The sequence below is a fragment of the Lagopus muta genome, chromosome 2 (assembly GCF_023343835.1).
Source record: "Lagopus muta isolate bLagMut1 chromosome 2, bLagMut1 primary, whole genome shotgun sequence".
Taxonomy (NCBI): domain Eukaryota; kingdom Metazoa; phylum Chordata; class Aves; order Galliformes; family Phasianidae; genus Lagopus; species Lagopus muta.
The window spans coordinates 83495515-83612015 of NC_064434.1; the positions used below are offsets into that span (position 1 = coordinate 83495515).

The 116501-nt window shown below is 41.1% G+C and overlaps 1 protein-coding gene and 2 long non-coding RNA genes across 8 annotated transcripts; all 3 read right to left on the reverse strand.

Moving 5' to 3' along the window:
- Positions 1-1664: 1664 nt before the first annotated feature.
- Positions 1665-28746, reverse strand: LOC125688742 (uncharacterized). 2 transcript variants are annotated; one of them, XR_007374861.1, is made up of 8 exons: positions 28441-28746; positions 26885-26968; positions 24463-26293; positions 23938-24107; positions 5588-5800; positions 4855-5129; positions 2548-2742; positions 1665-1759 (listed from the first exon to the last, which is right to left on the reverse strand). It is a non-coding gene; the product is annotated as an uncharacterized LOC125688742 (long non-coding RNA). The 2 variants fall into 2 exon arrangements; XR_007374862.1 differs by lacking the exon at positions 4855-5129.
- A 6923-nt stretch (positions 28747-35669) lies between these two features.
- Positions 35670-66774, reverse strand: SOCS5 (suppressor of cytokine signaling 5). Of its 5 annotated transcripts, none has more exons than XM_048936113.1 (4): positions 66675-66774; positions 45093-45182; positions 44597-44690; positions 35670-42703 (listed from the first exon to the last, which is right to left on the reverse strand). In XM_048936113.1, exon 4 carries the CDS (start codon positions 42689-42691, stop codon positions 41081-41083), a length of 1611 nt encoding a protein of 536 aa, XP_048792070.1. In that variant the 5' UTR covers positions 42692-42703; positions 44597-44690; positions 45093-45182; positions 66675-66774; the 3' UTR covers positions 35670-41080. The 5 variants fall into 5 exon arrangements, with proteins under 5 accessions (XP_048792070.1, XP_048792069.1, XP_048792068.1 ...); XM_048936112.1 differs by lacking the exon at positions 66675-66774 and adding an exon at positions 66383-66553; XM_048936111.1 differs by lacking the exon at positions 44597-44690.
- A 24940-nt stretch (positions 66775-91714) lies between these two features.
- On the reverse strand, positions 91715-110343 carry LOC125689035 (uncharacterized). The gene is made up of 3 exons (XR_007375001.1): positions 110274-110343; positions 101905-101994; positions 91715-96610 (listed from the first exon to the last, which is right to left on the reverse strand). It is a non-coding gene; the product is annotated as an uncharacterized LOC125689035 (long non-coding RNA).
- Between the last annotated feature and the right edge of the window lie 6158 nt (positions 110344-116501).

The following is a 116501-nucleotide window of genomic DNA, read 5'->3' on the forward strand; positions in this document are numbered from 1 at the left end:
CCCACCCCAGGCAGAGCACGCAGCAAGTTCCCTGAAGGCTTTGGCAAACACAGCATCCCTGGTCAAACATGGTATCACAAGTGCTACTTGTGATGGACAGAGACCTCAGGCGCTGCTTTGTCCTGCCTAGTGCTAAGTGCCTGTGGCTTTTGTCAGCTTCACAACGAACATGGTGCATTCTCAGACACTTTTAGTTTGGACACGTGTTTTGTGAAAGCTCCTGGCCCAAATCTGCTTTCTCTGATCATTTCTCATTGTGGGACTGAGAGCTTTAGGAGTTCCCTGTTCTTCAGGGCAAAAGCTCCACTGCCCTTAGCCCCTCCGGCTCCATGCCATAGGCTTTGCCCATCTCCTCAGGAAAACTCAGCACCACACCTTATTTGTTCAATAACCTCCTCTTACCTTGCCCTTCACGTAGCAGAGTTCATGTGGAAAAGCAGAGGCAGAGGAGAAAGCAGTATGACACGGGCAAGTGTGGTAAGTGCACCCAGCACCCTGACTGCCTCCCACTAAGTGCAAATTCTCCCCTTTGTGATGATTCCATCCTTGCTGGCCACTGCCTCTCTTTTAGAATCACAGAATACTCTGAGTTAGAAAGAACCTTCACCATCTTCATAGCCCTCCTTTGGATGCTCTCTAGGACCTGCTTTATGGAGGCAGCAAAGAATGCAAGACAGCAAGAGCTGTCTTTGAACCTGCTGAACACCAAAGAAAACAAACATAAACAATACAGAGCAGAGGCTTTATAAAAAGAGATATAACTGTAAAGATGTCTGCATTTTCTTAATATCAGTAGTAAACAAACCTTGAAAAATGTAAGTTTTAAAGAATAATCTGTGATCTATCTCATTACAAATTCACTAGTTACAGCCTGAAGCTCAAGATTTAAGAGCTTGCTTAACATTAAAATGATGAATCAACTAACAGAAATGCAAAAACAGCACAGAGCAAATCAGAGGAGTAATGTATGATGCAGTCAGGTGACACTGGGTAAGACTCAAAGGTAATAAGCTCCCAGCTGTTGACTGGAGGGAAGCAAAGCTCCAGGTGCTGCTGGGGAGATAAGAGAAGAGTGTCACAGTCGGACACAGGAAGAAATTATAAGGGTTAGAAAACTAACAGTACAGGAAACATGTTCCAGTACCCTTCCCTACGCCTCCTTCCCCCAGCGGTGATGCCAGTGCTGTGTTTCATAGCCAGATGTAAGCTACAGCTGAAGGGCCTGAGCTGCCATCTGAACAATTTCCAGCAGAATGTGCAGATGCCGGAGGACATGTCTTAATAAATAAATAATTCATTAACTTCGACTAATGCAACCAGATAGGTGGTTCAGCAAGCCCTTTGTTTGCAATTAATATGACATGGCACCTGTTTAAATGACTTACATCAGAGATCACATCCCCATACACTGCTAAACCAATTGCACTCCAGTGTAACTCTTAGAGCCACATCTTCCACATGAGATAAAGTGAAGAGTGAGAAAAAAAAAGTCTGCATTGTTCCCATGAGTAATTACAAATTTACATCATCCCCAAAGGATGTACCTGTTTGTGTCTGGAGGAACACAGCCTGAAGCCCACTTCTTGCAGGTTACAAAATGGGGCCTTTGCTATTTTTACATATTAAAAAAAATAATTTTGTGACACTTACTGTTATTTTGATCTCTTCAGGTCCTTCTTGTTCCTGATCCGACCTGCTCACTCTGAATTCACTTGCTAGCCAGTTAAGCAAAAGCAGGAAAGCAAACCAAACACCTTCTCTGCAAAAAGAGAAAGTAAACTCTCAGTTTTTTCAGTGCAAACGAGGTAGCAGAGCTCAGTACAAAAGTATGCTGCCAATGCCCCATACCCAATCTGTGCTATAATTTCTGCAGCTAAGTATGTTATCCACATTTTTTAAGAAGAGCATGATTTTATCATTTTCATCATCCACTTAAATACATAGTACTCACATTTCTCAATAAACAGCAACTTTATAGCTCTTTCCTAACACCTGCCCACCTAGAATGAAAAATATCTTTCTCGTGTGTGTTTCTATGTCTGTTCTCCTTTGCACTTCACAAGAACAAAAAAATAAACTGTCCAGTTTGCTGTGCATAGTGTTCAACAGCTGTTTGCAGGGAGAAACACAATGATCTCATATGTGCTAGTCCTTCCAAGGAGCACCTACTACTAATTGTGTCAGCTTCAGGTGGTGGTGAGTGATATGTTCTGCTAAGCCACAGATGGACATAGCACACCCTCAGTCTGCAACAGTTTAGGTTTTTGTACATTTAGGACAGCTTTAGCTCACCTACGTGTATGGTGCTTATGTCTAGGATAACAGCCTCACACACAGTGACACCAAGCATCTCAGTGGCCTTGCCTTTTTACACGAGACAAACACTCAACAGGAGGCTGAGCCAGATGTAACGTTTGGTGCCCAGGATTTGTGCTTTGGTGGAAGAGTCCTTCAGGTACACTTTCTCAAGTCAAAGCCATAAAGCAAAGCCATAAAGGACTCAGGGATCTGCTCCGTAACTTTAATAGGGACCATGGACTGACTTACACATCAGTAAGAAGTGATGAGGCCTCGGGATCTGAAGCAAACGTCTCTCAAACCATCTTGTCACAGAACAGCTGATTAGTGCCAATCTAAAAGCAGTTCGTCATCACTGTGTCTCATGGATGTATTCACTCTGGACTTGTGCTGTGTTTTTTATTGCAGTATTCCTTAGAGTCATATACAATTTTCCTGCATGAGCTGAAAAGCCAAGGTAAAAAATTAATATTCAGAATCATAATGAGCTTTTTTCCCCACATTTTTGCATTAATAATGAGTTTGAAAAGGTCAAGGCAAAGTAAGATTTTTGGGCATAATTGTTTAAGGCAGTCTCCAAATACGTTTCATTTCTCCAAGATGACTGTGCAAGAAGCAAGATACTTATTGATCTCCACATCAATGTTTTCATCTGAGTTGCTATGTGTGTTACGTATACTCTTTATTCCAACACATATTCTTCCATTACTGTGAGGTCATTTTAAAGTCACTTTTATTGCTGTTCCAGCTCAACCCTACAAATCATTGTCCCAGGAAAAGATCCAATTTACATTCTTTGTGTTAACACTGTCACCATTTCTGCTCCTGACAGGATGTCAATTACTTTAGGCCTTCAAATACTCCATATTTGCACCAGGATTTTGAATAGATAGTTTAATATAGGGTTGACTGCACAATATGTTGCACAGACTTTGTGCAAAAGTTAGTTTCTACATGGCCTAAAGCCTGGCAGAAAGCCAACTGCAGTATCTGAGCCCTGTTTCACAAAAACCTGAAGTCCCTTTTTATGGTTGGGTTTGAATGGATTAATTCTACTTCCAGCACAGCTTGATATATCTTCTGGTGTCCACAGATTAAGGTTTTTCAATTTGTACTTAAAATGATGTAGCTCACTTTTCTCCTCAGGATTTATAATTGCAGTATGGAACAGATTATTTACTTTGATGATTTTCTTTAAAAAACTCCTAGGTAGTGGAACACGAAACAGCAGAAGCAAGCCAATGAAAACATAACTCCATTCATCTTTAGCCAAATAGCCTCTAGACCCAAGCTACTAAGGAATGCCCAGTCAGCAACCCCCTGTACTGCAGAAAGGAAGTTATTAAATTAGAGCCTTTAAAGGGATCAATAACAACACGCAGAGAAGGGAATGGAGTTAGTCATCGTTTTATCAAAATACTCGTATGCTTGTCTCTAGGGCTTCCAAGAGGTACATATTTTACTGCTACTGATGACTATGGAAGATGTCATTATGAAAGATTTTATAATGAGAAAACTGAAAAATCTGTTCTTATCACTTGTCACAGGCAGGAAACATCTGAACTCCAGTAAAATCTATAGGACGGAAGCATTTGTTTGTTTTATCACACACATCAGCTCTATATTGTTCTAGGCAGGGAAACCCACCAGGGCCTCTGATCTGTCACTGTATCCAATTAATCCAGCAAGGGGTCACTTCAGCTCATTTCCTAGGTTTTCATCACATTTCCTTATTTGATGAAACTAAAGCAAAATGACAGGTACATAGATTCTTAGCATGACTGAGCTGGACCTCCAAGACTCAGCTCAGTCCCCCTGATAATGCTCTTTTTGTTTACTTTTGCTCATTTAAAGATGTGGATACTTGAGAATAATCTTCTGACTTTCATAACATGTGTCCTTGGAGATGGCATAGCCTACGCTGGTATACAATCCTGGGCAAGAATCCATAGAAAATGATCATAGAATCACAGAATTGCTCAGTTGAAAGGTCTTCTTCAAGATCGTCAAGTCCAGCCACAACCTAATCATAGTACCGTACCTCTCACTACCCTACATGCAAGACCTCACCAGCTGGGTGGCCCCAGATGGCTGCACCACCAGGCTTGGAAAGGGAAGTTGGTTCTCAAGCCTGGGACAGTGCTGCCAGATGAGAACATCTCCTTGTGACCTAGAGGCCAGGCAAAATATCAGGTGTCTAGCACACATCACATTCTACGTATGTTATCACGTTATCCTGATTCAACCCCTGTAGGGTTGAGGCGTCTGTATTAAAAGTCTCTTTTTTTTTTGTCCATGCCATGTGTAAAGATTTTAAAACAGCTTTTAGCAAAATTATAGAAAATGAGTCCTATAAAGGCACATCAGCTACGTGAGCTGGGAAAGAAATATCCCTGTGGTTACACAGCTTCCTAAACTCCCCCAGACTGTGGCTTGGAGGAACTGCACAGATGCTCATTTGTTGCTAACAGTTATCTCCTCACCTGCAATTATAAGCCATTTTTAGAAGCTTTTTAACAAATAAAGAACTCAAAAAATAAAATTCACCCCACTTACCCGTGCCATTTTGAGCATCCCTAAATCTGTCCACCCTTGCAGGGGAGGTGACTCTGGCACACACACAGACATTGTATAAGGTGAGAATGTGGATAAGAACAATGAAGGTCATTTCTCAAGCAAATCCAAACAAGACCAGACATTTTGCTGCAGTGAACTGAGGTAGAGCCAGTGATTTCAGTCAGTAACACTTGGCCAACAGACACAGAGTAACACGCTGTCACTGGTGTCTGGTCCATGAGTCATCTGCCGTTATCCCTCAGGCCTACACTGTGCTGAAAATAGATATAACAATATGGAGGAAGCAATATAGGAAGAGAGGCAGAAAAATACTGTATATAATTGCTTGCGTTATATTACATATGTTCCTGCTGACTTCAAGGTCACTTAGTGAAACTTCAGCTGTGTAGATCTCTGACTCCATCAATAGTCCTCCTTCAATTTTAAGAGCAATACAGAGCCCATCATACAACAGACTCTTGCATATATATTTAGTCTGGTCATAGGTTGAAGTGACCCCAACATATATCAAGAAGTATTTTATGATCAAAGCATACATGCTGCTCCATAATCTGTCTGCCAATTCATGCACTGCCCCTTCTGTCAGTCATGAGCTTAATTTCCAGGCCCTGCTCATGAGTCCCATGCCTCTGTATTTTTCAGCATACAATGAACATACATTTTACAAGAGCTCTGCATAGGTCTGAGAGTCAGTCTATGTTGAATCACTTACATTAATAGGGCCAACAGCATTTCTTTATTTACTCGCAGTTAAATTAACAAGCGAAACCTTCTGAGTCCCAGCACTTTGGTTTTGACTGCAGAATTGGCTACATGGACTTGGTCAGCTTGTTCTGTTGTCTGGCCATGAAAGTCTACTGATCTGCTCCAGGAATCCAGTCTGTAATCTTGATACTTTCCTCACTACCACGTTCACTTAAATGATCTGTAAAATGATAAATGTGAATAATAATAATAATAATAATAATAATAAAGCTGTTTTGAGAGTAGCTAAAATATACTTTACAAGAAGCAAATAGTTTTTGCAGGAAGAAAAAAAACAAGACTTGGACAGACATTAGGCAGTTTTCTGTTGTGTAACCAGGTACTGGCACATCGCATACAAAGAATACCCATCTGAGCTGAATTTCATTTATTGGTGAGCTTTGCTTTTGCGAAAGTGGAAAAAGGGAATCTGAGAAAGAGTTAAGAATTTCCTCTCGTCTGATTACATCTGACCTTCCATTAGTCACTGAAAATGAAATGGCTTGTAATGGGATCTTGTGGTTTCTATCACTCTAGAAAAGCCATTTTTACGAGGTCACAACTTGATGACTCTGATGAGTCACACCTCATGAAAAAAAAAATGCAGATTTGAGAGTGGCTAGCTCTGGTGGTCAGGGGGATGTGAAGGGTCCCCTGTGGCCTCTCTCATAGGGAAACTCTGCCAAGAGCTGGCGTGCTGGATCTGTGCTGGTCTCATGGCCAGTTCAGAACTGCTGGGGATGTTGGCTGCTCACAGAGGATGACTGAGGCTCACACACTCCATGTTGCAGAGCAAAAGTGGAGGCATACAGTTGAAACTGTGAGGAGAAAAAGAACCTGCTTCTCAGCACGTGCTTAGATTTATTTGTAAGCAAACATGTTAGCTCAGCAGCCATTGCAAAATGATATTTTCCTGCATCACACCATAGCCTTCTGTGGCATCCAAAGTCAGTTTCCCTAATGCCCCAAAGAACTGTGCTACCTGAAGGGCCTGAGTACACAATACCATAAGTATTGAATTTACTGCATGCATCAAATAGAGTAACTGCAAGCAAACGTTATCACATAAAGAGTGCGGTATCCATACCTATCATAGATATCATGTTTCTTTAGAACAAGTTTCTTTCTCCACTACTTTGTAGCAATATGTATTAAAAATGTGTATTTATAAGGTGGAATGTAGCAGATGAACACTTCAAAGACCATCCTGAAAGAGGCCTTGAACTGTTTGACTACTGCACAACACTTTCACAGAATATCTTTATAAGAGCCAGTCATTTGAATTCAACCATTTCTGGACAGTGACAAAGAAATCAAATTAAAGGCCATAGATGCTTGTACACAGTCATGCAAAGAAAGCTGTGGAAGAGTAGCTTGACTCATTAATCATAATTATTATATATTTTATCTAAGATTTGTTAATGGATCATTCACTACTCTATGTTAAAAACTTGAGAGCCGTGATGCTTGCTGACTCACCTGTTGTGTGCTATCTGTTCTGTAAACTGATGATTATTTAAGCAGGAGACTAGCAAATCACAGAGTTGCAGAATTGTAGAGGTTGAAAGAGAGATCATGCGGTCCAGCCCTCTTCATCTTATTGCAGATGGCTATCAGGTCAGTAAAGCATTGTTGCCCCTTCATAAATCCATGCTGAATACTCCTGATCACATTTTTGTCCTTCATGTGTCCAGAAATAACCAAATTCTCAGGACAATGTTTTCCAACGCCTTCCCAGGCACTGAGGTGAGGCTGACTGTCTGGTAGTCCCTCAGATTTTCCTTCTGGAAGATATTTTCTCTGCTCCATTCATCAGGAATCTCTACCAGTTATCGTGACCATTCAAAGATAATTGCAATGACATCATTTAGTACCATCAGCATTCCTGAGTGCAACCCATCAGAACCCCCAGATGTACATATATCCAATGTAAGCGCTTCCCAATTTAGCTCTTTTCCACCACCACCTAATCTTCTTCCATCTAGTTTTTTTTCTCTCTTCTCAGTGGCCTGGGATATCTTGAGGCTGATTTTACCAACAAATCAAGTAAAGAGCAAGAAGGAAAAGCACTGAGTACCATGGCCTTCTCCACATCATTTGTTCCCCTGCCCTGTTCAGCAATGAATCCATGTTTCTCCTATCATCTTTTTACTGCTTATATGCCTGTAGAATCTTCTCTTGTTGGCCTTCACATCTTTCATCAGATTCAATTCCAGGTCAGCCTTCTCTCTCCACAATCCCATCTCTACACTGCTGCTCCCAGGTCACCTACCCCTGCTTCCACCTCACATACTTCCTTTATATGTCTGATTCATTTTGGCACTCCTTGCTTTTCCAGGAGCAAGGCCTCCTGCCCACTATGCTTTTTGGGATGGACATTTCTTGAGAAGCCAGCCCTCCCAAATCCCTCTTCTCTCCAGGCCATATCCTATAGGATTCTTCCAAGCAGATTCTCACATTTCATGCTCACATGAAATCCAGGGTTATGATACTGCTTTTTGCCTTTCTCCCACCTTTTATTCCAACATCTCATGGTCACTGCAATGCAGGCTACCTTTGACTTTCATGTCTCCAACCATATTTCATGTCTTATTCCTTGTTTGTAGCATTAGTTACCTGTTTTCTCCTTGTTTGCTCTTCAGTCACTTGATTTGTACAGGATTACACCTCTGCTCTACACTTTATGCAGTAAGGCTGTTCTATGTCAGTGAGCATCTCCCTATGAACACCGTTCCGAGTTTGCAGTGCTGGCAGTGAAAGCTGTTCTCACTAGGTATGAATGCCAGGAAGACACACGCTGCATCATTTTGTTTCCTGACTGCACCAACATTGCTCTTAGGACGAGACTTTTGGCACAAATCGTCACTATTGCACTGACAGATTATTCTATCATCAGTGTGAGGTTCAAATGTGAGGTTCAGTAAAAACTCTGCCTGGTGTATCGTTATAATTCACAGGGGAAATTAAGGCCACAGGTAAGGCCTTAATTCCAAAAAGCACTGAATATTTCTTTTCACGCTCTTTTTAATACTAATCTAGGGTTAGCAAAGTATTAAAACTAACATCCTCAAGCTCTCTGTCTAATGTAAGGCTAACTCTCATAGAAGTTAAGATGAATGTTTGCAAATACCAAGCATTCAGTGAGAGACTGAGTACTCTTTAACATAACAGTTCTGCAACGTTTTCAACAGAAAGCAAGGACTTTGGCTGCCCAAATCAAAATAAGTAGAGCCTTAGTTTCGAAGAGTGAGTGCTCAGGCAGCTGAACTCGACTTCCTAAAAAACAAAGGCAATGAAAATTGCTAAATAGCTTTGAAAAGCAGCATTTAACTTCAGTATTGCTGATTTTTTAACTGTTGAAAATTGGAGCCTCAATGTTATACTAACACGTTTTTACATTTTCCCTAGAAACAGATGGAATAATGCTGCTCATGCTATGCCAATGTTGTTGCATAGTCTTTATTAAAATTGCTTCAAGGCAAAAAGATGTATGAACAAAGGCAAGGGGTGGAGAAACTTGGCAACTCCTTAAGATTTTCAGACTTGAGTTGTTTAACTCTCAGCCAGCTCTGTGCATCATAAAGAAATATCCATAACTTCATCATGGGTGGAGAAGCTGGGTGCATTAGCTGGCTTCTGGGTGAAGAGAGACCACGTGACCTTGGTCATGCAGAAGGTAGCTAAGATGGATAACAAATAAAAAGGAAGAAAATGGAAAGGGGAACATATACAGATGGAAGAAGGACATGCTTGGCAAGTAAATAAGGAAAAGTCTGAGAGCAATTAGATTTACAAGAAATTTTAAAATTGAAAACTGAGTATCAGCTTTTCTTTAAATCTGGGGGAAAAAAATCCTTATCTTGCTCAGAGATTAATTCTAATTTTGACAAACTGCACATGGAGCAGATAAGCATCTGTTTGTTTGTGTGTGTGTGTGTGTGTGTGTGTGTGTGTGTATACACATATAAATGTCTTGAATACGTACATCCAAAGCACGACCTAAAGCTACTAAATTAGAAGGAACAATTCCCATTTGGCTTCAGTGGGTTTTGGACCATGTCCTCAATCTTAACAGTTTCAGCTTTGAAAAAAGGACAATAAAATGCACCGTCTTTCTACAAAACCTGAGCTAAGTTATCAACAAAACAAAAACTAAACAAAACAGCAGCAAAAGAGCTTTCAATCTTCCAACCATGTAACTGCCTTCAATTAACTAACATTGATTTCTATTTGCCTATATTGAGAATGTCTACATCCCAAAAAGAAGCAGAAGAAAAACATTTGCATGATAAGCATAAAAATCACCAGAGAGAAAATAAAGTTTTCTGTCTCATTACCTTTTCTGTGTGGTGATCAATTACAAAGAAAGAACAGTGCAGGTTCAATTAAGTAACTAAATCAAAAGGAATTAAAAGCCACAGGGGATCTTTATTTTACTTATGTTAAAGGAGGGTCTGTCTCCAGGTCTCATTGACTTGTCTGTGGCATATAATGGGATTTAATTCCTCCGAACCAGTCTGTCAGCATTAGCTGATCATAATGAGGAAAATGGGGTTAGAGAAAACAGAACTACTGAGAACAGCTTTCCCAAGTGTAGCCTGCCCTCCTCCCTTCTTCCTCCAAATGGGATAATCCTGAGCTCTCAGCACATTGCAATATATAATTGAACCATTAGGGAAAACGAAGGCCCCTCCTTTGAAACGTAAGACACAATTCAGAAAAACAGTGGATGCTCTGTCCCAAGTCAGCAAGCGTGTGAATACATGCTTACCTTTACTTATGTCTTCCACTGATTTCAGGATTGGCATATGCTGAAAAAAGCCTTTAGTGTCTTGCAGAACTGCAAGATCACATGAAGTGGTGAGAGATTCATTTAAAAAGGAATATGATTATTTATTTTAGAACTTGAAAAAATAGCTGTGGGTTTGTTTTTGAGTTTCATATTTTGAAGTTAGTCAAGCAACAATTTCATTGTATCCAGTTAGCTTCCCCTGGGCAAAAACAAGAGTTCTGGACACATGCACAACCTAGGATTTGTACAGATAGCTGAATGGAAAATTTAAGAGAAACTGTCAACTCTGGGATGCTTAGCCAGTGAAAAGCAGTTTTCTGTAGCTCTTAGGTTCATGTATACACATTGCCTTACATAGATTCAGGCAAAAATAATCACAGGAAAGTTGGGGATTCCACTGAAACCATCAACATCATATAGTTGTACAGTCTTCAATACAGCCATGGTTTCATGCTTCACCTTCACACAAGTTGGCTGGGAATCACCACCTCTTACTCCAGCCATCTAATGGTCCCTAGCTCCAGGCAACACCAGCCACATGTGTTTTTGTCTTTGGAGGACACCTAGGAGAGGGAGTCACTCAACCAGTAGAACAGGGTGGGCTATCCATCTAGCAGCCTATGCCAAGCCAAAGGCACTATAAAATGACTCCTGGTCTCCCTTGGGATCTCAAACAGCTCCATCTTTTAGTTCATCACCTGTCCCCTCAACACTTCCAGAGCTCTGTGCTCCCAAAACCAGCCCTTGCTTCCTCCATATCCACCAGCCCAGGAAGGCTGAGAGCAGAAAAGTACCAGCATCCATCTAATGGCATTTGGCAGTCCACCAAGCACTCCATCTGGCTGTATAAAGACAGACACACCCCATCACTTTTCAGAAGGAATAGGTACAGTGCATATCTCACCAAGAGCCGCCCTTCAAAGGGCACAGATGTAAAATCACACTCACAAATGTGCCTGCAGAAAGATAACTCGGTATTTCTCATAAATCGGGCCACTTAATTTCTCTGCCAAGATATTCAACAAATTTCTTATTCAGGCTGCTCATTTTTCATTCCTTCAGGCTACATATAACCAAATAATCTCACCATAAATCCAGGCTCCTGCTGCCATTCATTATGAAGCGAGCCTTGTTTAGAGGTTCTTAGAATTGGTACATTCCTGCTGGATCACAATCCTCAAACGTCTTTCATTTCAAAAGGAGCAAAATGGAAATTAGTTCTTCTCCAAGTTTACCAGAGGGGCAGCCAAGCGCTGATGTTATACAGTAAGATCTCAGACTGGGAACGAGGCAGCTATTTCAATCAGCGGACTTATTTCACGTCTGTCAAGGATGGGTATATTTAGAACTGGACAAGCTGTTTCTTCGCTGCACCCACGAGCTAAAAAATTGACCCAAGCACAGCATTTCTCAGATGGCCTCTTTTGCACTTTGGCAAACCCCTACGAAAGAGCATTTAGATAGCACTTCAGCTATCAGCAGATAGCACCACAATGTAGGGCTGGAGCCACTGTTGTTTATTTAATCATAGCTGTTTAATCAAGTCTTGTGGGTGCCATCAGATTGAGTGAATCACTCAAGTCAAGGCACAAAAATAAAATAAGTCCTTTTATCACTGCTTATCCACCCAGAGTAAAGCTATGTGAAAATGATGTAAGTGAGAATTTCTGAGAAACTGAAACAGCAAGCAGAGGAGCAAAGTTCTGCTCACTGAGGCACAGCTGGAAACAGAAAGAAGAGGTTCCATGAGCTGCCACATTCCAGGCACCCCTTGCAGCAGACAGCCAGCATTTTCAGAAGAGTCCAGCCCCCTTGTTTGAGCATCTGAACAAGCAGCACAGCCTTGAAAGAGTTTGGCTCTGAGCCACCTGTCCTTACCACAATGCAAAGGTAAGAACAACTGTGTGGGGGACAAGCACTGCTTAAAATTGAGCTTGTTCAGCTGTGAAACTGGAATGCAGCAGACTTGAAAACAAGATCCATAGTGAGGAGTCTGCAGAAACAACTGGGTTTTGTCCAGTTCTAGAGGGGGTAATAAGGAAAGTCATCCCATGGCTCACTGCTTATAGAACCACTAAACAAGTGAATTTAGCCAACAGAAACAAATTGCTGGTGCAGCATTTTAATGTAAGCAGTTTTAGTTCTTTTTAACCAATCATTTGTATAACAAAGATTCGGTGATGAAGGAAGAAACTCCATCCTGAACTCCAGTCCCCTTATCAGTTTCACTGGGAAAACATCTCCCCTACCTTTTCCAGTGCAGTTATATCCCTACCTTTCCCTGGAAGGGGACAAGCAACAAGACTCCTTGCTGGCACTTCGTCTTGCCTGCATAAGGTTCTGCTCCAGACTGTTACTAGAATATCTTTAATGGCGCCAACCACAGCAGAACCCTGGCTCTGGCCTCCAGGAAGGCTGCATCGCAAGCCTGTACCCTTCCTGCTGTTTCAACTTCCTTTAGATCCTCTCCTCTTTCTGCCCAACAGCTCCAATTCGACTGCCATGTTTTTCTCACTTCACAGTTCTGCCTTTTCTTTATTACCCTTCCCATACCCCATATCATTCTTTGCCTTCCTTGCCCACACAGGTCGTAGCTCTGTAATACAGGTGTTGCCTTCTGCCATCAGATCCTCTTCCTCCGGCAGTCCATCAAAGAGTGACACCAATATTTCAATATCACGTTTTACCCCACACAGAATCTGCAGTTTTGAGGTTAAGAACTGGTGCCCAAATTTCTTCCTCTGACACCCAAACCTGATATTATTTCACTGTACTCACAAGAATTTCACTGAGAAGAGCTGTAATGCTGATACCACTTGCACTCTAGCAAGACGCCATTTCCTCTTTTATCACCCACAGAACTGTAACATTCTTGCCATAATTTGCACACAGAAGTATCGTAGGTACTGAGAAAGAGATCAGAGACTCAGGCAGCAGGAAATGACCATTTTCTAGGGCATACAGTCAGCTTGTTTTGTACAAACTGTCTGGCTTACTAAATTGGATTTGTCCTAGACTTGTCAGCCAAGCGACATAAGCTACATCTGGAAAATATTTTTGATAAAAAATTATGGTTGCAGAAAGAATTGCAAGTAAGTAGCTGATCCAGCTGGTGTGCAAATTGGGCACAGTGTTCATCAGCACAAATAGGTTCATCAACACTACCACCTAATCCTTCTGGAGAGCAGTAAGTACTCAGGGATCTTCAAGATCACTGAAGAGTTGAGTTTCCTACAGCTCCTGATTGTATAAATGATTCCCATCTTATGCAATGCAGGAGAGGGTGTTTAACCACATATAGTTCTGCTTTTGCCCTGACCTGCTCTGATGTGAGAAATGAGGCTTTTGACTTCAGCTGGCACATGTCAGACAGATCAAAACCATGCAGCCGGACAAATGTGCGCTTTGTTAGGAAATCAGACTAGTACCAACCTGGTAAGGACCCGTGCTCTTCCTTGGTTATTAATAAGAAAAATTGATCTACAAATCACTGTATCAGAGCATACCTTAATGTTAGCAAGAGGAGAAACCAGCTCCCAGCCATCTTCTATACTGCCAAGTAAAGGTTGAAGGGAATATCTGGTGAGATCTAAACCAATTGGTGTTTACCTCAACATCTGACCTCCTCAGCAATATCCTGAAATCCACTCTGCCAGCACAGTACACCTCCAGAGCATCTGTGCTTCCTCGCTAGCCCAGGAGACCCATCCACGCTTGTCTTTACCTATAGGTTCTCCAGACCTGTGGTGATACTACATTAGACTGATTTTAAAAGGGCCAGATCAACGTACATAATATCACCAAAAGGTACAATTTGACTCTGAATCCATAAATGCTGTGCTTGTTTCCTTGACAAGCAAAGTCTGTTAATGTGACCTGGTTCCCTGCAACCACAATTGTTCCTGTAATATGATCAAATGAAAAGCTCCCTGGATATCTGATTTCAGACAAATGTTACTTCTTTGTCTCAGCACAGCGTGGACAGCTTCAGGATCCAAGACCGGCTGTGTGCCCATCCTGCTCAGGCTTTCTAGAAATGACTTTGTTCCAATGTGGGTCATTCAGACTGTGGGATAACTGGAAATTTTACTGTTTATTAGTTTTTATTTTCAGTGCTGAGTGCATTTTCAGTGTTGACTTGCAGCAATGATTTTAAAGGAATAATTGCTTCCAGATGTCATGCATATTTTACTCTGAAGGAATACAGCAATCTTTGTTAAGATTACAGAATTAGAAATACTGTTTTCCCCAGAGTAGCTCTTTTGAGAGGAATTGGGAACACTACCGTGCCTCACATGGCCCCTACCACAGAAGAGTTAAAACCAAAATCTCTAACTAATGCTCTTGTTTGGAATGACACACTTCATAATGCAGAAATGTTGAGAGTGCACCCATGATACAAATTTCAGTTTGCTCTATAAAGAGAACATTGTGTTGGAGTGTTTCAGTGTAGCCCATACAAAGACCTAGAAAACAGGTCTTCATGGAAGACCCTGCAGGTTTGTTTGACAATAAATTTGTAGGGTAACCAACTTGAGTCCATTATTGTTATTACTCCATCATTAAGGTCCATTATTATTATTACTCCATCATTAAGGTTGCAAATGACCTCTAAGATCATCTAGTCCAACCTTCCACCTATCACCAATATCGCCCACTAAACCATGTCCCTCAGTGTTCACATCCACACGTTCCTTGAACACCTCCAAGGACAATGACTCCACCACCTCCTGGGCAGCCTGTGCCAGTGCATCTCCACTCTTTCCAAGGAGGAGTTTTTTCCTAATACCCAACCTGAACCCCCTTTGGCACAACTTGAGGCCATTCCCTCTCATCCTATCACTGTTGTCTGGGAGAAGAGGCCAACGTCCACTTTGCCACAACCTCCTTTCAGGCAGTTGTAGAGAGCGATTGCAAACAACTTTAAAAATGCTGAGCAGCTAAAAGGTTGAGTCAGCTTTCAGAGAAAAAAAAAAGTTGTAACTTGATAAAAAAGTTTTAGTAAGATTTAAATGCTTGACTTCAACCTTTCTACAATGGAAAAATCCATTTTCTATTTGAAAACATTTTTAAAAGATTCTGTGAAATACAGTAGAATTCACTATGTATCATTTAATCAGCAAGATTTATGAATCTTTTGGGTTTTTTTTTTTTTTTTTTCCATCTTGCAACAAGAAAAAATTGAAATTGCAAAACTTCTCACAAAAGGAAAAATTAAATGATCTCATTGCTTTACAAGTAGGAGTGGTCGGTGCTGAAAACTACCGTCCTAATGGCACAGGATAAGACTGATGGCACTAAAAAAAGGGCTAGAAAAAACACAGCTAGAAATAAACTGTTCTCTGCATCAGAACACCCTATAATAGGTAGGGAAATATGCTACTTTTCCTAGAAATAGATTATATGGAACACAGTTTTGTACACAACGCCTACTCAGAAAAGGCCCAAGAAGCTATAATAGCTAGCATTAGAAAACAAAATAGAACCAAACTTGTGTCCACATTCAGCAGAATTCTGAATTTAATTCTGACACTACCGCATGTGGACTGCTAGTAACCGCGTGTTAAAATACATTGGAGAATGCGAGGGAATGCAGCTTAGCTTAAAGGCTTGACTGAATGTCCCAAGGACATCCATAAAAACTTAAGTCTGTGTGCAAGAAATCTCTCAAGTAGGGCTGATTTTCTGAACCAAACTAATATTAGCCAAAGCCATCAACACACACCAAGCTGACACTCCCCAGAAGTTATAATATTGATGGGAACAGGCTGCAGCACCCCTAACTGCACTTAGTGTTTGTCCTCCTGAGCATTAAATAACCAACATTATTTGTGGGTGTAGGCAATGATACCTTAGGCATTCAATAAGTAGACTGTACCAGAGAATTATTACAGTTAGTAATGGGGCTCTGATGTGGTACCACAAGCTGCCCAATGTATCTCATCACATTCTCCTTTATAACTTTTCCAAGACACAGGCAAATTTTTTATACAACGTTTGATGTAATTCATTATTTATTCACAATCAGGTAAGACCCCTCAGCAGTCACAAATACTGTGCTGTGCCCAGGTTGAAGAAGTCCTCTGCCTTATCCATTTCATTGAAAAGTCCTATTGCTTCCAAAATATTAAGGCTCAGGCCTGGAATCTGGCACAGGCTACCACAGTGAGGAATGTACTTTTTGGCATTCCCACAAATATTCTCCCAAAGCTGATCAGGACGTGAGCCTGACAAAATATAATCACATTTCACACAAGTCTGGCAGGCCCTTGGCTCGTGATGCAGGGCTAAATCCTCTGAAGTCCAGCTGCACTGACTCACTGCACAGATCTCTCTCTAGGGCACAGCCACAGAACACCTTGTAATGCACAGCACAAGGGACTGAACTTACACAGGTTGTAATTTAATCTGATTCCTTTCATTCTGATATTCCCTAATGCTTGAATGCTACTTTGCTGTTCTTGCAATTCATTAAATAACTCTGAAACATCACATGAAGTACATCAGGTCACCCACAGAGCCCTCACACAAAAACATTAGGAAAAAAAACCAACGCAACCGTGCCACCAAAATGCTCCTCTGAATGTCTGCATCTAAAGTAAAAGTAGCATAAATGGGCTGCAAACAGAACTTTTAGGAAAAAGGTGTTTCTAGGTAGACTACATCTCACCCTTGCATAAGAGGCACTCCGTACTAGAGATGCTTCAAGATCCCACAGGCACAAGCAGTGCTTGGAGTGGCTGTGCTGGGGCTCAGCACTGGTGACACGCACTGCTTTTGCACTTTCTAAGTAACCACTCTTCAGCTGTAGCTCCATTAACAGGCATTACTGCAGCAGATGGGAGAGGTGCCTGTGTAAAGGCCCAATTCAAACCAATGGTTGGGTTTGTTTTAAAAGTACGTCTTCACTTAAAATAGGACTAAGACTTGATGGTGCCAAAGTCTTGCAACATGACTAATTTCAAATGGCAGAAATCCTACGAGATCTGATATTTTGCAAGATTTCCCATCCACATGCCTTCCAGCTTGAGAAGCAATTCAGAACCACAGCTATGGGCACGCATCCAGCTTCAAAGATATGACATGGACTAATATCTATTTTAAACTCCTCTTCCATTTGGTACCTCTATTATGAAACATATTTTTGGCTTTGAAGCTTCTGACTTTACCATTTAGCTTTTGGAGTCAGTACCTCTTGGTTCAGCTGGGAATGAAACTCTGACTGACCTTCCTGGCACTGAGCTTTCCCAGCTTATCTGTTTTCCCTATAAAGCAGGGCATTCCCCTGCCCAGCCTGCAAGTATCAGTGGGGCTGGCAGCTGCTGGAAGAAGAGGGCAGGTGCCCAAGGCATTTCTCCACCAGCTGCAGCCTACAGAGTCCTCTCCTCACTGTACCATAAGATCTCAGAAATTCTCTCAACGTACATTCACTAAGACTCGCTTAGGTTTGAGCACTGCAGGGCCATCAGGTTGAACCACTGACATTGCCAAAACCCACACATCTTTGAAAATGAGCAATACTGAGATCTGCACACTGGCACCCCGCGTTTCAGCTTGAGACTGATCAATATCTTAAACTATCCTTTCATACAGCATAATAGAAGCTTGCTTAGATGGTGTTAGTTTGGTCTGGAGATTAGATTTTTTTTATATGATGCGGGACACAAGAGAACTTCAGCATCTGTTGAAGCCTCTAAGCTTTTCTGTAACACAGTAGATTGAGTTACAGATGAGCACAACAGTCCCAAGGATGTGCCTGATGGTCTGAGCAAACACGCCTGCGGCACAGTGCATACCAGTGGTCTGACAACACCCGTGCAGCCACGCTGCTCATTTTCCTGAGGATGTGGCCTATGACATAGGACATCTCCAGCAAGGTCCATCACAGATTCCCCTTCATGCACCACAAGTGCAGCAGGCACGGGGTCCAACAGGGAGCCAGATGCCAGAGCCCCAAAGCCAGCCGGCCCAGAGGAGCTGACCACTTGGTGCCAGCGCCCACACTGCTGGCTCAGGAAGGCAAAAGGATTCACTCTGTCCCCACGGATGAAGTATAGGTGGCATAACATAGAGGCCTTTTTTCCTTTATTGATCTCCAGATCAATTTGTTACCTTCATCTACTTCAAACAAAATGTAGCCAATAAAAATGAAGATTGTTAGAAAACTTCTTTCGTTCTTTTTCTTTCTCCAGAGCAAATTAAGCAACTGGAAGTTACAACTCTTTTGAAAACTGACAACCCATTGCCAGGCATAATTCAAAGCAGTTGGCTGCACACACAGCCATGCAATGCTTTGCTGGGCTGATATAGCAAAAACTAAGGAACATGGGCCTTGCACCCAGCTGCAAATGCTAGTGAGACTCCAGAATGCCACCAATTTCATGGCAGCTGTCACACCAGAGGAGCTTATCCTCCCAGACAGTGGAAGTGCACAATTAGGTCACATTAAACACTGAGAAAATACCACTGTGGTTCTGCACAACAACTGAAAGGGAATGACAATGGAAAACAGCTCCTAGCTGGCAAAAGCAGTAAAAAGCATAGGTACATACTTTCCATTAAGCATTTGCAGATGAAGGATGTGGGTGCAGGGGAAGATGGAATGCTTTCCCACCAGGCAGAGAAGCCCAGGGCAGCCAAGCACAGTGTGAGTGCTTCATCCCCAACAAGTCACTGCTACCTCAGCCTTCACAGACACAGAAGGGGCCAGATCTCTTGCTGCTAGTTTATTTCATACCCGGTTCCTCCAGGAGGGCTTGCTTCAAGGTCACAATAAACACACTGAGAAGCAACAATCATGGCTGGACCTTCCATTTTGAGTAGGTTTCCTGTCCGTACCAAATGCAGTAACTGGAGTTCCCAGTCCTACCACAGTAGGAAAAGCATTTGCAATGTCTTTATCACTGCACCTGCATGCTACATAGCCCGCCCTCAGCCAGAGGTGGAACAGTGAGATAAACACAGCCCATTCTGTTCACAGAAAGCCTCTTGTGTCCCATCAGCATCACCTAATTACGCCTGGCTGATTTCAGCTTTGCAAAGCTGAAATGAAAGGTGGTCATTGTGCCGGCTCAGTGCTGTCACAGGTAACAGGCACCCTGCTGCACGATGTTTGGCACTCACCACAAAGTAATTGCACTGAAAGGTTCTTATTCCACTGCCATACCAGCACCGATTATTAACAGCTCAAATAAAAGGGTTCTGTGAGGGACTTCAAAAAGAGGGCAACTCTATATGGGGCTGGGGGGAGGTGGGGAGGAACACAGCAAAAACTTCAAACACCTTAAACACTGTGGAAAGTGCCGACCTGTACATGTACCTCCTGTGCACCATTAAGTTGCTTGTGGATTAGAAAAACATATTTAATTTTGTCTGTGATCAAACATATGCCTGTGATGTAGCAAGCAACACACCTCGGAGATGTCACATGGGCAGCACAGCTCTCAGCACCTGAAATAACAACGTGTTTCTTGAAGAAACAGAAAAATGGAAATTTTTTGCCATGTTATTTTCAGAGGAAATAGTAGTCGATTGACATTCCTGTTGCAACATCTCTATGTGTGCATCACCACGGAGCATCCCAGTGGTTCACTCCCAAATAGAAGAGTGAGACTGCTCTCACACTTCTAGGTCAACAGAACAGCCTTTAGCACTGGCCAGAAGCATCCCAGCAGCGCATCTCAAGAGAAGCCACCGGAGAGACGCAGGCGGAGGAGGCAGTGCGGCCAGGTTCGGCTACTGGGGCCGGCAGCGCGGCGGAACGCGGCCTCAAGTCGCCTCGCGGACTCTCTGCCGCTGGACTCGCCGCCGCCGCCGGGTCGCAGAGCGGCAGGGCGCCCTCTGGCGGCGGCTCCGCACTCATCCAGGAAGGCGTACTGGGCCCCGCCGCTCCTGCCCCGGGGAGCGGGGAATAAAATCACTCGGGGAACAGCCGCGGTTCCCTTCCCGCCGCAGCAGCAATGACAGCAGATTCAATGATAAGTGATGTCCGACATGTCCAGCAGAGACACCAAGGTGAGGGGGGAAAAAAAAAAAGAAAAAAAAAAAAATCAAACAAAACTCTCCTTCATGTTCTAGGCTCATCTATGGAGATCGAGACTGTATCACAAACTGCAGTTCAGAAAATAACTCATGACAGCTTCAAACAGCCCATCCTAAGCTTGGACTGGAGGAGATTTCACACAGTGGAGCCTGAAGATCTGATACTTTCCAACATGAGAGAAAATGAGGCTTTCGTGTTGCGTTCACTTCTCTTTTCATAGAATCATAGAATGGCCTGGGTTGAAAAGGACCACAATGACCATCTAGTTCCAACCCCCTGCTATGTGCAGGGTTGCCAACCACCAGACCAGGCTGCTCAGAGCCACATCCAGCCTGGCCTTGAATGCCTCCAGGGATGGGGCACCGACAACCTCCTTGGGCAACCTGTTCAGTGCCTCACCACATTTTGTGTGAAAAACTTCGTCCAACCTAAACCTCCCATCTCAGGTGCAGCAGCGCATCCCAAGAGGAGTCACTGCGCTCTCGTGTTGCCTTCACTTCTCTTTTCTGCAACTCCTTCCTTTCTAACTCACTGTGGCACCCTTTGGCCTCAGCCTACTTAGGGTTTCCTGCAGTAATTTAACATTCTATGTTTCTGATCAAACTCATCCACTGCAAATGCTGGCCTATCTTAGCACAATGCAGTGAGTTAAGACTGGAGAGCCTGCAGCACACGAACACCTAAGAGAAATTAAAGATTTCTTTGCTGTTCATGCAGTTGTCTCAGACTGTTTGACAAAAGTTATTGGTGGCTATTTTTTAAATGAAAAGAGTAGTGAGAAAATAACTTTGCGGCATATTGGGCTAGCAGATTGTTCAGACATTGTACAACAACAATAAAGCCTTTAGGATTCTATGACTGACATATATAACGAATATAGCTGTCAAACTTTTCTGCGGCAATTTTATTTTGCATTGACGAGCTATTTCACTGGACAGGTTTTGCATAAAAGGAATGATTCACTTTGTTGTGATGCTGCTATTTACAGAGCATGGAGGACAGTGGAATCGTTACAATATAAATATTAATCTGCAATTTTTTTTTTTTTAATATGTAATTTTGTATGCAACATAGACCATGCATATATCTGATACAAGGAAAGAGGCATTGTTCTGCAGTGAGAAGGGGGGCCTGGAGCTGCTGGGGTTTGTTGTTCATTCACTGATTCATTATGTGGCCTTTGAAAAGGCACTTAGTCATTCTGCAGTTTTAATTTTTCTCTCTGTACAACAGGGAACAGTGCATCAACACAAACCGTTCCATGACTTTTGCACTCATTGTTATCACTCTGAGTTGCTGAGGTCAAGGAGATGATTCAAGGGTCAAGGGGATGATCTGAGCTGCTCACATGCCCAGGGGGCCCAGAGACACAGAACAACTCCACTCTTCTCAAACATCTTCTTTCTCCTACTATGACAGTGGAAGGGTAAGTCGGGACTGCCCAGCACTGCCACTGCTCTGTGCCCATTCCCTTACTTTGGTTATGAACAATGACATGCCACGGATAGGCAGAATGTACACTGACATCACTAGCCTTGGAGACAACAGGCAGAAAACAACCCAGCAGGCAAAGCAGTACATAAAGGGGGGAGGGAAGAGAATAAGAAGGGATGAATCTCATACAGCATTTGCGATGCAGTCAAGCCTATGAGCAGGTTGTGTATCTAAGGGCAGGAAATCACAAAGACATCTCTTGCTCCCTGGGGAAAGGTAAGCAACGTCTGAAATTGCCTTCAGAGGTTATTAGTAGAACTGCACCAAAGCTCAAGTACTCTGCGCCCAAAGCTATAGCACGCAAATGCTGTGTACATAAAAAGCATTCACAACTCTGCAAATAATAAAACGTGGTGGTTTTTTTGCAATTCTTTTAAGAGTAAAACTGTCTTTGTTTGTTAATTCACTTATTTATTTATTTTCCTTCTAAACTGAAATACCAAAGAATTCTAGAGATGAGGGTTTCATCTCTGGTCCTGAAATAATGGTACCTTTTCTGACTAGAAAAACCAGTCTGGCACAGAGCCCAACAGTCCGCTTATGTACCAAAGGTTTCCATACAACCAAGAAGGAGAACAGGTGCTGCGTTTTACTGCACTGCTGGTCCTCAAAATGGAGAGAGGGAGCCTTCTCATCCATCCCACAGCTCCAGAAGGTCCTAACACAAAGTTAAGGGACAGATTGAAGCAGTTTGGGACAGCTGGAAGTAGAACTGATGCTCACGAGTTCCCCTGTTCACTGTTTAAGGTGAAGGCAACAGCTGCATGGTGCATGGGGCGCACACACGAGGGGATCATAATAGAATGGTTTGGGTTGGAAGGGATCTTTAAGATCATGTAGTTCCAACCCCCCTGCAATAGGCAGGGACACCTTCCTCTAGACCAGGTTGCTCACAGTCCTATCCAGCCTGGCCTTGAATGCTTCCAGGGAAGGGGCACCCACAACCTCTCTGGGCAACCTGCTTCAGTGTCTCACCACCACCACAGTAAAGAATTTGTCCCTGATACCTAGTCTAAATCTACCCTCTTCCAGTTTAAAGCCATTTCTGCTCCTCAATTCCCATCAGCCAACCATTTCTTGAAAGCAGTATTTGTGGCTGGTTTTCCTACACTGCCGCATCCCCTCCATACCATTACAGAGCTCAGCTTTCCTCAGTGTCAGTGGCAGAGAATGGCACGTTACTAGGCTTTGCTAAATTTTCAGCACTGAGAATTTGATTTCAAATAGTTCAGCATCTGCTTTAGCTAAAACAGCCCAGCCATTTCCAGGAATATTATTACAGGAAAAATATATTGCTTGGCACACATTAAATAAATCCAGACAACCTTTTATATGAGGATATCTAGCTTCAGAAGGGGAATTTTGAAATTTGGCAGAGGGGGCTCATTGTGGCAGAAAAGTGTCTGTCCATATTAAAACCTGCCCACACTTGGCCAGCTAACAGAAAAAGGGGCAAACTGCATCAAGGGCTCAAAGAAGTGTCTGACAATGGCAATTACCTGCTATTCCTGCTGTGGGCCCCTCACCTCCTGCATAAGTGTGGGAACATAGCTGGCACCTCCTAAATTTGAAGGCTCGATTGTGCGGTCTCTGTAAAGCTCTGTAAATAGGGTTTATTCGCACTACAGCGGTTTTCTGGAGGAAAAATTCTAGGCCCTAATTCAGCAGGCAGCTTCACACACCAAACGCCCTGCATTCAGATAGCATCTCAGTGAGACTGATACAAAACCAAGACCGTTATCGTTAAAGCACACACAAGAACATCTGTTCAAAGCCACGCAGTGGCGACTGTATTCTTATAGCACAGAAATGCAGTTTGAGGAGTGGCAGATATATGCTCTTGCATGTAAAAGGGAGAAATTGGTATTGACGTTGTGTTTGCGGTATGAATGGACCGATGGTCTATGAGAAAGGGCGCTAGCAGGGCTTCCATTCATCTTGTACAAACAGGGATTAAGAGGATTTAAGGATTTACAATGAGAACACTCACCCACTTGATAACACTGCAGTATTTCTGTAATTCTTCAGTCTTGACTCCTGGAAAAAAGACAATGCCAATCCACCTCCATCAGAATAAGCACGTTAAGTAGAGTTTATCTAGATCATGCTGTTCTTCGTTGCTGCCCACAGGAAATCACAGCCCAAGGCAAACAGAAAGATCTGTGGAAGGAGCATGAGGTAAACCTTCACATGAAACAATCCCCTTTATCAAGGAAGGGAAATAATCCCATTTTTTTTCCCCATGATATTTAACAGATCATACCGTCCTTTCTGTGGTATCTTAAATGCTGTTTTGCATGTATGGAAAGCAGGCATGTTGGCATCAAGATAGAGGACAGATCCAGTTCATTAGCTGCTTCTGAGAAAAGGACTGTCATTTCTCCAACACACACACACACACACACACACACACACACACACACACACAAAGAAAGGAAGAAAGGAAGAAAGGAAGAAAGGAAGAAAAAGGTAAGGAGCAGCTATACAGGAGGAATCAAAGGAGAATTTAACACACCTCTTAAATCCTTTCTCCAGGTTACATCCACCGTTCCTTTTTCTCATCCCAAAAGCAGGAGCAACTTCAATCCAACAGTGTGTAAGCAGAGGTGCTGTGCTGGAGGAAGCGGGTGAGTGAGCAGGCAGTAGTGCTGCAGCTCCTGTAGGATAGCAGAGCCATTCCTCCTGCAGAAGGCCTCCACTCCATGCCGTCTGCAAAAACACTCAACAAACATTTTTGCTTCACCATACTTAGGTGCTTGGTTAATGATTCACCCTAAGCAACCGCACAGGGGATTAAGGCAAGGAATAGGAAAGTTTGCTCTCCTTCCATGCATTAGCTGCATTAAGGATGAGGATCCAGTGTAACAGAGAAACCTCAAATGCTGAAGTGCTGCAGTAAACTCTTTTCAGGAGCATGAACCAAGTCTGCATGTCACAGAAGTACACACACTGAGCTCTTGGCTGGAACTCAGGAGTCAGCCAAGTAACGTGTAGGCCCTGTGTTATAGATTTCATTAGCAGAGCCCAGAACAGATACACAATCATTGTCTTATAAACACAGCTGAAGACTGAGGCATAGAAAACACTTTTCGTGACCTCACAATGGTCATCTGAAGGGCTACAGGCACAGCTAAGACCTCTCCTACTCCAGGCTTGGACATGCTACAAAATCCTTCTTTTCTCTCACATCTCTGAGAACTGCCTGAACAGTTAAAGCAACATGGTTTGCTATTTCCCTCCACAAAATGTTAAAAAACTGACACATTTGTTATTTACGTGGTTTTGCCCATGAGACAACTTTGACATGCCTCATGATACGTGTGCTCTCACAGAAATCTGAGGAGAAAAACCACAGAACAAAGCATTCAGTAAAATATCTTTCTGTCTGGAGCAGATGACTTCAACAAGATGGTTTTAATGGCATGAGGATTCGGTAGATATTTTTGCACATTGGCAGCAGTTTTTGCCAGACAGAATTTTGTTTTTATCATTCATTGTATAGATTGCTAAGCTACTAGAATGAATTCTTTTGAGACCCAGCAAAGATTGTATTGATGGTACAAAAGTCCTACGGTTTCCCATAGGCAGCAGCATGAGATCAGGTCAGTCTCAAGCAGGTTTCCTCCACACTTAATTCTCCCTGGTCACACACTCCTCGCCAGGCAGCTCTGTGAAGGACAACTTAAGCTATTAGAGTTCCACAAAAGGTTGTGCAGAATGACCGTGCTCTCATCCCCTTTTGACTTAAGAGTTGCATAAGCACATGAGTGATTCCATGTTAAACTGCTAAAATTAAAATTCCCTCTGCCCATCGTCTCCTGCAAGAATGCAGCTATTCTGCTTGAGAAACCACATCCTGTCATGCATCAGGTTCAGATGGCTTCCTGTCAAAAGACGGAGCCCAAGTTCAACAACCTGCCAGGACTGCTGCTGATCTCTTGGAGTCTACAGCAAACGTTTCCTTGCAGCCCAACAGCTGGGTCAGATCTGATGAACTATAGAAATTCACATCACCCAGGACTAACTCTCTAACCGAGCAGACGCAGGAATGTGTTTATGAGCCAGATATACTCAGGATCTCCTGGGAAAAGGATTACCTTTTTACACACAGAACGTCTGTCCGGATGGACAATGGCTGTTCATGTTCTCTTCTGTATGTCCAGCAGTGGCTGGAAGCACCATGCAGTAAATTCACTCAGGCTTAGCAGCCAGCTTGGCACTGTGTGGATATTTTGACTTGAAGGTGACTTTCACCCGACCTGATGGGGCCAGCAACTGACTGAAGGTCAGGCTCAGCTCCCAGGTCTGCGCAAACATCTGCCAGGTATCAGGTAAATGGGATTTTGCTGTAAAAAAAAAGGAGCATGACTTGGAGGTCTGCCCCATCAATCAGTAGGAAACAGAACTTTTGATGCCCAGGCTGAGGCATCCCACCACAAGCAGCCTCAGTCAAACATATCTATTTATGGTGGCAAGCTAAAGGTGCTATGACTCAGGTGCCAGAACAGGGATCTCTAATAATACCTTCCAACTGTATGTAATATGTAAATACACTCTGTGGGCAGGAAATGTATGAAATAAAAAGGCATTTGTTATAATCATTTTAAAGGAACTTTTAAAATATTTAAATACTTAAAATTTATTTACAGCATGGCTAAAGCTGATGGGAAGAAAGCTGGATGAGCTTTTCCCCAAGGTTTCTTACAGGCCACGTGGCAACATGAGATTAATTCCATGTTTCTGCCTCAGTTTGCATATTCTTACAGTTACAACCTGCAATACCTTGCCACTTAATTGAGTGACCCGAGTTGATGCAAACGAATTTACAAAGCATGATGTACTTTATAACAATATAAATACAGGGGTGTTTAAACTGTGGCCCTCAGGAGAGAGTCTGGGATGACAATGGTGACAACAGCATCTCATGACTTGAGTACCTGCTTAGTGGGATCAACACTCATGCCCAACACTAGCCAAGCCAAAGCTCCCAGGGGGACACTCATTCTCCTTCTCCCCTGTTCCTGCAACATAAAACAGCAAACGCCAGGAGATCCTCCATCCAGAACAGCCATAACATGACTGCTAACAGAAAAAGACTTCCCAGAAGAGCAGAGAACATTCAGAGATATTGGAATGGGCTCTCTTAAGAAGGGTTTGAACCCAAGAGATGTTTTTGGACAGTGACTCATGATGCCCAGTGCACAGCTGGAGTAGGGCTGCATGTACAATTACTACGATTAAAGTCAGTCAGCTACAAACAACTGCAGCTTCAAAGTGGGATCTGAGAAACCACAATTATTTCCCGTTCAAACTGTAGCAGAAAAATGTGGTATTTTTTTGGTAGCAGCATGTAGCCGTCTTTGCAACAGCTGTACAAGTTCAACTGAAAGGGAAATTATATTTTTTGATAAATTTCATCTCTGATATGAAAAATGTGGTCAGCACAAGAAAATCCATCAGCCACGATGCAGATGCCTTACAGATCTGCAACTTTCAGACCCTTTCAGAGCCCCTTGCTCTCAGGGGAAAGATTTGGATGGGTGATACAGTCACATAAAGCACCATTTAGCAAACTCCAGTCATCTGCCCCCTGCTTCCTAAAGCAGAGAGAGAATAAAAGTCACTGATAGAATTACAACTTTCTAAAGAACAAAATAAATCAACTAAAATTAAGGAAAGCAAAGGACATTGAGGTAAATTCTCAAACACAGCCAAGGGAATTCCTTAAAAAAAAAAAAAAAAAAAAAAAAAAAAAGATGCAAACAGTGTCATAGCTAGCTCCTCTTCAAAGGGAGAGGAACCTTGGGGAACTCCTTGGATGGGGCTGGCATAAAAGGTTCATTGCAGGGTTTCAACTCAGAGGCCTTCTATCAGTCACGCTACTGAGAAAGAGGCTGTGCTGTCCTTCATACTCCTTGGGCTGGGCAGAGCTGTTGGACAAGAGCTCCAAGACTCCATCAACAGATGGAGTTATGGACAAGGAGCAATCACACCCAGCATTCTTGGGTCAGCTAAGCTGAGGTGTTTCATCCAGTTAGTAACTGCTCCAACGCTTTGGCTTTATAAGCCTTAAATAGTCGGTCAGGCTGAGGTGGGGCAGGGAGGAGCAGTCTGACATAGCAGTTGGGCCTGTATCATGCTCTCTAGTTTGCTCTGGCAGAAAACAGTGTCTTCTGGGGGGCTGGCTCGGAAGCAGCAACTAATCTAGACCTTTTAATCTACTAAATTAGTCCAGGATTACTTGGGCTTGCTGGAGTAACACATATTCTTTTACATCTTTGTCTCAGAGCTCGCTGGGGACACAGATGAACAAGTCCAGGCAAGTCCTGAGCAAAGGTCGTGAAATCCTTTCTCTGGAGAGCTTTGACGGACAAATCCTGGGCAAGGGTTGAAAATCCTTTGTCTGGGGGACAAGATGGACAAGGCCAGGGGCAAGGAGAGAGAGATGAGCTGCAGCTAAATAGCTGTGAAGTGCTCCTTTGTGTGGACTTACCTCAGGACGATGGCTATCTCAGCGGGTACTCAGTGATTCTTGCTCAAGGCCGTTCCTTGTCACGTAGGCAGGAGAACAAGGAGGATAAAAAGAGGAACCGAAAAGCATGAGGAGAGGTTTTCTGGCAACAGATTCCTCGTGAAGAAGAACGGAGGATTCCGGACTATCAGATTCCTCACGAAGTGACTCCCGCATGCTGACGAACTCTCCTGGGCCTGCTGCCTGAGCTGCTGCTTCCTCAAGGCTTGGCTCCGCGACTGCCTCCTGCTGCCTGCTTGCTGCCCAAGGCCGGCCGCTGCTGCGCCCCCTCCCTGCTACTTCTGCCTCGGACCTTCAAACGCCGTGCAACAGGACCGCTGCTGGATCCTGCTGGTGACTATCCCTGCTTTACGCAATTCTTGCCTCTTTCCCATCTTTTCTATCGCCCTCCTTCCCTTCCTCGTCTCCCTGATTAGGTTTGGTAATAAACTGGTTGGACCAACATATGAACCGTTGTTTCTTAATCTCACGCCGGGTATACAGGTATTAAAAGAACCTCATCTCCCTCCTATAAATTGGAGCGAGACACTTGGTAACAGATTCTGGTGGAGCAATATGCTCTCCATCCACCCAGCAGTCACCAACTTCTATTGGGATTTCTCACTCTGGGGCATTGAATTCTTTCTAAATTTTGAGCGGGAAAAGCAGCACTTCTTCAGCACGCAGCTCACTTAGCCACCACAACAAGGAATAAAGCGCTCCTAGAGCAAAGTTCTAATGTAACAGCCACAGAAGTATCATTTTGCCAGGAGCAATGTCCATCTCCACAGACTATTCACGTGGCAGACAACTCCACTACTCTTTGTAGCCCAGCAAATGAAGAGGTTAAGTATTCTGCAGTTCTTAGAGTGGGAAGCAGGGTATCCCTGCGCTGAAATCACACATTGCACCTGGAAACATCCACGAGGACCTTCTTTGGTCAAGGTGCAACCAGTTTCCTCACCTGATCCCATCCAAATAGCCCAAGCTTTGGTGGATGGCATTTTAACCACTTCTAGTATTTCCATCCTCTTATTTTTGTTATAGATGGTGCCATAAGAGCTTTTTTTTTTTTTTCCTTAAACAGAACCACTGGGCCCTGGGCTACCATTGTGAAAAGGTTTTCCCAAAAAGCGTCATGGCGCTCAGATAGGAAACCAAATGTTCCTCAATAGCTGAGATACAACGGGAGGACTCAAACATCTGCAGTTTGCAAACAAAAAAATCAAAACAGTAATTAGCACAAACAAAACTCACCTGAGTTCTGATAGGATAAGTGCAGAAAGTACTTTTGTCAAAACACAGTGCAGGGTTGGTGAGCTGTTGGGGCACACATTGCTCACCCTTGCCATTGATTTGCCAGCCATCTGTAGGCTTCCCACAGGATCAAAGATGTGATCTTCACAGACATCTAAATCAGTTCAAAAATCCCCTAAAGAAACAGATGCTAAAGCAACACCCAGAAAGGCAAAGAGAATGAAACATTTCTAAACCCTGAAGGCTTTCAATTGTTGTCAGATGAAGCGGAGAAACAGTGTTTGAGTAGGAAACATCTATTTGCAAATAGATGACAAACTTCTATCACACTAAGAAACCCAAACAATAGACAGCGTGCCTGAGCAAAATGGGAGGCGCGTGTCCCCAGGCATGACAGTGACTAAACTTCAAGAAGAAGATCTGATTAGTTGGTTTTGCACGCTGTTGTCATTCATTACAACTATTAATTACTGTATCTCACCACAGAAAATCAAAGCTGTGATTTAACGCTGAGAACCCACATGGCTCATGGACTGAGGGCGATGGATGGAGCTGTGAGTGGAGATGCTGATTGAAGAACTGTGAGCAGGAGCATCACTCACTGTCTACTGGATCAGTGGTACTGACTGGCAAACTGCTTTATTAGACAGAACTTGTTGCAGCAAAACAAATTAAAGCTATTACTGATTTAAGTTAACAATACGTACGATCAGAACTAGACCTTTTCTTGAGAAGACCAAGAGAGGCCCCTTTGAAATGACCTGAAGGGAACAGCAGCACTGCAGAAAGTCTCCTAAGCAAAGCTGAAGGAGCTCAGAGTGCATATTGCTAATGGTGTGGCTGAAAAGACATCACCTCGATGCTACAGAGAGCAGTGCTCAATCATCCTTAAAGGCAACAGAGTAGAATTTCTCTTGTATGTGACAAGGAGGATGCAGAATTAGGCCCCATTAGGACAGAAGAATTTGGTCTGCAGTCTCACTTGCAGAGGAAACTAGCCAGATTTTTTCCTGTGAACTGGAAACTTCTGGCTACAACAAGATAGCAAAAGCTTCATTGCTTCAGGGAGTGAAAAGCAGGGCTGGCCATTCTCTGTCAACTCTACATCAACACTTGTGATGGCCCACTTGTCTCCCCAGGAAGCAGCGGACATTCCAGCCATACTCAAAGCCTGAGACAACCCTGGTCTGCTTCATTAGGTGACACTGGACCTGACACAATACAAGTATTAGGAATGGGACCTGCAAAAGCAGCTATGCGGTTGGAAACCGGGACCTCTGGAGGGCACCAATGTCTAAATACATCATGCAGTAAGGGATGACCTCCTGGAAAGTGACTTCCAAAGCATCTACCAAGAGCAGCAGCCAAGTGTGGCGTTTCAGGGCACTACTTAACTTTTCTAGACAACTGTATCTCTGGAGCTGGTGCCACTCTTAAATTCCTGTGAGATACCAGACACAGGAGAAATTCAGGAGGTCTTAAAGTGATACAGATACCAGTCTTGGAAATGATTCTTTTGAAAGCTGTGCTGGAATTACTTGCAAGTATCTTCACCTCTAGAGTAACATAATCTTGTTGAGACATAGCATAAGGACTGACACCTTGAAGTATAGAATCAGGATGAAGACAAAACTTTCCGAGGGGAAAAAATAAAGGAAAAAAGAAAGAGAAATTAAAAAACCTGAAGCTGTTGATGTTTCTTATAAGATCTTTGCTTAAAAACCCTCATCACAGACTGCTCCCTGTGTACTTTTATCTGAATAACAAATACTGGAAGATTCATCTGATGATGAGAGGTGGCTGTGACATCAGGAATAGCTTAAAGCCTTCATGCAAAGCCACACCCACTAAGACAAGAAAGCACATTTTTATTTATTCAGAAGTTGGATAACTCCAACTTAGCTGAGCAGTGAGAAGAACAAAGGATGGAGACATCCTACAACCGAGAGCACACAACACGTTCGGTAGACCAGGGAGCACAGAAGGAGAGAGCCTATGTAAGTACTGTCAGGCAGAAGTATTTGGCTTGAATATTAGGTGCAAACATGCTTATAACATGAATGGTCATGCAAAGGCTGCTCTGAAAGTAATGCCTCCTATTTTATTATGTTGGCCCACAATGTCAGAGGCAGATGGTGGTGGTACGGCAATAGCGGTTGAACCTTCTCACTGGTATCCCATTACATGTTGTTGCTGTGTGAGAGATGGCAGCAGAGGGACAGTGTGACAGAACGGCGTCTGACATGGAAGTGTGTCTGAAGCAAAGGTGTGTCACTGAATTCCTCCATGCAGAAGAAATCTCACCTACTGACACTGACGGTGAACATTGATGGAGATCAAACAGTGGGTGTGAGCACAGTGAAGTGCTGGGTGACACGTTTCAGCAGCAGTGACAGTGGGGGCATCTCCAGTGATGCTGAAGTTTATGAGCGTGGCATGCAGGCTTTTGTTTGCTGCTGGCAAAAATGCACAGCTAATAACGGTGACTGTGTTGACAAATAGCGTTGGGTAGCTGGGAGTTTATCAAATAGTACTATTGTGCTCTTTTTTGTAGCTTTCACAGAAAAAAATAGGAGGCATTACTTTCAGAATGACCTACATACAAGAAATCACTTGAAGGAAAAGTCTGTTTTTTCTCTTCTTGGCATACAATGAAACTGAAGACAAATAGTATATAAATAAAACTGCGTGCTTCAGTAGTACAGAATGATAACAATCTCAGCAATTCATTGGCTCACGCCAGGAAATTCTCCACACACACTGCTTGCAGGTTATCAGCTTTATCAGATTGGATACAGAAAAATAAAATGACAGAAGCAAGTAGTCAAATACAGTGCCCCCACAACAGAGCTTGCAAGAAGAAAAAAAAAAAGCACTTTACATGGGAAAACTCACACTCTGGCTTGACAAAAGGTTAGGCTGTGAAATAAAAGACATATAGCACTCAGAACCCTACATACCTGCATGTATTGCATATGCCACATCCACTGTAGTCAGTTACCACTTGAGCAAAAACAATCACTCAGATACTGAGAGTGGACGCACACCTACCTCACATCTCCTCAGTGAAGGACATGTCAGACATTCCCAAATAATACACTTGTTCTATTATGCTGCTTATTGCTAAAACTCCAGGTCTTTCACAAATGGCTCGAGTACTGTCATCATTCTTCCTTCACTAACGGGAAGCCTGAGGCAGTGAACAGGACGGTGTCCAACTTACCCCATGTGTAGCAAGTCCCAAGTTAAGTAGCATTTTTTGACCTTGAAGTCAGTTTCCAGCTCTTGGAACTGAGATGAATCTACATTTTCCTCCTTCGTAACAGATGAGAGCTATAAATGAAAGTATTCTGAAGATCAGAGACCACATAAACAGTACTTACCATTCACTTTAGTTAAGAAAAGGCCACAAAAATCCTACCATAGGTTTGTAACCTTGACTTCCCAGATTTCACAGGACATTTGGTGGGACAGCAAAGTAAGAACAGTCATAAACAGGCCCCGTTAACACTGTTTTGCCCACACCTAAGCTACCTCGTTAACTTTTGGGAGGTGTGGATGCAGAACTGTTTTAATGCTTCTCACACCACCAGCTGCTTCAAAAGTGAAGCAACACCATGAACCCTCCTCACAAACTCATTTGTCCAGGTCCTCTGAGTTCAGTGGCATTGATGTTGTATCAGGAATCTTGTGAGCAGATGTGGGTGACCACATACATGGAACCCCCAGAAACATCCCATACAGGTACACAATCTTTCCCACCCAACTACTGCACATGGCCACGTTCATTCTAGCCCCTTCCTGATACCTACCACATATGCTCTATACCTACCACATATGCTCTATGTTCTGCAGCATGTAACTAACAGACTACTGACATGCTACACAGGCCTATGGACAGCTGAGATGGGCTCCTAAAATCCCCTCCTCTCAGGAGAATGACACAAAGTATTGATGACACAAAGCTTCAGACCACCTGTGTTTCTAATCCTTACGGAATGTTTCTGTTAATTTTCAATGCAACACTTGTACCTCATTTAAATACCCCAATGATTTAATCATTTCTATTAAGGATAATGATCTCTGCAACAAGTTCAGCACAATTACAGCCTCATATTTTAAACGTCACTATACAAGGTAATTTTTTTTTTTTTAAACTTTCATTGACTAATCAATTACTGGCTCATTTTAGCAGAGTTTAAGATGATTAACCTTCTGCAAGTTTCAATGAAGCTAAAACCACAAAGGCAATCTCAATTTAAAGCAGCTGAAACCGGTTTTGCCTTCAGGGACTTACTTTTTAGGACTCCACTAGTGATGATAAACTCTCTAATGTGTAAAGGGGCCTAGAACAAAAAAAGTATTTTCAGGAGCAATACTGTAGAAAAAGTATAATCGACAAATTGAGAAATGGATGCCCAGAGAATACTTCTACAGAACATTGTGCTGCCTTTGCTCTGCCCAGTTACTACTCTGCATGAGGAGAATTTTGCACTGTTCTCAGCATCAGGTAGAGAAGCAGCTCTTCCAGTTGGCAGAAAATAGCTTGGACTAGTCCTGTCTGTGCCAGTGAGGCTCTATGCACACGCATATCCCCAGTGCACATATACATAAGTCCATATCTAAGGGGGGTGGGAAGATCTTGAAATCTGAGTGAAAATCCACGAAATTAAGCCCTTGCTGAGATCTCTGAATGTGATAAAACTTCTGAAGAGGATAATTATTGTTCTCGATCTCTTTGCTCAATTATTTGAGATGCAACAGAAGCAGACTGAGTATCAACACGAGTTGATAATTGTGATCTACCAGCTACTTATCCCTTTGACACGTACAGTAACTAAATATATGCAGAAGTATCTATTTTAAAATATGCTGCAAATGAACTCATTACACCCACTTTTTGCTCCCAAACAAATATAGAAGGAAAACAATACGGTAGTTTATACCCCATTTATTAAGACAGAGGCATCTATTACTTAATACACCAATCGGATAGCTATAGATCACATTATTTTCTCACTATTAAGATGCAAGACAGTTTGGCAACCGGTTAACAAAGACAAGTTGGGCGGCATGGAGACACATGGAAGCTGCAGAGGGCCACCTGGAACCACCTAAGCCCGTGTGACCCAGCGCAGCACTATCGCACATGGAGACGGCACCGGGCGAGTGCCATCACGGCACACAGCAGCCGAGTGCTGCTGGCACGCTCAAGAGCCAACTCCTCGAGTGCCCTGCAGGCCTGCCAGGGCCCCTTCAGCTGGAATGTCGGGATTGGGTCCAGCGACTGTCTGGGTGCCGCTCTTCTGGACACCTACCAACAACTGAAACACCAAAGCTACAGTTTCCTGTGCAGGGATCGCATAGTTTTGTAAGAATGAAGGCTTCTGGTAAGAAAGTTTATAGTGCAATCTGAATTCATTTGTGTCCACAGTGTTATTATTCATTCTCCCAAAACAGTTTAAATATAATCACGTAAGAATTTGACATCTGCATAACGATATTACAAAGTAGTGCTTATACAGTTAGTGACTACACATACTAATTTTTAATAAATTTCTCTCCCCCTGCTTTTTCAAAGCTACAGTATGACAGCAAGAAGTGACAAGTCAAGAAAAAGCAATCAAGAACTTTTGCACCTTTCAAAAGCTATTAAAATTCTCAGGACTGTAATAACATACCGTATCAGACAAGAAGCACACAGCGTGCAACTGAACGGCTTCTCCAAAGTTTTAAGAGAAAAACCTAATTCTGCTTCCTCTTTGCCAGCATGCCACCATGCTGTAACTCCTGCTGGGAAATCAGAGCTTGCTTTATTCCACAGAAGCAAGTTCAGGTATGTCTCTGCTTGTCCGTGTAGCTGTGTGCTTAACGAGTCAATCTGCCACATAACCTATATCATACATACACAAGTATGTATTTTTTCCTTTCTACCAAAGATGGGGGGAAAAAAAAGGTCAAGCACCAAGAGCTTCAGCTCATAAATGCATTGTGTTGGCCCCAAGAAACCTATCTGATTAACGGCTGGAGTTTTAATGCGAATTTACAAAGTGAACATTTCTTCAGCTCGAAGAGTGTATATATACAATAGTTACCTGGGTAACAATGAATGTACAGACACTTCATTGCACTGATGTCCCATTCATATACCACTTCTGAAAATGGAATATTGTATAAAAATAAGAAAAATGGCAATGCTTCATTGAAATACCAGATTTGAATCAGTATGGCAACATGCAAGCAAATTAAGGGAAAGAACAGGTTTATTTCCATTCTCTAAAAGTAACATCAAGAGACAACTTCTTTTTAAGCCTTAAGACATAGCAAAAGAGGTAACTATTCTTAAAAAAGAATCCTCAACAGATCATTACCTCATTGTATAACATTCGCTTTAAGCATCTTAACGTTAAGACATCAAGCTATTTCCTCCTCAAAGTTGTCATCAGTAGTATTTTTAATGGAAAATAATAAAGCTGCATAAAATACAGACATCTTAAGTCAAGCGCATTTGGCAGGTGCAACCAACGGTCAAGCTAAATGATTCCTCATGTCACTGTGAAAAGGGAGAGCAGCTGTGTTACAACGTGCTTTGGAAGAGTTAGCACTTTAAAAGCCAATCAGTTTCTATCCTTCCTATTTTTTTTTTAGAAAAGCAATTATGAACAAAAAAAATCTCCTTCGGCCACAGTCTGTAGAAAACTGCTTATAGTGGTAGTGTGGCAACAGCAGCAAACACAGACCAAGCCATTGGCCATAACATGCAATTACAGGTGAAGACAAAAAGAACACAGCCTTTCTCTATTTGGAGCGTCTGCGATGCAGGCAGGAAGTTAAAGAGATTTTTTTAAATTCCAATATATTAATGCTCACCATATCAATGTACTTTGGGAAGCTTCAATAAAGACCACCAATGCACATGTGCTTGGAGGCATCTTACTGACACACACATTATCTATGGGCAATGCAGATTTGTGTAGACCAAGATTTGGCACATAAGTAATCTCACAAAAATACTTTAGGAAAATAAGAGTTAGAAGTACTTTCATTACTTTAAATGTGAATTGTTTTTAAAATGAGACAGACAGTGATTTTAGAAAGACTAACAGAAAAATCAGCTAGTATGTTTCTATTAAACACTGTATTTCAAGTTATCTTTGAGAAGAAGATGCACGCTGCCTGCATTCATCTCTGTACAGTACTCAGCACCTCTTGACTTTACAGTGTCAGTCTTGCATGCAATTTCACAGCAAATATAGGCTCCAAAGCATTCTGAAAATATTTTGTAGAAGCCTGGCTTGCATATGGAGACTAAAGCAAACAGGTTTTATACTAATGAAATGCAGAATCTTTGTTTGTTTCCAAATTATGCAGAATCTTAAATATAGACTTTGCAATATAAATGACTGTCGGTATGAAGTCTAGCATAGAAGAAATACTAGATACACACACAGATCTTTCAAAGACTGTATGCTTCTAAGTTAAAGACTACCCCTTCATAAGCACAAAGTCATCAAACACAAAAATTTAAATACATAAATGTCAGAAGATGGCTTTGCAATTTATTTTCTTAAGAGAAGTTTCATTCTGACAAGAAAATTATTTGGACCTCAACTGCCTACATCCTTAACAAAACTGATCCAAAACCAACAACAAAAGACCCTCAGCTATTGTCAATAGACTACATTTCTCCAGTTCCATGGGGATATGAAAAGACTTCTAAAAAAGATTTAGATTTAATGCCCAACTTTTTTTTTTTTAATAACTGAAATGGTCTTCTGCAACGACCCAGTAACAGAGCAAACCCCCACACACACACTCATTTCAATAGCAACAATTACTAACTCAATCATTTTCCGATGTCGGGTTAACGTAAAATGGAAATTCTGATTACCACAATTTCCATCTTTTGGTAAAGTAGAACTGCTGCTGACTTCCTAATGTCTCATAAACATGTGCATCATATGTAACAAAACCACCAAGTTGTGCTAAGTATTCAAAGATCTGAGTTCCCTCATAGCACCTGTTCTTTTAAACAATGGCAAAATCTCTTTGCAAGGTTTTGGCAAAATAATTTCACTGAGTAAATCCTACCTATAGCCCTTTCTACAGAGATAAGAGTCACCTCCAATGAATACTTCACATGATTATTAAATACCTGTCTGTCACGTAAGCAGATTAGATTAGAATCATGCAAGCATACCTTATTACATTGAATCCTACAGTAAGAAAAAAAAACAGTTGTTTGCACACATATTTTGATGAGGGCATTTACAACATTTTCTACACAAAATCAGAATGCCAAAGTTAAACTAGAGTCCTCAAAGGAGTCAAGTACTTGCATTCTCAACATACCAACGTTTCAGTGACTTCAGAACTGAAATCATCAATTAGAAAAATATTCTGCAACATGAGCAGCCAACACTCAAGTCTATTATACTTTTAAATTACGTTTACATAATTTTTAACATAGGCACACTAGCAAGTTATTCTGTATATTTCAGTGAAGCAAAGCTTTAAAACAGTTGTAGAGAAATATATAGAATCATTCTTGTGTCTGTCTCTCTCAAGGGAGCAATAAATCCTCTCCATAAAGACCATTTACACAAATACAAATCTTGTGAGGTTAAGGTTTCAGTTGTTGTTTAATTTTTTTTCCTCTAAATATTTACTATACAAAAATCTTAAATGAATGTGTACTCCTGACCACACTGATAATGTCAAAGCTAGGATCTCATCAGCCAGTTTATGACTAGCAATACTGCAATTGTTGTAAACAAAAGACAGGTCCTTACGTTGGGACGAAACTTGGTTGCAGGTTAAACTGTGTGCTGCTACTACTAAAAGCAAGATTTAAAGTAAACTCATCTGGAATTCAGATCTGATCAAGGGAACAGTGAGAACGATACAATGAAGGGACACTTAGGTGCACTTTCATGCTGGTGAATTTTTTCCTCTTTCTACGCCTAGAGTAGTTTTAAACCAGGAGCTGCATATCCAAGGACACACACAATTTAAAACTGAAGTGACCATTAGCACATTTGTACACATACTTACATAAACTTGGTATTTACATACAAAGTTTCACCGTAACAGCTGAAGTCTTAACACATACGAAAGAAGATAACCTACTACAAAGAATGTATAACCAGATCACAGATTTTCCACGAGCATATAAACACATTTTAAAGTGCTTTCTGGGTGCTTGAAATCAACCCCTTTCAGTATAAGCTTCTATGTAGTGCTGTTCCAGTCATTACAAAACTATTTAAATCATTCTTCTTCAGATACATCACGTATTCAAGAAACAAAATGATGACACCCTTGACGTAAAAGTTTCAAGCTCCACCAACACAAATGTATACATTGCTTAAGTTCAGATGAAGTTGTCAAATACTTTGGTTTATCGTAGCTCAGGTTAAATGTTTGATAGACCAGAAATTGCACCTCTCCACTCGCAGTTTTTCACTACAAAACACCCCATCATAAATTGACAGTATTCTTTGGTAAAAACAGGACATTTGGCCAGTTTGCGTGTACATCTATTTATTAAAATAGTCTAAAAGTGAACAAATGCCGCTGCTGTACTGTCAATTTACAGGAATAATCATTCCTTCCTCATTGGGGAGTATCAAAATATTAAGCTAAGCAGTTAGCTACGTAACAGGCTAAAACACATTCAGCAACTATTACAGGGGATCAATAATGTTTTAAGAGTATTTTTTGCTTAACATTGATACTTTACAAAATCTTCAAAATGCTGGATGCCTGCAGACAAGTTCATTATTTTGCAGTGACTACAGAAACATTCAATGCTGTACACTGTCAGGTTTCTGATACACAACATTACAAAACCCCAGAATACGGTGTGCTGACCAATACTCAGCTGCACAGTATTTGTGCATTACCTACACTAAGAAAGCCTAATAAAAATTCAGTTAACTGCTACAAGTTACGTGAATATATAAAAACACAGCAGATATACAAGTATAACACTGAACATACTGTACTTTATTAGCACAAAAAGCCAGAACAAGGCACAGCAAGCAGAAAAATACATCAATAGAAGGGTTAGTGTAGCATACAAGAATAATGTTTATTGTACTTGCAGCCAAAATGTTCCCTACCTCGCACAGGTCACTGCCAGAGAGAAGTAAGTAGTAACATACTGTAGCAGCTGGTAAAGAAACTAGGGAGCATTCATAATTGGTACAAAACATTGAACAGGGGACAGGGCATTCCAACAAAATTTTAGTGCAAAAATGTCTGAGACAGAACCAGATGAAGTTCCATCTCCAATTAAATAAGCAAACAGAACTTAGAATTTTGTTTCCAAGTAATCTGTTGAAACTATTATCAGTGCATATTACTTTAAAACATTTTAAAAAGCGCAAATTGAAAGTTATTTACAAATAAAGTGTAACAGTACCTTTGAAATCTGACATTTCAGACACGTCAGATTTTGTATTCTGATTATAATTCAACCAATTGTAATTTTCTCCATAAAAATATCAGACAACTTTAAATAAAAAAAACAAACAAACATTTTCTCTTCACTATTACCTTCCATTGTAAATTACAAGTAGTTAGGCTTTAGAAAAATACAAGAACTTTCATTTCATGGCTATAACCCAATTCTGCGTCCTGCCACTGAATCAGTAACTCACGCTGGAAGGTATGCAACTGTCCAAGACAGCATTACTTTTGCTAACAATGCCACTTAAATCTCCAAGTGTTTAAAATAGAATTACAGTACTGAGCAGGCATATTCAAGTCTTAATCATTAGGAAACCCTATACACTGAGAAAAGCATGATTCATCTGCTAGCATCCAAAAAAGCCCATTAACTCTTAACAGACTGCAGGTTAGCCCTGCTTCCTGTGAACTGCTCCTGATAAAAAGAGAATACTCTTATTTGCTACTGTTCAGAAACTTAACTGTGAGCTCAATTAGTACTTTGAATAGTGGAAATATTTAAAGACAATATTTTAAAAAAATACTTTAAATATGAGCAAAAATGCTCCTCCAATATAGTCTTTCTTCATTAGCATTACACGAATGCTCCATGGAAAATGCCTCATAGTTTCTTCATCCAATTACTACAGCTATAAAAACAATATTTAGGAATTAGCAAAAATACTTTCACTAGGCCTTAATGAAAAACGTGCAGAATTGTCTGCTTATTGTTTCCAAGAGGCATCACAACTTCGTTTGATTAACAGCAGGCAGCATCTGACAGGATACTAACACTCAGCTTCAATAGGATATTGCAAAAAAGCTAGACGTTGTTGGTGCGTTCGCTGCAGTTAAACTGTAACACACAAGGAAAAGCATATTGTGTAAGCTTACTGGAGACTCTGATTTCCTTTCACTTTGTTTTTATAGGTTCCCGCTCCAGCCATCGCACCCTGACTTTCTGTTTATAGTGATACTCCTTTAAAAAGTCTTGCAACATTGAAGGTAATGGAAGGTCATCAATCCCATCGTACGTAGTGCACCTGCAGATTACTGCCCGGCAGATATACTGCAGACTAAAGGGGAAAGTCCTGTTCAGAGATACAGTTAGCAACGGTTCAAAGAACATGCAAGAGCTCGGGTCTTTGTAGTGTTCCAGAAGCCCTGTAACAGTGGAGGAGTGAAACACACAGGGATCGTGGGCATCAAAACTGAAGTTGTGATTCCACTGCTCAATGCGTGCATGCAGCGATCGGTTGTAACGACGGAAGCTCACAGAGAAGAGGTAGTCCTCTTGTGCAGAATCCCTGAGCAAAAAAGTGCCTTCGGGTTTACCCTCCAGAAGTGCTTCTGCTTCGTAACGGTCCATTACACCCCAGTAACACGGGTTACCTGTGATCTGAAGCAAGTCTGGCACGAGGCAATGGATGTAATCGATCTGAGTGTGCACCTTCCAAGCCCCCTGCTTGCTGATATGGCCGTGGCTCTCTCCAGACATCTGGCGCTGCTTTTGCCTGCGCGACTGTAGACAAAGTGTTGTCGTGTCCTCTTCAGAGTCACAGTTTCCTGGAGGAGTTGCATTTTTGTCCCCGGTCAGCTCAGTCATACCAGGGGCTAGCTTTGGTCCCAGTTTATATAACGGATTAACCTGTGCTGTAGCTTCAAAAGTATGTATTTGGGCATTGGGAGGGGGATCAACCCCTTCTTCAATACTGAGTCTACGTCTCTCTCTCAGCCTGTCTTCTTCGTCTTCTGCGGAAACCAAGGAAGGATCAAATGTATCAAAAAATGTTGAGTGCGGACTGACGGGAGCTGTGTGCTGTTTAATCAGATGCCACTTCTGAGCCAGATCTGAGCCTGCAGGAAAAGGGCATTTCTCAAGCATTAGTTCAGAGAGATGGATCTTTCTTTTGTTAGAAAACAGAGGTTTGGACTGCTTGCTGTAAGTTCGCACGGGAAAACACAGTCCAACAGTATCCTGTAGACGCTGTCGCAGAGAACGGCTGCCTACTGTCCTGTTTGACACTGCATCCATATCATGTACAGAACTCACTCCATACCTCCTCTCTCTCCTCTGCAAACCACTTCGCGTTCTACCAAATCTTTTTTCGGTATCCAAAGAGCTCTGGGTTTTGGTAGAGCAGGAATGTTTCTTCTTCCCACCCCAAGGAGCATGACGAGAATAAGAGTCCCTTCGAGCAAGTCTAGCTCCCGTGGTGACACATGAGTCATTCTCTTTCTCAATACTTATTTCAACAATCTGAGGAATTTCTGTGACACAGTTTTGGTTCCGCCTGATGGAGTTCTTTGAAGGACTCAAACCTAACTGCAAAGCAATGTTTTCTCTCAGAGGGCTGCTGGGTCGCTGTTGAGCCAAACCGGTTATCTGGACAGCTCTGTCTTTAGCAGATGAGCAACTACTGGAGTTAACGACTACATTTTCATTTTGGCTTCCACCTTCATGACTGAAGAGATTCTGGCACCTGTATTTGAAATTGTTCCACATCTTTCCCACTTTATCCATGGATTATGTTATCTAAGTTCAAGAGGGAAAGAAATATTAAAATAAATGCAGTTTAAAAAAGGAGAATAAACACTCATTTATCCACCAAGTTACAAAAATAACTTTGCTAACTGAACACAATATAGTTGAAAAGGTGTCCTCAGCGTTCCATAGTTGTATAGCACTGACATGCAGCACATCATCTTGCAACACAGAAGAATCACCAAGAAAAAAAAGTGTTTGGGAAATCACAAACATAGAATTTATAAGCAGGCCCATTTATGTTTCTATTGCATTATTAAAAAAAATGTAGGTAAAACTGCAGATTTGTACCTGATAGACAGGAAATAAGCAGTTTTAAATGCCTCTTCACTTTAAGTGTCACATGTAATGTACAACTCCCATATAAGCTTATAGTAAGTAGCAATAAAATTCTGACCAAAAAAAAAACAACCAACAATTCAGGTAACTCTCAACAATGAAAACAGTTAGCAAAAGCCAACAAGCATACTGCAAGCATCAAGATATACCATCCAGAACTGAAAGCTCTTGAGAAAAAAAAAAGAACCAAAAGCAGTAAGATATCAGCAGAACTTAGAATTCTGAAGTGTCTGATACATTAGTAAAGCCATAGATACAAAACATTTTAAAACTGTCTGGCTTTATTACTTAAGCCGTGAAAGAATGAAAGAGCCCAGGGAACTTTTCTATCTTTAGCAAGGGCTCTTAAGAAGAAACCAGCTCTGCAGCAAAACCACAGTGACAGTGAAACGTGAAGTAAAAAGAGAAACATTAATAGTGTGTACTCTGCAACCGCTTCTTCAGAAACCAAGTTTGATAATTGGAACAAAACTGCCAAAAATCACAAGACTGCCCTAGGACACAGAGAAATAGGCTAATACTGTACCAAAAATTCAGGCAATGCCAAGCTAAATTAGATCTAATTAAGCTCTGAGAGAAGTGCTAAACTTAAAGGACCAAAACATGTCACCTTATTTAACTCTTAGTGAAAGCTGCTCTGTTCTATAGATATGGAAGCAACACTCCTCTGTTGTTGCAGTTCTTCCCTGTTAAGTGTTAGAAAGAAATCTAAAGCAGTGATTAAACTTCATGAAGTAAGGCAGATGATAGACAAGTAAGCAATAGCCCTGCAATGCAGTCTAGAAGTTCCTAAAATGCAGCTGAGCACTTATTACTGAGGCAGAATTTACTGAGATTGAGGAGGAGATGGAGGTACAGTTTACAAGAGATTCGTGATTAGATAATTAATTCAAAATTCCTCCTAACTGATATGTGAATGGAAAACAAAAGGAACAAAAACTTATCCCCCCACCTCTTGCTCAAGTACTTCACCAAAAGCACTAAGTTAGGCATCTACACCCAACTACATAAAGTAAACTTCAAGAATCTAGCACGGACTCAGGGAGGAGCGGGAAAAAATAATCAGATCTTAACCATATCTGGGGACTTTTGGCACAAGTTACCTATAACACTGTGCTAATGATAATCTCAATTACATTAAGCAGTCATTAAGAAGGAAGACACTTTTTGAAGTAGAACACTTTCAGATGGAGAAAACTTGCAAAAATAGGAAGCCTTACACATAGAAGGCACTCCAGAGTTCTCAGCATGTGTGAGTGAATGAACGTGAGCACATGAGCAAAAGATGTCTTGCTGATTCAAAAATTCTACATTAATCTTTCTGGGAGTTGTTTGGACCAAGTTGGTAGACTGAGGGAGTCTTAAGAGCAAAAGAAGTAATTACAGATCATGTAGATTTGTAGGAACCACTCAACCAGGTGTCATGCCACCACAGCCAATAATAGCTGCTGGTAGAGTGTCACAGATTGTCCACACTTACAGGGAAGCGTACATTTGATGTGCCAGCTTGTCAACACAGTATATATAAGGTTAAGTTCTACCCACTGTTCTTTCACATCCTCCATTTCTTCCTCTTCCAAGTCAGCAAGATACATAAATTTATCCCTGTGACATCTACTACCCGACTGTTGTTATTCAGCTGAAACCAAGAAACAAATTTTAAGATCTTGGGATGTGAAAAGGAAGAGACAATGCATTACCTCAATTCCCTTTGGAAATCAGACTAGAAACTGAAATTTTTGTGACAGTAAATCAGAACTGCTTTTCTGACCAGTCACTGCAACCGTTCAGCACTGTTCAGCAATGTATTCCATTTGAAAATTGCTTGCTATTCCTCTTCCTTTGCACTATTATACCAAAGTGTGTTTATGCTGTTAGGTGGGTTAGAAATCCTCTAGGCTTGCACGAAAGTCTGCAAAACCCAATTAAAACCAACCAAACACAAAACCACCACCATGTCGGCTTGACAAAATACTTTCCAAAAGTTTTAAAGTTTAATTACTTTTTATCATAGTTAAAAGCATGCAGGCATCTTTCTTACCCAAAAAAACATGAGCCGCTGTATCTTGACTTGAGAATATACCTCAGCATGAACTTGCTAGATTCCTTCTCTGAATTGTAGACATGATTACTAGAAAAAGAAAACACAGTATTTTTTCTTGTTAAGAGCTAACTTTGCACTTTGATACTTACAATCTGCTAACAGTATCAGAGGGATATTTCACTAATCACACTTTACATGGGGTAGAGAACTACTTGCTTATTTTTTTTTATATATATATATATATATACACACACATATATTCTTATGCTTTTAACATAAGAAAAAGGTTTCATAAAACTTCTTCACCCATTGAACACATCTGTCAAACAGAATCTAGAAGATCCTCAAATGAAGCTTTAAGAAATAAGAGCAGTGTCACAGCATCTGGATCACTCAAGTACCAGGCACAGTGGGCACACTCAGGCTTGTAAAAATGGTTTCCCCACATTTCAGTTCCAAGCCCAAAGCGGCGGTTCCCAAGTCGTGACTGGCAGTGCTGTCAGATCACCTCATACTGCCTCCCCTCCTTGTTTTCAGCTGCTACATCACATCAAAAGGCAGCTAAAAATATACGCTTTTCTAATATTACTTTTCCAGGTAAGCAACTGCTGTACTTGCCACAAGGATGTTATATGATTGTGAACCAAGAGAAAAACGAACCACGATTCTAAAAATGGGAGAGTGGAATGCAAGACAAGTTCTTTAGTGAAAGAATAGGTCAGCACTTCCCTAAAATAACGACCTATTGTTTTTCAGAAGTCCAAGAGGTATGATGGGATTTTAGTACAGTATGCTCACGCCACCGTCAACTCTAGCAGGAACAGGAGACAACCTGCTTCTTCACATTAAAACCAAGCCTACAACGGTGTTTCCAGTTAACAGGAAACAGTGAGAAGCTACACTAATAGCTAATAGACACAGATCAGAAACAGGGTACTTGGATATCATGGATATTTACTGGAATAAGAAGTGTAGTACATGGATATCAGAAGTTATTGTTCCTAGGCAGAAACTCCAGAGTAATGACAGACAAGTACTAAACTTTATTGCTTTGATTCACCTGCGGAAGCACTAAAAATGATGAAATGCTTTTAAAACTATGCTATACTACTGTACTACTAAAAATTCCATAAAAACAAACTTCCCAGGGAACAACAGAATTAAAAGCACTAAACTAAGTCAAAGGCAGATTTGAAATTCTTTCACAGCGTTAATGTTTATTTTCCTCCCCCCATCCATTACATTCCTAGCAGGTCTACAATACACAAGACACGAAAGAGTACTGTAGGTTCCAGGCAAAGCCAGTTATGCTGCTGCACTGCACACTAACCTTTTCCATTCATTAAAAACCTAAAGAGTACACAGAAGGTTATCTTGAAATTTCATGCTTAACTTCTTATTTTAAGATTTAGTGCCATTCTTATACCTCAGCTGCGCTCAGAAACGTGAGCAGTCAGGGCTCTGCTGTTACACCACAGGAGCAGGCAGTGACAGCCTGCTCCACCAGCTGCCTGCTGCTTCCACCATGGGCTGCTTGCTTCAGGAACCATTCTTTGCTATTGGAAAACAGTTTCCTGAACTCAGACAACCATCTCAGTTAAGACATCTTGCATTAGAATAAAACTTGAGTCATTCGTGAAGTATTTTATATTCCATTTAGTGATTGCAAACCAATGTGAATCAATGTGCAGCAAACTTGTGGTTTCACAGATCTCTTGTGCAGCACCAAGGTCCATAAAATACAAATTACTTCTAAATAAACTGGCCCTAAAACCATCCCAGTATCCCAAAGGAGTGCTGTCCGAGAAAATCAGATTTGGAAAATACTATTTCAGCCTGAACAAAATATAAACTCCATCTTATCAAAATCCACAGTATGAATTTTGCAGACCACTTTGCAGATTTTCCCAGAAAAATTTATACTAGAGTTTCCAAAACCTCTTTCCAACTAAAAATAATTTCTACCTACCCTAAGCTGAGCCTAAATTACCTGAAATTTATGCCAGAGATGTGCTCTGACCATTCTTTCCAGAAGCACCATTCTTTCCAGAAGCATCACAGCACCTTGCTACAGCTTTCTGCTCATGACTTCCTAATAGGAACACTCCTAGAGCTAACATACTTGCATCCATCTTGATGTTACTTTACTTGAAAACTAGATGATACATTAAGTTACATTCAAAAAACAAAACAAAACAACCCACCAACAAACCCTGAACTACACCATCTACCCAAGGTTGTAACTCTGTAGGTAGAACACATTAAAAACATGGCATGCCTATTTCCAAAACAAGTGCCTACAAAAATCTTTAGCTCAGCGTTTTCACACTATGACAGCTTCAAAACACTGAAAGGCAATGATACAAAGTCAAAACAATCCCTAATGTGAAGGAAGGAGAGAAATCGGAGTCCTCTCTCTGCATGCTGCTCAGCTCACTGCTAGCACCAGCACTGTGAGGGCACACTGCCCAATATGCTCAGCAACACTGCAGCACACCACCTAGGCCCACAGAGGGAGAAGTAAAAGGAACGGAGAGAGGAAACAGCTACTGTCTGAACTGTCCCCTACTTTAAAGCGATTCACAGAATCACAGAATTGTAGGGGTTGGAAGGGACCTCCAGAGATCATGGAGTCCAACCCCCCTGCCAAAGCAGGTTCCCTACAGCAGGTCGCACAGGTAGGCATCCAGGCAGGTCTTGAACATCTCCAGAGAAGGAGACTCCACCACCTCCCTGGGCAGCCTGTTCCAGTGCTCCGTCACCTCACTGTAAAGAAGTTCTTGAGCTTAGCAAGTAACTTAGCAGTAACGAGAGACTCCATTAATGAAGATATTTTCCTTCATTAAGGCACTCTTGCTGAAGAGGTTACTGCTGCCTTTGCATGTTGCTAAACACCAGCTGCAGTAACAACGCTGCTCACATCACTCCTCAGCTCACTCAGCTGCAGTGAGTAACACTGGCCAACACCCACCATTTGAGGGAACCCACCTGAGGAACGTACAACAGAGTTACAAGGCAATTTTCTCCTTTTCAATACACATTCCAGTAATAATGAATTACTGCTGTAATACTAGAAATGACATTTCTTAAAAACAACAACAAAAAACAAAAAACAACAAAAAAAAAAAAACCAAAACAGAATAAGTTAGCTGAAGTGGAGCCGAACATTTCTGTACACACAGACACAAAAATGCAGCCACAACAGCCTGAAGAACCAATCTGGAGAGCTGGAAAGAAGAGGTGGTTGTTATATGTATTAAAATATAATATCCATATACCTTATATATTTTAACAGACACAGTAAAACAGCCAAGTGCCTCAAGTTTTCATGAAAGTTTAACTGGGGCAAAATCCTACCATTTCTCCTAGCAGGCTCTGAAAACTTCCCGGCCACCTGTGCTGGACCTGGTGCAGGACACAGCCTGCACACCATGTGGGATGAATCAGGCTGTGGAACCGATCCTGACTAAAATTAGCTATCAGAGTCTCAATCTTTTGCTACATCTTGTTTATGACTTTATAAATATTTGTGTTAGCACAAGAGAGGAGCGGATGAGTAATAAGCCAGACAGGGCAATACTGCTTCCTTGCACATCAGCACTGCCATACTCTGCTCACAACATCAAGACCTGAGATGGCTACTTTGAAGAGTAATTTCAGCTGAAGCCTGTATGTTATTCAGAAATGGTTTTCTGGCTGCAAAGGGAGATTAGGACTGTATTTAGGATACTTCTTTGAATGTTGAGGTTGAAAATTCAGCCACTGAAAACATTCATTTCAAAAATAAAATGCTGAGTCAGCTCGATGCACCCTGCTAAAACAGTGAAAGCTACAAGTCCCAAGGACTTAGGCTGGCAGACTGTCAAGTCAAAGAAAAATAATGGCATTTGTCATTGTTTAGATTGAAAGTAAGAAATGACCTCCTTCTCAATACAAATTCACAATGAGTGAAGCACATACTCAGCTTGCATAGCTGATGTTCTGCCAGTTTCTTTCTAAGCAATCCCTTGGCTACTTCAGAAATACCACCCCAAGGTATTTTCTGTGGGACAAGCTCTTCCACCCCCTTGCTAGGTTTTGGGACTCAAGAAAGTGTCAGGGCTATGCATGTTTAGATTATAAAATATCATTCAGCTGCCATCTATTTCCTTTCTTTTCACAAAACTTAAAATCCCTACAAGAGAAAAGCATGAATGAAGAGCAGAACACGAATAACACTGTACCAAAATAGAGATGCTTGTTTCTGAAGTACTTTTTTAATTATACAAGACTAGCAGATAACGATACAACTGTGATGAACAGTTTTTAGCATTTCTAATAACAGTTTAGCATTTCTAATTACGTAAGGATCAGAGAGCTGCACACTGCAAGCATAAGTTTCAGATATTAATAAAGAAGTAATACTGCACAGATCTACTGAGAACACTGCATACCAATAGATATCTAAGGCAGAGAAGCTCTGGAACTTCAAGGCAGTGGTGTGCCTGAATTCCAGGTAAAGACATCCTCAAATTAATTGTTAAGGTGTTACTAAGAGTGGCCATCTGAATAATATGTAAACCCACACAAGCAACATCACATGCAAGCATTTTCCCTTAAATGACCCCAACACACCATAAGTACGCAACTGAGCATAATGCCACCTTCATAGAAAAAGAAGAGAAAGCATTAAGTTAGCTAAGGAAGCTATCCACTATGGCAGAGAACTCTAGGTGACCTACCGAAATGATGCCTTCTTTACTGCTATATTTAAGCCTCCTCGATCATAAGCTGCCAACATTTTTGGGTTTTTCTGTGTTTGTTTTTTTTTTTTTTCCTTTGTTTTTAAACGTGTGCAGAATAAATAGCTCCAGTCAGAGCTGAGTTAAGCACAACAGCCCTCTTCATGACCTCTGCAAAAGCCATTAAAAGTATTCTTAGAAAAAGTTACAGAGCTCTCCTCTAGCAGGACAAAATTCCCTTCTACTTTTAAGAACACTAACAAAGCATATTCTTTGCTATCAGGTTCTAAAATACAAATAAGTCTCCAATTGCTGTAAAACAATCTAATGGCTGTTTGTCACATCAGGGCATTCCATAACACATTGCGGAAAAGCAACTTTAATAGTTCTGCCTCGATAAAGCAAAAAGGAAGCACAGCTGAAAAGGAAGGATGGGTCCAGCCTCATATACATATTCCTTACTAGCACAGTAGAACATCAATTTTCAAACTGAGCAGTATTACTTCTTATCACTTTCTCCTACAATTTTCAAGACCTCCACAGCTTGCCTAATGCCTCTCCCTCTTTGCAGTACCTTTCCCAACCTCCTTACAGCCCTCTCCATGCACCCAACTACATCCCATGTTACCGTGCCATTTTACCCAGCAGAAGACCACATTAGCTAATACTAGCAACCTGTCTGACACCTCAAAAGCTGTTAAAAACAAAGCTCTACTAGTTACTCTCCAGTGATGTATCTACAGCAGTGACTACATCAGAAAAACCGTAATGATATTCATTCTGTTTACATGAGTTAAGGAAAGCTGCCCTCCTTTCAAATTTGAGTGCAATGAGTGAAGTTCAAATGCCTCTACAGCCCTAACAACTGAGAAGGGTGACAAGCTGAGGCTGTGAACTCTTTCGATCTGCAACTGAAAACATCAGTGTTATCCTGAAAACTAAACAGAGCCAACATGCACTTCAAAAAGAATTTTTCACTCTCAGTTGCTCAGTTTGTAAGTTTGGCATTGGTGTCGCAAAAAGTCCATACACCCTGGGCTTTATGGACAGTATCTGTCTTTTTCATTCACTGATAACATTAACAGGAGAAAGCATCCCACAGTAGCAATGTTATATGCACATGCAACAGACAACAAGAAAGCTCAACAAAAAATCTACAACCAAAGAGCTGTTCTTTGCAGCACCATAAATGACTTGGCAGGCTTAAGGAATATGAACCACATTAGCTGTAATTTATAGTATTCTGATATAAACAGATAACCAGTATACTGGTCCATTGTGCCACTGCAGTACTGAAGACATAAAGTTTCAGGCTAGGGGGAGAAAAGCACTGAAGCAGCGTGGTGCCCTGTCTAGCTGTGGCCATGCACTGCTGTCAGGCAGAAAGGTGGTCTGGGATGGGCAGCTCCGATAGCACCCACATGTCTACAGAATGACCTTCACAATGATTCAAGTCTCAGTTCACATTCTTTAATGCCAGAAGTTTAACAGGTAAACCCTGGTGCCACTGGCAATCTTAGATCAGTTTCTGTGTAAAGCCTGTTTTCATAAAACATAAGTGTATCAAAATGCAACTGTGCCACAAAACCTGCAGAGCATTTGGCAAGCTAGGAGTTAAGCCCCTGCCTAGGCCTACCTCCAGCTGCTGTCAGCAGTCAAACGTGTCAGGAGGAGCTCTGCCCTGACAGAGCTAATTGGCAGCAAGCACCTGCCTTCCCAGGCAGGCAGGAGTAGGTAAAAGAATACAAACCCTGCAAAGCAGAAGCAGCTGGAAGGCTGCCAGGAGGCTTAGCCTGTTTCATACTTTCACTGTGATCCACGGGCAACTTCATCCTGGCCTACAGGCAGCCTGAGCAGCAGAAAACTTCTCTGCAGCTTTCTCACTGCCAGGGGCAGGTGCCTTGCCGCTGGGTGCAGGTGAGCTCTGTCGCAGAGCACACAGGCTCATACTGCAACACCAGCACCCATAGGAACCAGCATTTCAGCAAGTCTGAAACCATGGGTACCACTGGAACAAAGCCACCCCAACAGCTGTGGAGAGCACAGTTTTTAATCAAGCACCCTGCATAAACAGTTGTGCCACTGCTTTAGCCAATCATGATGTTAAACAGTACAGATGCACAAGTCCATCAGCAATCTTTAAAAGGAAAAACCTCAATGGAATGAGATTACAAGATACTAATGTTACAATTACTGCTCTAACAACAAGAAAAATGTTTCTTAGTTGATAGCACAGCAAGAAATTAAACAATTTGCAACACTTGCCCTTCTTCTGTATTCTGCACCTTTACACAAAGGCAACATTTGAGTTTGCACTCAGAAATAAGTAACTCTTGATGCTGCCAAAACCATAAGACCATCACTTAATACATCAGAGGCTGAATAATCACTGATAAGAAATGCCAATCTCTTTCCTCTCTAGAGTATCTATTACCTCAGTCCACCACAACTGAGGCATTAACTAAAGATTTATCATTATGTCGCTGTGTTATCTTTCAGGAGCCGGATCTCATTTCATAAGATACAAAAGAGGTGATGATGTAAAGTGTGGCTGTACCTTTCTTCTTGGCCTTACATAATGCAATCAGCTACATCAAAACCATCTGAATGAAATGCCTGTTCTGGCACAGAAGCATTGGCGTACTTAACAGAGTAATCCCCTATAGGATGAAAGTTTTGTAAGAGAAGACTAATAAGACTTACCCTATTTTGTCCTGAATCAGATTCATAAAAGCAGAGATTCAGTTGTGTGAATGGCTTAAGAGAAAGCATTTCATGCAGAAAGAGCTAGCGGCACTACATCAAACTGAGCAAACCTAAATCAAACAATGACTACCAGATGATGAACTTGACACGAGCATTTCCATGAAGAAAAAACAAAAAACACACAAACCCTCAACCAAAAGAAACAAACCACGAAGAGGTGACTGATGCTATTCTTCCATATCAGCTTGAAATGATAAACTATCCTCTGTGCAAAAGAAACAGAAGAGTACAGGCCTTTCTTGATTGTTTCTCATTCACAGTTTAGATACAGCCAGGACATCCCAAGGGTCACTGTCCATGGCAATTCACCTAGCACCATTTCACTGCTGTTATAAAGGAGATGCCTACTTCTCTCCCATGCCTTTGTATCTGTGCTAATATTCACACGACCTCTGTTTTTACTACCTACCATAAAGGTACTCAATTTTCAACTGAAATTACCTTGCTAGATAGGAACAGAATGTTACCTTGGGAAAAGAAACCAGAAGATGCAAGTGATAATGAAGCCAAGAGAAGCTTCAGGCTCTCAAACCAAGAGCAGAAAGAAGAACCAACTCTTCCAGCAGCAGTGAGCTATTAATACTGCTTTAGCCATTTCTGTGAAACCTTATCCCTCACTGCTAAATCAAATTCTTATCTTAGGAAATATGTTTTATTGAAAGAAAGTCACAATTTTGGAGCAAAAACATGAAAGGAAGCCCTAGGACATAAGACTTACCTATAAAAATACATTTCAGAAGATCCAGTAATCATGCAACTGTTAATAGGATAAGCTGGCAACATCAAAATACAGCAACTAGTCCTGTTTCTTTCAAATAAGCAATATAACTTACTGAAAACACCAAACAACCTGCAGAAGAATTTTCAATAAAACAGTGTCATGATTTCATCAAAACCTGCTCAATAAATGACTTCAGGGAGCTATGATCCTTAAGTGCCTATGATAAAAAAATAATTTGATTCTTAGCTTAGAGGATACAAGTCTCTTTATCATTAGGGCAGATGTGGCACTTCCTACATTTAGCTATTGTCACAGCACAAACATGCAGTGATCACCAGAATGAGAACAGCAAACTGCCATTCCTCATTACTGCCTGGAAGTTTCCTGGAAAACCTCTGATTAGGCAGAGCTTCAGCTCACCTCCCAAACCATTAGAGCTGAGAGGTCTGAATAAATCAAAGCTCTTTGAGAATTTCACACTGATACCCAACTCTTCTGCCTTGGATCAGCCAACAAGTCTACAAGTCGGGTGGAGCGAAGGAGGGGAGAAAACATGAAAACAGCATCCAGTGTTTGAATTGTACAGATGCTTGGAAACTTCTGATACCACTGCTGTTGGTGGCACACAGGCTTACAGAAGCAGCCTGTAGGTAACTTGAAATTAGCCATGATTTGAAAAAATGAACATTTATCTTCCTAAGAATTTTGCTAACTAGTCTTCAGCAAAGCCTATCTGTGCTTTTCTCTACTGAAGAAGTGTCAAAAAGAAACTCTTGCCCAATTTGGTACTGTCCTCCTGTGAAGAGGCAGTGTGCTCTGCCTCTGGCCCAGAGGAAAGGACAGCAGTAATGTTCATGGAAGGTTTTCAGACAACTGTAAGTGTCTACATAACAGATGAGGATTTTGCTTGAAAAACAAAAGGCTACTTTATGCCAGATGGTATCAACAAGTAATGATGTTTTGCCCCAAACTATGAACTACCCACCTAAAAAGCAGCAGAGAAATTCAGCCTAATCAATGAGCTTCAAGCCTTCTTTCCAATAAGAGTGATATTACTAAAAAAAACCAAACCACTAGAATAGAATAAAATAAAATAAAGATGAAACCATGGCTGTAAGGAGTAAGTGAGGGGCTGATGGGAGAAGAGGAGGAGGAATGGCTCCTGATTGATTTCCTGATTGATTCTGGAGCTGGCACATACTAGATCCGTCTTGAGATTTTCCTCCTTGCTTTGTGCCATTACCACATCCCCACCCCTCATATGACTTGGGGGGAGAACTCCTTTCTTACAGTTTTAGCTCCCTGCCTCTGCACAGCTCACTGCAGCCTAAAGATGCACTTGAGAGGAAAATCCTGCTGAGCACACAGACTGCAGACAGTCTCCACAGAATTCCATACAGAAACATTGGCATGTCAAGATAGAAAACTTACAAAAGATTTGGCTCAGTTTTGGCAGATTTTCATGTAAAATTTAAACATTACATCTCTGCAGAGGTCATCCACTGACAAATTTTAAACACTGCTCTGGTTCAGAGGTGCACTACAATATTTCAAACAAAAGAATGCCATTTTAAAAAGGCACAATTCCTCTAGTTCTGTTTCTGGAAACAGATGAAGAATTACAGCTGAAAGTTTTAAACAAAGTTAAAGCCAAGGTAAAATAAAAAAAGCATAAAGTATTTCAGTCCAAAAGACTGCAGCTGAGCAGTTATAAACAACTAAATACAGCATCTCTTAAATTTCTAAGACTTCCTATCAGAGACACTATAACCGTAACTTCCTCAGAGACACTATAACCAATCTGAAAATCTAATGGCACTCATCACTCATCACTGAAAGAATCCATCCTATGAGCAGTGCAAAAGATGTCTATGCAGAGTAGACAAGCCTCCTTTTAGTCTGAAGATGAGAAACCTTCATTTCAACACTAAGCAAACACAAGGGCCAGAAGAGGTTTTTCTTCACTCTTCTGACCCTCCTCCAAGCAGTCCCAGGCATCCTGTTTAACTTCAAACCATATGGAAATCACAGAAGAACAGCCACAGCCACTGACTCTTCACCTCAGTTACCACTGCTCTACTTCCACCAGGGACAATTTCAAGTGATATGAAGTACCACAGTATTAGAGAAGGGCATTACTTGCAGCCACCCTAGGATCAAACAAGGCACCACTACCACTGGCTACTGCTGATATGCTGCATGCTTCAGCTCAGCATCAGACTCCACACCTTGATTTTCCACCCAGCTCCTCCTTTACACTGTGATGCTCTCCTTGTGGCTGCTCCTCACCAAGGAGGCTCACCTCCATCTTCCTGGTACAGACCCCCACTTATAGCTGATGTGTGCAAATACACAGTTTGTTCCTTTCTACCCACGTCCTGCACATACAGGATAACTTGAAAATACTTTTGACTAGCAATTTTCTGCATGCTTTTCTTTGACCTTTGGGGCTGGCTTCTGTAAAGAGGTAGTAAGTGATTACATTTAATTACTTACACTGAGGTCCTCATCCCAAGATTCAGGCACGAGCCCCCTGAGAAACCCAAAGGTATCCTTAAATACCTTTTGGGAGAGATTCATCAGCTGTTACATACACACACTATAGCCTTCAGAATCATGCTACAGGATACAAGCTTGGTGTGGGATCAGGGAGCCTTATTTTACCAGGTAAATCAGTTATTAATAACCTCTGAGAGATCATGCCAGAATTTCCCCAAACTTCTCATGCTGAAGCACAAGCTCTTCCCACTAAAGAGCTAAATGCATAGTTCAACTCTAAAATCAATAATAAAAGTGACTGTAGAATACATACGCAAGGCTAAATGAGTAGCTGATGAGGATCAGGAGCTTTGCAAATCCTTTAAGCAGAGGTGAACCCGAGGTGTGCTACGTTGGTAGGCCTACTTTGTGAAATGCTATAACAGAGAGGTACACAGTTACCATTCCTTTCCAGATCTGGCTTCCATCACTGCACAAACCAAAACCAAGAATCTTTGCTGATATGGCTGTCTCTATAACACCGCTATAACTCCTGCCATAAGCAAGACACGAGGGCTTCTGACGGCAAAGATCAAGGCTAATGTCATTCAGCTACATGTGCAAAGAGTTTACCTTTCGGTCACATCAGCACTCAGGTGTTTTTAGGAAAAGTGCACACTGAGCACTAGGAAAACTTACAGTGACTGATGAAAATGCAGAAATAAGAGATCCTTCAGAACAGAGGCATCTGCTGAGTACTTTTGCACAGTATACAACAGCTGAGATGTTCCATCCTGCCCCAGAGTAGGATGGTGCCTCTGTAGCCCCTCTGGGATGCTGAGCCGCGCACACAAACTAGCAAGGCCAAATAAAAGAAATTCCATTAAGCTAGTGATCTATGATGTCAGCATATTCTTAAAGCATATTCTTAACAACTGTTAACTTACTGCCTTCTCCAAATTCAGAATAACCTGAAAGAAAACAGCATACTGTGCTTTAGAGCTGACAGCCCAACCCCACTGCTGGGGGGAAGCTTAGCAGCTGTAGACTTCATATTAAGGTTTTAACATCTACTTGCTTCTAGAAGTTGTAGAACTTCCACAAAATTACTATCGACTTCAGTTTGTTTTTTAACAAATGAGCTATATCCTAATACATTTCTCACTAAATTAAAACAGTTTCACACTTCCTTGAGCGACAGCTCAAAGTAGATCTACAAATGAGCGAGGCAACAGCTTTGAAACCTTTCCTAGCACCTACTCCAATGTTTGACTTTGGCAGGAAAAAGGTTTTGACTCCAATTTTTGTTTCATTAATCCACAGCCACATTCTTCATCGAAGGACTGCTGGAAAAACTCAACTTGCTGGAAACAGTAACTGTAATCACTGACCTTCACCAAGTTTGCCAAAATTAAATTGCAAAGCTCTAACTTCACAGCACAAAGAAAAGCATGTCTGTGAGTAACAGAAACCGAGTCAAATTTGTGAGATCTCAGAAAATGAGATAGGAACAGCAAATTTACAGGAATAAATTGAAAGCGTTCCCTGACCACAAGTAAACCTCTACATTTGTACTGCATGACAAAAAGGGCAGAACTACTTCGTTGTACATCACTGCTGAACCAAACACTTGCCCTGTAGAGCATAAGATTCAAAACATGGAATATATTTTTATGAAATCTGACAGACATGACCAAATTGTAAACCACAGCTGTACATCTCACCTCCTTACAGAACACCCTCCTCTCTCCACATTTTTCAGACGCGCTTCACTTGCTGCTATCTGGGACGCAACATGTAGGACCACCAACCTCCACATTCAATGCTAGAATGGAGGTTGGTGGCCCTGCATGCGGCAAGGGGGGTTGGAGATTCATGATCTTTGAGGTCCCTTCCAACCCTGGCCATTCTGTGATTCTGTGATTCGGAAGGGGAGAATTCTCTCAGTGTATCTGCATTTCTTGTGGAAACCAAGCGTCACTGCAGATGCCCCATTAACAAACCTGCACGTGAAATTATACATGCTTCAGTCAATTATGAAACTGGCAAATCTGGATTCTTTCCCCTTATTACAGGCTTTAAAGCAAACACAGGAATGACACAGTCCTGGAACTATGCATAGATACACTGTTGGTATGCCACTTTTCTAGCATTGAGATGATGAGCTTATCCTGATACAAAATTGATTCACATTTGACTAAAGTTCAAAATATTCTAGAATTAATTCACAGGCTGTGTGGATCTTTCACAGCCTTTGTTTCTACAGCCAGCCAGGAAAAATTAGGTAATTATTTGCATAGATGAAATAAAATGTGATTTCATAACACAATTTTTGAGTCTATAAGCAAAAACTTACAGGACTAGGATCAGAAGTCATTTATTTCTTACAAGCCATTTACAAAATAGTATAACAGCAAATCTTCAGCAAATCTGTTGTCAACTATGACACCCAGCAAGAATATACTTTTTCCCCAAGTATGCCAACTGTATTACTGAAGCAGGGCTGTGAAGTGACACTGGAGCTCACTGCCACTGAAGACTTCCAAATATCAGTTAAATATGGATCACGTCAAAAAGATTCTTTTTCCCATTCTTACAATCCCAATCAAAACCAGTTGCAAAAAAAAAAGAAAAAAGCTAAACAAGTTTAATCAAGAAAAAGACAGTTTTGCCTGAATTAGCTACATTTTTATAGCCTGCAGTAGAACAAAGGGATTTCCAAATCCACATGCCATACTAAGTCCAAACCTTAATCTAAATACAAGACAACTTTCTCAGACAAATTACTCCACTGGTAGGAACCTCAAGGCCCCTAAGCCTCTCACTTACTCAGCTCAGCTATCAAACAGTCAATATCTGTCCTACCAAATTACTGATAGCGAAACAGAACCTGTGCCCAGCGCACTGGTCATCAGCCACGTGTATAACCAACTCTGAGTGCAATTACTTGAGAATTTTGAATTTTAGTCACATTCTGAACCAAAGACTAAAAATCCATTAACAGAGGCTTCACTCCCAAAGGAATCTGAGAGAACAAAACAATCTCATATACATGTAAGACTGACAGCTCTGCTGACAAAAACACTGAAATCTTCTACAGATGCTCCAGAGCCCAAGGAGTCTAAAGAAAAAACTGCAGCATCTGCACATGAGAACTGCCACTGGTCGAGGCACACTCATGAGGCAAAGCAGTTTTCTCACTTCTTACCGTACAACTGTGTCAGCAATTTATAATACACAAACCCAGATTCACTCGTTAATTTCGGTAAAGGGAAGCAGTACAGCAGGCCAAGCTGAAAGACTTCATTTTTATCCATACAGGTTTTACTAGAATACAATTCAGTGGACATAAGAATGCCTCTAGGATCATTAATACATTAGAAGAAACCAACAATCCCAGTGGTGTAACACAGGATGACTTAAAAATAAGAAAAAAGATAACGATGGCAGCTTTGAGTCAAGATAGAATTTCGTCTGCAGCCAAACCAAGACATAAGGCTCTGATGTGTCAGTAAATACTAACAGTCAGATCTGTCAGGCCGATACTTGGTGCCCAACACAGGATACAAGAACAGAAGAAACATTTATCATCACATCCCCAACATCTCTCCCCAGTGATGGATCAGGGCCTTTCAAACCCAGAAGCATCACCTCTGCAGTATTAGGAGGAGGTTTTTCACTCAGAGGGTGGTGAGGCACTGAACAGGTTGCCTAAGGAGGCTGTAGATGCCCCATCCCTGGAGGCATTCAAGGCCAGGCTGGATATGGCTCTGAGCAGCCTGGTCTGATGGCTGGTGACCCTGCACATAGCAGGGGGTTGGAACTAGATGGTCATTGTGGTCCTTTTCAACCCAGACCCTTCTATGATTCTATGATTATTAGATTAAAATTTCTCTTAATATAATCTCAGTCTAAGTTATAGGTGCAGGACAAATTATGTACAATAAGAACCAGAGGTCCCGTTGTTAAATGCCCTGCCTCTATAAATACAACATTCAGACTCTAAGAATGATAGCTCTGAGGAACTCCAGCAGATAAGCCACTTAAACACTTCTAATGATAGAGCTGGTCTTATATCCTAGTTTAAAATTCATTCTATAACCACATGAAACCAAATTCTGACAATCATTATTAATAGCAAGTCAAGGCCTTGATAAATGAAAATAAAGCAAAAATCAAAGCAGCTCATGCTTGTTGCCAAAGCTTTAAAGAACATGAAACAGAAAAAAGGGTAGAAATTACTGGTGAGAATGTGCAGAATACCCAAGGAGATGGCAGCAGAGCATTGCTAGCTGGATTCAAGACTTTATTTTTTGTTCTTACATCCCTGGTGCAGCCAGATGAGAGCACAATTGCAACAGCCTGAAGGGGCAACAACCCCAGCATCTCTCTGCATGCTCTCCCTGCTCCCAGATCTGCTCCAGCACCCTGAGCTGCCCAGCCTGTTGGCACAGCTCCACAAACCACTGAAGGGGAATACCAACGTCTCTCTTCTGCTCAAGCCATCATCTCAGCCATCTCCTTTAAATGCTGCTAAAGTGCACCAAGTGAACTGATGAAATTAAAAAAAAAAAAAAACACCTCTTTAACGGTTTAGAAAAAATACATAAATACTCTTCTAAGCAACAAGACCAATGAATGAGAAATCAAATTTACCAAGCCTAAAATAGAGTAGGACACAAGTGAAGAGAAATGGCTTGCATTGGAAGGGACCTTAAAGATCATCAAGCTCCAAAACCCTGCTGCAGGCAGAGCCACCAACCTCCATACTTAATACTCAATCAGAATGCCCAGGGCAAATTTTAAATGAGAAATGCACCTTGATAGAATTGCCCTTTTAATACTACTTGTACATCTAAAGTAATTTAAAAACCTCACACCAATTTTAAAATGCTATGTGTATTTATTTGAATTCTACTTCCTATTCAAGTGAAGCTTTTAACACAAGTTTAAAAAGAAGCATGTAATTCTGCAACAGAAAAGTGAAAATTAATGACCTGAAAAAACAAAGCATCAACTAAGCAGTGAAAGTCCTTATTCCAATCCATCTCACAATGCTTCCACACCACTCTGCAACCTAAAATTCACTCTCTTTGTCCATACGCTATTTCAGAGGAATAAGAGACCTCTTGCTGCACGACTGAGATGACTAAAATACCGCTGTGTCTGCAGAGGCCAGTCAGATGTAAAAGCTCTCCAGAAACAAAGTTCCATACTGGGGTACTTTTTCCATAAGCGAGTCAGTCAGTAAATCAAACTGTCTCATAGACAGACCTTGCAGCAAAACCCAAATCCTACGGGAGGCAGGCAGAGCACACAGTTAAAAACAAAGGCAGATACAACCCAACACACCAACAGTTAGAGATGCCTTGGCGAGGCAGGCCTGGTGTGCAAGCTCTGCTCAAGAAGTAGGGTGGTCACAAGTCTGCCCCCATCAGCATTTTCAAACTCATAGCCAAGTTTCACAAGGAAGGTTTTGTCAAAATAGTTTAAGCAATCTCTACGACCTACATCTCTGCTGTTGAAGGACAAGCGTTTTAAGAGAGAACCTTGATCAGTTTCTGTTGTAGTCTTGATCAAGCCCAATTCATTCAACTGCAGACCTTGAGCTTCCATTACTTTAAGAGAATCATCTAAAAGTTGCTAAGTGCCAGGCCTCTGTATCCCAGAATTACAACCTTAGTCCAACAACTAACATAAAAGTCTCAAGTAATGACATCCAAATGATTTTACCTGTGTGCCACACTGGTTTCTGAGTTACGACCAGAACTTATTCTGCTAGAAAGATATTTTACATTGCTTCTAAGTTACTTAGATTGATAACAATCTTTCCAGTCCCATTTCTGTAGGTACACTCCAATCAAATTTCAAAGTGTTTCCCAACACTGGACAAATTTCCTCCCCTCAGAAATCACTGCTTGCAATAGCAAGTATTGCACTACAACCATATTCTAAGAATGTTCCACACATCTTCAGCAGAGAATCCTCATTACAAAAACCTGGAGCTAACAAAGAAGCCTTACGGAGTACAATGAAACCCACCTTCTCATTTGCTGCACTGTTTGATCCTTCACCAACTACTGCAGAGACCCAAACATCCACGTGAAAGGATTTGTTTGAGCACTTCAGCTGATAGCTCAGTGTGTAACGCTCAATTGTTACCATGATAATCAGGAGCGTACTTTATACAGCTACATGAGGACACTGAAACATTTTCCTTAACAAATACTGCTTTTCTGGGCAGCCTCCATCTCTCCTTCCTTCTCATCCCAACCTTTCAAAGATAGGCTTCGGACTGCCCAATGCTCCCTCCAAAGAATTCAACCACAGGTAAAAGCAGAGTTGAGGAAGGCTCCCATGTTATCCAGGAGATCAGGACTAGCTGCAGATCCAGAAGAGGTTCCTGACTACAAATCTCTTTAACTAAATCCAGCTGAGGCCCATGAGCAGATGAAGCAGTAAAATTACTCTTTCTTTCTTCCAGATAATTCTTCAAAGGCTTTTCTACCATACAAACTAGTGCAGACTACGCAGAACCACACTGAGTTTTAGCCAACCTCTCTCACGGCCAAAAATATCATCCACCACCACTGCACACATTTTCTTACTGAGATTTTCAGAAGGTCTGCATAATCTCATAACCATGAAGTTAGTGAGCCATTACATATTTCCTGAAACTAAGCTGCACATTAGATGATTCACCAATTAGTGTATTCATGAAGCTTTAAAAAGCAATCAAAATTTCCTTTATGTTGAAAAATTTAAGAAAGATGTCCAGCTGTATGCACGGGGAGAGCATGTGGGCTTTTCTCCTTAACTAACAGCTACATTAGCTGGTGAAAAATATTCAGTGTGTCAGAGTTAATTTATAGAGCTGACAAAGTATAAGGGCTCCAGAAGGTATAGCATACATTTACTAAACTTTAAATACAATTTTTAAGCTAGATATAGCTCAAAGATGAAAATAAGCAGCCCAACAACTAAACCACTGAAATGGGTATCATTTCATGGCACTTTTTATTTAATGGAGCATGTGTGTTTCAAACTAGCGGACAGGTTACCATCGCAGCAGAAGAGCTGATAATCCTTCTGATCCCATCAATGGAAACATTTTTCTGAAGGAGGCAAGCACCTCTGGAAGCCAGCAGACACCTCAGCACGGCGCAGCCATGACCGTGCAGAGGGGAGGCACAGCACATTGCTCAACACCACCAAGCACCCAGGCCTTAATGAAGCCTCCAGGCATAAATACCACAACATAAATACTAAGTGTTAATTTCCCCTTAAGGTTGAAGAAATTACCCAGCAAAGCTCTTGGGGAGGCAGGTCAAATAGCTATCTACTTTGACAGCACTCAAGAATTATTTAGCTATCTTGCTTGTTTTAGGAGCCAGCATTTTAGGACTCACGGTGAAACCTTTACATCAAAGGTTCTTTCTTTTACTCTACAAAGCCAGACATGCACACTTTAGCAAAGAAAAATATATCCTTTTTAGACTATGGCTTTTGTCCTCTATTCATAGCAGTAAATGAAACTACTTTAAGCCCTAAAAATCATGTATCTACTGAATGGAGGACGCATGGAGTCATCTGTATCCTGTGAGGAATCCACTAAAAACCAAGCTGTTCAGCAGCATGCTATCACAGCACAAGCTAGTTTACAGCAATCATCACTACCCTCTGATGAGCCTAAAATACATCTCTTGCTTAACTATAAGCATGAAGAACAAGACCAGAAAAATTCACGTCACACCACCTTGGAATATTAGCCCACTACAGCAACATGAATTGCCGCATCAAATTGGACAGCCACCTTCTAGAACCTCGCCACAGAGTGACGGGTTTCATATGTTTCAAAGAACACGTTAAAAAAAATCCTGTTAAAACACAGTTATTTCTAATCTCTTCCATCTGCTCTGCCTTAGATGTACCTGCCATCAATACAACAGTAATAGAAGGGAAACTCTAGCTATTCCTCCAAAGACAACACGAGCCATTTTTCCATTACTCTCATACATACGAGGTCATGTCAAGTTTCTGCATGCTACCAGCTGTCTGCATTCATTGCTTCGTTGTACTGCTAATGCAATTCTGAAACTAGGGTAGATAAGAGACATTGAGGCAAACTGGAAAATCAGAACATATTTCAGTAGCTCAGTCCATCAGGTCTCAAACTCGCTTTTTCTTTCTTGTAGCTTCTGTCAGACTGACAGGGAATGCAACCTAAAAGTATGCTTAATTCACTCTGCCATAGTTATTGATGTACAGACACAAAAAGAATCCAATCTGCTCTTACACAACCTCCATCTCTAAGGCTACTGGTTTGATATCAAATCCACTCAAACGTCCTACTTTGCAGTGAGTGAATTAGCAGATGTTAACTTGGAAACTCACCTCCTTTCAATAGTTCACCACAGCTACCTATCTCCTCTCAGTATCTCACAATTACAGCCTCAAATGTCTGACAGGGCTATGTCAAGGCTGAGGGAAGCATAACAACTTCAGTAGGAAGCCTTTAACGGCACAAACCTGCACAGTGCAAGATAACATAACTTAGTCCCAAGATTCCTACAGATATAAGACATTTTAACTAAGGAATAGCCTTAACATCATCTGTGTGCACTGTGACCCATTAAAGACCTGAACTCAGAAGAAGGTATGAGAACTGAGTGAACAGGTTAAATGGCATTTAGGGCTACGATGTACTGCATGGTGATTACCTGGTGACACAACCCTAATTTCCCTTCCAGAAGTGGACTTAGGAAAGGACATTCCATCCTCCTCAATAACGCATTGGACTCAAGGCTTCTGGCACACAAATTAGAGTCTGAGTTGACAAATACATTCTGTGGGGAGGAATGGGACTAAAAAGACCTTTGTAAGAGTAATCTTGGAGTAACATTCCTGAACTGAAGTTAACCAGGTTTACATGAAAGGATGTTAGGAATTACATCCCCATTATGTAATTCCGTAATAAATTAAAAAAAAAAAAAAAAAAAAAAAAACAACGAAAAACAACCAACAAAGCATTTCTAGGAAGCCATGTTAAGGCACTGGTTCTGTACAGAAATTCACACTAAAGGTAGCGGCCACTGACCAGCCTCCTTCTGGTGCTGGGCCTCAGCTCACACAACAGCAGCAACATTATTAAGAAATAAAAGCACCCTGAAATGCAGCTGTTTGCCTCTAAGAGAACTCTACATTTAAAAAATAAAAACACAGAGCATGTTATGATTAAAAGCTCAATAAAACACTGAAATGTATCTGAAGCATTTCAAGAGTTCTCATAGCCATGATGACGTCAGCGGCAGTCTTCTTTCTGCACAATATTCTAAGTCTAGGAAAGACCTGTCAGGGCTTTCATGCTCACCCTGACATCGAGTGCACACATTCAAAGCACCTCTCTCCTGATGGAGACAGATCACTTTGAGATCCAGTCTCCTGTGCACATTTACAGCATGTTTCTTTTTGAAGCGAGTTACACAAACACAACCCTTTGGAGTACTTTCCATTCATATAACCACCCTGCAAATAGTTCACTTGGGCTACGTTTACCCTAAAAACATTTTCTTGTTGCAGGAGCACACCACAGCAACAAGGAACTTCTGAAGTTGTCACAGATATGGAAAAAGCCATATCTTTACCAAAGCAGGCAATGTCACCACCAACAAAGGAGTGAACTTGAGAGGAAAAGCGCTGGATTTCTCATCACAGGGCTGGCACAGCACCAGCAGGGGCCATACCCCACACGACAGCAGTACGGGACCCCATACACTGGTTAGACGCTGCATACAAACTTGCTAATAAATTACAGTTTGCAATCACGGGTACATCGCGTAAAAGCTTTTGAAACAGAGGGGGGGAGGAGAGGGAAAGAGAAGCACTCCGTAGACACTCGGGGAACGTCAGTGCAACCTCACCGCATCCCGCGCTCCCAGGAATACACGCCGGGATGGCCCCCGGGACCAGATTCAGAGCAAGTCCCGAGCTGCGAAGTTAGCAACGGCAGAAATAAAGCCAGTTATCGCTCCAAGTCCCAAAAACCGCTCGCAACTCGGACTTAGCGCAGACGCCCCAAGTTTCGCCCACCCTCTCGCTCGCGCGGAAGCAGCCCGCTGTCCCACGCACACACATCAGGGTTAACGCGATGGCTGCGCGCCCCAAGGCGGCTCTGCGGGGCTGTTCCCACGCGCGGCTCCGTCCCGGGCGGCCGCCGAGCGCCACCCGCCCCCTCAGGCCGCGCCGGGCCCGCGGCTCGCCCGCCCCCACCTGCCGCGGCCCCTCACCTGCACCGCCGCCCGAGGCGGGCCCGCCTCGACCCCGCCGCCTCTAGCCGCGGCGCTCCCGCCTTCTGGGGGACGGCCGGGCCCGAGGGAGCTGCCCCCACTCGGGGCGGCCTCCCGCTGCCCGCCGTGTCCCGGCCGGCCGAGCCCCGCAGCGGCGGCGCCCGCCCGCTCCTGCCTTCTCCCGGCCGCCCCGGGGGCCGGCCGCTCCCCTCCTCCCTCGAGAAGCCGCGGCCTCAGCGGGGAGCGGCCGCCTCCCGCCGCCGGGGGGCGAACGGCGCGGGTCCCGGCCACCGCTCACCGGCCCGAGGCACCTACCGCTGCGCCGCGGCGCGGACGGCGACGCCTCAGCGCCGTCCCGGCGGCCCCAACGGCCGCAGCATCCTCCGCCGCCTGCCGCTAGGCGAGCACGGTGCTACCGCCAGAGCCCCCTCCACGGCCCCCCTCCACCGAATGGAAAATAGTTCTCGGGCCCCGGAGCGGAGAGAGCGGGAGCGACACCTCAGTAGCCAATGAGAGCCAGCCTAGTCCCCCGCAGAGCCAATGGCAGCGGCAGGCCGGCCGAGGCGGAGCGTCGCGCAGCCAATGAGGATGCAGCTGTCGGACTGACCCGCTAGGATGGGTTCGACGAGCCTCCATTGACGACCATCTTGGAGTCGGGCGCGGTGCCCAATCTGGGAAGGGGCTCGTCAGCGGCCATTTTGAGTTCGGGCGCGGGGCGCGGGGCGGGGCGGCGTGACGCGGCGGCGCTGTGGGGCGGAAGCGGTGGCTGCGGGCAGCGCCCGTCCGGGTGCGTCTGGCCGGGGCGCTGTCAAAACGCCGGCAAGTGCAGTTGCTGCGGGCCGGTGGAAAGAGTCCTTTCTGCTCCTCGCAGGCTCTGGTGGCCGTACTGGAGCTAGGGTCAAAGCAGACTGAGCCAGAGCTTAGCCCGCCTCAGCCGTCCTGATTCTGTAGCGGTATCTCCAGGACACCTGAGAGCTTTTGCTCCAGAAGCATCAAGTCACAATTTGTACTTTCTGCAGTTACGCCGTACTGACGCTACTTGTACAGCACTTGCATAAATCAGTCTTACTTCAACTTTCAGACTCTCGGTTTTAATGACTTCTGTGGCAAACATTCATTTTTAATTTTACTGTGCAGTAAATATTTTCATGCTAGATACTTACTGCCTTCTCACCAGTATAAAGTTTTATTAACTGCAGACCTTAAAACCCCGGATTTGCTGTCTCACTTCTTATTCACAGAGCAAATCCTTCTGATGTTTCTGTTTTTGTCAGGATTAAGGTACAGCTTCTGCTAGAAAAACAGCAGTTACGCTACAGTTTCAGCTAGAAAAATAACAGTTAATCCCACACCCACAAAGATGCTACCTGCCTGTAACCAGAGCCTCATCAAAAATATCATGAACACTTCAATATCATTAAATATATTCAATATGTAGTGCATGTGTAAAGTTTTATGTTCTCAGACAGAAGTAATAAAGCTGAGAAAAATCTTGAACCTATTCATAAAGAATAACAACTTCAGAGAGACCATCAGACCTACGCTTTAGAAATCATTGCTGCCATTCTACAGACATTCCATTTAACCTAGAAGGAATCCCATTTCATGTAAACCCCATCCACACAGACCTCATTAGTTTAATGAGGAAAGTTAAGACCTGCAATCATTTACTGCTTTTTCATAAAATCCAACATCTCTCATCTCAATGCAAATTGCTTGTCCAAATAACTTCCTTCCTACTTCCTTCCTTCCTTTCATTTCCACAGGCAGGAGATCTTTTGGCTTTTTTTCTTAGTTTCTACCTGGATTAACCCCTTCATGGAAACACTGAAATAAAATTAAAATAAAATAAAATAAAATAAAATAAAATAAAATAAAATAAAATAAAATAAAATAAAATGGCAAACAACATAACTAAGCACAGAGATGAAATACAGAACTCCATGTGACTGCAATGAGCTGATGCAGAGCTAGCAGAATAACAACCTCTTTTCAGCTTTGGTCCATAGATTTGCTTACTATTTGTGAACCTGAGTATGGCATTCTTGGGGGTGTGCTAATTTATTTCATGATATCCTGTTTTATCAAGCAATCACAATGGTTCATTACTCAAATTTACTTAGGCACTAGTCATTCAGAAAAGTCATGAAGCCAAAGTTTTATGTTAGAAGACAACATCTGGGAATGAGCGTCATTACTTCCACAGAAGTTTTTTAAAGTTGTTACGAGTTTCTTTGACTATGCTTTTAAAATAAACTCTTCTGACAAAGTAAATATATTGGTGTTAGGTTTTTTGTTTGTTTGTTTCTTTCTTTAAATCTGGTTCTGTAAACATATATGTTTTGTCCAGAGCTTACAGAGTTACAGGAGACGGAATTGGGAATCCCTGATTTCCAGCAGAACTGAAGAGAAATCATGTGTGTTGCATTGCCAGCACAGCGGACAAGGGATATACACAATGTGTTTTTGTTCGTGATATCAACATTTGGGTAATTAGTAGAATTCCTTATTAGTTGCACCTAAATCCCCTCAGGGCTCAAGGGAAATATCAGCTCTGGGATACAGTAAAATAATTGTCTGATCCATGGGGATTTTCAGAAATGCTCAGCTGCTTCCACATGCTCACCAAGACAGTCTGGATTTTATCACATCAAGTACAGAGCTGAATTGGCAAAGCAAAAGTCCTGCCGGAGGGGAAGGGGAAGGGGAGAGATGGGAAGGAGAAAAAAAGAACGAAGAAAAGATAGAGAAAAATAAAGGAAAAAAGAAAAAGAGAGAGAAAGGGAGAAAGGGGAAAGGGAAAGGGAAAAAAGAAAGGGGAAGGGAAAGGGACGGGGACAGGGAAAGAAAAAGCTACAGTTTGTCTTTAATAGGTAAGAAAGTGTGAGACTGGCATAATGATTTCAAATGTTTCTGTTTATTCATCATGGTTAGATGCAGCTGCTCATTAGCAGACAGAAGAGGATAGGTATGCAACTGTTACCATACTGTGTGATTTCTCTAAAGTGCTTGCACCATGTAGTACAGTACAAATAGGATAGTTATAGGTTGCTTAGCATCTCAAATAAATCCACTGTTTAAGGAGGGAGTTGGACCAGATAACCAAGGACTCTTTTAATGTTGATTCACACAAAAATTTAATTACAGCTTTACAAAGACGTCAGTCACAAGTAGAAGTGTAACTGGAATGGTATGAAGTGCACAGAATACAGGCTGGACTTTACTTGCCTTCACTGCCAACCTACAGGCATAAGAAGTCTTTCTCCAGTTTTCGAGCTCTGTGCGTAGATAAGAAGGAAGTTAGCAGGCTATCATACTTCTCTCCCTTCCAAAAGCACAAATTAAAAAATAGTCAATCAGAGGAAATTTGTGCAATGGCCTAGATAGTCTGATTGCAGAGCATCCACATGAGAAAGCGCTCCTCCTGCCTTCCAGGTTTTCTGGCTTTGGTTTTGCTGAAAGCCTGTTGGTTCTTTTTCCCTCAGCTATGTTACTTAGTGTAAGAGAATGTGTTATCTCTCTACCAGCTTTATTCCCTCATCTATACTTTAAAAGCACACTGGAACAGCCTTTGTTCTGCTGTCAAAGGACAATGAACTCCTGCACTGAGAAAATTATTACCCTGAGTGAATTCCAGAGCAGAATGTCGCAGTCTCATTTCCACAGAATTCTGCCTCTCCCATTTTTTTTTCCCCTGGTCTGCATTACTGCTCCACCTTGGCTTCTGAAAAGTAACTGCTGTGATTTGGCAGTCTAGGATCAACAGACTTCTTCATTTAATGAAAAAAACCTTTCTGGTTTGCTGCTCAGGCAAAGAACTAGTAAGTAAGTAGAGAGAAATAATTCACTGCTTTGTTCTTCTTACCATACGCTTCATTTTGGGAATCTGATGGTGGGATGAGGGAAATGGAAGAAAATTGGGTACTACTTATTGTAAAACAGAAGAAAATTTTCTAATCACAAGCTTTGGTTATTTATATTAGAACTTCCAAGAGACCTGCACTATCCATAGGAAAGCAAACTAAAGTCTTCTTTAAAAAAAAAATCTTTAACACTAAACACTGACTGATAAAAACTGCAGATATAAGTTAGATTTAGGTGGGTCTACATGTGTTTCAGAATTTAGAAAGAGAATAAAAGATCAGCCTTTAAGAAGGTATGTATGTATTTTTGGTGTCTGTGCACAGCCTTGGAAAGTGTTTTTCACTGACAGATTTCTGGTTACCTTAACTTCTCTTGTGATTTCTGATTTAACCACACAGACATTTCACAGTAAAAATCCATTCTGTTGCTGCACATCCATTACGTGCAGCAGGTCTTTATTCTGTCTGACAGTTTGTCCATCAAATTATGGCACTGTCTCATTCACAGGGTTCAAACACAAAGATTTCCTTGCAATTACTCTCCATTCAGTGATGACCATTTCCATTAGTTCTTAAGTGAGACGTCTCATGACAGCAGAAGGGACAGTTGAATATTTTCCAAAATGTAAATTGTCCATATAAAAGTTAACTGAATAGTCTCTCATCTGCTGTGTTACTTTTGAGGAGGAAAAATAATAAAAAATAAATGGCAGCCTCCAGATTCCAAAGATATAATGATTGTAGGATCAAGGTTTTCAGAAAGCAAAAGCTATTTCATGTAAATTGACAATAAATAAATGTGTTTGAGCCTGAGAGTTTTAGTATGGTGCTTAGCACTGTTGCTTGAAAGGTATTAGCAGTACAGATAGGCAGAGGGCTCCCCTGAGACACAGCGTGCAGAATACATGCATTGAGCTTTTCCTTTCTGCAATGTTGTTCATGGTAAGAATTGCTCATGTGATACCTCAGGTTACATTTAGGGGTGATGGAAACATGTCTCAAGTAGACAACAAACAGAAAATTCACCAGCACAGATCTAGGGTGTGATGGCTCGGTGAGTTGAGGTCAGTTTGAAGAATATACATAACCAAAGTTTTGTAAGCATTTACCCAGCTTTATACAGCTCATTACTACAGATCAGAGTGATGTGCTTTTATTCTGAGTTCATGGATATGCCAACCACTGACTTTCCCAGAAGGGCTGTAACTGCCCTGCTCCATGTCAGCGCTGCTTGCTGCATGCTCTGCAGGTCTGGCCATGCAGCTGGGGAGCTGTCGGTAGCCAAATTATGTCCGTTTCCTTTCCTGCATGTTTCAGCAAGCGCTGTGGCTGTGAAAAACAGATTCTTTCATCTGATCCACTGGTAATAGATTTGATTTTATGTAAGTGGGTGGAAATCAGTTCCCTCTCTTTCAGAAAAAGGCAGTATGGCCAACTTGGCTAGAAACAGAGAAACATGTTGACATCAGTCATGTATCCCTTGTATCCACAGACTGCAAACTGTCACTAAGGCAAAAACACAGGTACGTTCTCCTCTTTCCTTTTCTTAAATAAATAAATAAAAATAAAGGATTGAAATGAAAGAAGGGAGCCAACTTGTTCCAAAAAACCCTCTACACTGTGCTTTGAATAGTTAGCAATATATGGCTTCACAGAGTTTATTTTATTCCTCCTGCTGCCTGACAGTATTGCATGGTTGCACACTCCATCTACATGGTATATTTTGCATTTTATGTTTTGCTTCATCCTCTGTTCTAATCACTGCATCCAAAGCGAACATGAATCAATTAATTTTTCAAAAAGGACAGTAAAGAAAAGTCACAGGACTGAAGTAATGACTAAGACACAAGGCTACACAGAGTAGCCTTCCAGTAACAGGAGATCGGTACTCATCCTTCAAGACATTGAGAGCTCAAGCTCATCAAAGGAGAGGTCATGAAGTGCCTTGATTGCAGTGTACTGGTAAATATCTAGGAAGCAGACTTTGCTAGAGAAGGCTTTTCAGTATCAATCATACAAAGGTACAACAAGAATGATAATCTGGAAGTTTAACCTCATTGAGTTCAGACCAGAAACAAAACTCTTCCTTTTTCACAGCTTGAAATAGTTTACCCCACACTGTAGGATGCCTCTTCATCACTAAGGACTGATTTCCAAAATGCTGTGCTGCAGTATAAACAAGAATAAACCATGGCACTCCTGTGGTTTGTATTACAGACTATTGAGATTGCCCCTTCTGAGCCATGGATCTTTCAAGCTAGGACAGTTTGGCTGGACTTCAGCTAGCTTTTGTTGGCACTCCCAGAAGCTGTAACATTCTCCATCTCTTGCCAAGCAACAACAACTGTAGGAAGAGGAAATTCCTTCTTGACTTTGCAGCTCTTAAAAAAAATCAAGTACATTACTTCTTTTGTAAGCCTTAGAGCAAAAAGCTTTTTAATCAATAGGAGGGAAAGGTAGTTCTTAGCAGCCACAGCAGAAACAGCACAGAAAGCATGTTTTGACCGCAAGAGTGAGACTTGCACTGCCCAGCTTTTAGCTATGCTATGTACCAAGAGGCAGCTGTGGGCAAGAGCTGGGGACAAAGAATAAGCAGCAGAGAGTCAGAAATCTGAGAGTTGTTGTTGGTAGGGAGGTCAGCAGTAACCATGTAGTGCTGTGCCAAGAAGTGCGGGAAGGAGGCAGGTGGGTTGGTATTCATCTCTTTTTATATTGCTCTACTTTCTTGTCAGGGCAAGTGTCAAGGACAAGCCTGATTTATGCCAAAGAAACTTGATTCTTCTACAATTTCGAGGGCTACTGATAGAATTCTCCACCTCTCACCTAATATGAATAAGCAGTATTGCGACGCTACTTCTGTTCCACTTATGTCCCTGCCCTCTGAATACTTCTGAATGAGATGGCCAATTTTTACTGCGTGTGATAAAGAGGTAATAGATGTGACATTTCATTTCCTGCAGGTTTTGTGGAAATTGGTGGCTGGGTAGAGGAAAAAGACAAATAAGACTGATGCAAAGGAAAAGACTGTTAAGAATGAGACCCTTCCTCATTTCCAAGAGGCAAGTTTTTGCCAGCTGACAGGGCAGCACAGACGTACATACCATATTAGTATAACGTATTCCTTACATGATGACGTAAGCCATTATACATACAAGCAGCTGGACCCATCTGAATTGATTGGTAGGCACAGTTCACATCGAGCTTTTCACTTAACAAGGTGGTGGCAAATCAAGGTCTTACCTTGTAACCAACCACTCATTAAAGCACATAGACAAACTTCAGTGAATGAAAGGAGGAACCTGATTGTTCTGTACGTTGCCTCCTATGTAATTACTTACACTTCTAAGAAGGGAATGTAAATTGTTACTCCTCTATTCAACAGTATGTTATGCTCTGCAACAGCACATATAAAGAATCTGCTTGATATACATTATGATCTCTTACTGTATTTCTGAGCAAAGTAACAATCGAACCAAAACATAATAGGCCAGTCTACCCTAACATACCTACTGTTTCCAAACATGTTGGCGGATGCCTCATTCCATTGGGATTGTCTCAGTATGCAAACTCAGGGGAATGAAGGGGAATTGCATGGAGCCCCCTCATCAATTGCTTCCATCAGCTTCATTTCTTGTGTATGGGTATTGAAGTCAAAGTTCACTGCCTTTTTCTTAAGTTTGAACACAATTATGCCTTTATTGCAAACACTTTCTCTTTGGGTGGCCTTTTTTGCTCATGCATACTTATTTTTCAGGATTCCTATGTCTGAAATGTTTTATTCAAATTGGGAAAGGCAGACAAGAGTATCCCTCGCTATTTGTAAAGTCACTGAAAAGTCACTGTCAGAATGAGAGATGTAGTACATTTTTACTAGAGTTGGGGGGGGAATAGTAGTGCAGTATTAATAAATATATAACTCCTAGAGCAAATAATTATACTGGCAATCCAAATAATTCTTGCTATTCATCACACTGGGTGATAGAAAAGAAAATCATTTGTGACTGCAGAATAACAGGACTCATTAGATTTGGGAGGCTTTTATATTTAATGTGGAACAAAAACAAAACAAAACAAAACAAACCTGAGGACTCTGAGACCCAGCACAGCTCCTTTCAGCATGTCTGTGAAGTGGAGTCAGATATGTATGCAGCATTCCTAAAAGCACATTATTTCTCTATTTCTACAACGTTTCAAGTTAAAACAATTCCAAAGTCTCGGAAAATATGTTAATTTCCCTGAAAAATACATTTGTAGTACACTCGGCATGGGATCAAAAATACCGTGGCCTGAAGGAAAAAAAGTCATGTCAATAAAAAGCTATCCCAGATCTTTTGGAACAGTAACTTGACTTCTGCGTGTGGTGTAAGATTCGTTGTGGTTTATCCATATTCCAGTAGAACCCGGTCTCTCTGTGTGACTTCCCAGGGCCTTTTACCAGTCTCTAGCCCTCTTTCAATTCTCAGAACCACAGGTTCCTTTTTAAATTGATGCATTTACTCTGTCACTAGAAAACAGGCTTCTATCTTCTGTGTCCTGCCAGACCACCTGAACTCCACCCTTTCATCTTGTCCATGTGAACACCATTATGGTGACTCAGATCAGCACCTGATTCAGCCGGCACCAGAACTCAGCAGGACAAAGACTGTGATTTTCTTCCCCATCTACCACATACCCAGCCTGACACTTACAGATGCTGGAGCTACATATATTCTGGGAGGAAGCACTGATGCAACAGGCCAGTGCTGAGGCCTCAGCACAAGATGCAATTTCTTGTGGCACTTCTGTAGCAATGCATTAGTGTGGGCATCTTAAAAAGCTCTATCTGTGTGACTCTGAGAAGGACACAAGAAAGCCAGGGACAATTGTGGATGCTCCAGACTATGAGGATGCGATGCGTCTATTAAAAGAAATCAGATCACTTCCTTTCTCAGGATGTGCACACACCCACCAATGCAAAGCAGTTCTCTGGGGAAACATCTGGGCAACCCCCTTCTTTTACTAAGGCAATTCATTTTCCTGAAGGAGAGCAATGATCCATTCATTGTGAGTGGACAAGGAGATACTGTGAGGAGGTCGAGCTTGGAAAAAGGTGACCAGAGCCTGGAAACCAAGCCGGCTGCTATCTCCCACACTGACCTCCTTTCATCTTTTCACATTTATCTCCCAGACTTGCTACCAGCAGCTGTGTGCTCTGCCAGCAGTGCAGTGCTGCACTGTTGGGCGTGCTGTGCCCTGTGCCCCCAGCCTGCTGTGGGTAACGCTGCCCATTGCTGTGCTGTGAGCTGTCTTGGACCCCAAGCTGCCAGACTAGCTGCGTTTCCCTAGCCCACCTCACCCTGGTTATTGTTTCTCAGTGTGTTCCTGACCAACTGTGGTTCCGCATAAGAAATTTCAGGCTTTTGCAAGCTCTGCATCTCTGGCTCTGAGCTCCTTCTCCCACTGCCTTCTCCAGGGTTTATCCTGTCTCCACCTTAGAGCAGTTTTGAGAAAGCAAATAAGGCATAGACCGTAAATCAAACCTTTTCTATTACAAACAGAATTTCATGAAGGGACATGAAGTTAGGCAAGGCACATGTTCTTCCCTTTCTCCTAGCAGTTCATCAATCACATAGTAAACCTCAGTTAGTGCACTGGGAGTTGTAAAATTGAACTGTAGTTGAGCAAAGCAAAATAGAACCCTTTTAATTTTGGATGGAGTAGCAGCTTTCTCTGTATACTCTACATCTCTGCTTCGCGTCCAAAAGCCTGTCTGTCTATGAGAACCACAATGCAGTACAATGGTAGGATTTTCCAGGCTGGAGAAAAGAAGTGCTTCTTCTAGCCCACAGGATACAACCCACACATTGCCCATTAAAGTCAGAGCAGTCTTCCATTGGAAGTGTGGTCATTTGATGTTCCTTTTTTACTTCTAGGCATTTTGTCTTCAGGCTGGGACTAGACAAACACTCCTCCCTTCATCCATGCAGAAGAGAAGAATCAGTGTTAAAAAATCTAGGATAATTGCAATGAAAGTTAGCTGGAGAAAAACAATAATCAATTCCATTATCCAGCTCAGAAAATCTTGGTATCTGTGGATAAATCCTGTCAGGAAAGGATACCTTGAAGCATAAAGAATGATGAGCAAGTATGGGAAGAGGGACCTCTGCAAAACAAAAATGGATGATTCTGGAGAAAGTGGAGCAAGCTTAAGCAAGAGCAGAGCCCCGTTCTGGTGTCTAATTCAGCAGAAATAATCCTTACATCAGCTGCCTTCATGCAGCTGGGCAACCTGAGCTAAGGCTACACTGCTTTGCCCTTACTGACATTCATTTGCTGCCTCCAAGCAAAATCTGCTTCAGTGTGGTCATCTGCTGGCTTGCAAGTACACTCACTAACCTCACAGGATCAAAAGTTGCATCTCATCCAAGCAGGTAGAAAGTGAACTTGCAATTAAAAATGTGAGAAACTCAGATACCAGAAGAAGACTTTTTGTAGAGCTAAAGATCCAACACACCTGCCCTGTCCATGGTCTGCCCCTCAAGAAAAAAGAAAGGTTCTTAATGCTATGGAACCAAGGTGGGGAGACAGACCCAAAGCAGGCTTTTTGTCTGGACTAACTGCACATGACTGGAAGTGGAGAGGAATGAAATAAGGATATACTGCTGTTAACACTGGCAAAGGAAGAGCTCAGACGTAGTTACTTGCTTTCTCCTTCAGTCCTTTGCTTTCTTCTACATTCTGAGCTGGGGAAAGAACTGGCTTTTACTGAAACTGAGTCATTTGGGTGGATAAAATAAGGACATTAGTGATGTTCCCTTTTCCATTGCTGCATGCCTTCAATGAACACTGACACCAAAGCTGGAGCACCAGCTTTCTGATTCAGTTGCAGTTCTCCACTCTGCATGGGGGTTAATAGTTATTTGTCCTGCTGGGCAGTCAGACTCCAGGACAGCTTCAGGCAGGCACAACTCATATAGTGATATTCCAAAGTACTCTGACATGTCCAAGCATGACCCAAGACTGCAGGATGTGGTCTTGATCTTTCTTTTAATAAGCAATACAAAACAACTGCTAGAACCGGTCCCTAGTCTACCTTCCTTTGCTTATATGTTTGTTAATTAAGTACCTTCCAATCATCCCAAGAACCTAGAATTCTCCTCTTGCAAGCCCAAGGAAAGTGTCCTTTTAATTTTTTTTCCCTTTGATATGTATGTATTTGAGATTTGAAAATCTGTTCTGAGGCTCTTCTGCTAATTATGAATTGACTTTTTTTTTTTGCTACCAGTAAACACCACCTACACTGGCCTTAAAATGACAAAGTTTGAAGGTTTTGACAGCAAGGTGGACAATTTCTAGTAAGTCAGTGCTTCGCATTTTCTGAAAAACAGGTCCCTTCTTAAGGCATTTCAAACTGAACCCATAAAAGCAAAGAAACCCCAAATCATTAGTTCCTTCTGAAAATTTTAACCAGGGAACACTTCTTTAGGGCTGTTTGAGGAGTCATTAATTATCATTGCACAGAATGTAATAACAAGCCAGACCTCCCCAATGAGCAGAAACAAACCACGTCTCTTCTAGTTTTGCTTTTTTTTCTTTTATAATAGCAGTAATAAAACATATTATTATGCACCTCCAACCATGAATGTTCTCCAAAGCAACTTGATACTAAAACTCAAATAATCTGACTGGATGAGTTTTAACAGATTGCTATAGCAGGGCAGGCCAGGAATGTTATTAGAGTGGCCTGAGGCATGGTACTATTCCATGGAAACCAAATAACAGTTAAAAATTTGAAGTGTTCCAAAATTCATTTTCTCAAAGGGGATTTGTGGCACTGCTGAGAGATTAGAGCCATTCCTATTCAATCAGCTGTATTCCCTGTATTCACTTGTGCCTATTCTGTCTGAACAGTTGGGTTTACTCCACTGTGACAGAATACTAATGGGAGCTTCTGTTGTCTGGACTCGGTGAGTTTTTCCTCCTTCCCTTAGCAGCAATGCATTTGCATGCTTTTCCAGGCTACAGCAGCAGTAAGAAATGGCTGGGTTGAAACTTAGTTAATGCCATCCAAACATGTTCCAGGTTTGTATTTTCACTACCTGGTCCATGGGACTGCTCACAGGATTTGCAACTGTGTTCTGCAAAACTCAGCGCAGGGTCCCAGTTTTCAGCACTGATGTAGCACTTTTCCTCTGCAGATGTCACAGTTCATTGGAAAGAGGGCAAGAAAAACAATGCGTACCTCAGCTGCCTGTGGTGCTCCCCTGATCCTCAAAAGAGATCTCTGCACATCTTTGTAGTGACTATCCTGTCACGCAAGGAGCAGATGCAGTTTCTAAAAAGCAGATAGTAGTGCAGATCTGACATTAGACTGCACAGGGCTGCCTTTTGTTTTGCGTATCTTCATGAGTTTTAGAATGAAATTTAGGTACAAACAGGTAATAAAATCAATGTAAGAGCCATGGCCAAAGTTTTTTGAAATTTAGGTCCGAAACTTACAAAGTACCATCAAGACTTCTGTTTGTACCTCAGGTCTGAAGGTCACTTGTCTGCCAGCATAATCCTACTATGAACTGGAGCAGCTGATCAGTCCCCTAGACTCTGTGCAGGCCAAATTCCCCTTGTGGCATTATCTACCAGGAGACCAGTGGTCTACCAGTGGTTTGGGAGGACATATAGTTGGTGGTTACAGCTCAATTGGAGACTCCCAAACTTGCAGCAAAGAATTCTGAACTTGCTCTTTGAGCATTAAAAGTTAGTGATGGCATACTGAGGATTTGGATGTCTTACCCTCAGAAAAACCTGATTATAATTAGTAATGTTCAGTGTTAGTGGCTACTATTGTGATTTCTGAAGGCTGGCAGCTAAACTTAATGAATAGAAAAAAGTGATAAAACTGCCCATACAGTGTCAAAGCACTGATTGAAATTCAATAATTCTTTGTCTGTGTATGTGGATGTGTGTGTAGATAAATGTAAGCATGGATAAGTAATCAAAAGCAAGAATGTATTTAAAAAAAACAGAAAGCGTCTCAAATTTTCTTTTAAATCTCCATCAAGGAACATAGAAAATACAGTGTTGCTGTTTGTTTTTTCAGGATCTTTGTTGCTATTGAATGAAAAATATGAACTGGGATACACAATTAAAACCATAATCGAAAAGTGCTGTGGAAGTGAAAATTAAAGGCAAATGAGAGCAAAAGGGATGAAATACTAACAAACATACAATTGATCTGAATCTAGTGTCATTTACATTTAGAGTAAACTAGGTTTTTATTAAGACTGGTGCCTACAGCCTGTACCAGGGCTGTCTGGATTCACTGCAGATCGGATATTATAAAGATATATACAATCATAATATATTGCCCTTATGGTACCAAATCAGCAACGACTTGAAGCTGTCTTTTCTTACAGCAAATCCACAGAATCACAAAGTCCCCAAATGTCTGAGGTTGGAAGGCACATTTGGAGGTCACTAGTCCAACCCTGCTGAAGCAGGGACACCTAGAGCTTCTTGCTCATGATCAAGTCCGGCTGGGTTTTGGATGTCTCCAAGGAATGAGACTCCACAACTTCTCTGGCAAACTGTGCCAATGTTCAGCAACCTTCAAGGTAGAAATGTGTTTTCTATTGTTCAGACAGAGCCTCCTGTGTCTCAGTATGTGCCCACTGCCTTCTGACCTGGCAATGGACACCACTGAGATGAGCCTGGCTCCATCTTCATTCCCTCCCATCAAGTATTTATATACATTGTTAAGATGCACCTGAGCCTCCTCTTCTCCAGACTGTCTCATCCCTCTCAGCCTCTCCTTACATGAAAGAGGCGCCAGTTCCTTAATCACCTCTGTGGCCCTGTGCTGCGTATGCTCTCTCCAATGAGCCTACATCTTGTACTGGGGAGCCCAAAGCTTGGTGCAGCTCCAGGTGTGGCTCACCAGAGCTAAGCAGAGGGGAAGGATCACTTCCCTTGACCAATGCTGCTCCTAAAGCAGCCCAGGTTGCTGTGGCATGCTGTTTGCTGGGCATGGTGACGCTTGCTTGCTTGCTTGCAGGCTCAGCTACTCAGGAGGCTGAGCTTGATGGATCACTTGAGCTGAGAAGTTCTGGACAGCAGTGCACTATCAAGTGACCACACTCATGCACAGCATGGTGATACTCAGGAAACTCAGGGTCACTAGGTTGACTAAGGAAGGGTAAAGCAGCCTAAGTTGGAAATTAAGCAGGTCAAAATTCATTGCAATAAAATGAGAATTTGAGAAAGTATTAGCTGTGCATTTCAAATATAGAAGGAAACAAGTTGTTTTAAATGTGCTGTGTTTTTAAACTATTTCATGATAACTGACTTTTTGAAGTACATGGGAAGACTTTTGTCACATGTTCTGCTAACTGAATGGTAGCTATGTAATTTCTAAACTAGTTTTCTAAGCTGTAGCCATTGCTTAGAAGAGGATGCATTACCCTACCTTGCCATTGACACAAAGGGAGCATAGGTGAGTAGTTTAGGCAAGATACCTAGCCTTCAAGTATAGAATTAAGTAAGACAAACTTCCTGATGCCCACGTCACTCACCCACATACAAATACATCGGTTTGGTAATGTAATTTGAAATGACCAAGCACACACCTCATCCCAAGCCTGTGCAGCTGGGCACTATACCCTACTGTTGTGGCTGTACTTGCTTGAAGACAGCTTAGACACTGTTTCATCCTTTTGTGTGTCACCTTGTGAGAATGGTGAACACAACACTGGGGCATTGCTGTTTCCCAAAAGTGTACCACACTGTTTGCCAAATCTCTTCAGGATCTTTTCCAGCTACTCTTTTGCACCTCAGATAGGTAGTTGGGATTGACTTTTTTAAAATCACCAAGGTGGCCAAATGGGCTGAGCAACAAACTGCATGTCTCATTAGAACTTCGCTTCCCCAGCAAGTATTTCTGTGAGCGCCATGCTTCACTGCCAACTAACTACACAGGTCACTTTTGCATATAGGAGAGAGCCTGCTTTTAGGACATATCTATCAGAACCAACATCAGCTCCAGGAATGTAGACATGGACATGTCTGAAGAAGCACACAGCAAGTTATGGTTGTTTTCAAGCCTCTTCTGAGGCAAGAAGAGGCCTTAGGGGTACATCTCAAAGTGTAAAACAGTGACCAGATTAAAGGAGATTTAGAGCACAGATTAAAGGAGCCCTTATTAGAATACACATTAGAAGAAGTAGGACAACTAACACATTTTCTCAGGATGTGCTCAGAACCACGCAGGAATCATTTCAAAGAGCAGTGGCTTATGACTAAAAGAGAGAGTTTAAAGGTTTTTTTGGATATCATATGTCTCTTGTCTTTACCACAGGCTTAGCCTTGCATGGACCAACAGTCCAATTCCAGCACAAAGGGCATTTAATTTCTGCTGTTTAAATGTTGGCATTGTTTGAAGCAGTGGAAAAGATTGTTATGTTATTCTCAACCCTCTTGTGCTGAATGCCCTTTTGGGTTAGCTTACACATGTTGGCTGGGTGGGAGTGAATACTATGGTCAAATAACACTATTGTTTCCAATGCTTCATTTTCTAAACAGTCCTATTGTCTTCAGTCAAGCTATTTATATGGATGGAGATCATTCTTGTAATAAAGGAATCTACTATTCAGTATATATACATTTTTAATTTAGAACAAGGAGGTATATGGCCTTTTGGCTGGAAATATGTCTAAGCTCTAAATAGCTATCTGATTATAATAAGATATATTTGAAATAAATTAAACATTCATACCGATCTCTCCTTAAAACATAAGTGTCAGAGCAGCTGAGATAACTGACTCCCACTGATTCAAGTTAATTAGATACTAATTACCCTTTGAGGATTTGAAACTGGTGCATAACAGAAGGCAAAATGTAACTAAAAGAAATGCATAACACGAAAATAATTATCATTATAAAAATAACTTGTATTGCTTTTGTACTGTATAATCTGCACTTACATATTTCCTTTAAAAGGATTTACAAGATTTATTTATTAATCAGGTTCTACAACTTTTTAGAATTCAAACCTGGCATGCACCATATCATTTATATTGCAACAACCTCCTGAATTGAGTTTAAATTGGTTCACTTCACAAGAAAGGGCGTGACTTTTTCCACAGGTTCTTTTTTTTCCTACAAGTATTTGATAATACAATCTACAGAATCATTCAACTGTTACTATAAAAGACAGCTCTTCTGAAAAGTTCTAAAAGCTGGCACCCAGATCAGCATATTGCAGTACCTGTTGGAGACAACACATCATTGCCTGTAACTAGGAACAAGATGTGTATTATTAGGAACAAGGTGTGTATTGAGTTTTGATGTTAGCTAGTAGTGCTGAGAAACTTTAAAAGAAAATGGCCATAGTCAGCATTTAACTCAGTAAGATAAGGAGATGCATGAGGCTAGTCCCAAAATGTAGCAGACTTTGACCCACAAAGCCAAATCTTCATTTCTAGGCACCAAACACCTAGCTTGTACCTGCAGACAGGCACTGAACTTCCAGTTGCCACCACAACATAACATTTTTGGTATTCTTTTGAGTGAGATGATTTTAGACATACTGGGTTTACCACTGAATCTGAATATTCTTCCCTTGGATTCAACGGAACGTAACCAATTCTTAGGTGCTCATGCAGTCTCACTTTGTGAAACAAAAGCGTTCAGTAAACTTTTCATGCTGGTTTGCTGTTTTGTTGTTGTTGTTGTTGTTCACATCAAATGTATCATATTATTTAGCAACCTACAAAGGTTATATATACCAGAATCCTTAGAAGGACTGCTATGTCTCATACGCCTCGGAATCTCCCCAAGCCACCCGGCTAAAATTTAGGTGGCAAATCGCAGCTGCCAATTCAGAGATGGTTGCGAGTCCGTCTTTTCCTAGGTTTGGCCTAGGCTTTTTGACTGCAGATAACTACAGTGCCATCTAGTGCCACTTTGCTGGTGCCTGCATACGCTGCATAACATTTCTGAGGACATTGCTCTGTATTTGTTACTTCTAGCTCTAAATACTTTTAAACCATGAAAATGCAATCCATTTCCTCGGGAACATTCCCTCCCCATCCCGCTTTTTTTTTTTTTTTTTTTTTTTTAATTTCTTCTTCCTTTTTTTTTTTTCCTGGGAAATGATAATGTAGGTTATATATATTTCTATAACAGATCTTTCAGCAATGCCATGAAATAAAATTGGCACTGAGCAGTGTGACTGTGTGGAATGGGGAAGGAACTGGAGATTATCTTGCAAAGACCATGTGTTCCCTCATACTCAAGATGTAAAGTTTTTAAAAATAGGAATGTGGAAGTTGCTCAGTGGAGTAAGCTTAGAGAAGGGGCCTGGGGCCTTCTGGCACAAGTGAAGGGCTGGAGGGTACCAGGGAAGAGAGAACCCTGAATGCAAAGAGGATTTCTACAAATGACGCCCAGCCAAAATAGTAAAGAAACTATTATTTACCATATATATTTGGGAGGCAATCTATTGAAAAATCTATAGAGATTCCACACAGCAGGAGATGAAAAAGACTTCAAGACTTCCTATGTGATTCTGTTAAGTAATATGCAGCTGATTCATGTAGCAATCATTCTCATCAACTCACCCAGGGCACTGCCAAAGTAGGAGCCCCGAGAGAGGCTTGGTACAGACATGGGAGGACAGCTGCCCTAAAGGTAACCATAGCTGAAAATGTTACCCCAAATGCAGCTTTTGCCTTCCTGCAGCTTGGAGCAAGGCGGCATGCTTTGAGGCAGCTAACACTATGTTTTTGAACTATTTTTAAAGTAATCATACAAGGAAGGTCCTAGTGAGAAACCAATGGGAAATAAGCACTTAGTGAAAACACTGCTGGGTTCCTGTCTACATCTGCAGAAGCTTTTAAATCTGACCTCAGGACATTTCGTGGCCAAGTAAACATGCTTTGCTAAATCTGACGCTGATTTTAGGTACTGTTGTATAATGTGACCTGTGGACTGTGTGATTAAAAGTAGCTGCTGTTGCCAGATGTTCCACGTGTCTCCCCAGGCTGCTTATTTTAAGTGCTGGCAGCATCTACCACCAAGCAGTCCAGCACCAAGTGGGCCAAGTGACTATTTCTGTTTTCTCAAAGACCTGTAAAGCTGAGGTGTTTATCTGAAACAGTTTGAGGACACGTCCATGACAACAAATTTCAGGTATATAGCAGGTTCCATTTAAACTGATGAAGTTTGTTCTGTGATTTCTCTCATCTTACAATCACTGTATTTCAAGAACTGCACTGGGATTGCTCTTGAAAAGTCCTCCTGGCACTCCCTGCATTCTCATTTTAATAGCACCTTCAATTCTGGTCTAAAATTAGACTCTGTTCCTGAAATGAATATGTTGCTCTTTAATACACAAGACACAAATACAATAAATTCTTTTCTCATATACTTAGTGCTGAATTGGTTTGAAGCAAGACAGGAAAATTTGTTTTTTACCCCTCCTAAGGCCACAACAATCATAGAAACTGTTTTCTGTGCAATCTGATTGAAAGTTTTGGCATTTTATTAGCCAGCAGAATAAATTTTGCCTGGTACCAGAACTATAGGTAAGGTAGCAAAATAGACAAGATAGGTAATGTTATAAAACTCTAACTTAAATAAATATGTATCAAGAAATTAATGCAACGTACAAATCTACATCTATTATTGCTAAATTTTTCAACTAAGAAGTAGGTACAAACTTCCATCTACTTGATACAAATGTCTAGACCTTATCTTACTCGAGTGAGTTCATGTCTGTTTAATAAGCAGAATGGTGCCAACAATTTTATAGAAAGCCCCACGTGTTGTTTTTTTCCTCTGGAATGTTTCCAAGCAAGTCACATTCTTCAGAAAAAAAAAAAGTTTGGCCCTGATCCTGCCAAGACTTATGTATGTGTCAAGTTTTACATGCTATGAAGAGCCCCATTGATTTAAATGGAACTATTCAAAAAGCAAAACGTTAAGCATCTGCGCACATTCCACCAGCTTTAGGATCTGTGTTTGAAATACACTGATATGTTCTTAGCCTTCCACTCTAATGGGCCCTTTGTTTCTGTGCAGTGAGTACAGCCCACTGTTCAGTTTTTGTGTATCCAACACCTTCTGTAGCTGTTGCATTACTTCTCCAGCCTGACTTTCCTGGATCATTTCACAGGATACCTTAAACTGTGCAAGGGTGAACTGCGAGCAGGGAACCTACATAGTCAATATTTTTCACAGATAAAGAGTGCAATACATTATCTTCAGTACAATATTAATAGATCTCCATGAATTAATGACACAGAAGAATAGAAGAATTTCATCCAATAAAAATTGCCTAAAATTCAATTTGTAAGAATTAAATGAGTAAGAATCCGCCCCCCCTCCACCTCACCCCCCCCCTTGCCCTGTGAGTGCCAACAACTTCTGTTTGAAAAAGTTTTCAATGCTGTTTCTGAAAAGAAAATTTCAAATGTGATTTGAAAATGACACAGTCGGGTACCATCTTCCTGAGTCTGCAAAAGAGAATTTCAGAGCCTCTGCTGCTTCCCAAAGCCTTCTCAAATTGCAAAGGAGTGAAAAATGGCCAGAATTTAAACTGATACGAGAAAACACTTTCCAGATTTTGCTAGGAAAGTCTTACAGAATGACAGTAAGTCTAAGGTTCTCCTAAAGCTCTGAAGTGACTGCATAAGCTGTCTCAGAGATGCCCACCATCTGTCCTGAACAGTGCTCAAATAGAGAACAGAAAACAGTGACTCCTAACCACGTCAGACTGCTTCCCGTTTGGAACATAACACCGAAACTGGGGTTAAGACTGACACACTTTAATTTAGGGACATTCTTACAGAATTTTACTTTCTATTCTATGTTGGCTCTGATAAGAGGCTCAAATTTAGGACTATGCTAAATATGCAAGCAAACTACATACACTTGAATCTTTTCTTAAAGGTTGGGACAGCATTCCTATTGTGTCTAGGAAACATTTCACGTATTCAGTGAGCGCTGTCTACAATATATAAAAAAGAACTGACTGACAGTGTCACAGTTAAGCACAGTATACTACTGTCTCATTCTTTTAAATGTCAAATAGATGTTCCACTCTGGTATATTTCAAAGCTGTTAAGAGACTAAGATAGAACAGGTGTTGATCAATTTTTCACTGTCAAGAAATAAATATAACTTAAGGAACAATATAGAAACAGAAGGCTTGAAATATAAATGTTTCCTTCATCTAGGAGTTCTACCAGAACATGTCAACACAAGGATTTCAAATGACTTCTGAAGAGTCAGTGACATCTCACTTCACATTTTTACCACTAAGTGGTATTTTGCATATAAACTTCTTCCCTGTGATAGTGTTCCTAATGCTAAACTTTTGATCTGGACTAATTTCTGTCAGAAGGACTTTGGTCTTGTCTGCTTTCTTTTGTGAGAGTGAAAACCAAGAGAGCCAGTGAAATGTGGGTGTATGAACTAATGGAGAAGAAACAAATAGCAATGGGCCAAAGAAAAGGAGGCTGGTGCAGAAGTAGCAGACATCCAGACTGCAGAGCTCAGGACATGACAGTGTCCTGAAAGATGAGGCCCTCTTTAGATGGTGGGAGAAAGCAAGATTTTTGAAGGCTGTGGTTTTACTCTGTGAGTCAGCCTCAAATGGCTGCTTTGAAGGAGAATAAGTTTTTAAACTGCTTGAGAGAGAGGGGAATAGAACTTGGAATCTCAGTGCAACTTACGATTTAATTGTTTGCCAACACAGAGTTTATTTTTCTGGTTATTGTTGGACAATATTAAGACATGTATCAAGCTGTGACTTGTTAAAGGTTTTCAGAAGGGTTTCAGTCTCAAGCAAGGAAAAGATTTTGCCACTCCCCAGGTTCAATATTTAACTTGGCCATAAGCTGTCTATCAGTGCAGTGGAAGATCCAGCTGGAGCACAGGGGTGTGCACATGATGTCTGATAAAGATAGGTGAGATCAAACCCAAAACCACGCTGTGCGGAAGCCTGTGAATGTCATCTGTAGCCTAGTATCACATTGAAATAAAATACATTCATAGCGAGCTCTTCTGGCTTTAAGACTCAGATGTCCTGAAGCCTTAGAGCATGGCTGATCAGTTCCTGCAATCTCTTTGAGCTGTAGAAGCCATTCCCCCATCCAGCAGTGCTGCCTGGCCAGCCAGTGTGCAGAAGTTGAAAAGCCCTTCTAAGCACCTGACTAGGGTTACGTCTGATGGCTCTGGGCAGCCCCTTCTGTCTCACTCTCTCATCCCATCTCTCCCCCGTCCCTTATCCTAGCAGCTTTAAGAGTGAAGAGGGAATTGGTAAATGTTCGCTGGATACCATCACTAAGCTTCACAGGACTTGGGCTCCAGTGGGAAGGTGCTGCAGCACCCATCTCCCTAAGGAACAGGGTCCTCAATAAGCTTTCACTAGTATAGCAGCAGGCTTCCAGAGTCAGCACTTCAAAGCAGCTGTGACGGCCAGCCTTCAGAGCAAGGGAAGGACAGAGGGATTTATTTGATTTGTTCTCTGTTTCCTATTGTCAAATATCAGCGCATGCACCTGTCAGTTTTCACAACTCACTACAGATGATCTGCTGTTTAGTAAGAGTTGCTTCATTTGCTTTTATTTTGTAAGGCCGTGTGCTCTAGAGCCAGTATCTTGCAAAAGGTATCCCATTTAACACTGCTGCCTAGCACACCTCTCTCTCAGTGGTACAGTTTCCTATCGCATTCACTTAGTAGTCATAGATTCATTTTCATTCTTTTTTACAATTCCTTTAGCTTCACATAATTCACCGATGTAACTCCAAATACTGTCCATCTGGACTATCACTTTGGCTTTCTATTTCATATTACTGGGAATTCACTTAGTTTTGTCAGCGTTTAGGTTTTGGTAAACTCTGCCTTCTCTCTTTTTTTTTTCTTTTTTTTTTCTGTTTTGGTGGTGGTGAGTTGTTGGAAACTGTTAGTTGGTTTTCTGGGTGGGTTGAATGAATTTCTCATTCTCACTTGGAAGTACCAAATGCTAAAATTTAACAGGTTGTGGCACAGCAGAGATGTAGCAGTTTTTCAACAGCCGTGAATAATGCTTGTGGTGAAGTTCTTTTCTTGCCCTCTTAATTCTTGCGGTATACTTTTGTCAGACCTTGTCAAGAGAACTAGTTTAAATATGAATTTTCACAGCTGTTCAGTTGCGTTCCCAAATGTCCATAGTTCCTCCTTAGTAATGGAATGGCTATTTCTGCATTTTTTCCTCATGATTAGGTAGCTTCCTGTCTCAGCAGTTTGAAAAATTATTGTTACTTAACATCAGTAACATGGATTTTTATATAACTTCCCTTGTCTTACTGTAAGATTGGTATCATTCTATTATTCTTTTCCATTTTATCTCTACAATACGTGTTAGAACTGACGTCTCATTACCAAAGCGCTTGAATAATATCATAGAATCATAGAATGGCCTGGGTTGAAAAAGACCACAATGATCATCTAGTTTCAGCCCTCCTGCTATGTGCAACGTCGCCAACCACCAGACCAGGCTGCCCAGAGCCACATCCAGCCTGGCTTTGAATGTTAAATCCATCTTCTGTTTATGATTCTTATGCCCACAAAACAGAAAGCAGTAAAGTCAGTCATTCAGGACCAGGTTCTGTTCTATTGTTTTCACATAAGGAAATGCAGAAGCCACCATTGACTGTTATGGAGTTGTTGTCAGTGTATCTCAGCTCAAATGAAAACAAAATTTCCTCGGGCCCAAAATTTGGCATATTCATACTGTACTCTGCTCAGAGGGCTTTCTGTAATGCGACTGAACTGATGAAGTGAGCAGAGAAAAGGGCTTAAAGATATTGTTTTTCTTTTCTATTCATTTAGCACTGCTGAGTGATTTGAGGTTCACTGGCGGGAAAGAAAAGTACTCAGGTTGTTAATGTGACTTCTGTGGTCTGCAGTAAACATGAAAAAGTTTGAAAAAGAATTTTCCTTCTGAAATTTCCAATAGTCTCTTGTCCAATAATACAGGCTTCATTCTTGGCTTGTGCACGTAACCTGAAGAAATTCTGCTTCAATAAATTCAAATGCAATGTTTGAAATTGCGAGATAATCTTTTTTACTCTCCTACACTTCACAAGTAACTCACAATTCACAGGCAACCTTCCTTCTTTTGAGGGCTGTGAGGTTATGGGGAAGTTGGAGAAAGTGAGCCCCCAGAATTAGCCATTTGTAAAGCCAGATGGGTTATCTTTCTACTAGAAGTGATGGGCTCAATTTGTGAAATTCAGCTGCCTGTGTCATGCCAGAGGGAGATAAGATGATAGATGATTCTCTCTGGCTTGAGGGCTTATGAATAAAGGAAAATAGGAGGAGGCATAGAGAAAGAGCATTTGTTCTTGAGGGAGTCCTCTGTCACGTGAGGAATGGTACATACATCCACATGCACAAGAAGCAGAGTCAGAGACGCCTACAAATACCTTCAGATTACCATCTCCTAAGATTCAAGCACATTTCTTTATACTTCTTTCATATTTCTTTTTTGAGGTAAAAGTTTTCCATGGAATGCAACCATAATCTGAAAACTTTTGACACCTTCATACCTAAATTTGGAAAATCTGAAAAAGATTATTTTTGCACAGTAATTGCCTTCTTCTCTGACAGGATAGTACTGACACGGTACTGCAACAAACCTGACACTATAGCTGCAGAATTCCCGTGTGTCACTCATTCTGTCACAACACATTTATCCAACTCTGTGTTTTTTTTTCCCCAGCTTTTACTGACTAATCTCATCGATGTGCCATGATAAAGACACTGAAAAACGATTGTGAATGATGGCATTATGTGTTGGATTACTGGAAATAAACTTTTTGTGAGACGTTTACTAAAAGCTAATTACATTTGTTTTAGAAAACATATGAATTGCATTATTGTTTTTTTCTAAATTGCAGCAATTTAAAAAAAAAGAGAAAAGAAAGAAAAAAGCCTCTTTTTACAGTTTCTAGACTCTTAAGGGACAGAAGTTTTCCATAAAAAAGCTTTACTTTTCAGAAATAGTTGATTTTACTCCAAATGCCAAAAGCTAAGATATTTGAGAATGCAAAAATCGTTTTCTATTTTCATTGGCAAAGAATCCTCATTTAGAGGAAAAATCAAGAGGAATAAATACAGGGCTCTGCAAGGGAGCAGAGAGCATTCTAAGTACATTTATTATCCTGGCACTTTTAATATTTCTTTACGTAAGTTTATCTTAGCCTCACAGCTCCATCACAGCTAAATGGCAGCCAGCTTTTCAGCATCCTAATACTATCTTTAGGACTCAGAATGGCGTGATATGAAATTGTCCCTCAGAAACCCATTGTATATTTCTACAATTAAGTTAATTTTTTAGGTAACCATTTATCTTGTCTGTTCCTAATCGTTTCCCTTTCATTTTCCAGGAAAAGCCCACAAAGCAAAACCATACCAACATTTGAACTAATGATATCTGCAAAACCAACATATAAATGTAATAGTTCATTTTAGATAGTCAGATCCTCAAGAACAGCTTAGTGGCTACATTTCAAGCATATCATTGTTGCACACAACTGAAGCTCGCCTGCTATGGATTGTCCAATCTGTTTGTACAGTGCAGTGATTCAGGGTGTGCTCCATCCCTCCTCCTCGTCTGTCCACTCAATAAGCTAAAAGCCCTCAGCTGTGGGAAAAGTGACCACTGGGGCAGCTTTTGCACGCGCAGAGGAGCAGATGCATTTGCACTCTTGAAACATGTTGACTTTTACTGTCACGTAGAACAAATTCAACTTCAAGAGTTAAGGATCTAGAGGAAAGCTATGGATAAATTAGAAAGGTCCCAGCAAAGAAGTAGAGGTCTAGTTCTAACCTCCACGAGAAGCACCCGTAGATTTCAGCATAGTCTTTTATATTTATTTAAATGGGACACAATCCAGAACAAAGCTCTGAATTTGCAGGACCATACTTCTGACAAACAATTCTGCTTCAATGTCCAAATCCTCTCCCTGTTGTCCTGCTCTCATGATCCGCTTTCCCTGCACTTTCTGCTCTTCCTCTTCAGTGGCTACTGGAATTTTTCACAGGTCGTTCTCTCTTTAGGCCTAAACTAGGAGGATCCCTCTATTTCTTTCCTCTTAGAGGAGAAGAAACATTTCAAGAGAGAAAAAACGTGTACAAAACGTTAAAATACAAGACTGATGAAAAGGAAGCCATTCAATAGCTTGTTTACATGCAAAATTTCTTCACACACCCTCAGTTCATGTGAGAGGGAACCCTAATAATTTGCTTCAGCATGCATGACTTGAGGCACAAGAAGCAAACACATTCCAGACTTGTCGCTTCTGTTATCTTTCCTCTGTACATTTCTGTATGAGCTATTGAATAAGTTTATTAAAGTCAGTTAAGTGACTCACAGAGTGTGTTTCCAGACAACTGAAGGTGGCAGAACTAAACCTTCCTGGATACATCCATGTTTTCAAAGGCATGCTGTCTCTTGTCTGATCTTTTGCCTTTTACTCCCACAACGACAGCTGAGTGGAACATTCCCAAACCAACCAGGCTGGAGTAAGAAAAGCAGCATGGACTGGGACCCCAAAGGGGGAGGTGTTAGAGAAAGTGTAGATGAGTGGAACAGTGGGTTCCTCTTGCTTCAAAGAGATTAATGGAGTACAGAGCAGGAGAGGTGTGTGGGATTGCTGACAGAGCAGCTTTGCTACTGTATGTTCAGCCTGAAGCTGCTGCAAAAAAAAAATAAGGTTACCAGTGGAGTCCAGTGGGACAAAAGACAGAGTATGCTGTGATTTAACAGCCATAAAGACCTGGAGAACCAGAGAATCTAAAGCCCAATATTTTATTTATGTATCGTTAATGACAAGCATTCAACATTCATGAGGCAGCCCCCCAAAATCATAGAAGTTTGTTGTTAATCCTTTGGGTTTTTATTTTTTACTTTGCCTTTTAGAATGTGTAATTTTTCTTTACCATTACACAAATAGGTGTGACACTAAATAATTCCAGGACTTAGACTGAGGAAACTCACATCACCTTATTGTTGTCAGTTACATGACAAGGTTATGTGCTTTTACAATAATGATGAAGGTTTCAGATCATTTCCATTTTATTTAGTTCCACTTTTTCCATGGAATTGTTTGAGTTACATGGCATGAACCATATTAAATCATGTCTGGAAAGAGATTTGTAGATGTAGAAATGAAACTTGCAGATCACACAACCAGTACATTCTTCTCACACAATGGCAAAGTTCTCACAACAGCCTACTCACGTTTAGATGAAGACAGTCTTTGACACTACTGAAATCTAATGAATTCTTAATCAAAGCACCACAATGCCTTTCACTGAATGAAGGCAGTCAGGTGACATAAAGACTGACACTCTTAAAGCCACAGCTTGCATATGAGTTCTAAACACACTATATACTTACAGTTTTCAGTTGCATGTGAGAGCTTGTGACTTTCTGGGCCTTCTTTCATGTGTAAAAACATGAAGGACTGCTTGTTCTTCTAATGATCCATTTAACTAAGACAAAGGAAACCCTTTTATCCTGCTCAGAAGACACAAGCTTTGAACTTCAAATGTATTCCATTTTCCCAGTTAGGCAGACATCTTGGGAATGATCAGGACACATCTGAATTAGGGATCTGTGCCATTCAGATGCCCCAGGTTGTCCAAGGCATCTCTGTTGGTCTGGCAGGTATACTACACTTACAGATGTGAGCACTTCTGCAGCAGCAATTGAGGCCGGTCAGGACATAAAAACAACTAGATGCTTATGAATCATCTCACATATAATGTTCAAAGCTGTACCTAAACAAGATAGCTGACAAAATCCATACATTTTGTGTAGTTCACCAGCTCCTGTATTGTATATGCAAGCAATGATTTTTAGAAGAGCTGCTGATTTTACACACAAGCATCTCAGGGACTGTGCCTTATTCTGGAGCCAGCAGTGATCGGTTGCCTCTCTGTCCTTTATGTTTTTCTCATTAATAGTTCATGAAATCTTGCAAAGGTGATAGAAAGCACAGACAGAAACCAGAGACTGAAGTAATGAATGCCATACCACTGAGCAGACATCAGAAGTGCTATGTGACAGAGCAAGATTACTTAGGAGACATAAGCAGTGATGCAGGATTGGTAAATCCTTAGGCAACAACTCCAACTTCTTTTCTGGGATGTTCCATGCCAGTGCCAGGAGGAATCCTCATAATCCCTGCTTACCAACAGCATAGCCCCGGAAACTCTGTCCCTGCTCTGGGACTGCTCAGAGAAACAGTGCCTCCTATGGATGCTACTACTTGATGAGAAAAATTCCTATAATAATTCAAAACAATAGAAAAACTCCTCTTGACTTAGCAGAAAAAAAGGTTTAATCCTTGGAGAAGCCAAAGAGTAGCACTGTATTTCAGGACTAAGCAGCTCTTATGCCAAGGGACTAGAAAACACTTCAGCTCCTCAGTGGTTCAGAAGTGGATGCTCAGGCAGAGCTCTCTGTTTGCTTGAAATACCTGATGGAAATAACCAGAATCTGACCTAAAAACAGTATTTAAAATTGGGACGTTATTCCTGAACTTTGAATACATCTCTCTTGACTATAACTAATGAGGAGAGCGGACAATCTGAAGTAAAGTGGACATGCAGCTACAGAGAAATCAGCGGTCATGAACGTTCACACTGCTGGTATAGTCACATGCCTATTCAAAAGTCTTAAACTCCTTGAATGCAAACACTTACCAAACAGTCTGGGGGTATAAAGTGTGGGGGGTGTGATATAGACATCTGTCATTGTGCTAACACAAGTTAACTACTTTGCTCTGCCTTCAGTTTTCTGATGATAGAAATGGAAAACAATTTTCATTTTCCCAACTGGATTCTGAGTTTATTGTCCTGGGAACATTCCTTGCAGATGACAGCTAAAAAGAGAATAAAGTATCCTAACAGATGTAATTCTGGTTCTTCTACTATTTATCCCTCCTGTCAATTTGGAAGCCTGTTTGTTTGGTTTATTAAATGCTACAGCTTACGATTTAAAATACCATAAAGCAGGACGCAAAAAACTACATGTTTAACCACTACATTACCCTTCTTTCTTCATCTGTTATCTGACAAGGTCACTACAGAGCGCAGGCACTTACAATGTTCAAGACACAGTGCAGCAATAGATTGTTCTCCTTTTAGTAACAGCTGTAAAATCTGCAGGATGACGAAAAACTATGAACACCTCATAAAATGGGGTAAGAGGATGGGATACTGGATTCTGTATGTATATTCTATGTTGGAGGCACAGTTTCTGTAGCTGGAGATATATAAGCAAATTAATGGGAGCATATGAAATGCTACACTATTTTGGCTCCATTTCCTCTTCCTCTTACCAAATGATGGTCACCATTAGAAATCTTTTTTCTTCTTCCACTCCTCATCAGAGAGAAAGCTAATTACTATCTTTGTATATCTGTGCAGCTGGAGAACTTCTCAAGCATTTGCTTCAATAAAGTGTAAACTTCTGTCCTTGGGGTCCCTACATGCCGTAATTCAGTGAGGAATGCGTCTTTCACAGGACTTTACATTTTGTATTGGTCTGTACATCAAAAATACATGTGATACAAATATTTAAATAGTTTCAGTGTATGCAGTTTTTACTTTCTCTTTATGGAAACGAGAAATTACACTGATCAATGCCCATGTGATAATAAGAGCTTTGACGTGACTGATCTCAAATCTTCTTTTAAGCATACCCTAAGGGGGAACCAGAGAGTGAGCATGCAAGCTTTCAGCCACATTAAAAATCCAAAATGTGCTGAAGTTAAAACCAGAACCTAGTACTTTGTCTTCAGTGCTCTGAAGGATGAAGGTCACAGAGTCTCACCCATTTTGGTATCCCCTATAAAAGACCCTCACTGGTAATGCTAATGGCACAGCTTTGTGCTCCCTCCTACTTCCAGCTTTCTCTGTTCTCCCATCTCTCCTATTATTGCCACATGCTGTGTGGACATGAGAGGACAAGAGTGAAAGCTACAATATGCTGTTTTCAAACTCAGAACTAAGAGAATGATCCTTTTCTAAGTAACCATCAGTTCTTAAGGATAATAAAAGTTTGCACAGAATTCTCAGAAACATTTGCCTTCACCTTCATCTGAACCACACTAGTGCCAGCGTTCTAGCTCATTTATATTTTTGAATTCTTCAGTCATATTTTAACAAGGAGATAAATGGCAGGAAAGTGTGTTTGCTCTTTTTAGTTGAAGTAGGTAAGTGCACAGACACAGTAGATCGAACTTCTTTCCAGATGATTAATAAAATACAGTCAATGAAACAAGGAAGATTTGCAGTGCAAAACTAAACTTGACAGTCCAAGATCATTTCCAGGCATTTCTCAAAAATATATTTATTTCTGTTATTTATAAACTATGGATTTAAATCTTCACATTGTAAAAATGAGGACAGTTAATCGGCTTGAACATCATGGATACTGGTAAATATTCAGAGAGAGCTCAAAACAATTTAAAAATAATCCTTGAAAATTTAGTAAGGACTGCAAAAAGAAAAGCAGTGATTTATATAGAACAGTCTGGCACCCTTCTACAGTCCTGCTGTTAATTACTTGATTTCTGTGCTTTGCCAGTTACGACATTCCAGACATATGCAACAGGATACAAAATGCACAAAAAATGAACTAAACTAACAATGTTAAAAATGACCCTGAAAGAAATTCTACAGGAGAAAAAGCAACTGCCTTTCCATTTGATCCTTCCTTCCAGAGAAGGCCTCAGGCCACCTCTTTACCAGAAGCCTTAACCCCACAGAACCTGTATGGTTTGATATTGGCTGACACCAGTGTCATGAGAGTACATTCTGTTTATTTGCCAAGGGCTGAATTGAAGTGGATAATTGGTGTCTCTCAAGAAGATGTTTCTGTTCAGGTAAAAGAAATGCTAGATTTTCCTGGCTAACATCAAATGTGTATACAAATACATGCCAGTTGACAGCGACAAAAGGTATCTTCTTTCTAGAGCATACCAGATGTTTTCAACCATCTCTGGAAATCTTACAGATTTTTGGAACAAGGGGAAGGCTTAAGCTCAAGAGTTCCCCTTTGCAAACTGTCATCCACCAGACCTTAATGTTTGAAGTAAGGAACTAAGCTGATCTCACCAACGTAAGAGCCAGAAGAACAAAATCCTCAAAGGGCATATCTATTTACAATCACAAACACAAACTCAGATGAGGTATAAAATATGGTTTTGGTTAGAGTGCAGCTGTAGCACCGTGGTCTAGCTCCCATACTCAGCATCTTAGATGGATTCTGCAGTTTGCACTCAAGTGCAAAGTACAACTGCTTGCACTTCTGATAATAACAAAGCTAATTGTATGAACCCCGAGGTTCAGTCACTCCAGCACAACTAAAGTAGGTATTTCTTACAAAGTTAGCACAATCTGTATGTAAGTAGAGATTAAATGCACTCTATGTATACAGAGCACAGGCACACCTTCCTTTTCTGTTAGCTTGGATTACCTTTGTTCTGGTGAGGAGCGCAGTGATCCAGAATGGAAGTGAGAAATGCAGAGAGATGCAGCAAGGTCCTTGACCAAGGAAGGTATTCGCTGGCTGCTAGTCAGGCACAGGGGGGTTCCAGCCTCCACCAGCATTTGCACATCCGGAGGCAGCCAAGGAATGCAAGTTCTACAAAAAAAAAAAGGTAGATATATTGCTAAACTGATGGAAAAGGTCACATCTCTGTCACTTTGCCTGTGTAAAGTAGATACAGTTTTTCCTGAAATTTGACAGCATTAACGACGCTTAGAGATCTGTAGCTGGAAGGCATTTCCTGGTATCCTTCAGTCCACTCCCTAGTACTGACACAGAATGAAGCATATCAAGCTATTCCTGACAGATGCTTATTTCATAACAGCTTCCAGTGAAAGTGATTGCACTATTACCACAGGCAGCATCCTCTCACAATATTTCACATCTAACTCTTCTAGCTAGAATTTTTTTCTAATGGCTAATCTAAGTCTCCCATTACAAATTCAGATAATTTGTTCTTAATTTCTTACCTGCACTGGGCACAGACAACAGTTGAATCAACTTTCTAACAACTGAAAACATTCTTAGCAGTTTGCTGTATTTCTTCTTCAGCTTCCTCTTCTCTTCCCTTTTTTTTTTTTTTTTTTTTAGCCTAGCTTCCTTCTTTTCTTTCTCAGAGTGCAAGTTTTCTGACATTTCTACTGCTTTTCTCTCCACTTTCTAGTTTTTCCATCCTTTTTGAAACACGGGACGCAAAACAAGGCACTCTATTCTACCAGCAGAATAAAAATCCAACACCAAACAGACCAGAAAAATAACCTCCTTTGGCTTAAGTACAGCCCTATTATTAACATTTCCCAGAACATCATCTATCTGTTTTGCAGTCCTGCCACAGAACTGACTCATATTCAGTTATGAACCATGTAACTCCAGGTTTACTTCTACAGAAAAGACTGCACGAAAATTTTGAGCTCACTCTGAAGGGCAGACAAGGGTAGATCAAGTTGTCCTGTGACAGCTGTGAAGAAAGAGAGCCTCAGGGCCTGTATTTGCCAGCCACAACCAGACTGGACACAGCTTTAAAAATCTGCACCAAAAGCTGGGAGACATCAGTCCCCAGAGAAAGTCTTGATCCTGCCACCTGTTTTATAAGGAAATTCTTGCTCTTATCAGACTACTTAATATTACAGAAGTGCTGAAACAAATGTAAATGGAGCCCATGAGCAGAGAGAAGTGAGGAACAGAGATAACAAGCATATGCACATCATTTTATCCACTTAAAGACACTGGTCTGAAAACTGTCATGCCTATGACCTTAACCCTAAGCATGATGAATAAAAAACAGCAAAAGCCACTAACTGTATGTTTTCCTTTAGGTGTCTTCTTCTCACTTCACTTCTGCCTCCAACTTAGTACAGGTCTCATCCCATCCAACTGTTCTCAATCTGGCATAACCTCTAAGCTTGCCTTTTAGGCCTCCTCTACAATCCAGGAGTGGAAGAACTACCTAACGAACTCTAGATTCATTCCACTTCAAATTAAAAGTCTTAGATACATGGAGTGAATCACCTTCTGAAAGCACTGTCTCTCCATTGACTAGCAAAGAGTGTAAAGACCAACCAGATGTCTAATTGTCTGACAGCCATAGAAAGGCAATCACAATTACTTCCTTAATGGTGGCTCAGGCTCTCTATTCCAGCTGATTGCTTTTCTAAGAAGGCACTTGTAATCTGTTTTGTGCATAGCCAAACTCAATATATGTATGAGGATCCACAAAGTTTAATTTAAATGCTGAATATCCTCTCTGTTCTCTGTCTTCCACACATCCTCTGCTTCTATCTCTAGTTGACTATGGCAGATTGTCTTTTCCCAGCCATTCCTGGCAATACATCAACAACCAGCAGCTGGGTCACATTCATGGACTCACAAGAACAAGAAAAGCTATCAGTTAAAAATGATATTACCTCTCCCTGGCTTTCATTTGGCCTGGCATAAACTGACAATGGGGTATATTTTTTTTTCCCTGACTACATTTCTCATAGCACGTAGAAGGAAGTGTAATTTGCTCTCACAGCATTATTTCCCTTTCACACTTGGTTAACCATACTGCATTTCACGCACATCTTTTCAGTCAGCTGCTGCAAGTCATGGTCTCAAGATATCAGAAGCCAAAGACTATGCTGCCTCAGCTTTTTTAGAAGCCATAGGACTCTATGCTAAAACTACAAACCTTTCACTGATTTTATTAAAATATAATCTTCGTTGCAAGCTATATTCATGAAATACAAAATATTGACAGAAAATCTCTGTTGGTATATTTCTGAAGAACAGCATATCTGAATTGATATAATAGTTCCAGTGCAATTTCATCAGACAACAAGGGACTGAAAGGCATAGAATCACAGAATCATAGAATCACCACAGTTGGAAAAGACCTCCAAGATCATCTAATCCAATTGTCCACCTACCACCAATATTTCTCCACTAAATCATGTCCTTTAGTACAACATCTAAACAGACCCAGGAGCTGAGACTCAACACTCTTTTGGAAAAGAAATTTTTCCCACTATCCAACCTGAACCATCCCTGACACAACTTGAGGCCATTCCTTCTAGTCCTAAGTTACAAGCATGTACAGGCTTTTGCATATCCTGCTCTTGTATATTTGTATGCTGTAACTGGAGAAATTTAATTCAATGGAATTAATTAGATGATTGTTCCCCGGACCAGTGTTGGTGGTTTTGCTTCTTGGTGGGTTTGTTTTTATTTATTTCTGTGTTGTTTTGGGTTTCTTTTGCAGCTGAAACCTCTTTTTGAGCTCAGTAATGTTGGTATACATTTTCAAACACTAGATGGTGCCAAGGGTCCACACATAACAAAAAACAGACTGAAGAAGCAAAAATATTTAATTTAATGGCAATTTTAGTGTAATTGGTTGTTTGTCTATTCAGTGAATTAGTTTTAAGTCTACTATTAAAATGTCTTGTTGCCTTGGAAATGATAGGGAAAATTCTATTCAAGATGACAGTAACTCATGTAAGCTCACGAGAAATTTGGTGCTGGAGCATGTAAAGAGAACAGCAGTTCAGAAGCAAAGTTTCAGTACAGATATATTACCTGCATAGGCAGGTCCAGATTCATTTGGTCCAAAGCATTTTCTCTGATAGTGTTCAATACAAAGTGATTCAAAGGAATTTCTAAGAGCCTCATGGCATGCGAATAGTGAGACTCCTACCCTTGGTCTTAGCCTGGGTTCTAACACCTACAAATTGGTTCTAGCAGATGAAGCCAAACTTTCCAAAAGGGTGCTTCCTTTAGGTGTCTTCTCTTCAAAAGGGCGTTTCTGATTCACAAATTGGATATTCCTGCTAGATATATAAATACTATATAGTTGATCTATTTTATGAGGTTAAAAAAAAAAACCAAAATGTTGCAAATTTCTTAGTAACAGATTCAAAAAATCTTCTGTTTCCCAGTTAGTACTTCCTTGAGTAAAGAATGTTATTTTTGCTTATCTGTCAGTGTTACTGATCTCAGTATATATGAACAAATTCTTTAATTAGATAAACAAATTTATAATAGTTTTAAATCAGAAATGCATAATGTCTACCATGTACTACTTTAGAACAGTATTTGGGAATATAGGTGTCACACCTTCCTGAAGGACTTCCTAAGAAACTCCTGTCTGTGAGATAATCACATCCATAGTTTGCAGGAAGTCTGCTATTAAGTTACCAGCAAAAAAAGGGCAGAGTGAAGGAATATACGACACCTCATTAGCATTTCTATTCTGATACACTTTTGTTTCAAGTTACTGATGCTCTTTTCCCAATATGTATATGCCTGCATACTGTTAGATTTCTGTGGAAAGAGGAATTTACGCCTGCCAAGGATATGCAAGAAGGTGCAATTGGCTTTCTCTGGGTTTCTGCAGAAGAGCTCACTCAGTTCATGGAGTTATTTGCCAATACATGTGCTGGATCCTGTCCACACTATCAGAAGGGTTATCAGAAGGAACAGCTACATGTCACTATAGCTGGACAGAGAGTCTGTTTTATGGATGTCTGCACAGTGCAGTGTCTCGGTGTCTTGTGGGAGCAGTATATATGTAAATAAATCAATTTACTTTTAGAAGATCGGTCTTCTGCAAGACTACAGATATCTCTTATAGATGCCTCTAAAGCACGTTCACAAAGAGCAAGGCCGAGTCCACAGTTAACAGAAATGATATGGTGTAGCCCATCTTAAAGGAGAATGGGCAAACACAATGCACTGTGTCTCCATTGCTTCTGTATCCTGCATTTACTAGAACTATGCTACCTCAGCAAACTCATGTACTGGAGCTTTAGTGGGAAGGTGCACAGGATAGACAAACATACTGAGAGGAAAACAACAGAACCCAAGCTGAAATCTCAGCCTGCATGTGTCCTCACTTCCAACAGCTGTGTGTGTAGTTCATGTAACTAACATTGTGCAATGATGGCACCAGACATCCAGGCAAGACCCAAGTGCCAAATGCAAGTGCTGTCGACTACAATTCATGCCATCTGAGTATGAGCACAAGTTGGAGTGTAGAACTCCCTTTGTGGGCTAAATGCATCTTGTTGCCCAGACACTGAGCAGTCCTGCCTTAAGCATGCCTTTACAGACAGAGCCTCATTTCCTAGCCAAAGACTGATTAGCTTCACAAGGCCGACTTCATTTTCCTTACAAAACCACCTACACAGCATCAACTGAAGCCCAAAAGCAGGAATCTTCAAATTAAACAGTACTGATGTAGTGTTCAGTAAGAAATATCCCCCCCTTCCTTCCCAGCAAGAAAAACATCAAACAAGCAGTTTTATTTACAAGTAACCCTTCTTAACTAGAAACAAGAGAAAATGAAAAATAACAGCACTGATAAGCCTGGAGAGCATATAATGACAACAATCACATCGCTCCCAATTTAAGACCAGAAATATATTCACCCTAAATCTCAAAAAGCTGTCAGGGCTGACTGAGATAAGCAGCTACTGCTCACAGCTCAAAGTTCAGGCTGAAAAGTGATGAGCTGATGGCTGCTTGAGCATCCTGTAAAGAGGTTGCTCTTCTAGACTTGGCAATCAGCTTGCTAAGACAAAGGAAACACATGATAATTTTCCATCTTCTAGACAGAGCTAATATGGAGTAATAAAATGGCCCTGGGTATCAGAACTGCATTTCCCAACTGCTTCTTCCTTTTTCCCAATTAAAACCAAATTTATAATCATACCATATATTTTAGTTTTAATAACATAAGCTTTATATACATGCTGTCCTAAGAAAGGGTGATTAAGTAGAAGTAAGTAAGAGTTAAGCTCAGAATAAGAAATTGATTCAGATCACAGCTCATTTACCAGTTTATGACCATTAATGAATTTTATAAGCTATGTCTGACTTTGTCACTTGGAAATAAACCTCTTAGTACTTACCTGTTTCATAGTGGAGCTGTGGTGTCTAATCTATTAAACTCTGAAATGTGCTGAGAGCTCCAGAAGAGGTCAGGAACAAATAAGATATATCTGAAAGTGCAGAAAATGATATGAACAAAAAACAGATTTTGATAAATTAATATGGGGAAAATATATTTTCATTCTATTAGAATGAATGGCATTTTGCCTGGAATATGAGTCATAGGAGAACTTTATATTCTAAGTGTAAGACATCGCTAGGCAAGACAGAAAGAGGAACAGTAATCTGAAGGATAAATTGCAGAAATAAATAAGTAGAAATATACTGAAGTGATGGCAATAATGCATGAAGATCTACCCTACAACAAAAGGTAAATTGTATCTTATTACTTTGAAAGCCATTCAAGCTAAAATGCTCAATGATTCTGCTGAGAGAATTTCAAGGCATGGAATATAACACGTGAGAGCTTATGACAATATGTCTCAGTCTGGGAGACCTGGCTCTGGAAAGAATTTTCAGTAGAGGTTGGATGAATCACAGCCTGAGCTCTCATGAGTCACTGCAAAACCTTCATTAACTCCTATAGACCCAAATAAACATTTGCAATACCAACAGCAATTTGCAGAGAACAATGATGGAATAGCAATAATAGCCTCGTCCAAACCAAAGCTTTGAAGGAAGTGAAATGTGAGAAAAAACAGAGACTCAGAATCCATGAGGAGACTTGAACCAGCCAAGGCATTATACAAAAAAGGCATTCTGATCCTGCCATGGCACAAAGGCTGACAGCGGGTAAGTATTTTAGCTGAAAAGTAATGATTGAAAAGAGAGAGCTGCAAGTGGAGAGAGAAAGTCCAGTCATAGCAAAAGATCCTTGCTGCGCTGTGGAATTCCTCTGATTTAAATCAAACACAAGATTGTACCAACAGAACTAACAGCAAAAGGGATCTTGTGGCTTGTGAAGTCTTTGGTGCTGCAAGAGATCAAAAGGCCAGCACATTCAGCTGTGCTCTACACTGACAACTGTGGAAAGGCACACAAAAGTCTCTGGTGCGTTCCCTTGGGTGCTGCTCATCAGCACAGGTCTACTGGCTGCACAACTCCAGCCCAGATCCAGCTTTGAAGAGCTGTGCACAGGCAACACTGGAAGGAGCAGCAAGGCCAGCTGTAGGGAGGCTCTCTTCACTCAGCAGACTCTCAAAGGCAGTGAGCCCAACAAAAGCCTAAATATTGCTATACAGCACATTTAACTAGAGCTGTGCAGAAGTGCTCTGAACATCCAAAAAGACTGACACCACCAAATCTGACAGTTGCTACAGGTTAAAGGGCTGCTTCTGTACTGCTACCATATTTTCTACGCTGTGATAATTTGTTCATGATCTAAGACTCACCAAAGTTCCATGTATATCCCTCAGAGAGATACGAGCATCTTTTTGAGCCCTGAGTTTTATCTATTCCTCTTCTGGCATGCTAGCAGTGATGACATTTATGGCAACATATTAGCTTTTACACTTGCTTGAAGCATTCCACTTGTTTAGAGGTTGAAAATCCATTTGTTTGCTGTCGAAACATTATTCATTACTTTTATAAGGGACCTCACAGAATTGGCGTTGCCATTTCCATCTTTTGTGTAACCATGTCTGCTCCTGTGGTGGCTGGAAGAGAACTCTGGCTAACAAGTAAGATTGCAGCTGAATCTATACAAGTGAATAGTGGTATCATGAACAAGGATATAAGGATCATAAGAAAGGTAACCAGAGATGGGCTTGAATGAAAGACTCGTGAAGAAGAATCCCAAAAGCAAAATGGGTGGGTTGATTTCCCTGGCAGCAGAGGAGGTAAGCAGATGACTAAACCTCAGGGGAGAACATTGCAGTCAAAGGGTAAGGGAACATATCAGAAACAATAGAGAGGGAAAGAAACTTGAAGAAAATGTGAGGCATATTTGGCCATCAGGCTTTTGAAAACACAGCAAGAAAAGTCTCAGATGCAGGGTACTCTGGATGGAATGAGAGATATGTTGGAGGCAAGGACTAGGATTAACAATTCCGTGTTACCTAAATCTCACCTGCTCTGGAACCACACAGCATTACAAAAATCTCCACAACTAATTCTTCAAAAGTAAGGACATAGGAAATACAAAAGCATGTCAGCTTGAAATAAGGAAAGCTATGAATAACATATCCAAGTGACACTGGGACAAAGCAGATACAGTGCCAAAGTACAAATGCTACACTTTATCTTTACTGCTTGCCAAATGCAGCCCTGTGCAGTGTCATTAACAGAAGCCAGTCTTAATAAATGTCATTTATGTAGAGTATTCACAGACTCTGATTCAACGTAGTTATTGCTAACATTACAGCAGTTCTGCTTCAAGTCATTTTCTATTGAATGTGCTACAGACTGCCAACAGATCTGCAGATATTACTTCCACAGAACTCATGGAGAATTATTTCTTGCAACAATGACCTGGTCAGAAGTGGTATCTAGTACTTTCTAGTACTTTTTACACAGCCTAAAAAACCTACACTTTTTAAACAGCCTAAAAATATGCTTGATGATTTAATCTAGGTTCGGCTTGCTGCTATATTTAAAATCTACTCACTTATGCTTTCAACAACAGAAAATTCCTCCACACACTTTGACGCACTCTGCCTACATCGTTTTTGAACAAGGCACACATGCCTTCAGACTTTGGGGTTGGCAATACATTAAGCTTATTACCCTGGATCTCACTCTAGGCTGTCAGCTTTATTTAGATTCCATTCCGTTTTTCAGCTTGATTTATCTGACTTGGTTCAGTGCCCAGCAAAGTTAATGGAAAGTTTCTATTGACCTGAAAGGAAGTTAAATTAAGGCACGTTTGTCTGTTTAGTTGTGACATTAAAATTATTTTTCCCTTTATGTTCTTCACATTTAAAATGAGTTAGCAAACTGTCACAGAGTCCTGAATTGTTTTCTGAATAGAGAGAAGTGAAAAAGAGTACTGCTCAAGAAGTTCTGCTCCAGCTCTCATTTAAATGAGCAGAAACTGTTTCATTTCAGCAGTGGAAATTGAGCTGGAGCTGAATATCACAGTTAGGTTTATTTTTATTCCAGGATTTATTCCAAAAAGTGAAAATCTAATATGAAAAACAGATGGTTCTGCCCTTTCTGGGTTTTTATTAAGCTGAAGAGAAGGTAGGATCTCAGTGCTGTTCACAGTTGCATGAATTTCCTCACATGCAATTTGTTGGCTTCAATTTCCAGAGGTCTATGAAACGATCAGCTTTCATCTTAAAAAAGGACACTGAACAAAAGGTAAAATGTTGGTTAACTGCTTTGAACGCTGCAGAGCAAGGTGGAAAAACCTAAGTCCTAAGACCTCAAAAAGAAGGCCAGGTCCCTGCCCCCAAAGTGACTTGTGATGAAATGTTATGATTTTTAAATCAGCTTCATGCTTTGGAGGTCTGCTTCACTTTGAACTCTTGGGTAATGCTAACGCCTTTGTCTCATGCCTTTGTGCTGGATGATTTACGCTCTGTGCCACGACATTCTCAAAGACTCGGCAGAATCAGTACTGCCATCATGCCAGAGACTGTCCAACAAAAAAAACCAGCCTCAAATTTTAAAAGGGGGATAGACATACAGAATGTTAGCAAAATTAATTTTATCATGAAATAACGTGAAAATTGATTGAGAAATTCTGTTTAAACTAAAACATCACAGTCTGCCTTGATTCTTGCATAAATATCGTGCAGCAGATATGATATGATTTTGTGAAAAAATGTATACAAAGGAATCAGGATATTTTTTTCTAGAAGGAAACCTGTGTCAGATATAAAATACAGTGTAGTTTAAACAAACATTTCTCTATGTGAATGTTTCTGCATGTATGAATAGGTATTTGAAATTCCAAAGCTCGGTAACTGGTATAGATGTGATTACTTATCGCCTCACATCATTCTGTATATGATATATTGCTCATCTGCTGTATCCAAATTTCTTCAACAGAGATTATTGGAAGAGCAGTTTCATAGTATACTGCTCATAAAAATGTCTAAATACTTTATTAGCTCTATATACCTGGATGTCTGATACTATTTTGCTATGCATCACAAAACTGCATTCACAGGAATGAATTTTGGTGCTGTCTGGGCAGTTGCAGTGCACTCTAACCCTCAGTGGGCATGCAAACTGTCCCACCAAATCAGGAGGTCACAGATAAAATTTCTAGGAACTTATTGCATGTTTCTTCTCATGCTTTATCACCCTGATTAACACTTAAGTTAGCAAGTCAGGCTAAAATATTTTATCTCATCTTTGCTAAGTAGGCATGGATACCATATTAGCAGTAAAAGGAACTACTGTTTATGGTACCTGGCCTGTTTTGTGATTAAGCAATATTCATTAATATGTTTGGCTTCAAAGTTCAGAAGAGGTAACAGACAACATATTAGAAATCCATTCCCAGAGCCTACTGCCAGCTGATTTCATTGGCTAGCTGACAACAGAAACATGCACCAAGTGGGGCATTACTATCTAAATATCCATCCGTTACATGCTTTCATTTTCTGTACATCTCTCCCTGTCCCTTCCAAAAAGCACTTGTTTTTAATTTCTCAAGCCAAATGGGGAATGAGAGGGGGATGAGAGGAAAATTCACAGAGGGTTTGAAAGTTTGGTATGAAGACTCCCCTGAGATCCTCATTTAAACCTGCACTAGGTGCCTGCGTTTCAACCATGGGGTAATTACAAAATCATCTTATGAGGCACTTCTGTCACGTGCTACCAGCCTGCAGGAGCCATTACAGGGGAAAAAACATCACATGCATGTCTAATGTGAGATGAATCACACCCTGGAAATAGATTTTTTCTCTCCACTGATGGTCAGGGGAAAGAGACATGGATCTGTTGGAGTGTGTCCATATGAGGGCCACAAAAATGCTCCAAGGGATGGAACACCTCCCCTAAAAGGACAGGCTGAGAGAGTTGGAACTGCTCAGCATAGAGAACACTCCTGGGTGACCCAAGTATCTGAAGGGAAGCTGTAAGAAAGAAGGGGACAGATTCTTTGGAATGATATGTTGTGACTGGACATGGGAAAATGGTTTCAAACTAATAGAGGTGTGATTTAGACTGGATATAAGGAAGGTTTTTTTATAATAAGGGTGGTGAAGCACTGGAACAGGCTGCCCAGTGAGGTGGTGCATGCTGTGTCCCTGAAGATATTCAAGGTCAGACTGGACAGGGCTCTAAGGAACCTGATGTAATGTGTCCCTGATCAGTGCAAGGAAGTTGGACTAGACAACCTCTAAGGGTCTCTTCCAACTCATATGATTCCACAATTCTGATTCTTTGAGAGGAACACAAGGTGATTAAATCAAACTTGGCATCTAACTTTTAGTTGGTGTATGATGAATCACCACAAGGGAAAAGGGGAAATAGCAAGAACACAGTAGTCTAGTGAATGTATAGGGAGCCTAAGCTGACTAGCCCATGTATATATCTTTATGACATTGATATTTATATTTGCTCAGACAAATCCCAGCTTTCTAAACAGGCCTGGCTTCCTCTCCAGTTGACCAGCCGGTCTACAGTTCTTAAAGCAGGCTCTTGTCTCAGCTGGGTTTCTGTTACACGTGACTCACAGTGCAGCTTCCATCTCTTCAATAAGGTTTCTCCTTGCTCAGCCTCCAGGCTTCATAAGCATGAAAGTCAGCTAAAGGGTCTTTAGACTAACCACAAAGGTACTTGTCCATTTTCTTGAAAAGTTCCAATGAAGACAAATTTACAGCATGCCTATACAAATTATTTTAGCACCTTACATGGCAGAATGATGAAAACCAATCAGCTTAATTCACAGCAAGGAGCATATATGCATGACATGAAATATTTTACTATTTTAAGGATGAAGACCAGCCAAGCACTACATTTTGCTAATAATCATTCATGCACTGGAAAATAGTTAAAATCTCTACATGTAACCTTCTCTTTATTAAGTGAACAAACTCATTCCTCTAGCTTTGCTTTGTGTTCTCTAAAATCTGCCATCAGAATTTTCCATCTGAGTGTTTAAAAGGATCAAATAGAGCATAACGATTACATGTTTAAAATAGTTAAACAAAATCAAATTAAAATACGACAACTCTGCCCATTCAGCCTAGAATGATGCTATTTAGTTGTCTCATATGTATTTTGTAAGATACTTTGCTCCCACAAACATTCTGTATTGCTGATAGGTGGTTATTTTCTGTATATATGCCACTGTTTCTTCCTTTCTTGCCAAGCTAACTATTCCCTTAAACAAGAAAATTGGACTGGTTCATCTAATGACAGATTACTCTGGGGGCTTGTGGGTGGACTGTTATCAGTGGCTTATGTCACATACATTGATTCTTCAGTGTTTCATTCCAAAACTCTCCACGGCACAAAGTTAGGCTGATGAGTCTATAATTTGTGACTTTTCTTTGCAGCTGGATAACTACCATTTCTTTTTTCCAAACCTTGCAGGTATCCTTGCAGCGACTAATTTCAGCTAATTGTTTGAGTAAAATGAAAGTCAATAATGCCACATGTAATGCATACAGCAAAATCAGTGAGCAATTGTAGATAATCTGCTGTTGGATACAGAACAGTCACTCCTCTACATAAAGGTAGTATCTCTATCCAAAGTCAGACAAACTTAATCCAAGTTTTATACTCACTGGATTAATCTTGAAATCCTTCTACAACTGAGACTCCCATTACATTCATTTGTTTTTTTTTTTCCCTTAGCTGCACACTTTGTACTGCTTACCTAAACCTTTCCCTTTTTGTAGCTCCAACACTTACTCCACATAATCTATAGCAGCTTGTATCATTTGCCATGTGCAAAAATACAACTGCCTGCTTTCTGCTTTAACAAAAATCCTGCTGTGTAGGATGTAGATCCTCAATGTAGACCTATATGAACCGTGTCTCAAAGATGACTTATTTAATCATCTGAACCTTTAATTATGATTTAGTTTCAACACATGAAAATTCCTGATTTGAACAATTACTTTTATCTTCTCCTCTATTTCCACATTTTTGTTATTTCACCCAAAAAGTTTTCTTCTCATTCATTAGTAATGTAGCGTTCATTTGCAGCAGAATGTAGTCTCTACATTGTCTTCTTTTTGCTAATCATAAGACAACTTTTTGATTTAGACAAGCCCTCATTCAACAAAACTGGTATTTCTTGGTGTGTATTTATTTTTTATTCCTGACTAGTGTTATGCTACATTTAGCTGCACACTGTAATTCAACGATAGCACTAAACATGCAGAATTTAAAAGTAATGTTTTATTACTTATTAAAATGAGATTAAATTCCTAGCTAAAGAAATAAAGAGTTGATACTACAGTAGTGTTGTTCCTTTGAGAAATGAAAATCTGGCAGATAGCTCTGCTGTGTCTCCTAAGCTGCAGAAGAGCTCAGCTGCCAAGTGCATAAATGAAGGTCTTCCTCTATCCCAAGTTCTGTGAATGCCTTCTCCTACCCACAGCAGGCAAGAGTCTTTTACGGACAACAGGAACAGTGCAAACAATCTGCAATTTGCTTACACCCCTAACAAAAACAACCACAGTGATGTCAAAATATAGACACATTTTTGCTGAAAATTAGAGCTTACATAATAGGACGTTGTACTTTATGTAGTTATCTGCAGTTGTTTCATAACATAGTTTTTCATACCATGGAAATGTTGTCTTTTCTAACCCTATTTTCCCATCAGACTGTTTGAAAGAACACTTGCCATCATCTACAGGCTGAGACTGGCAGGAGGGTGTTCAATGTGAAAGGTGCTTAATTGAGGAGTTGGCACCTCAGCCTGAACTGAAATAGCCTCATAAGCATGCTGCAAATATTTTCCTATTGCCCAGACTTCTCAGCAGGGAGGGACTTGGCAGAGAGCTAAGGCCTGTGTGAAGGGTAGATTCTGTGATCTATGTAGTTAAGAGCTAACACCAAGCACACTTATTTTACTGGCAGCTGCTGATGGCCCTGCTGGTCACTTGCTACTTTTGCCAGATTAGTTTTGTAAGCAAAGCAAGGAATACCTACATCTGAAAGCAAAACGAAACAAACAGAAAATCAAATTACAGCTCTGCACAATATAGAGACAAAAATAAAAATAAATTTGTCAGTGATCCTTTTGTATTTCTGCTGTGCTCTGAACTGCAACTCATAGATATTAGAGACTGCTTTATAATTGTGATAGCATGCCTGATACCACAATAGAAAATGGATCATATTGGTAAAATATGATCTCTTTGTTTCGGCTGACAGATGTCTCAAGGAAAAAGCAGACCTTTACACATACTGACTTCAGAAGATCATAACTACATTTATAAACTAGATGGATTAAAACAAATGGGTGCTGGCTTACCTGCAGACTGGGCTAGTGAGGAAAAGAAACTGGGTTCAAGCACAGCTGAATCACATAGGGTGACATGTAGTTCATTGGCTTATGGTAACAGTACCAGGTGTTCCTAATGCCTTTTTAAAATGGAGCATACCTGCAGTGCAGCAGAACCATCTCAGCATTGCTTCGCAAGTAGTGGCAGTACTAATGGGGTTTACAAGATCCTGATTTTCTTCCTGTAGTTTAAGAGCAGCTTACCAAGCAGTGCTCTTACAATTACTGAGGCTCTGAAACATACTGGCTTTCCCCCAGGTTGTAAAATCACTATACATACTTCCCAATATCTAATCACAGTGCTTGGTGTTAATATCATGAATAGCTGCACAGACTGCTGTTTTGCCCTTGTTTCCTTCTGAGAGAGTTCAGGTGACATTCTGAGTCAGCCCTTAAAGCTGATTCTGCTAATGACGCTGATACAGTGACCTTGGTGAAATCATTTGCAGCTGGCTCTGCAAGAAACTTTGGTGCTCCAGTACTTCCTTGTTAGGTTAAGTCGTGTGCAATGGTACTTGAGGTGGGCACTGCAGTTCTCCTGCACAAAAGTCTGTGTTGTTGGGTGCTGAGGGATGGAGATCCTCAAAAGCAACAAGCTGTCTGAGAAGCTACCTCAGCAGGATAAAGGTCTTCCCCGTTAAGGGTTGCTAAGTATCTAATTCTTAAGATAAAAAAGGGGAACTTGTCTTCAGTCAGGCTTTCCCTATGAATTCCATTCTAGAGATAAAAAAATCTACAGATAAGACAAAACCTATTCTTATAGAAAACACAGTGCATGATTTAGGAGTTTCTTGATTAACTGGCACTTAACTACTGATTATGGAAAATAGCAGTTCATTTCAGAGCTGTACTCACAAAAATGATACTCCAGTGAACTCTGGTTGAAACATAAAAAGATTTTAGAATATTTCCTGAGCAGCCTAATTTGGGTAGCCCTGCCTGAACAGGAGGTTGGACCAGAAAACCTCCAGAAGTCCCTTCCAACCTCAGTCATTCTGTGATTTTGTGATAGTAAACTAAGGCTGAACATTTAAGAAAGCATTTTGTAGACACATATGCATGGCATTGCTTGGAGCTGATGAACAGCAAGGTGAGCACCAGTGCCATTTTTGCACGAAGATCCAAAATCCAAGGAAGAGTTCCTCACCCTGATCAAGTATTAAATGGAGACAGCTTCTGAATTGTATTTACTGTTAGTACTCTCAAACAATTGCCAGGAAGTGATTGCTATATGTGGTACAGTCAAGTTATGCTTGGAGAATGTGAATAAGAGCAACAGCTATTTCACAGCTTTGCTTCCCTTCTTGTTGACACCTTGCAGTCTTCTAGAACTCTCGCTGACAGATGCAAGTATTTAATTCATAGCTACACAACAAAGAACAGACAAGGTGTTTTCTCGCTCTTTGTGCACAGTGCCTACTTGGAGTATGAATGACCCATTCATTCCCACCTAAGAAATCAGACAAACCAACTTATCTCAAGCAACAACTAACAAAGACCGCATAAGATAAACTTAAATACAGATCTCCAAAGCTACTCCAGCATTTAGATGAGATTTTCACTCAAATAACTACATTTGATCTTCTGGACAGCCACAAGACTCTGGACTGATGCAATGTGTTTTTACTCCATCCTTCCTCCTTTCTGTCTGGCACAACTGGAGAGCAGGATGAAATTCCTAAGTGGTATGGTGAAATACATGCCACACTGCTACCACAAATAGCCCTTTGGTAGTCTGGTGAGCTGCCCTTTGGAAGTCATACAGCACTGAAAAAAAGAGTAAGACAATTACTTGCCCATTTCCAAAAGTCACTAGCAGAAATACATACAGTCATAGAATATCCTGAGCTGGAAGGGACCTGGATGGTCACACGTGCCTCAGGAGTGGTCTGGTTAGCTGTGTCAGCTGCTGTGACCAGTGAGGCCAAGGGGACACAGCTTTCTGCTGGGTGGGTGCCGTGACCAAACTGCTGGAAGTGACAAGTGACAGTGCCCTACTTGTGTGCCCTCCCAGGTGATCCATGATGCCAACTGCTGTGCCACACTGTGACTACTGCAGCACACCCTGCTTGTTCCACCTATTTGCAGCATTCCAGTCACTGCAGGTCCCTAGGGATGCTTTGTACTTTCAGATATAGCTGTGTGCTCCTCAATGCAGTACAATCCTACTGACTCGTTTTTTTGATAAAATGTCCTACAACAACCTGGATATGCCTTAAACTTTGATAGAACTGTAAGAATGTATTATAACCTGTAAGTGTCCAAATGACAGTAAGTTAAACTGACTTTGTTTTATATATGTAATGTTTAATAAATATTACATTCCCTGCCTAAATTTAACCAGCACTGAAAATTGAAGTTATAAAAAAAAAAATCTTTATACAAATTAAGGAACTGTATAGCTCAAAGTATTAAGTTAATTAAATAATTAAGTTAAAAAATAATTAAGTTAATTATTTACTGGTGGTAAAACTTGCATGCACACAAGTGAATATATACATACAGTCTTATGGAAAACTGAACACGCAGGAAAAAAAAACTATACAAAAACTATGCTCTATTTGATTTCTGAATTAATCAACTCCTGTATCAAACTCTTATCATATTCTGCCCTGGACACTTGGTAGATTATATAATAATAATACAACAAAGACACAGGCACAAGTTACCTCCTGCTGTAAGGGAAAATTAATGCTTAACAAGTGCTCAAGGAGAGAAGCGTGCATTTGTGCATCACACTCTTTTACTGTTGCTAGTATTACAATTCCCTCCCTCGATTAAGCATTGACTTTTCATTACCAGTACAAAGGCAGGAATAAAGCAAGAGCACATGGCACTTGATGGTAGAGTAGTTGTTATAAAATTTCATTTCACAGCTCGTACACAACAGTTAAGCTTGAGTAAGCTATAGATTCATCTCCAAACAAGTCTTGTGATTTTGTCATATACAGGTTTATATGGAAAAGGATCTGAAACTTTTATTAAATTGTTTAAATATATCAGCCTTTCAAAACCTTTTCCCTGGCACCCAGCTGCTGTATTTCTGGAAATGAACAAACCAAACAAGAACAAAAAAACAAGAATTGTTGGCTAGATGCCAGATCCCTGGCAGCCATGAAAGCCTTTTATCACACACAGCCCAGTGACACTGATGTATTTGTGAACAGGAGTATACACATCAGAACAATAAGTGTTTGTGACAATCTGGGATCTACAGAAACAAAATTCTCACTTTTACGTCAGCAAAAGCAAAAGAAAACTAAGGATTGATTTTCTGTAAAATAGCCCAATAACCACATTATAGTTACATGTGAATAGACCCATTAACCAATAGAAAATTGCAACTATGAGTTCTACGTTTGCATATGAACTGAAACAATTAAGCAATAGCTATATTTAATCGTAACTACAATGAGGCAGAAAAAAAAATGTCTACATTTCTTTTCCCAATACCACCTGGCAGACAGGCATATAGTAAGTGCATTTGCTGGAAGCACTTATGTTTTGCTCTGAAAAACAGCCTTAATGAATTGCTAACATTGCCAAGTTCAGTCTGCATCTTTCAGTGCAAAGAGAGAGGCTAAGGAAGGAAGAAGCAGTTTCTTGAGCTTTTCTACTGTTTGAAATCTAGTCTGGAAATGCCTGCTTAATTGGGTAGATTAACTGTCACTTCTGTGATACCTGAAAACTCAACTTGCTATTTACTCAATTTCAGAAATGTCTCGATGAACCATGTCAGAAAATAATCTTCATCAGCAATATCCACACGGAGGAGACTGCCCTCAGCTTTTCCCTTCAGTTTTTTTTACAGGATTTCAAACAAATTCATCAAGGCCCCTCCACCACATCTGCTCTTGTTGCCCTGACGTGGGTGAAATGAGCCCTCCTTATCCACAGAGAATTCAAGTCTTCTGCTGATGTTAGACAGAGATGATGAACATGTGTATGCCTCATGCAAATTTTGTTAAGTGAACTGCAGCTTCCATCCATAAAAGTTAATGAAAAAATCAGGTTCTAATGAAGTTCAGATGAACTTGGAAAGGGTCCAGAGGAGGGCGACTAAGATGATCAGGGGGCTGGAGCACCTCCCCTATGAGGACAGGCTGAGGGAGTTGGGCTTGTTCAGCCTGGAGAAGAGAAGGCTGCGGGGTGACCTCATTGCAGCCTATCAGTACCTGAAGGGAACCTACACCCAGGAGGGGAGTAAACTCTTCAAAAGGGCTGACAACAGCAGGACTAGGGGAAATGGATCCAAGTTGAAGGAGGGAAGATTTAGGTTGGATGTTAGGGGGAAGTTCTTTACAAGGAGAGTGGTTAGGCCCTGGAACGGGCTGCCCAGGGAGGTTGTGGATGCCCCGTCCTTGGACGTGTTTAAGGCCAGGTTGGACGGGGTCCTGGGCAACCTGATCTGAATGTGTATGTTTGGTGGCCCTGCTAGGCAGGGGGGTTGGAACTACATGATCCTTGAGGTCCCTTCCAACCCGGGTGATTCTGTGATAACTTCTATAAAAGCAGAAGTCTGGGAGGAACAAAATTACTTTAAAGCCAACTGCTTTTCACAATGAGGCACATTTATAATCCTCACTAACATAAACATTTGGCTCTTATTTGCAAGGGCTGCCCTCATGCCTAATCAGATTGTCCATCCAGTTCTACCATTGGGGATGGGAAAAATATTTTCATTTAGTGGCAAACCTCAGCTGCAGTGTGGCAACGGTGTTCATTCTCTAATGATATTCCAGGTCAGTTTTCCTGTTATCAGTATACAGTTTTGCACCTCGCAACCTAAATCAGTGACCTGGTAAGACAGTGGAAGCAAGAGACACAACCACAATCCCATGCTGAACAACTGCTCACTGAGAAGATAGTTTAGTAACATCTATTGAGCAACCAGTGGGCACAAAGGCACTGGAAACAAAATTTCTTCATGTAAACAATTAACAAATCTCTTTCAATTAACCAAATGCTGCTTGCATACAGCAGTGGCACTAAAAAGCTGTACTGAAAGACATTCAGAAGCATTATCACTGCTTAGTTTCAGTAGCACTGTCTGAACAATTAGAGGTACAGAAGTTCTCACTGTACATTTCACGTCCATCATGAAAGCCTTTTTTACTTCCTGACCCTAAGAAATCTTACACTGGCTTTCTTGTCATCTACAGACAGTTTACTGTCCTCTGATGTAGAGTTTTCTCCTTCTCTTGGCTTGCTGTCTTTCAGTGAATAATGAATTTCTCAGACTGTGGTCTGTTGTTTCCATGGCTGGGAAATGTACAGCTCTGTTAGCAAAATATAGTAATGCAGTTCATTGTGTTACTTCATGCAGCTGCTAAATTCAAGCTATTGTTTATTATTTTTTTGCACGTAACTCTTGTGTTTACAATTACAATTTACTCTTGTGACAATACAAAAGAAGCCCTAAAGTACTCTGGATAGAGCAATGCCCAGCCAGTACAGAACCAGGTAAAAATGAAAATAGTCTTTATGCCTTGGAACCGTATTTCCAAATGACTAACCTGGGTGGTGTTTTCTCTAGCTGAGGCAGCAGTAAGAATTGGGCAAATCAATCAGAGGAACAAATGGGAAGGATGGGACGAATGCAAGGGCGCAAAAAAAACAGTCAGTGGTTTCTGCTCAATTTGTATCTGTTTGGCTGCTGCATACAGAAGCATTCTTACAGCTATTCCCTTCATTTCTCTCAGAAATCTGCATCAAAATGTTGTTTGTACTCAGTAAGTAATAGCTCTAGCCAACAAACATGCTGAAAGAGCAAGGACAGTAGAAATTCAGCCCTACTGAGGAAAATTCTAATCCAACTCAATTTGGCAGCACAAATCTCTTACATAACTTGTGAACTAGAGGACAGTCTGATCATCTGGGAACATTGATTTGTTCTTCTCAAGACATTAAACAAAAGTGGCAACTTTCCATAACAGATTTTCCTTTGCTTTTCAAGGCATAATGTTGCAAGAAAGGCATCACTGCTAATGAGACATTTCTAATATAATAAAAAAATGCTTTTATATGACAAATCAATTATACTGGAGTGGTATACAAATTTAAACCATAATGCAGAGAGGCAGAACGGTGCCTGAGACACAAACTTATAGTAGTAGGTCTCCAAAACAATGATTTCTGAAGGAAAAGTGCATTTCTGAAAGCTGACTGCTTACATGAGAACATCTTACGCAGGCCTCA

What these genes read in the sequence shown, in the direction of transcription:
- SOCS5 (XM_048936111.1), bottom strand. Translation starts at nt 42,691, where the DNA reads ATGGATAAAGTGGGAAAGATGTGGAACAATTTCAAATACAGGTGCCAG.